Here is a 128,689-nt window from a genome sequence, read left to right on the forward strand (position 1 = left end):
AGTTTCATGACCGGCAGGATTAATTTTCATGATAATCCTCTTCCAAACTCTAGACTCGCTGGTATTAATGTTGTCTCCCTTGGTTGGATGACATACCCTACAAGGCACAGGTTTGCTACAAAACAACCAAAACATCAGACAATCAACCATCATCTCATAAAATAATCCGTGATTTATGACCAAAGAGCTCTATTTCGCCATTTTCTTTCCATTTATCCTCATATTACCCCTCATATGCCGCCAATTGTTGAGCAACGCCTTGCTTCGGCCTTCGGAAAGGGCCTGACTAATAAAACGGCCTTGGCCAGCAATTTGGAAACTTTTGGCGGGGACTTGCTAGATTGGGGAATCGGCGCTCGGTTTCATCATGACCGAATTCCTTATGCCCCTCATCAGCACAAAACTACAAAAGGTCCTTTCTTTGGTATATATTACTCTCTGACGCAATTATTTATAATCTCTAGTATATCAATTCACACTTCATATTCTCTTCCCTTAGACTTTCTATCTAAATAAGCATCGTGTCGAACTCGAAGCCATGGCTTTCGACAATCATCAGAAAGAAGTCCGGGATCGTTTCCCCGCCCTCCAACAAGAGCAGGTCTTCTTCGACAACGCCGGAGGCAGTCAGACTCTTGATACTGTGATTGATTCTATCAGAGATTATTTAAGCTCTACGAATGTGCAACTTGGCGCCTCTTACGCTGTGGGAAAGAAGTCAACGGCTGCTTATAGCGCAGGATACCAGGCCGCTGCCAAGTACATCAACGCCAACCCCGATGAGATTGTCTTTGGTGCTTCAACCACCCAACTTCTCCGCAATCTATCATATGCCCTCAAGTTTAACCCGGGTGACGAGATTGTCGTTTCCCGTATAGATCACGAGGCCAACATTGCTTCTTGGGTGGATCTGGCGGAGCGACAGAACCTCGTCCTCAAGTGGTGGAAGCCAGCTCCTGGCCCGAACCCTCAACTCCTTGCTAAAGACTTGGCTGGGCTTTTGTCGCCAAAGACAAGACTTGTCACTTGTACACATGCAAGCAATATCTTGGGAACAATCACTAATGTGCGAGCCGTGGCGGATGCGGCTCATAGCGTTGGTGCCCTTCTGTGTGTTGACGCTGTAGCATATGCTCCGCATCGGCCCATAGATGTCAAGGCATTTGGCGTTGACTTCTACTGCTTTTCTTGGTACAAGGTTTATGGGCCTCACATCTCCATGCTCTACGGTAGTTGGAGCGCGCAAACTCATCTTAGGTCATTGGGCCATTTCTTCAACCCCTCTGCCACCCTGGAAGACAAACTCGGTCTTGCTGCCGGATCATATGAGTTGCTCCAGTCTATTCCAAAGGTTGTCGAGTATCTAGACTCCAAGTGGGACAAAATCATCGCTCAAGAGGCCAGCCTTCAATATGAGCTCCTAAGCTATCTCATCGACAAATCAAACGTTACCATTTATGGCGTCCCGAATGAGCATGTCTCGGAACGAGTAGCAACTATTAGCTTTTCCGTCAAGGGGTGGAATTCTAAAGACCTTGTGGAGGCAGTGGAAAGCAAGTCTACTTATGCTTTCCGATGGGGGACGTTTTACTCGGACCGACTTGTTCGAGAGACTCTGGGTTTGGGCAAAGATGGCGTTGTGAGAGTAAGCATGGTGCATTACAACACGGGTAAGTCTCTATGTTGCTGCGAGTTTAGGAGAAGACGGGCTAACATGCTATTGCAGTCGACGAGGTGAAAGGGCTTGTCCGTGCACTTGATGAGGTTATTGGTAATTCGAGCTAGAGAGCTGAACTATAATGAGGAGGCCATAAAAAAGGATTGCGGTTTCGAGGATAAAATACATTAGACGAAATGAGAGTAAGATCTATGAACAGACGGCAGGTTTAGCACATAGTAAACAATGTAAATTATACTCTAGAGTGGCACTTCAATGATGTCCCAAAGCTCTACAGCAACATCCACATCTTGAGCCACGATTTGAGTATATACACTTTTCTGCACCACCAATAATGAAGACGAACACGATGTTCCGCGAGATGTCCAAGCCACCTATCAAGTATCTCCGAATCGATATTACCCGGATAGGGTCGCAAGTTTGACAGACTTGTATTCTAACTAAAGCCGCGGCCCGCCCAATCTGGCATCGCAGCCACTGCATGGCGTTCCGTCTCCTCCAGTCTTCACATGCATTTTCAGGGTCCAAAAGTCAACCCAACGGCACAAGCCGAGTGATCTCATCTACAACCCCACCAATTCGATTTGCTTTCTCTTAGCTCCTTGGCGTAAATCTCGCTGATGTGCGATTTTTTTAAAGTTATGACACCCGCGCCCCTGACCAACGTCTTTCAACTTTGGCATGGCAGATCTAAACATAGAACTGGGACAACCAAAAGGCTTTCGAGACTCTCAACTTTCTACTTTTCTTGAATTTCGCTTTGGAGATTATATCAATCAATTCAGATGAATACCTATACTTGTCTTTTCGCGTGTTATCGATGTGACTTCACTTATGCATCTCCAAGCCTCCAACGTCATCATGCTTACCTACCTGGGTAAATGATATTCTTAAGAATATCGGTTTATATAGTTTATAAGTCAGATATTATATACAAGCATCACATTGATATCAGCATATGAGAATGAGAGGGCTCTTCATAATGTCATATTTATTAAATCAGTCAATTAGTGGTAGGTAGTACCAGGTATTATCGTATCGTATCTCGGCATTGGCAGCTCGCTAGACAACGCATTCTCGCCTAATCAGACAGCCCATCACATTCAGCGTGTATTGTTACATCTGTAATCCTCCACTAAAAGCAAACATATTATCCGAGACGGCGCCCAGAGTCTCGCCGCTCGATTTAGTGGCTCAATTGACAGCTTACAAGGCAGCGGCCAACACGGCAATGGCCGCACCGACGAAGCTACCAGCGGAAGCCAGAGGAGCAGCGACGTTAGAGCTTGTAGTGGAAGCTGCAGAAGAAGTTGTCTGCTGTGCTGCGGAAGTGGCAGTGGTTCGGGAAGCGGAGTTGGTGGTGGCGGGGCCAGAAGTAGAAGACTCGGCGGTGGTGGAAGACTCGGAAGAGTCGGTTGTGGACGAGTCAGAGGACCCAGTCGTGGCAGTCGAGGAGGAGGACTCGCTGGCAGTGGTAGACTCGTGGGAGGCCTCAGTCGAGCTGCTGGACGACTTCTCGTTGCAGACAACCGAATCGGGAGTCGAGACGCCGGCAGAGGAGCAGATCTGCTTGGCGTAATTGACGGCTTGGGTCTGAGCGGCCTGGTCGCAGGCTGAGGCCAGGCAGCATGCGATGCCGTTGAGGAAATCGGCGTTCTTGCAGATGCAGGCAATGTCGAGCTGTCCGCAGCCAGCAATGGAAGTGCCGGTGGTGAACTGGGTCACGCAGCCCGTCTATGGTGGTGTCAGTGTACAATTTCTTCTTACAGTAGTTGCTGTCAAAGACGAGGTGGAAGTGCAGACTCCATCAAGCTAGAGAGTAGCCTCTTCCTTGATGGTCCCTAGCGATGGAACATGTTCATGTATGGATGCAAGGAGTTGTTCTTATGATTGTTGATTTTGTTGTTACTTACAGCGCAGGTAGGGATCCCTCCTCCGGATTGGGCGGCGGTAAGGCCGGACAGGAAGACGAGTGAGAGGACGGAAGCCTTCATCTTGAACGATTGACAGGTGATTGACACGTGAAAAGAGAGTTTGGTGAGAATTGTTTCGGGATAAGCAGCAGCAATCCGGTGTGAATTTGGATGAGGGGAAAGGGCCAAGAGAAAAAAAAGAAAAGAAGAGGAGGATTCAAGGGTTGGAGAAGCAAAAGGGAGGAGGAGGATTCCCCGATGGCCTCGAGCTGCACCCAACACACCATTAGCAGCCCATTTGGGTGCTAGCGATGTTCCGTATCTGGGGAAGGCAGCCTTTAGCGGGCCTCTAGCGCGCGAATCACCTGAAGCTTGGGAGCTTCCGCCTCTTGGCTAGCAGTCAATGGTGCCAAAGCCACAGGGGGACGTGCCCTGAAGCCACTGATTGGGGCTTTCCAGCCATTACTTTTGCACCGCGTGGGAAAAATGCGGCCCCCGACAAAGACAAGCCAAGCCAGGGGTCTTGCGGCCAATGCGGCCAATCGGTCATTCTGGTGTGACAGACATGGACTTTTCTGCTAACCCGAAAGGCTGTGCTGGCTGTTGTTTTTTTTATTCGTTCGTCACACCAGCAGCGCGTTCTTACTCGTACTCGCACTTTGACAGTTTGCAATTGATACGAGGATAGACTAGGAGTAATTGGCTAGTTTGCATGTACATGGCATCAATTCCTCAGCTCTAGTCTGACAGACTTCGGATAGTAAGACAGACCAGGCCGGAAAGATGCAGTCATCGTCCCGTCTGTTGCTTTCGATACTCGGTACGGAGTACCCTGTATTCCGTACCTCTCGGACCGTGTATGTGCATACATGTACGTGTATGTACGTGTAGGCAGCTGCCAGCAAAGACAGCTTCAAGGACAAGGAATAGATTGGCCATCATACGAGGAGACAAGGAATGTCGACATTCGGTAGATCAACGAGGAAAGGATACCATGTATGATTGCATCTGGCATCCACCCATTTCCGTCCGTGCAGCAAAGTATCCATTGTAAGACTGAGTATCCGATCTGTGGGGAGACTGATGATACCCATTGCCCATACCCATGGCGAAAAAACGGGTAAATAGAACAGCGAGGCTGCAGGGATCCAACGTTACTCTGCTTCCGCTTGGACCTCTTTGCCATTGATCACCTCACTGGATGACGTAGCAGAGACAGGCCTTGTGAGTGAAGCAATTGGGATGCTCAGCAGTATCAAAGTGGCATGCCTACTGGACTAAGATCAAGTAATCCTCTGCTATGTGATGATGATGATGGCCTCAACAGCTCATTCTTCCGTGAAATGCATAATGACAAAAGCATTCATTATTCATAGCCACCTTATTCTAGATCCACATCGAGTAATTGCAGCATGGCACTGGATGACTGTTCAGTGGCTCCCTTGATATCGTCAACATTCTATATGGGGGCGTTAAATAGGGGGCGTGAGCACCAAAGTATATGCAGTTGCTAGTTCTTTTCAAACGCCTAGAAGCAATTTCTCCTCCATCAAGCGTACAATCCTCTCACTTTCATCTGTCTTGTCAATGACTTATACTTTCTTGCCCTGCCTCAAAAGCTCAGAGACCTTTGGTGGCAGGACCAATGCACTCCTATCATTTCGCCGATAAAAGTCGACCAGAGAGATGGCTGTCTGCTCTGGTTTATCTTCGTGAATGAAATGCCCAGCGTCGGGGAATACTTGGAGAGCGTATTTTCCTATTTCGTATCAAGGCATTAGCCGCAGGAAGCTTCCCTCCCGTATTCGTATATAAGTCCAAAACATATATAAACATACCTTGCATCTGCCCAATTGTCAACTCAGTGTCTAGTCGATCCGTGCCAGCAAGCAGCAACAGCTTTCCACCACGAGCCCCCAGAAACTTCTTGCTCAAACCCACGAACCAATCTTCCCAAAACGGCTGCGTAGCCGCCAGATTTGTTCTCCATCTCCAAGGACGAGATACATCTTTGCTCTCATCCCAGACCAGCAGCGCTGGCACTGAGGCTCTGGCGGAGACTGAGTTTCTAATAGTCCGGGTCCTGATATGCCAGTCGATGCCCGACTCGACAGTTGCAAATCCCCCTGGTCGCGTGGACAGGTACGTCTGCATGCTCTGAAGTGCATCCATTGCAGAGCCCTCGACGACATCTAGAACCGCATATGCTAGGAGGGAGATGCCCAGCTTCCCAGACATGGCCAGGTCGGTGACGACAGCGCCGCCCAATGAATGGCCCACGAGGACGATTGAGGGCAACTCTGGCCAGCTCATTTGTGTTTTTGTTGCCTCCACCATGGCAAATAGATCAGATGATAGCGTATCAAGTCTCAAATCCAGAGCCGCACCATCAGGCGCAGTAGTAGAACCGTGACCTCTGCAATCGACTGCTAGTATGCCAGCATTCGGCAGTCGTTTCCGTATCTCAGAGCCTACCAGAGCAAAAGACAAACCCGAAGATCCAGCACCATGATGCATCACGTACAATGGCCCCTTATCCACCGGCGAGTTGAGGTATACATGGTAAGTCACTTCCGGGTTGGTCTCCGACTTGAGAAACAGCTCTCGTTCAAAGTAGGTTGTCCAGGGAATCTGCTCCAGCGTCCGGCCCCTCGCTACGCTGCGTACCGTCAGCCCGACAGCCCATAAATTCAAGTGCTTGCCATTGTCCAGCTCAGGTGTAGTTACCCTTGGGGGCGAGCAAAGAGCTTCTGGCTCGGCGTCGGGATAATCGTTCCCGTGGAGGAGACCGAAGAGGCCGAGGACGAGTCGTCGTCCAGTCCCTCTGGCAGCTCCGGCACCTGGTCTTCCTCAGCCTCGTCCAGCTCCTCAAAGGGCTCGGGAGCAAGCCCAAGCTTGGATTTTGCCCAAGCTCGCTGGAGGTCGCTCATGATGGCGCCGTATTGCTGGAGCACAGCAGGTGATGTGAGCTGATCAAGGTCCAGCCATTCGCAGATGCGGGGGTTTGGATGATCCGTGGGGACTCAATTGACGACTTCAGCCGCTGCTCAGTTCAAAAAACGCTTTCAAGCGTCGAGAGGTCGCAATCTCTCTTGAATAGCCTTGGGGGTTATCGCAGCCTTCTTACGGTTGGGCCTTTGACCAGAAATTATGTACAGGCTATGTATGTACCTCATTGTTACGAAACCACACAAAGGAAGTCGGTCAATAGGATGGCTGGAGTGGGGCTAGCCTTGGTGCACACTGTGAAATGTATGGAGAAATTGACCAGATATACAGTGCGAAATTTGGAGCCTCGCATTCACTTCAAGTAGCAGATAGTAGGAATATTTTGGCTGGTGTATTTGATAAGACATCAAATGGGGGAGAAAAAATTTCTAATTTATTTAAACAGAAATCAAACTAATGTCATAAACATTTGTGCTTTGCTTTTCCATTTGTATCTATTCAGTGCGCTCTTGGAGGACTCACATACTGTTTACTCATCATCTTGGCCATCCTCAAGCTTGACGACAACGACCAAAAGCTAAGGAATGATGAGGTGAGCAGCCACAGAAAGCACACTATTTGGCCAGAATTTTTACCTTTCCAACATCCTCCAATTTGTTCTAATGAGAGGAGAGAGCTCTCTTTGGGCTGTGCCTGTGCAAGCGTTGTTCTGTTCGACTTCTCGACTTCGAAGAAAGGACAAAGGTGAGAAACACCTTCAACACAATATCACGATCCTCCTCGTAGCGTTGGCTAGGGAAACAGATCCGATATGGAAGTCGTCAATTAAGCGTTACACAAGCCCACCTTACCCCTAAGCCAGCTGTAATCTCTTAGCTTAGTCTACTATCAATCTCATCTCGCATACCTCTTAAGCAAGGGAAACTTTCCTGCGCGCGCTTACACAGTCCCATCCGATGTCTCTGTCACACCTCGATCGTCGTCAAATGGCGCGTAATATTTTAGTTCAATAGTCACAGCAATATGTTGGTCCCTCACATATCAGGCGTTTACTAGCTCGCCAGGGCAGTGCCTGAATCAAACTTGGGAATAAACGCTTGGTAGATCGCTTGGCTGCAGCGCATGACATGAAAAACAGTCCCTTGCGTCGTGGTTCAACCTAAGCGATCCATTCAGACGCTCATACGTTCACTCGGTAGCCCGTAGGAGCAAATAATTCCATCAAGGGATATGCAATTTCGGCACTAGTAGTAAATATTTCAAGTCAGCATGCAGGGAGGCGCTTGTAGCCAGCTCTTTTGGGTAACAAGGTTACACAATATGCGTGCAGTATTGAGTCGAGCCTCCTGCATTGATAGCCGCTTAGATCGCCGATGCCATGTTATAAACTCTTCTCAGTTTTGTTTGCGTCGTGTCCCCAGTTCTGCACGGCCCCTGAATTCGTCGTTCATTCATTCATTCTTCTGCTAACATTCATCCGCTCTGCCACGGCTCGTCCAATGGCTCAAAAGCGTCTGTTGATATGCAATAGCCGCCACGTCAAACGACTAGGCCAAGTCATTTTGTTAGAGACACGGCGCTGACGTATAAAATCCACCAGTGTCTAAGACAATAATCCCGGGGATCACACCGCATGTTCCCAAAACATGGATATGGACCCAGCGGCACGGAACCAAGATCTCATATCGTAGTGTCGGCTAATGCCAGTATCAATTTCTCTCGATGTGTAACTATTGCCTGAATGGCAGGGGGGTCCTCACATGAGTGGCAAACACAGCAGCCGTGTCTCAGACCTCCATTGGGATACTGATCGCCCCTCTCGGATGTGTTCTTTGTAGCCTTTGTATGAAAGATATTGCATTCGTCGTGAGCCAATCGCTTGCAATGGGATATCCGAGTAGGCGAGAGGGCGACGGAGGCTTTCATCCGGTAGGCAATGGCAGGCAACGGTCGTTGGGGTAGAATTTGAGACAATGTTCTCCAAATGAGAACCCTCGGAGCTGCTGTTTCATCTGCTCCCAATAATAACTGCTTCTCACAGCCAGCCAACTGATCCCCCAAGACACGCAGTCTTAGTGCAGCGCAGTAAGACCCTTTGAGGCATTGTGGCCGCTCTCCCTGCAGGTCATCGAGACGTGCAACTCGGCCTTTGCTTATCTAGTACCCCGGATGCATGCAAAGGCAGGCGACTAGTCGATAATGAGTTGCGAGAATGGATGCTATCCAGAGTATAAAGTTAGCACTATCCATTGTCCACGAGGTCGAGCATCACGATTCGGACTTAACCAAAGTCTAGGTGCTTACACGGCCAGGGCCGAGCCGAACGGGAAATCGCCGTCTACGGGGTCCGTTAGACATGGACAATCGAATCTTGCCAAGTAGCTTCGAGATGCCGTGGCAAGTATCAGCCATGTACTCTGAAACTTGTCAAATATCAAATCATCCTATTCCTTAGCTGCAGCTTGGTGTATGGCCATCTGCACCATTGGGTGACATGGGATGACACAGTGTATGTAGGGGCAGAGTCTCAAAACAGGGCTATGGGTGCATGCGCATACATCCGACGTCCATCGGAGGTAGCTCCGCTCTCCGCCTACCAGTAAGAATCCCCCTGGAGAGGCCTAGAAGGCCAAGGAAACCGGTGGGATCCTCTCCAACAGGGCGTCCGAGATGATTCCAAGTCTCTCGCAAAGCAAGCCTGAAATGCTGCAGCTGAACAAGCCTGAGAGTGAGAGAGCCGCTCCAATGGGTGGTGGCATGATTGATGATACGACCGAGATCGTCATTACAAATTGATTCTGGCACGCCGCATGTGATGCTGATGCCTCTTTGAGGCTTGGACGCCAAAGGAAGGGGCTTTTGATCTGATCAACGGCTAATTGTGTCTAATTGTCTCGACTAACATGCATGGCGCCGGCGTGAAAACTAACCAACAGCAGTTAAGAGGCCAAGGCAAGGTAGGGCGTGGATGGAGGAGAAGATGGAGATGGAAAGGGACAGGAGAGAGAGGGCCATTGCTGTATAAGCACATGTCACGACATTGAGAAAAAAGTTCCATAAGAGGCAGTGCCTTAGTACTTCCAGGTAGCAGCAACCAACTCATGTACATGCACCTCCCTAACTGAAACCTGTCCTGAGGCGAATCCATTTTTGCCGGAAATACTGTACCTAGGTCCTACCTACCTTTCCTACCTTAGCCAAGGTAGCACTTTCTTCCTGTATGTCTTAATAATGGCAGCTGCAAGCGAGCTACTAGCAGGCACGACACATACAGTAGCTCAGGCAGGAACTAGGGATTTGCGTGGATACGAACCAATCAGTTTCTCATAGATTGAGGCATCTAAGCCGCACCAGCGCAAACAGCGCAATAACCGGGGAAGCAGTTGCACATGAGCTGCTGCGGAGTCCCTGCCGTCCTTGATGCTGCTACTAAGGCAGATGCAAAGAGCCGGTACCTCCAAGGTACAGGTTAGTACTCCATGTACTCCATCACGGCCAACCACGAAGTAGGTCACTCGTACTACTCGTAGAGGCAGTTGCTGCTTTGTGCCTGAGATGGTGATAGGCGCTGGCCTAGTGCGTTTTGTAGCGCCTAAATTCCCATTCAAGGCTTTTAGCAGTTTTCTCTGCATTTGAGCCGAACCAACACTGCGGAGCCTTGCTCGGGAACCGCTGCCACATGCCGTCGCTCGAGCGATTTTCGACCTAAGGGCTAAAGTACTAGCAGGGAGAACTGGAGAAGACGATTGTGCTACCGGCCTGTGCCTCCGATAGTCGTCCAGAATCGCCTCGAGGTACGCGCGCTGTACCTGTCGTCCAGGGCCTTGGCGCATGTTCGGCGAGGTACCTTGCCGCTCCCCCAAAAGTACCCACAGCTTCCTGGTCTTCAGCTTCACGTCTCCAGTTGCAAAGACTCATCAAACTCGTCCTCTTTTTGCTTCATTCCAGCATCCAGCCATTGGACGGCAAAGTGCCCAGCAGCTGAGCCGAGTTTTCGAATCGACGCGGCTAGCCCTCAAAATGTCTGGCGCCGGTGCGGATTGGCCGCTGTCCGAGCTCGAGCAACAACGACTTCGTCCTGTCGTCCCTTGCATGCAAGGAGCCCTCACCGATTTCGCACGAGGCGCCAGAACCTGGAGCGGCTGAGATCCGCACAAACGCGTGGCGCGCATCTTGCGTCGCATCTTGGCCCAGCCACGAATCACCCGGTCCTCTGTATGTACCTATCGAGCGCTGCCAAATATCAAATATCATCCCAGCGTCGCTTGACGGGGGAGTCGGCTTCTGATCCGTGCTCGCCAAGACTAAAAACCTTCAAGCTGTATGGCCCACCCTCAGGAGATTAACGCCGTTAGGGATAGAAGACGTTTGGCAAAGTTACTTCGGCCGTCGCGCTAATGGGGAATTTTTGTTTCCCCATCAGCCTTGTGAGGGTCTTTCGTTACAGCAGGGAAAAGGCCATCTCCTCGCCGCAAACCGCAGGGACAGCCATACGTCAAGGCGATCGCGATCGGCTCTCTTGCGTGGCCTGTATGTGCCTCACGGAACACATCGTACCTCGAATGCCCATTACCAGTCCGCCAGGATCAAGAGATTGCTCGTCTATTCGCCACGTTGTCCGTTTCTTTTGCCGGTATAATAGCCCCCCTATCAACCCCAACAATCAAATATCTCGTGGCCATAGCAACTTCGGTTGTACCCGAAATCCCGCCTAGCTGGGGTTCGCTGTGCCGTCTTTGCGGTGTCCGGCTTGCCTTCTCATCAATCACCCTCGCCGCCGCTGTTCACGCTCGAGTTGCTTGTGGGAGTAGGTCTATCTAACATGCTGTTAGGTGCAGACGGAGCTGGCCGTGGCAAATCGTATGGACCTGTTTTCTGTGAGGAATCGAATTTATGCCACCACTGCCACGCCCACTAGACGGGCAGAGCGGCGTCAGAACAAGCGCAGCGCCTTGACAGGGACTGGCCTTGAATGGGACCTGCCGAGGGGCTATTACGGAGTACGGCGCGCCATGCTAGGACTCCCGCCTCGCAAGGTCCACTTGTGTAACAGCACACACCACACAGGTACATACTCGAGCTACTGTATCCGCACTGCCATGGCCTGTGTACGAATGGGTATGCTCGTATGCACGTTACGGAGTGCGCAGCACCTGAAATTGCCAAGGCAAGTATTTAGCACAGAGAGCCGGCATATGTAGCCTTCGTGGTGAGATCTGCTGTCAACCCATCCTCGATTGCACCAAGATGGAAGAGGAGGGGGTGGGTAAAGTACCCAGTAACCATCCATCAGGATGTGGATCAATCTCCTACAGCACGAGTACCAGTGTTCGTACAAAAACTGAACACCAACAGGGAACAGTACGATATACGATGCAATCCAATGGAGAGGGAATCTGACCTCGGAGATGGATTTACCAACTAATACCAGTTATTCATCAGCGACATTTCCATCCGGACGTTTTGGGGGCACACCACAAGTCTAAGCCTTATCACGCGAATTATGCTACCAGGAAGGGCGGAAGCGTGCGAACGTCCCCACTCAAGAACCACAACCCGAATCCTTCGGGTCTGCGCCGTGTGTACTTCGCACGTCGTTGTTTGGATTAGTCCGGAGGCGTGGTTGGCACATGTAAAGCGAAAGCGAAGTCGCCGTCACTCGGACTAGCAGCGAATTCGCTCCTGTCGCGTATTTGTCTCCCTTGCTTCGCCGTTGATTGACACAGCGCTAACAACGGCCTCGATTCAAATCTCAGCCGAGACAATTTCTCCCAGCGCTAGCTTGCTCCGTAATGGCATTGGGGACATTGTGACCAGCCGGGGATCACTTATGACGCATACATTGGTCGCCGGTGGCAGCCGCCGCCGCAAACTGCTCTGGTTGCGAGCTGTACGAGTATCAACCCACCCACTAACTTTAGATTGCAGAGCAGAATTGCAAGTGGTGGATATGGGTGGAGAGCTGCCCGGATGAAACGTTGTCGGTATGAATAAGCTGGGTCATTGGTCTTCCACAAGCGTGGATCAGGCACAGAACCGACGATTTACGAGGAACCCACGATATGGCCGACTATGCTTGTGCATACTGGTATGCGGAGAATTGATACTAGTGCTCGGTCCTATACTCCGCCTCTGTGGATTTGACCGTTCAAGCGGCTTTAGCCGACAGAATGTTGGCCGTCAAGGCTGAGAAAAAAACAAGGAAGGCAAGAAAAAATAATCTCAAAAGTTTGCTGATTAGGGGGGTGCTACAATTGGAGCATCTTATACCTGACCAGAAGGATCCGTCAGAGTGCAACCTGTTGTATGCATGGCTCACTTGTACAGTATGCCTGCTGACTTCTTCTCTGGGAGGCGTCAAGGTCTCAAATGCTTACCGTGGCCGCTTAGTCTTGCTTTCTCGGGATCGGTTGGCCGGCGGCGAACAAGATTGATCTCATGGAGCTAATTGATTGCCTTTGGCCTCTTTTGCTTTGGTCGCCTCCCTAAGGCGGAAACGTGGGGATTGCAAAGTTCGATGCGTCTCTCCGAGGGCTCGCCTGCGGGTAACAAACCAGCAAAGTGGGATCGAGGACCTGGGACTAAATGACACTCTTTCGGACAATTTCCAGCTGCAAGATACGTGTCGTCCTGCTCACAACTTGAACAACTCATATGCGACTTGGGCACTCGAGCTGACTTTGCACCGCCATACCGCTTAAGTCCGTGCCCTGGAAGAGCTGAAAAAGACACGACTATTGCCACTCAAGGTAGGTAGTAGCGTTATAGTACGTGTATCACGTACTGCTTGCATATGCCGGCGCATTCCATCAAAACGGAATAGGTACGGAGGTGCCCGCATCGCCATTTTTTTTTTCTTATCCTCTTTTCCAGCCCTGCAGATGGCCACTTACCTGTACGACCGGGTCTCCAGCATACGGCTTGAGCTGAAAGAGTTGGAGTCCGGCAGATGGCTGGACAGGGGATCCTGCTTTTGGGATGGTCACTGCCAGCCCTTTTTCGCCCTCGTCTCCCTTGCGTCGGACTAGGTTTGTACCTTTTTCTCTTTTCTTTTCCTTTTTTCTTCTTTTCCTTCTCCATCTCGGCCCCTCTCGCTACTTTTCCTGGTTTTAGTGCAGCTAATCATTGGTTCACTAGTCTCACCCTTGCCAAGGTTTCTCATGCTATGACCTAGCAAGACATGTACTACACTTCTAACTAGGTAGCTTGTATTATCCTCCTTCGTACAGTACGATGCCCTACGATGCCCGCCACACAGGCGTACGAGAGGGTGAGCGATCAGCTGGATCAAGTCTCACCCGGCCCTGCCTCCCGGTTCTCGAAGCCTTCTTTTTGCTTTTTCTATTCCGCCCGTTTACGGCAACGCTATTGGTTGTGCGACATGAATCTTACCGCAAATCAAACTTCCCCAAGGTTTGTTTAAAATGACAGACAGGCCTTTAGCGGCAAACCCTATGTGTCCCAGGATGGGGATTTGCACCAGTTTCCGTGGAGCATCGCGATGAGCTTGCCACGGGCAGGTGGTAAGCAGACAATATCAACAAGTACATGCTCATACATGTTTGTACTTTGCTCTGATGGAGTCCTCGTTAAAAGAGGCCCCTCTAAATCTTCGAGCGAGCCGAGGCCGCCGGCACTCTTCTTTTATATACACGCCCAGAACAACACCGTGTGCCACCCTCTCCGGCAAGGCCGCTCGGCAGCTTTCCCCTTTGTCTCATAATCACACAGGAAAAAAAAAAGGATACGCAGATTCGGACCTGCAAATTGCTGCCTGGCTAGAATGCAACAGCTACTGCCAAAAACATCGCCTCCATACATTTTGTCATCATCATGCCGATTCCGCTCACAAGTGACAAATCCTGACCCAGATGCTCAGTGGCCGACAATGATACTTCATGTGGGAGCACGTCTCCACATCGGTTGTAGTAAGATGACGACTGTTTAAACAACCAAATAACTACAAGCTAGTATATTTTTTTCTTCTATTTTCTTGCTTCCCACAGCCCGGCTCCGTTTCTTTGCATTTCATGTGAAGGCGCGTCGCTGCTGACCTGTCAGCCAAGCATCCGCCTTTCACCTCTGACGGTCGACGGCTGCGCCGCTTGGCACATGCCACACAACCCTTTGTGGGCGAGGTCCAGCGGGAAATGCGCCGTTTTGATTCTCATCAAGTGGACCCATACTTATAAGTACTTAGTTGTACGCCTGGTGGTTGTCGTAGATGTACCAAAAGTGGTGTCGACGTAGGGGTGTCATGTACGTACGGCTCCTCTTGTTTTAACAACTCAATATCGCCCTCCCCACACCAAAAGGGCTGGGTGGTCGAGAGTGTGCATCACCCTTGCTGCTGCTCCAGTCATTGGCGGCACCCATAACCCATCGACAGGCATAATAGCCCTATGGAGGACCCCGGAGCATGGTTACTGGGGCAGAGTGTGCATTACATAGGGTGTCACAAAGGCTGGCTGCTAGAGTAACCTACCTGGTTCTCACTGAGCGTCTTCCCGCTCTGTGTTCTTTCCCATCAACCTTCCCATCGTCCGGCCCTCGTCAAAGCCACCCATCTCGATCTGCCCGTCCGGTACCAAGGAGTCAAAAGAGATTTCATAGATTACCAGATCGGGTCTGGCCAAGAGCTGGTAATGGAATCCCCTTTAGCTCACAATCACCATCAGCTGTCTTAGGTCAGCTATACTTTTGCCACCAGAGAGGTTGAGCGTGCTCTGGTTTTGGTTTTGGCTCATTGGCATCACGAGTATTGGCGAATCCAACGCCACCAGCACAGCTCTGCACAGCTCTGCCATCTGCTGTTCATGGCTGTGACCGCCCTGTCGTTCCCTCCCTGCTCAATCGAATCCCAGGCCTTCGCGATCTTGCGCTCATCTAAGACCCTCGTACCCCCGTTTCACCAGCTATCGACGCCGCCACTACCTCCAGTCATCAAATGTCCTATGCTATACCCCGTCACAACAGGAGTAGATGCACCACGGCCAATCTGCGATGCCACCTCCAAAATCGCCCGCTGGCAGTCTAAGGGGGATACAGGATTCTGCAATGGCGTCTAATATTCGCGGCAATCCCACTCATTTCTTGAAACGATCCTTTTCGACGCCTTCGGTGGGTGGTGCAACCCCATCATCGTACTTGGAATCACAATCCTTGGCGCCACCGATGGGTGAAAAGAAGAGGAATAAGCTTGGTTATCATCGAACATCAATCGCCTGTGGTGAGTCTCGCCCTTTCTTTTACTCCGCCTGAGAGTCCAAAGGCCCGGTTCCCCCGGCCCTGCTGAGATTCTAATGAATGCCAGGTCACTGCCGTCGACGTAAGATACGCTGCATTATATCCACGGAGGACCAAAATCGGTGTGTAAACTGCATACGGCTCAAGAAAGAATGCAGCTTTCACCCTGTGGACCAGCAGCAGCCGTACGACCAAAAGCAGCAGCCACCCCAGACCCCTGGGGGTTCCAATACTGTGACGGCATCTTCATCGCCCGCTATATCTCGTGGCAGCTCTGTCGATCAGGGACCGCAGCGACAACATTACTCTTCCATACCTGTCGCGCCGTTGCCCAGTATGGGCACTCCAACAATTCAGACACCTCAAAGCGAATTCTTTCCGCAAGATATGGAAGGTGGGTAGTTGAGGCTTCGTAGGAGGTTTTTTTCTTCCTCTGTCGTTATCTATGCTAACTGCTAGCCTGAAAAAGCTTCGTCTAACACCATATCATCTGGACCATCATATGCTATAGGAGATTCGTCTTCACCAGGATGGATGGCCACGGATACAGATAGCGACGCAATGGCAAAACCTCGCGACCCGAACGCGATTTGGCGACCGTCGTTTCCACCAAATATGGGCGGACAACTTTCCCCATATGCTGATCCATCAGCTTCCTCGACCGCTTGGGCGGGCTCGAATTACGCGTCTGCCAACGAAATGGGATGGAATAGTAGTATGCCACCGCCTCCTCGCTCCATGTCCTTCAGTGGAGAGATACTGGGAAGCCATCACACACCGCAGTACTATCCTGTGCCCCAGCATAATCAAATTTATGAAAGGCATTCTCAACAGTTCCCTCCTATGTACAGCGGAGGAGTGCCTGTGGGTGAGGCGGATGAAGGTATAGAGCAGGCCATTGACCCTGCAATAATGGGAAGTGCTGTCCCCTCAGCAGCACCAATGGGTTGGCAACAACAAGCACAGCAGCAGCCGCAACAGCTCATACCACAGCATCAACAGCACCAAATAGCAGATACTCAAGCGGGTGTTTATCGTACATGGGGAGAGTACGGTGAAGGTGACAGATCACAACACATGTAGGGAAAGTGGTCGATGGTGTAACCGGTTCCCTTCATCCCGTCCTGGCTGAAACTGGTGGAAACATGTCACGGTAAGAGGTGGTAAATGCCTTGGGACTACCGGCAAGTCGTTTCTTCTCACTAAAATCAAAGTGCCTGAAGCATACCAAAGTAGCCAATCTGGAAAGAAAAGGGCTTTGATTAGCTTTGATGACATTGGGGCCTTGGGCTAAGTCTATATTAGTCTTGGAACTACAGATATGGACGGGAAACCTTTGTTCCGACTCTAAGGAATTTTCTGGGTCATGTATATCGAAGTACCCATTCCGCCATCATCCAGGAAAGCTTCCAACAATTGATATGAGCGAAGCCACTTGACCGAGTTTTCCCACTGGATTGAATACCAGGAAATAGAGCACGGCATTCGAAAATCCCCTACGACTAATAGGAACTGCAAGGAGCGGGAGTATGGAGAATGACTGGATACTGATTTCGCTGGGCTTTGGATTGGAGCAAGAGATGGGCCTTTAACTAAGCCGACCTGGCCTATGGGATAAACTTGGCTGAGGGGTTTATGCTTTTGAAACGAGAAATCGGATACCACTGTTAAACCGAAACTCGACCACTTGGCAAGAAAAGCAGCCGCCTATGCCAATTTGCCACGAACCTACAACCTGCACCTTGGCAGTATCCAGAACTAGCTGACCATTCGTTCTCACTGCTGAGAAGAGGGCTAACAACTAGGGTGGGGCTCTCGCGAAGATTCAGCTCAACATTATACCACTATTCGAACTTGGATTTCAACCCACGTAACGTTCGAATTCGTAACGGGGCTTTGCATATTTCTTATCAGTTTCAACATTCAACATCGGACGAGTACGACGGCGATAATACCACGGGATTTGGGAAGGAGGGTTACGGGTTTTCTCGACGACGTGTATATACTGTGGGGGTCTCAACGGATGTTTTGAACGGCCGAAACAAACTTTTAGAACTGGAGGGGGGATCATTAAACGGTGAGCTCTTCGACTCACACAGCGGAATTAGCGGCTTTAGATTTTTTCAATTTCTCCCTTTTTGACAATTTTCTATTCGGGCTTTATTTTTTGTTGGTTCAAGGGCTGCGAAGCTGGATAAAAAGTTTCGGGGCGGGCGGCGGTTGGTGGACGGAAAGAAGGCTTGAAGCGGACCTTTTTTGGCTGCTTTAATCAAGTTTTGGGCATTGGGGGGATTTTCCTTGGTGTTTTTTGTGTTTTTGTGTGTGTGTTTGTGTGTGTGTTACAAATTGCAAGGCATTCAATGAAGCATATTTGAGTTTTTGTTTAGGGAAATATGGTTGAGGTCTTTGTTTAAGGCCGTTCTTTTCTTTCACGTTAGAGGATTTATTTCTCTCGTTTTACTTTCCCCCCTCCCCTTTTTCTAAGGTGATTTTACGTATTTGGAGAGTGTTTGGGTAGATTTCTTGGGTGTTTGGTTGTTTCATGGTTGGATGTGTTGTGAGTCGTTTGCGAGACGGATAGTACGAGTAAGTTGGGATTGTGATAAGGGAGGGGAAGTGAGACACGTAAGGGACATGATGGTTGCTTTGTTTCACAGCTGCTGTGGAGTTGATAATTCTGCTTTGGAAGCACGAAATAGCAAAAAAGGGGTTGTAGGTTGAAGTAGTAGTAATGAAGTGACCCGGCTTGGTTGATGTTGATTAGAACTATGGGATGAGTTGTTTCACAACAACGGGCGAACTATTTTGGTTCGGGGGGTTTCTTGGTGTTTCTCGTCCTACTATCTTTTTGTCTTCGAAATATGTATGTGGTCATTATTCGCTGTTGATGATGCAATGATGAGAGACTTGGTTGTTGAGAATGCATGCCTTATTGAGTTGTTTGTATTATAATTAAAGTCTGACATTTCACTAGTTTCTAGTTTGTTTGTCTTGGTGTGTGTGCTGGTCTGTCATCGGATGTCACCGATTCCGCTTCTTTACTACGACTATTCTCTATGGTCGAGGTATAAGGTTAGTGATCATGATATAGGTACTATGTTTCGGATGAATCTCTTAGCGAGGTGTATATAATCTGTCCAAAGAGCAAAATGATGTTTCGTGCTCAATAAATACAGATGGATAGTTAGAGCATAATGATATAGGGGATGGACAGGCAGTGATAAAGTCCATTCCCTAGAAGACTTATTGAGATATTTATTTCAACACTTCCGCTAGCTCAACAGGTTTCTGGCTCTGTGGCTCTTACTGGCTCTGGCTCTTTGAAACAACCTGCAGGGTTTATCCCTTATTTTCTCTTCTAGGATCACAATGGCAATTCTATCAGGCAGGGGAGTGCGGCTGCGAGAACACACAAATATGACTCTTGTGGGAATGATGGTAATCATCATTTATTAGAGTATATTTGGTTCTTCAGTCCGAGATAGCCTTTTAAGCAAACAACTCTGATAATTAATTGGCCCAAACATGCATTTTCCAAATATAATATACTTCTCTAGGCCTCACCAATTAATAGTGAAGTTACCGAACGCATCTTATTTTAGTACAATTTTTACGCATTGGAGATCAGTAATCCATGTATTCATTATGATAAAAGAGTTTTCGAGTTGCACTATTGCACATATACATATATCTGTGACTATCGCTTTGCTCCCTTGCATTTGTGGGGAAGCATATGACATTTTTGTCTTGCTCTGGGCACCAGAGATCCCTAGGCACGCTGCAAAGTCACAGATATACAAGCACTGTTAGAGCAATGTTATACCAGTCTTGCATAACAGATCAAATGGGTATTCAATATTAATAGCCAAGTCTATAAATATCGGCTCCATTAGAGCCACTGATGTGAGCAAGTCACCAAGATCAAATATGAACCCTTATTAAAAGCAAAAGAAAAAAGAACTCCATCCAGCGCCAGATATAATGCAGCGAGGTGAAAATCACTGTAGGCTATTCCCCGTGTAAATAGGAGGCCTTCTTCGGAACGAATAAATGCTGAAGTGGCGAGAGCAAAAGGCAAGAGAGGGTGGCGACTGATCATGAGAAAATTTTGCCAAGATATTTCGAGAAACCGGCCAAGATACTTTAGCAGGTAAATTGAGTTGAATATCAAGAGAGGATCGCTGCATTTGTCGTAGGCAAATCAGTCGTCCGATGAAATCTCAATAACCAAAGATGTATCAGATTCCCATCAAGACATTTTTCAAACATCCTTGAGGCGCCACGTCAACGCTAACAGTGTCGAATACGCACAAAGACTCAGCGCCGTCAAGAGAAGGACCGTGTCGCCGCTGGTCCGGAATTTCCGGCGCAGGACGCCGTCCTCCGACTCGGCGACAAAGAATTGGCGGTGACCCTGGTAGCGGCGGTACATGGAGACGAGGAGAATGGCGGTGCCAAAGGCGGCGAAGAGGGCGCCGATGGGGTAGAACTCTTCCGTGAAGACCTTGAGGATGACGAGGGAGAAGGAGAAGAGGCCCAGGGCGGTGCGCATGTAAGCGCCTTCAAAGGTACGCTGGGCGGCGCGGATTTCGACGAGTCTGTAGAGACAGATGAGATGAGTGTTTGTTTCTAATAGATAAGTGGAGCAACTATAGACTTGAAATCCATGCAAAGGACATATAGTTGGTTGCCGTCTATCTAAGGCTAGAGACTGAGACTGGCTTGTGGCGACACTCACTCTTCACTTGTCAGCACCACGGACCGAGCCCTATGGAGCCGAAGGTGCATGCTCTCCTCTGGATGGGGCTATGTGCAGGGAAAAGGATCTAAACGTTAGCCGGAGTTATCAACGCGAAAAGTGAGGCGAGAATGATGGGGCAAGGCGTTGACAAACCCGGAACATGATGGGCGAGCAGACGGGCAAAAGGATCAAGATGCCTGTACGGGGAAGCGGGTTCTTGTCGCCTCTTCTTCCTGCGATTTGGGTAGAAGGCGCCGGATCTAGTTGATACTTCAGTTGAGCAGAGTCGGCTTAAGCAAAAGAGAAAATGCAGATGCGATAATAAATTCCATGATTGTCACTTGAGACTTGAGTTGGTGGCTGAAGTTGGTCGTCTGAGGCATCACGTGGCGGCGCCCCAGCTTTGGTGGGATGAAATGACGTGGGGTTGCTTTTTGTCTCTCTGCAATCTTCTGCAAAATACAGAGTGCGAAGGATTTATTGATGTTCAGGCTGCCATTATGCAGTTGATAAATCATCCTATCTGGTAAAGAAATTCATGCATCATTTTCTGTAGCGTGATTTATAGATCAATCCTCAAAGACCATCAATGTCGAAAGGTTTGACTGGATAATTATCGCATCGCAAGTACAGTAAAAGCGATACCAAAGACCAGCAACAGCAAGCCCCTACTCCGTACAGACAGCCGCGAAATGGCGGTTATCGATGCGGCAGCGCGCTTATCTCCCTATGTATTCGCCTGTGCTGGGCAAGACTCGATGGTTGCTTTGCCGGCACTCGCGGTGTCCAAATCGAGTTGACCGAATCAGTGGCGCTCGTAGGTTGTTGAAATCGGGGCGAAGCTTTGGGTGAGGCGGGAGGCCCCCCGTGGGATCCTACCCTACCTTGTCTATGTGCTGCATTTCAAGCTTCAAGCCCTACAACGTTCAAACTGCAAGACGCCTAGTCTATTAAGCTGAGTCTGCCTTATAGGGCCTTGTCGACCGCGGAAGGTTTTGGTCTATTGCCAAAGTAGGGCAGACTCTCTTCGATAGATGGTGCACTAAGCTTTCTCATGCAGGTAACATGCAGGATTCAATCGAGCATGCAGGCCTCGGGAGCGCACGGGCATGTTGGAGTGTGAAGCTTCTTTAGAATGTTCCAGGACGCGCCCAGACGATGCCCTCGCTAGAGGTTTATCGATGCTAGAGTGAGGCGGAGCAGACAGATCTTTAGCATTGTTGAGGCTAATCGACTCTGTGAGACAGGTGCCGGATGCTTCAGCCGCACACGGTGGGACATGTGGCAGTGTTGCCGCCCCCCCTTTGCGATTAGATTGTAGACCTATTGGTTTCCTCGTAATTGGTGTCATGATGCAGATAATCGGAATGCCGTTGAATATTGCATCAAACAAGTTGTCTGTGCCTTGATAGAAAAGGGAAAAGCCCGTGCCAAGACTCCGAATGCGAAATCCGTGGCCCGAGATTCTCCTCAATCTCCGCCAAGGGCACGAACGAGTCCCTGTATCGCGCTCTCGTACGAGGTTAAGCCCGAGGTATTGGTGCTACCTGCACCGAGCAAGATGACCAGTGGTAGCAACAGCAACAGCAACAACGGCAATAGGGTTCTGACGAGAGCCGAGCCAGCCGGGAAATTAACCGTTTGCCGCTCAGACAGGCACAGAGCTGCCACCTTGTGAGAATAATGGGAATATATCCAGTATCTTCTCCGTGGCTAGCGCCATGTAAGCAACCAAGCTCGATAATATGTCTGTTGCTGCTTGATCCTGCTGTATGCACAAGGGGTTGCATTCGTCCAGAAGCCCGAAAGTCTACATGGCTTGAGACGCTTATGGAACAAGCTTCGTCTTACCAAGACCTCTTGTTTGGATGATCGAGCCCGGCTGCCGTGGCCAAAAAGAGCCAAGGTCCTGATCCTGCCGGCCGAATCTAAGGTGTGAGGTAAGGTCGTAGATATCTACACATACACCCCTTTCCGTGTGTGGTATGGAGTAACGGAGCACTTTGTACATTTCCTGCATCATCCCAACCCATGCTGTGGACTGCTGTGCCACTCCCTAGGGGGACCGTTGGACAGATTCCCTGATGTCATCTGGATGTCTCAGTCTATCGTGACGTGCTGCGGTTCGCATCCTGCCTGCTGCTGCCTTGTTGCCCTGCCCTTCCAGCGTCACCTTGGATCTCCCAGAAGCCAGAAGCAAACGAGATAGAGTGGTGACCAGCCCTGAGCTCATGAGGCGGTGTTGCTGCTACAAAGAACGCCTCGGGGGCTGGCACCACCTGACTTTGGCCCTTGTGCTAGATAGCCTCACAGGGCCCCAGAGCGCGCCATGGCCCGTTTGAGGAGCCACGGAATTAGAGGCCGCAAGCCTCGTGCCCACCGTTGCGCCGCCAGGGGTCAGGCGGCTCTTGATGCCCGGGTACCTGGCCCAGGGTGACGTCGACGGGCAGACGACCGGTACCGCGCTACCATGCTTAGCTGTCCGTCCGCAAGGCTTTTCGACCCCAGAGCTGGGCATATTCTCGCAGGGCAGCCCCACTCGACATGCTCCTTGTGTGTGAAATGCTGGCCGCTAGTGTTGATGCTGTCCAGTTAGGCTTTTTCGCGTGGTGGAGGCTATGGAGACGAGATGGTGAGTTCGACATGACAGCCAGACCGTTGATGAGAGACGAGGGCATTAGCGCGGTAGCCACTTGCCTAGCTCTGTATTTTTTTTTTCCTTCTCGGGTTGTATATTTTTCTCTCAAGTTGTGGTTGTTGTTGTTGAGTCTCCGAGGTTGTTTGTTGTGGAGGTGAGGAGTAGAACTAGCATGTCCTGAGCTCTAGGCTGGATAAGGTCTAACCTGGAGAGGTTGGTTATCGCTAGAGTCTCTTGCAACCGCGCGCCTCTTTGAGCCCCGGGTACGTGCAAGTATTCGACCTGGTAGAATGCTGGTAATCGTACAGTATTGCTTGTAGTCCATGATGTGATTTCTGCAAGCAAAGCAAACAAAAACTCACAGCTGGTACAATGGATTGAGATCTCTATGCTTTGGTTGGACTCAATTTGAAGCTACCTGGGATTGGGATTAGGGCTGCTGTGATGCCGTCACTGCGTACCAACTTGGACCTAATGCCACCTACCGCTCACTAAATGGTACTGTAGCAGTGGCACCAGAGCATTGATCAATGTTCAGCTCCGAACCCCCTCCCTCAACTTGCAGCCCACCAAAACTCAAGCAAGTATTGACGGCCTTGATTCTCTGTAACTCTCTGTATCCTCCATCTCAAATCTTCACAACTACAATCAGCATCAGCATCGTCATCCTCTTGCTTCTTTCTCTCTTTTCCCACATACTATCTACATACGAAATAAAAAGAGACAGCCCAGCAACAATTGATTCAGATCTCGCCGCCACCAAAGCCCTTGTCCCAAACTTAGCACGCCTCCTCCCGCAATTCGCCCCCCCACCACACCACCACCAAAACTATCCATCACCATCACCAAATCCACCCCCCCATATCTCGACCGCCGGCCTCTCTGATTGGGGCCCTGGACACCAGCTTGAAGCCCAAGAGCCCAGCACCAGGTAGCACCTGGCAGCTCCTCCATGACGCTCCCGACCTTACAGTACTAGGTACGCAGCTGGACCTTGGCACGTCGTACTCGACAGGAATTACACGTATCGCGGACACAAAAGCAGTGGCATCAGAGCACCAGAAACGGGCAGGGTCGCTTAGCAGGGGGTGCCGTCCAGCCTAATCAAGGTGGTAAGCGCTTTAGATCCGCCAGCCGCACCCACACAAACTGGCCGCCCATGTCCCACGTCCCATCCCATCATCAGCTCTCTGGCCGCCCGCTGCCCTTTTTTCTCTCGTCCGACACCACCGTTTTTGTCATCCTAACTTTGTAGCCCAGTTCCTAGCAAGACGCCGCAAGCCTCTCTCTCGCCGACTGCGCCTCCCGAGCTCGAGTCCTGCCTAAGCTTTCACCTCAACCCACGCCGCCCCGTTGCTCTCCCGTCCGCTCAGGAACATGGTCATGATCCCTGGCCAGTGACGTGACGCTGCGCATCTCCAGAGCGCACCAGTTCAGTTTTGGGCCCCGGCTGCCTGTCCTGTCGACTGCTTGGGACTTCTTCCCGGAAGCCACCGCTCCTATCCTCCAGTCCCTCTCATCTCCCCGTCCATCTCATATACCGACTACTTATCCTCGGGCATCCCCTTTCGCCTGGCCCCAGCTGGGAACAATCATGTCTTCCGCATCGGCCACCGCCCAAGGCTTCTCCGTGCCTCTCGACACCGACAACCCTCTGGCCCTCGACAACGACTTCTCCTTCGACCCTGAACCCCGCAATTCCGCTGCCGGCCAGCAGCGACAGTACCAGCAGCAGCATCAACAACAGCAGCGCTCATCCATCGACTCCAACCTGCTGTCGCCTTTCCTCTCCCGCGTCAATAGCGACTCTCTCTCGCCCGCGAACCCTTCAGAAACGCCTGCCGGGTCCACCTCAACCTTGAGCATCTACCAGTCCAGCGACTTCAGTGACTTTGACGACGACCCTTTTTTCGGTGCCAACTTTACCAATCCCGACGTCGGCACGCCGTCTTTCCTCGACGACCAGAGCGTATGGGACCTCTCACTCAACAACACCCCACCAGTTGAGCCTCGGCAGGAACACAATGCCAACGACGACTCTTATCCTCTAACACCGGACCAAACTGCCTCTGTCCACACACTGTCGCCGCGAAGTGAAGAGAGAACGACACTCACGCGACCCGATCAGCATCAGCTACCAAGCTCCATCTCACCGCAGGAGCTCCAGAAAGCCTTCAAGCCCAACCCACTCGTCATCCCGCCGCCTCAGTTGACCCCAAGCCAGACAGACAGTGGACGATCCAGCGAGGACGGCCTGGCCCCCGCTCCTGTCGATATGCGGTGTCAGAGTCCTCGTGTCACCATCTCAGTCTGGGACAAGGACAACAACGGACCTGTCCACACCGTTGAGCGTTCTTTTGAAGATAGCCCCTCCACGGTGCGTGGCGGTCTCGAATCCGCAGGAGACTTGATCACATCGTCTGTAAACCAAGGGCAAAGCCAAGCTGCTATGGCTGCCACTGCTACTAGAGATTCCATGGGCCAATGGCGGCGTGACCCTGCCACTGGCCTCGCTGGCTTGGACCCAAAGAGGCGGCCTGGAGAGGAGATTGCGAGCATCAATGAGATTATCAATCGCCGTGAGATTGAAGAGAAAAATCAGGAAGTCGGCAAATGGCTTACTGGCAACCTCGATGAGACTAGCCTTCCAGACAAGTCCGGAGATATCAGCGCCACAGAAGAGGAGAACCGTAACAGCAATGATGGCATACCTCTTGGTGACCAGACTGAGAACAAATACATTCCTGGGCAAACCTATTATTCCCCCAATGGGGCTGGACAGATGTCAGACGAAGACTATGATATCATCTATGCCAATCGCGGATGGGCTGATGCTCCCATTCTACACTCCATCAGAAGTGGTGGCCAGAGCCGCCATCAACCCCAGAGCTCACAAGCTGCCATTGACCGCTTTGAGAGGATGTGCCGTGACAATGATTCCATCATCTCCCGAGCTGCAACCTGGGGCACACGCCGACGCAGCTTGCCCAGCGTCGTCGACCTCGATATTGAGGGCATCACTAGTGGTAACTTCTTGAAGAAGCTCTCCCTTAGTCGAGGTGGCGATAAAAGCAACAGATCCGGCAGCCTCTTGAAAGACCTTCGCGGCCTCGTCCGGCGCCCCAGCGGCTCTCATATGCGAAAGCGCTCTCGTGGTGGACAAGGCGAGGCTGTGGAGGAGCAGCCCGAGCCTTCGCCAACCCAGAATAAGCGCGATAGCATGCCGCATCTATCTCCCATGACACGCACGTCCAGCTGGGGCAAAAAGCACCAGACTCCCAGTATTAACACCGCCTTAGTCTCAATGGGCCAGAACTTTGCCTCCATTGGCACCACGCACTCGCGCGCTGGGTCCATCAGCACGATTCCGACCGCGCCCTCCTCCAAAGGTCCTCTGTCCGGCCTCAGTGTCAGGAATTCCTTGAGGCGGCCGCGAAGCAAGTCAGACTTGCCCAAGCCGTCGCCATCCTCCTCTGCCAACAATAATGACAACGCTGGTGGTGCGCACTCTAGCCTCGCCGACATGTGGAGGAAGTCGGGCGGGCCACCTGTGGCGGTTCTCCGACAGGCTCCCGTCGATCCAGACGAGGATGACGACGACGACGACGATTTCTACGAAGATAACGACATGAAGATGAACCCCAACATCATTGACGATATTGCACCCAACTTTGCCGGCTTCCAACAGCACATCCAGACTTTGAACCCGGGACTACCACCAACTCATGGCTACCTCGTAGATCGCATTGCTCACCAGCAAATTATTAGATACAAGCAGCTGCTCAACAACAAGGTCAAGCATCTTGGCCTCGGTGCCAACTGCCCTTGCGGCTCTCTCTGCTTAGCACTTGGCGGCTCAGCCAATGTACTGACTGGAAAGGGAGACAGCAATGGCACCAAGGGACTGGACACCTTGTCGGCTCATTACGATGATGACGACGATGTCACACCGACCGAGGGTGCCATCAACCAAGAAAGCTTCCCCACTGACATCCCCATGCCGCCTACGCAGCACCTACCGGCCGAGTTTGAATGTCAGCTATGCTATCAGAAGAAGAAGTTTCTCAAGCCATCCGACTGGACCAAACACGTGCATGAAGACGTGCAGCCCTTTACGTGCACGTGGGACAAGTGCCGGGATCCCAAGATCTTTAAGCGCAAGGCCGATTGGGTCCGCCATGAAAATGAGGGCCATCGTCACTTAGAATGGTGGACGTGCGATGTCGAGGACTGCCGGCACACATGCTACCGCCGCGACAATTTCCTGCAGCACCTTGTCCGCGAGCACAAGTTCCAGGAGCCCAAGGTGAAGACCAAAGCGGCCATGAAGAAGGCCGGCGCAATTGATCCGACATGGCACAAAGTTGAGCAGTGTCATGTGGAAACGAGCAAGCAACCGCACGAAGAAGCGTGCAGGTTCTGCGGCAAGGTCTTTCCGACGTGGAAGAAGTTGACTGTCCACCTGGCCAAGCATATGGAGCAAATCTCGCTTCCTGTGCTGCGCTTGGTGGCAGCCAAGGCAAAGGAACTGGCGGCGGATACCATCATCAGCCCAGTCCAGGACCCCCCTCCACGGCATGACATTCCACTCATGCCAGAGCAAAAATCACCTGCAGCCATTCGGTATCCAGAAAATGGCCAGCAGCAACATCAGCTTTCGCCAGCGCCGCCAATGGCTCCTCAGCAGGCAATGCAGTATGCGCAGGCTCCAAACCAGTTTTATCCCTTGATGCCCCCGGGACAACCGTATCAACCCTTCTATTCTCCTCCCCAATTCGAAAGCATAGGCCAAAGCCTGCACTCGACCCAGTCAATGGCCCCTAGCCCGCTCGCCTACGACCCCGGCCGGCGGGTTCAGGACCTGCCCGTCACTTCGGCTCCGTATGTGCAGGGGTCGAACCCGTATACCGCCATGACAATGGCAAATGAGGTGGAGCCATTCCCACCCCTGAATGCGCTGGGCCTGCAAAACGTGCCCGTCCCGGTAGCCGGTGTGCCCCCTATGGGCGCGCAGATGGCGTACGACAACATGATGGACCCTTCAAGCGTGCACGGCAGCCCGTTTAGCGGGCATGAAACATTATCGACTTATTCACATTCTCCTCACCAGGGCGCCATTCATCTAGATACCAAGAGCTGGGATGATAGACAAGCGTCTGGATATTATTGAAGCGTTGAATTGCGCATTGCCACGGGGAATTTTCTGTTCTTTTCTTCTTCTCTTCCTTTCTTTTCCTTCCTTTCTTTTTGGCTTTCTGAAATCTTCTTTTTCCTTTCAATTCTCTTGGATACTGAATTTTTGGGGGGCCTTTTTTAGAGTTGGACATCATCCGGGGATGGATTCTGGCGACAATTTGTTATTTCGGAAGGTCCAGTAACGGGCAGTAGTATATGAACATGATTCCCCTGCGTTTAGTTGCTATTTGAGCCTTTCTTGGTTTTGCTCTTTTCGATTCTTTTATTTTTGGATGCAAGTTGGGCTATATTAGAGACCAATGTATAAAACGGAGCATCTTTCTATGTTTCTTTCTTCTTTCTTATTTCCGTTTCTTGAACTGCCTACCACGTACGCATGGCAATGGCTGTGGGATGAGAGTTGCGGGCGCATGTCGCGCCTAGGGGGAAATAACCGTACGAGTTATGTCGCATAGATTTTTTTGATAACGGCATTAGCTGAATTGAAATACTGCTACTACAAATATATATCCGCACCTAATACTCTCTCTGTCTTTGATGTTACTAAAAGTGAGGAAAATGCCTAAGCCGAATGCATCTGGCTCAGCACAATCTAGCCGCGCAGCCGGCGGATAATATGCTAGATGAGACATGCATTGGCGATTATGTACGATATACGAGTATACGCACATGTACTTCCGTACAGTTCCGTTCCGGTACCTGAGGAAGGGTGCAACGATGGTGGAGACTGGGCTGTAAAAGTAGAAGTCTGGGGTTGATGAGAGCTCGTATTAGTGCCTGCTCTCGTCAGGAGAGGAGACTGACTGGCTGTACGAGGAATGGATTGTTATTGATTGGATCCCATCGAGATAGAATGCAAGAATTGAAAGCCCGTATTCGGAGTGGCTTCATTGGCTGTGTTTTCTTTTCTTCTTTTTTTTGTGTCTATGAATAGGTCTTGTATTGGATGTTTTTCTTGCTCTTTGGGGCTGTGTGAGCGAGGCGAGGAGAGGGCCTGTGCGATGTCGATCATGGCGCGAGGCTTGCATTGCAGCGAGTAAGTACGGGATGGAGGCTTGTTAGTTAGTGCACCTGAGGTATGGAGGCATCCAATCCAATCCTTAGTCAGTCGGATGCCTTTTCTTGTACGATAGCAGAGCTGAGGCTGGGTGAGGAAGTTACTGTGGATTGGAGCCTTGTTCAGGTAGATTAGGCACATAATAGGTAGGTAGCTAAGTTTTGTATTCAGCAGATTGGCATGACTCGTTGTCGATCTTGGGTGAAAAGTGATAATGAGACAAAAAGTCCTTGGGATCGTCCCTTTGGGATTATCTCAAAGGGACCAGACCAGAGCAGACACCATCAGCGAGGGCAGCTGGCCTCGGCACTCCGCAAATCAAGAAAGATGGGCAGCAGAATGGAGTAAAACTCACGATAGGCTGCCTCTCGTCTATTCACGCTCCATTTTATTTTTATTTATTTGTTATTTATTTTTAAAATGTGCTTGTTTTTTTTATTTATTTCAGTGGTGCGTGCGAGAGAGTGGGCGAGCCGAATGATGCTCAATCTCGTTGCTTGGGAAGAGTGTAATTTCGCTGGTTGATCCCTGAAATCTTGCAAATGGGCTAGTCTGGGTGCCCCGTGCAAAGCGAGTCTTTTTGGTCTGATGTGTCCTTGCATGAGATTTGATGTTTTGATAACGAGGTAATTTATTGTATGATTTGAGATTTGGCTTTCAATTCTTTTTGTATATGTTGTGTTAATTCGTAATAATTCTAATTGATATTGATAGGCTGTTAAGATGCGATTGTTGTTACAAGATCGCCGTTTAGCACTTCACTGGTTGTGTCAGGCTGTTTGAGCGCCCAGTTTCAGCGCATCTTGCAGCAAAGCCTCAGCAGCCTCGGCCCATGGCGCGCCAATCAGGGCGCTGCGCAGGTACCAACTTCGACCCCCTTCCACTGGATCTGCCCCTAAGACAGTGGATGGTCAGGGTCCTTGCCAGTGGCCTTGCAGGTTTCCAGAAACAGTGACTTGGGCGTGACCTTGTGGCAGTGCTGTGACAGGGCCTGGCCGCAGGTATCGCTCGGTAGCGACTACTCCCTGGCTGCACCGCTTAAAGTGCAGACCCAGCAGTGTCAGGCAGGCAGTGGGGGGAAATTGAACCCTGGCCGCGAGGAAGGTGCAGGTGCAGGTGCTGTCCCCTTTCGGCATGTTTCAACATCGCAGCTTGGGCCTCGTTTTCCCCTTCTCTCTCTTTTCTCTCTCTCTTCTTCCATAATTCCAGTCTTGTCAATTCACTTTTGTTTGTGTTCTTGCTTGCTCTCTTTCCTTTAACAGCCACTGCTCGATTTTTGAATTTTGTCATTCATTATTTCGTGTCTTTTCTCTCCTTCAAACCGCTTCCGGTGATGCTCCTGGGGCAGACCCGTTTCACATAGCGCCAACCCCCATCTCATCTGATATCGAAGCCGTTGCTGAGCGAAAACCGAATTCCCGACTCTACGATTGCGATTCTATAGACATCGCCTCCATTCCTTGATGAATATCCCGCCGTGAAGAAGACGTTTGGTGACTGCTGGGAAACGCCCTGAATTATAGAGCTGTTAACAGCATTGGCCACTCGTTTTCTTGTCTTATTTCTTCGATTCTTGTCGGGTTGATCCTGACCATTTTGGATATCTCGCCCTGTGGGCACTTTTTCTTTTCTGCATATCCGTGAGGTTGCCGTGGCATTTGCTCTCGATCAACTCATTTTATTGAATTAGCTGGCATTCCTTTCAGCAACTTTCTTTTACTTATATACCGGAATACTCGACCATTCCTTGGAGTTTTTCTCTTATAATTTACTTCTACAACCGATTTTACCATATAGTCTGAACACCCATAAACGGAGACGATTGGCCAAACGAATCTAGCTGGAAACTCTTGATACTGGATTTGGGCGCATTACTACATCGACAGTGCTGCATTTCATAAAGCGAATCATAGTGGTGGAATTTCAAAGTTGAACTGGAGCTGCTCGCATTATTGATTCCATTGGGCAAAGATTACGAAACATGGCTCGGACACCATCAAAATCGACGACGCGGAAGGCATTATGCATGGGCGCAATGTTGATGACGGGAGTCATGGGCGACCAGATCCTGACGACGACTGGTTTTGTCGACTGTGGAAGCTTGCCTTCCATCACGATTAGCGAACTGAGCATGACCTATGACAATAACGCCCAAACCATCACATTCGACATCGAGGGCACCAGCACGAACAGCCAGAATGTTACGGCAACTCTCGATGTCACAGCCTACGGCATCAGCGCATTCACAAACACATTCAACCCCTGTGACCCAAAGACCTTGGTGGAACAGCTGTGCCCTTTGCCCAATGGCAAATTCGTCGCTCGTGGAACTCAACAGGTTCCAGCTCAATATGCGTCAATGATCCCGGGGATCGCTTTCAGTGTTCCAGACATTTCTGCAGAGGCAGTTATGAAGCTCAACAGCCTCGATGATAAGAGCATGGTGGCTTGTATTCAGGCTCAGGTCACCAACGGCAAGACTATGAGCGTGCCTGCTGTCTCATATGTTGCTGTGGGTATTGCTGGCGTCTCTCTCGTCGCCACGGGCATGTCTGCAGTCGGTGGTGCCATGTCTGGAAGCAGTGCTGCCGGAGTTGCAGTCGCTGGCCCCAGCTTTACGGATGTGGCTGGCTGGTTCCAAGGCATGGCGATGAGCGGTATGCTCTCGGTCAACTACCCACCCATCTACCGCAGCTTCGCAAAGAACTTTGCATTCTCCGTTGGCCTTATCCCATGGAATGGCCTATTGAACTCCATTGACGACTTTCGAGCCAAGACTGGTGGCAATCTGACTGAAGATAGTGTTGCCTACCTACGGAATCTTACCAGGCAACTCGAACAAGATGACGACACGGGCAACTCGACTGAGCTCAGCCTTTCAAGGCTCGTTCGTCGAGACGATGGCACAGAGGGTATTTCGGGCCAACTCACCCAGACAATCTCGGGCATCAAAAACTTTGCCGAATCAGTGAGCGTTCCCAAGTCGGATGTCTTCATGACGGCACTTCTTATTGTTGCTATCGTCATTGCCTCGGTTGTCACCGGTATTCTGCTTATCAAAGTCATTCTTGAAGCCTGGTCTCTATATGGCAAGTTCCCAGAGTCTCTTACTGGTTTCCGCAAGCACTACTGGAGATCCATTGCCCGAACAATCACGACTCTCATCCTGCTCCTTTACGGAATCTGGGTGTTGTACTGCGTGTTCCAATTCACGCTTGGTGACTCGTGGGCGGCCAAGCTGCTAGCCGGTCTCTCCCTTGGCATCTTTACTGGTGTTCTCATGTACTTTGGTTTCAAAATCTGGATGACAGCGCACAGGCTCAAGTCCCAGCATGGTGACGCCGCCAAATTGTATGAGGACAAGCAGAATTGGCTCAAGTACTCCATGTTCTACGAAGCCTACAAAAAGTCCTATTGGTGGCTGTTTATCCCCGTCATTCTCTATACATTTGTCAAAGGCTGTGTTGTGGCGGCGGGTGATGGCAATGGTATGGCTCAGACCGCTGTCAGCTTTGTTGTCGAGCTAGCTATGCTGGCACTCTTGGTTTTCACCCGCCCTTTTGAGCGCCGCTCCAGCAACATCATCAACATCTTCATTGCCATCGTTCGTGTGCTGTCCGTCATCTGCGTCTTTGTCTTTGTCGAGGAGTTCAATGTTCAGCAGACGACCCAGACTGTTATGGGCGTCGTCATGATTGCTATACAGTCAACATTGACAGTTGCGCTTGCACTCCTTGTCGGATGGAATGCTATCAACGCGGCCATCAAGATGAACCCTCACCGCAAGCGTAGAAAGGAGCTGGGTAAGTTTTCTCTTCTGTCTCTTTCCATTTTCTCCTACTTTGAGTGGTACCTTTTCGTCAGACTAACAAGCTGCTTGCAGAGAAACTCCGTGGAGACCAGGATGATCTGACCCCCCTTGATGCTCGCAACACGATGATGATCAAATCAAAGGCAGATCTTGAGGCATCCTACCCCTCCGAACATGATCACGAGGAGAACCTTCCCCCTTACTCAAAGGCGGGAGATCGTTATTACGCCCCTAGCATACCAGAGGGGGCATACCACCCGGCTCTGTCTTCGGGGCCTTCGCCAAACGCCATGTCTCGCGACCTGACTGGCTCTCGACAGCCCGGAGACGCTTCTCCCAACTACTCGCAAGGCTTCGCTTCTGAAGATGGTCATGCGCACTACAGGGGCAACAGCTCTGATGGACGAGATGGAGTGTCCCCCTATGACTTTGTAGGCCACCAGAAATATTCTGGATACTAGACTGCTTTCACCATCCTCTACAGGATATCTACCACTATCTTGTTAGACGGATGTGAGGGTCATGGGGATGGGGAAGGTTACGTGGTCGTACATTTTTTTTTTTGTTTTTTGAGTCACATCAGCCACAGCATCTTTTATGTATTTATAATTCATTCGCTTTACTCCTTCGTTTGTGTCACCTCCCCGGAAAGTGTGGGCTACCGTGTATGCGCAGCCCACGTTGTGTATACAAGGCTGTGTTAGGCAGCGAATGGTGAGATAGAAAAATGGATCGTTAGGAATAGAGGGATGGGAGGGGCATTGTATGCATGAGGACTAAATGAGATGAATAGATTTGCTTTTCTTTATCAAGATTATTATTATATATATTTGGTCTTTCTTCCAAACCTTGGACTGAGAAGTTGTCTTTTCATTCTTAATAATTCGATTTGCTCAAGTTGTAGAATGATGGGATGAATGATTGTAAATTGGAAATGAAGATTGATACAATGGCAAGCATTTCCTTAATTTCTCTCTCTACGGTGCATATACCGGCAAATAAAGGTGAAATTAAGGTAAGAGGAGGTAGATTACAGGGTAGAAATAAAAGTATGTCACATAATCGATGTATACCGTTGTACAATGGTGCAAAAACCAAGCCCCATACCTATCTAATTAAAGGTGTAAAGGTCTTTCGCCTTTCTCGGGATATATATATATGCTACGAGGATAAAGCAAGGCACGCATCGACTGCCAAACCAACTCTATACATAGGAGCACTCCAGGTTAGCCTAGTAAAAGATAGAAAGGGGGTAAAGATGAGTGAAAACATACCTTCCCTCCTTCTGGTAGACCACATCGCTAATTATGTCCTTATCCAGATCTGGGAACATGCCTGCCAGCGTCTCTACGACGTTGGCATGCTCAGCGCGGTGTAGCCGCTGTGCTTCGGCCACCTCGGCGCTCGCTTGTCGAGCTGCTGCTTCTTCTGCGGGGAGAGCGTATCTTGAATCGCGCCGACCGCTGTCTCTTTGGCTGTCTGTGCTATTCCTCAGGGGAACTGAATCGGGGAACCCCAAGGGGCGGCCGATGGGCGGCGGTGGAGGTGGCCGAGGTGCTGATGATGCGCCATCGTCTGAAAACATGCGGCCGATGGTGGTGAGGGGATTCTGAATAGTCCGTAGGAGACCGGTGATGGGGGCAGTGAGGTCGACTTCATTCTGGTCTGTTGAGCGGCGTGGGGCAGACGAGCTTGCGCCGTCGAGCGAGGAACGGGCCTCAGCATATGAACCCTTTTCGTTGAATATCTGCTGAGGTGGGCGTGATCCTGTTGGAGACATTGCTTGGTGTTTCTCTGCAATCGCGGAGACGGCTGCCTCGACGTTTTTCTCAAACTCGTCGTCGGTGATGGTGAGAGAGGTTCGATCCATGTTTTCGATGAACTGGACTGCACCCATCTGTCATGGGGTGAGAGTCTGTGCGATGATAAGGGGGGCTTAAAACTAAACGTTTACTTACAAGAGAGGAGAGATAGTAGCCGGCTTCGCCACCCAGCTTCTCCTGATTTCTGAATCGCAGAATATACTGCACATTGGAAACTAGATGCTCCGGATTCGACTGGAGGACGACGTAGATGAGCAGTGGCATAAATGAGTCGGCTGACGAGTCGGACTTGTTGTGTTTCAGGAGGCCTTGAGACGTCAGCTAAGAGTCGTCACTGAATAGGAAAGAACAGACTCACCGAATATGACTTTGCAGCAGTTCAAGACGCAAATGATCTTGTCTCTGGGGGCTCTATATGACTTGATCTTTAAGAGTTCTGGTTCATGGTATAGTCAGCAATGAGATCTGGCATGTGGATGAGTGTGCCATATGTGTATGTAAAGGCACTCACCTTGTTGCGCTAGTTTCAGAAAACGCCTGCCGCTCTCCCCAACTTGTGGGATATCCAGGTGGTCTTCTTTGACCCAGCCGTAAATGTTGATTTTCTGCGTCACAATGTCGTCTCTCTCGACGTCCTCCTGGTGCTGACCTCTCCGACCGGGACCCAGTGGCGGATCGCCTCCTCTCCTCCTAGGCTTTGCTCCAGGTATCGGCTTGGGCGGCGGAATGGCTGGTGAAAAGGTTTGTGTGTAGAGCCTATTCATGACGAGCTTTTCCATGCCTTCCCTAGCATTGTCAAACTCTGCATCCGACACGTCCCGCCATACCTCACACAGCGACATCTTGTTGGCGATGAAGGCTAGGAAATCGCTAATGATCTTGACCTGCTCATGAACCATCCACTGGCGTTTCCCAAATTCGAAGAGGAATGACTTGAGATATCTCGCCACGGGATCCGCCTTTTTGTTCCGCAACTGCTCTAGGAATCTGTGGAAGTCGAAGGGTAGGGACGGCTCGGGTTCGGGCTCTGGAGGCGGCGGTCTGTGCATGGACATTGTAGGAGAAGCTGGGGATGCGACATTGTTTGGCAGAGGTCGTGCGTCTTTGGGTCTCGGAGGCGTACCCATGGATCCGTCTTTAGGGGGCACAGGAGGTCCATGGTCGTCGTCACCGGGCGTCGAGATGTGTAGGGCGTTGAGTCCCTGAAGCTGGCTGGCAAGCGAGGGCGACAGAGGCTCGAGGCTGGATTTTCGAGGCGGATGCTGCAGAGAAGATCCCAACATGGGCGAAGCAATCTCCAGGCGCGGGCTCATGACTTCATCGGCATCAGGACCGCCTCCATACTCGCTAAACTGCTCCATGATGCTCTGAATCTCGGACCGTGAACCTTCCTGATCATCCTCGCTCTTATCGTCCGACTCGGGACCGGATCTGGTGGGAGATGCGTCGTCGCTTCGGGCTGTGGAGAGGGCGCGAGAGGGAGGGCGAGAGGCCATGGGCGTGGGCGGCGTTGGGTCGACATAGTTGGGATGCTCGGGCACGAGAAGCTGCGTGGTTGGGTAGTCGGGCTGCATGGGCGAAGATGGTGAAGACGGGCTCGCTACGGTGGCCTTGATGGTTAGGACGGAGGAAGAGATATCGTCTGTAGGCTCGGCCATGGTCTCGTGTGTATCGTGAGTCTCGTGTGCAGGAGCTTTCTCTTTGGCCCTGGAGCTAGAGCTGGAGCTGTCTTTGGCGTCGGCGGTGCCTGATGCTGAGCCAGCGTCAGAGACAGAGACAGCGACAGAGCCCTGCTCGAGCTCCGCATTTGTCGGTCTGCTGCCGGCCCCGTCGCTGGCCATGTCCAGCGGTGAGTCTGGAGAGTGCTGAGGAGGCTCGTTGTTGTCTGCGCCGGGTGCGCTAGGGGTGCTTGTATGGAGATGGATATCAGCGGCTGCTTCTTTGGGGGAATCGCCGAAGGGAGGGTTGGCGGGAGTCGTTTTGTCTGGTTCTGTCGTCATGGCTCGGGTCTCGGTGTCTTGCTTGTCGTCGTCGCCGTGATCCTCGTTTGCACTGGCGCTTGATTTCGCATCGACCGCGCCAGAGTCAGACTCAGCAGCGGCATGAGCCTGGGTTTGAGCTGGAGTTTGAGTCGTCGAGCTGCTCCCGTCCTTGATTTTGTCGGGCTCAGCAGCAGGCTGCAACCCCACCGAGGGGTCTTGGATGCATGTCACCTCGGAGGCATCCGCGCCTCTAGGCTCAGATCCAGGGCCGGGAAGCGCTGGGCTTGCGGGTGCTTCCGGTGGCGACATGCACGTGGATCCAGGAAGAAGAGGCGGGGAGAGGTGAGGTCAGGTGGTTATGAAGGGGAGAGAGAGAATAGGAGGAGGAGGAAGAGGGAGAAAAGAAGAAGAGAGAAGAAGAGCTCTGTAGGCGCTTGGCGGTTACTGCTGTGGGCGCTGCAGAGGTTTGAATCGGGTACCTGAGTCGGAAACGTTGGGGGCTACGTAGGTGGATGCATGGAAGAGGTATAGAAAAAACAGAAGAGGCTGGGTGAAAGTATAAGAGAGGAAACAAGAAGAAAAAGAACAAAGAATAGATCGTTTTTTTGTTAAACTATACAAACGCAGCAATAGATTTAAGAAATGTTGCAAAAGTCAAAAATAAAAATGGCGGCATAAAGGCTCGGTTCGGCATTCTTTGTTCGATGGAGCTGCACAGGCCCGTTGCGTCACGCCTGTCTCAGGTTTTTAGTGATACTTTGAGTGGGCCTTAGAAGGTGGGGGGGGGGGGAGTCTGCCTAAAACAATGGGATGGCCCAAAGCGGACATTTGTTGCATGGATTGCATTTTATAAGGGTAAATGCTATTGATTGTTCATGGGATTTCAATAAGGAGTCAGTACTCGACAGCTTCATCTATATTAGCTCTTCATTGTTATGCTTTTATTCAACCTCATAGCAACTCATAATATTATGTAACATACAATACAAAAGATAAACGTTCGATTTGTCTCGGTCTAGACTCAATCAAACAAAACGACCAAAAAGGGCATCGGCAAAAGACTCATCAGGCCGTCCGTCGTCATGCCAGAGTCATCAATCAGCCTCAACTCCGCATCCAGCACTGTATAGCTCAACTACTTATAAAACAAAAGCTTCTCATCGCCTTGACATCCATCTACATAATGCCTACTATAATTAGCCAGTCAATCGAATCCCCCTATCTGCGAATGAGAATTACATAAATAAGCTGCTAAGTAAAGCATCAACCATGTCTTATCCTTCGCAAATCCCCTACCGCCAAATCCGCGCCTCGTACGACAACAACCACATCATCGTCTACCAAGCCTACAAAGCATCCATCGCCGATGCCGCCGTCAGAGCCCAAAAACTCAACGCCTCGCCGGATTTCAGCCCCGGTCGCATGACTTGGATTAAGCCAAGCTGGTGCTGGATGATGTACCGCTCCGGATACTCTTACAAAGACGATGGCCAAAGTCGCATCCTCGCCCTCAAGATGAAAAAGGAAGATTTCCTGGGGCTACTGAAGCAAGGCGTCTTATCAACTCATCCAGCGGAACACGCACGAGTGGACAAGGAGAGCACCAACAAGACGGCGCATGAGAGGCCTTCTGACGTGAGGATCCAGTGGGATCCGGAAAGGAACGCGAAACTCGAGCAGTTGCATTATCGGAGCATCCAGATTGGCATCCCGGGGACTCTGAGTACCAAATGGGCGAATGAACAGATTGTTTCTATTGAGGATGTTACGGAGAGGGCGAGAGCGCTGAAGAAAGCGGTCGAGGAGCAGCCTGATATTGGCTTGGATGAGCTAGTGAGCAAAGGCCTAGTGCCAGAGGAGAAGCCATTAGACGTCCCAGATGAGATTTTGGAAAGGCTAGAGATGACGGTCTTGGGTGTGCTCGAAGAGCTATGATGATGATATTTATGAGCATATTCTATTGAATTGTATAATACTTCTCTGTGGATCATCACAGTTCATGTACTTGGCCTGGCGTTTTGTGTCGTACCATATCTCTCTGACGGTGTAATTACCTTCAGCACCGCATTGTAATACAACCTCGAGTGCCGACTCTCGAGATCGAAATCGACTCTCAGTACCATATCATCGAACAATCTATGCCACCCACGTCTCGTCTTCTTGTCCAACACCGCATCGAGCTCTCCCGCCATGACCTTGGCTTTCGTCTCGAATGCGTACCACGGCACAGTATACAGAGATGGCGTGCCAAAGGGGTTTGGCGGGAGCGGCTCCAATCCCGTTACCAAACACACATGCCAGCTGTTCCATCCACTTTGCTGCTTAATCTCGAGTTCTAACGACCCAAGAATCGTTGCCTGCGTGGGCTCTGTAACTCCTAGATCGGAGAAGGGCTTGAAATTCAATACATATGACTGTACTCTTTGCAATGATGATAGTATGTCAAAGAAGTCGTGGTTCGCTTGGCCGGGACTTGCTATGCTTCCGTCGTGCGATCGTTCGTCAAAATAAAGCCATTCAGAGGGCTGCGTGAGTACATCGACTATAAGCGAATCTTGGGGCTTCAAAGATTGAGATTGTCCCTTGACTGCAGGATGAAACAATATGCCTCGCGGAGCACGTAGGGCGGACAAGCTATGCGGGACAAATATCTGTCGAGGCACGGCTTCCGGGAGACGAAGGCCGTCACGCATCTGAGCGAGGTCGTCAGCTGTGGGCAAGATAATGCGATTCATCAGCTGCACGAGCAGGAAGTCTGGTCGTATGCGGACAAACTCGGAGTCGCTGTGCCACGACATCTTTTGGAGGATTATGGCTGGCGTCAACGAGTGCGATGAGTTTTCTTTCTGCATGTCGCAGTCCAGCATGGCGATGAATATGGTGTCCGATTTATCGTTTAGAAGAGGTGCCAGAGCAAACTCCACGTTGAGGCCGCGATTGGAGACTGTGGCTACATGATTTGAGCGTCGTGCGAGATATCTGGGCAGTTGAGATAGGAGGTTAATAATGGGGATAGTTCGTCATGTTTGAGACTACTTGTGTAAATACATACCTTGATCGCTTTACCACGAAGCCCTCCCTGTGTTGTCCAAAGGCCGATGGAGTGTCAGCCAAGAGGCCCCAGAAATGCTGTTTCTTAGACTGTTCCTCGGAATAGCTCCACGCATAGATCGAATCATCGTTTGTAGATTTGATTATCTCTTCCTGCAGTCTCCTAAAGGCTTTGCCTTGACCCTCTCCATAAAGTAAAGGCATGTTTATATCGAAGATTCCAAGCAAACAGTAGGACATGTCCTCTGGTCGAGTAGTCCTGCGATTAGCAGCCCAGCTCATCTTTTCAGCCACGGAAAAGTTGTCGAGTCTCTGTCTTTGGCCGTTCACGTGCGCCTCAAGCATCATGTCGGGGACACGCGAGGTTTTCGCAATGATGGCTTTGAGAGATGTCCTTGTACCGACAAAGAGCCATTCCTTGGAGTAGAAGCGTAGCTCTGGGGGAGCAATAAGTTCCTGGAGCGTCCAGCCTCTGAAGAACCAGCGACATTGCTCAAAATCAGAGTCAACCACTGCTGAACCTGCGGTGAGGGTCAAGTCATCTAGATATGCGATGCATACTTCAGCCTTCTCGTACCAATGGAACATTGAGTTGATGGCTTCCGACAGCTCCGCGCTGCTTGTCTTGTCAATGCAGCACGTGTCAACCCATATATAGTCGAACCCCAACTCAGAAGCTATTTCACAGCTTCGACATATCTTCTCCCATCCTCGTGCTTCTGTCCGCTTCTCGTGTTGGTGGAGGTCTGCAAAGGTCACTTCCCCCTCCCGCCAAGTATGGGATAATATGGCATAACGTATGTCCTCATTGGTAGGGAATATCTCGAGGTCAAGCGACTTTGTATTTAACAGCCTCATTTGGTAATTGCTGAACGGATACGAGTATAATAGAGATTAAGTCGACAAAGAACTTCGTCTGGAGGCATCAAGCGTCTGCCTACATGTGCATTTTAATGCGCATTAGCTCCTACGTTCAGCCTTAGTGGGTCATGCATATGCAAGTCGATATTACGTGCAATTGCCCATTTGGGGTGAAATATGGCTCAATTGCGTTGCATCGCCTACTCATCATGGCAACTATGTTACGCTTAACTTGTTGACTCTCAATTCTTCAAAGGCTATCTATCTACAATTCCAACTTTAAACAGCATACTTGTTGCTGTATCTGTCGTTCTGGACAACCTCAACCCAGTATCCATCAGGGTCCAGCAAGAAAGCAACGTTGTGCATGCGGCCATCCGTCAGTCTCTTCTTCCAGTTGCACTTGAGGTCCTCAAATCGCTGGCAAGCAGCGTCCAGATCATCCACAGAGACGCCTAAAAGAATAAAGGTTAGCTGATGACACTTTTAGTAGTGAATCGGGAAAAATTGCTTACAGATGTGGCCGAAGCCTTGAGGTTCGCTGTTGCCATTGTGGTAAGAGAAAGCCTCGTCCTTTTCGGTACCATAGTTCCAGGTCAATTCAAGGAGACCTTCGCGATCGCTGGTCTTGCCTTCCTGGGGAACACCCTGGGTTCCGGGATAGCCAAGGAAGTAGAGGTTGAATCCTGCGTTGGGAGACTCGTTGGTTCGGAAGAGGGACATGCCCAGAACCTCCTGGTAAAACTTGAGGGACTTTTGAGGATCTTTGACGCGGGTCATGGTGTGGTTCTGGCGAGAGTCAGTAACTCAATTTTGCTGAACTGTAGGTGTTGGTGACTCTTACCATGCGGTAGGTAGCGACGTCAGTCTCCTTGACGCTGGCAGTCTCTTCAAGGGGCTTCTGTCCAATAATCTCCACCCAGTATCCATCGGGATCCAAAGCAAAGGCAATGTGGTTCATTCGTCCCTCTGTCAGCTTCTTCTGGAACTTGTAACCGGCATCCTCGATGCGCTGGCAGGCGGCCTGGAGGTTGTCGACGGAAATGCAGGTGTGGCCAAATCCGCGGTGAGGGTCCTTGTTTCCATTGTTGATGGTGTAGTTGGGGTCGTTCTCAGTGCCGTAGTTGTGGGTGAGCTCAATGACTCCCTCACGGTCAAGGGAAGAGTTTCCGAATGAAGTCGCGCCCTTGCTGTTGTATCCCATAAAGTAAAGATCAAACTTGGCTTCGGGGAACTCGGCCTTGCGGATGACGCTCATTCCAAGAAACTCGTAGAATTTCACTTGATTGAGCACCGGAGTAAGCATGAGGTCTTTACACGTCACTGGTAATATCGTGACACAGTATCCTAGGCCCACTTACCAGACTCCTTGGGGTCCTTGACTCGAATCCTGGGGGGCTCATCAGTCACCAAAATTGATACGGCAAATGCAAAACAATGCGAGGCAACATACATCGAGTGGTTGAACTTGTAGGTGTTCAGATCCGTGGTGGCCGCCATTGTTGCGAAATTTTGCTGCTGTCTTACACGAAAAGAAGTGTGCACACTTTTTGCCCCTCGCGATGCCCCAAGAGAGAGATGGCGGGGTAAACAATGAAAAGATCTGAGCAGAATGGTGAAGGCAAAGGAAGATCTCCTTAATCACAAAGGAGATGCTGTCGTTTTAAATAAGAGCTAAATCAGCAACTTGCTTCTGAGATTCTCATGGAAATAGGAAATAAGAAAAAAAAAAGGCGAACCTGATGTTTGTGAGTTATGAGATTTTATGAAGTAGCTCAGCTTATTCAACGTCACAGCTCCAATATTGGCTGCCCCTCATCAGCCCCGCATTAGTCATCAATCTTCAACAACGGCTAATGCTGTTTTTGACATTCGAGGAAATACGACGGATATTACTCCGTACCTCATGAATATCCGGCAAAATGGAATCCTGGGCCGAGGTTGTGCGTTCACTTCGCGACGCGAGGGTCGGAAAAAGATATAGAACAAAACATTCTGAAACAAATAAATTAAGAGAATAATATAAACATTACAACAATAGTAATGAGATGAATTAGAATGTTGAAGTCTAGTTGACGATGCGTTGCTGATGTGACTATTGACATATGCGTGTACTAGGTACTGACACATGCGTCAACCATGCATGTATTCTTCGCAATTCATAATGCAAATTTTTTTAAATTTTGAAGTCCGCTTGAAGATGAAGAGTTGTATAAATAGTATATATGACAATGTGGTGTGTGCATTACGGGGCTTCATTCTATAGCGTATGAATTGGGTGTTTTGTTAGCTTAGATGAATCCACTGGAGAAAGAGTTCCATAGGTACACCATTATACACTCAACAGAAACAAATATCTTACCGACGTAATATACTGGTTTCGTTAGTTAACTGTACTAAACTCCATGGTTCTCAAAATTGTAGAGAACTCTTTGAACATTAGAGATATGTGGACTCTAGAGTCAAACGGCATAGTTAGCGAAGCTATATATCGTCCGGATACGAGATTGGAGATTAGTTAGTTATCTTGAAAATAGGGGTACCGACTTAGGTATTGCTACTTGATTGAACAGGGGTCAGTCCAACCACCGGGCGAAAGGAGGAGGTCTACACCCAGCAACTCATAGCAATAGACTAACCCCAATTGACATACTTTTCATCAAGTTATCGTCGATGCGTTGGAGTTTTGGTCGTGCTTACTATTCCAAAAACCGCAAAAGAAACGCGGTCATGGTATACGGCTCTTATGGACAATCACTGAACGGCACTGGCTGAGAAGAGAAATGTACATTCATTGAGTTGAATCGAGACAATTACAACCTTTCTTCTTTGTCATTTCTCTCATCCTTCGTTTATATACTGTAGTTTCAATTACGCTCTTTGGCGGCAAGTGTCATATGCAGTGCTGTTTGGCAATCATAACAAAGATTAACCGAATAAGTGGAATAAATACGAGGCAAGCCTACCAGCTAGCTATATCTCTCGGATGGTAGTTGTCCCGATTCCTCATAGAATACCCGTTTCTTCTGTGTGAGCACCTATTACCCAAGGATATGAGTAAGGTTAAAAAATCTTCCATTGCTGATTTACCTCATCAGTTCGGATGCAAAGCACAAGTGGCTTTATCTCGTGACATATTCATATCTACTTTCAACGATGAAGATGAAAGAGAGTTTGGTAACGCTCATCATTCAACAACCTTTCGCGGCTTGATTTGAGTCATCCCACTTTCATGTTGAACCCTGTAACTTCCTTGTACGGAAAAGACAGAGAAGTCTCCAGTGTAAGAATAGAAAAAACAGCGTGTCGTCGAGGCAATATACCGAAAAAATAGCTTACTAATGCAAGCCACTTTCGTATTAGGTGAATGCTGCTGGGGTGGAATGTGCACCGAACGTTAATAATCGATCATGATTGGTAGTTAATATCGCAAGGCAAGAATTTCCGCAACTAATACCAAATAGTCAAAGTCTAAATATAGCCAAATGCTCTTGAGACAAAGCTGAATACCTCGTACCTTAGCAAACGTTAACTTTTACTTCTCTATCACAACTCATCTTCTTGTTAGGTTCATGTTAATCATACGGTAATTGAGCCGCTTGATTCCAGAACCCCCTTGTTACACCGCTTACGGATCACAAAGTTGAGCCGTTTGCTCCGCTGAATAACTTATATGGTGCTTCATTCGCCTGTTTGAGAGCAACGGCAACTTTCGCCCCCCGTTTCCTATGCTTCAAGGCAACTATTCGCGACGAACTTCTTAATCCTAAAGTCGTAGGATTCACATACGCACAAGAGGATCGCAACGTGGGAAACATACATCCGTCCTATCATACGCAAAGCCGCTTGGATCGAGATCCACCAGCGTCGACATGGCTCTCAAAGGATGCTGGACTTGTCGAGGTAGATAGCCAATCGGCTCCTTACCTTCAAGATTCATCACAGGCTAAGAAATCGGTAGATCGCAAAATTAAGTGTGATCGAGCACTCCCGACATGCGCCAATTGCCGGTATAAGGATGTGCAGTGCCAGGGGTACGGCATGAGGCTCTCATGGCCCCGGAGCGGAGATAAACGGCGAGCTGTTGAGCTTAAATCGACCGCAAAGCAAAAGAAGCACATACTCGCCGCGCTGTATCAGCACAGTCTTTTTCTCAATATGACTAGTTGGGATGTGGAAAAGTTTTATGAGCTATCGGAAGCCAAATCGAACCGTAAGAGTCTTTTACTCCTCTACGTAGTTGTTTGCTAACTCCTATCGAAAAGAACTCACTTTTGCCAAAATGACCATTCCGCCAGCTCTTCCTTCGGTTCATTCTATGAGGATACATGAGAGTGAATCCGGATTATTGCAGTACTGTAAGTAGAAGAAAACCTCTTATTGTGCACATTTATTGATAATTGGTCTAGTTATGGACACGGGTTCTCGTCTTCTGATATTGGATAACCTGGGACAATTGACCGATTACATTCTACGACTTGCTTTCTACGACGCCACGCCAGCCTCGAATGCGATATTATATGCCATACTGGCATTGTCATCTTTGAATATAGGCCGAACCGGTGCAGCAATGGTATTGAAAATAAAAGCACTGTCATATCTCCAAGAGTCATTACGCCTAGGGAACTTTGGCCATCGGACTGCTCAACATCTCATGGCTAGTATGCTCTTGTATCTGTGCGAGGTAAGAAGAGCATCTTGACCCAAATGAAAATTTGGCTGTTTACTGATTCACGGTGTGAATAGACGTTTCAAATCTCCAGCACCACTAAAGACTGGGCCGAATACCTATGCGGTGCTAAGCAAATCATTGTTTCGGGCGTATTAGCCCAAGAAGTCCGCGGCGATATTTCGCTACTCTTTGACTGGGTTGCTTACCATGAGATCTTTGCTAGGTTTGGTATAGTGTACTGGAAGCCGGAAGCGGCCATGAGAGGAATGAGATTGTGTGCAATGGACCCTGTGGCTGCACGGATATATGTTCCGCGGGTATGTTTGCCAGACTCAAACACATACTCTACTTGTGTCAGATGCTAACTCATGACAGAACGATTTCGGGTGCGATAGCAAAGTCCTTGGATACACATCGGCTATATTTTCCGCTCTCATGCAGAAAATTGTCGATCACACCGATCTTGACGCTTTACAAATGCAGGAGCTCTACGTATTGGAAGCGAAATTACGAGCAGGCCTCATGGAGTCCCCTCCATACGATGCTCCATCGACTGCACTCACCCGAAACCGCGACAAGACCACGGAACTGTACCGAATTGCCGCATTGATCTACCTTAACCGAGCGGCACTGGGCTATTCTGGCGAGGAGTTTCGCCACAAAAATCTCGTGAACAGAGGACTCAATATGCTATGCGGCGAGTTGACTTATATACCTCCGTGGCCGGTCTTCATGATATCTTGCGAGGCTAGGGACGATGCTCAGCGGATGACGGCTTTGGAAATATTGAACAGAGCTGGAGAGGAGCCACGGAATTTCAACATGAGGTTGTTACGGGAGCTTGTGGAGGCGTGTTGGAATCAGGATGATTTGCACGATGAGGAGCCGATTGAGTATCATCTGAAATTGCGTCTTGCTATCCAATCTGCTCCGTATGTTCCGCCATTTAGCTAGGCTGTACTCTAACAAACGATAGTTTAGTAACACTCTTTCAAGTCTTCTTGAAGAGATTAATGGAAAAGTTTCCCGATTTCTTTTCTTTGGGCTTAGCCTCAGCACCTTTATCTTGCAATACCTTGTTAACAGTCTTGTATCCCGAGGGTGGTATCCGGACTTTGTCATCGACCTCGGCTCCCCTTTCAAAGAGTAGCCTAACAATATTTTCATGTCCGCTTGAAGAGGCCAAGTGGAGTGGCGATCGGCCCCTGGGGTCTCGTGCATTAATATCGGCGCCCCGATCCAGCAGCAGCTCGACAACGCTCTCGTGTCCCCATGCGGCAGCTTCTTGTAACGGCGTGTGTTTGTAGCGGTAATGTGTCAAGTCAACTCTGGCGCCGTTATCAAGCAACAGCTTGACCGTACCATAATGTCCTGCCTTACAAGCTACCCCTAACGGCGTATCATTGGGCCGATCAAAAGAGTTGACGTCGGCGCCTTTATCCAGCAAAAGTTCAACAATATCCTCAAGCCCCTTTTCGGCCGCTGTTAGCAACGGTGTTTCCACCAGCTTTTCATCTTTGAAGTCGACTTTGGCCCCATTATCAAGTAGTAACTTGACCATGGACTTGTGTCCCCTTTGGACTGCAAATAACAAAGGTGTCCTAAACGTGCCGGCAATATACCCAGAATTGGCGCCACGAGCAAGTAGTATCTTGACGATATTCTCATGACCTCCATCTATTGCGCGTAACAAGGCATACTCCCTATGTTCATCCATCCAATCGATCATAATGTCATCTCGTGTCAGTAATAGCCATACACGATCTTCAAATCCGGATTCGGCTGCGCGTAACAAAGCTTTTGGATCCGAGAGACTTATTAGTTGCTCCAAGGTGTCATTGTCGTAAACGTCGTACTGGGTAGTACTCCCATCTTTCCCGACATTCTTAGATCTCCGAGTAGGTGTCATTCTCCCCGTTTGGACGCATAGTTTCCTCATTGGATACTGTGAAGATCTAAATTTTCTTAGATCAAGCTGTTCCAGCTTTTCGCTTCTGACTCTTTCGAATGTCTGCATTGTGCCAAATAAGTCTCTGACATAGATGGCAATCGGCCTGTCTTCCACACCTCGCTCTTTGCAATGGAGGATCGCGACACCCAATCCTCGAGGCCCCCTCCCCATAAAACGAGCACTTAGATGGACTCCTCGACTACTTACGGTCGAAGCATCGTTGGGATCATTGAAGTGATTGAACGGAATGATGTTTTTGGAGCCTTTGAATGCCTCGGGAGAAGTTGCCAGTATTCCGCCGCGACTGTCGGAGGATTCCCATGCAAAAATACTATGATCATCCGAGACTTTCATAATTTCCTCTTGGAGCCTAATAAAAGCCCGCTCGCCTTCTCCATAAAGCAAGGGCATGTTGATGCCAAAGATCCCCATCAAACTGTAAGCCCTATCTTCAAGCCTCTGTGTCTTTCTGTTGGCAGCCCATGACATTCTCTGTGCAATACTGGCAGTTTCAAGATCTTCATCGCCCGAGAGGATGTTGATGGGTATGCCAGTGCATTTAGACACGACTTGTTGCAGGTCTTTTTTCGTTCCTAGGTCGTTCCAATGCTCATCAACAAAGTACACCTCGGAGGGCGCAACCAGCTCTTGTAGAGTCCACCCTCTGGTGAACCATTCGCTATCTTCAATATTGGACTTTGATGGGACATCCACAAGATAGGCATAGCACCTTTCAGCTTGATAATACCAGAGGTACATGGAATTGATGGCCTCTGATAGCTCTGCGCTGCTCGTTTTGTTTATGCAGCACGTGTCAACCCAACCATAATCATACCCGTCGGCTTTGGCTCTTGAGCAAAATTGCTGCACTTTTTTGTAACCTTGCTTATTAGTTACACCTTGTTCCATTTCTTGGAGGGTAAGCTCTTCGCTGCCCCATCGATGTGATAAGATGGCGTACTGCGGAATGTTGCCATAGTCGAAATATCGAAACTCAAGCGTATCAGTCTTTAACAAACGCATGGTGTCGGGTAATGCTGGCTGATGGAGACTGATTGTTAGAAAATAATGGTGTTGCGCTCATGTAGCTATGCGAAAAGAGCCACGGTAGGCACATGTATCGTGGGGACTCTTGGCTTATACGTGGGGTTCTAATGTTTGTTGCTACCAATCTGCCATACAGCGATCTGGTAGCAAACAATTATGAGATGTGAAGTGACCGGTAAGATTGAAGTTTTGTCTGAAATAGAACGCGCAATTAGGCACGCGTCCGCGCTAGAAAAATATGCAAGGGGTTAATCTAAAACGAGATGCCAAGTCATGTGCGCTTGTAAGTTGATACGATTGGCGATCCTTGGTAGCACGGAGCTGAAGAAGTTACACAGCTCTGCTATACAAATCCTGTGATAAATGTTCGTTTACACCATGTTCCAATGGTTGACAATTATCACACTCTCCTGAGTTACGTTGCGTTGGGGGCCGTAGTACTATAAAGTCCCAATCGACAGCACTAAACAAATATGAACATACATTTGCGAAAATAAATTTGTCAATTAGTAAACATATCTTGAGTAAAACATAATGATACTACCCAGCTTTTAAATTAAAATTCCGGCTTGCGGCCAACCATGAGATACATCGGCGTAAACAACTTTTTCTTTCCTCCCTCAACCAACGCATCAGCTGCCTTTGCAAGACTCTCAGCCGTCTTTCCGGTACCTGCAGGAGCAATCTGAAGCAACTCCAGAATAGAGATGAAGCCATGAGATACCACTCTGCCAAACCGGTTCATTCTCAAGACAGTCAGGACGTCCGAAAGTGACTGGGCATAGCGAAGATCTGTTCCCAGAGGCCAGTACCACGGAGCAACACTTGTATCGTTGCTATCGTCAGCGAGATCGTAGTGGGTTTCAAGCGTGAAGCCCGCAGCTTGAATCGCGGCGAGGCCGTCTTCGACTTTGAGCATCTGGGCAATGCCATCGCCTTGCTCAATGTCGAGACGTATTTGACGATGGGTTAAATCATCGTTGTTATAAGCGTCTGTCATGAACCATTCATAGACGCCAAAGACGCCTCCTGGCTTGAGGACACGGAAGATTTCTCTGTAGGCACTCTCCAGCGATGGTGCGTGGACTGTGGCTTCGATTACATATACGGCATCGAACGAGTCGTCGGGGAACGGCAAGTTCTATCGTGGTTTGTGTTAGTTCAAGTTGACTCCATCTGATTTCTCTGGAGATTGAAATACTAACCATGAAATCTCCTTGGACGAAATCCAGCTTGTGAGTAAGCCCTTCTTTTACAGCGTACTGCTTAGCTCGGCTGATTTGGTAGTTGTTGATGTTTAAGCCAGTGACGTGGCATCCGGTAAACTTGACTATTTCCCGTGCTGGTCCGCCAACACCACATCCGACATCCAGCACCCGCATTCCAGGCTTGATGCCAATGCTGCTTGCCAGATAATGTTCATGTCGGTTCACGGCTGCCTTGAAGGCCTCTCCATAGGCAAATCTACAAAAGTGAAATGCCTCGCCCCAGCCATATTCGTAGAGGTCGGTCGCCAAGTTGTAGTATCTGTCAGTGTTTCTCGAGTTAGTAACCTGCTATCTATAGTAGGAGAAGACCAAACAAAGATGCTTCCATACTGTCTTGTCAAGCTTGCATAATCAATGACTCGGGATTGTCGAACGGCTTCAGTCTCGTCTTCGGCCTTTTTGTCATCCCAGTGTTGAAAGTATTCAACGACGGCTGCTTTGTGTGCTTCGTTGTCTTTGTTGATCATGGCACGAAGACCACCCTGAGAATTCGACGAGTTTTTGTGCAAGATCTTGTCAAAGGCCATGTTTCTGGCCTGGTCGGCCGGCAGAAGAGCCTGACTTGTTGAGTTGACCATTTTGGCGGGTGGTTTTGGTATTGGTAAGTGAAAAAGGGGTGGAAACCTGCAAGGCGACAATGGTATTGAATAGAAGGCCTGAGTATGATGGGAATCAGAACAAACAGAAGTGCAGTCTCTTATACTTGTAGACATTTGCTTCCATCTTCTAGATATCTATCTGCTTACATTATCAACCATCTAGATCTACACATAGCCGGATAACGTTACCCAGCCGCTGTGTCAAGTCAAGCACAGGCGCCCTTCCGAATACGAATGCGGCACCCACATATACGCGTATTCACCACCATCACCCACATCAGCTCCTTCAATGCCGAACCAGGTCTTGTCCAATCAATTGCTGCATTATTTTAAAAATTGACGAAAGATTCCAAGACTCTAGTCGGTGCGGCTCGTATTAGTTAGCGACTGCACCAAGAAATACGCGTATATGCAGTCGAGATGGTGCCTCTTTTGGTCACTACGGCGGTCAAAACTGATAAAGCCTCGTTGTTGAAAACAAGCTATACGGGGAAGATGCCACAAGGAGACAATCGGTATTGACGGCCCCTCTAATAATCTGTTTCAAGTCATTTTAAATCTCCCTGCATGAGGGTGTGTGATGGTTCTAAATACGCGTAATTTTATTGCACCACTTTCACCAGTGAGACGGTGAGCGGCTACCCATCCTTCGGCATTAGTAGACGTATCTATGACAAGTTCCAAACATGTTCTGTACTAGGTGGTAAAGATTTTGTGTTTCTCTTTCTGATATACGCTCGTTGTGGGTTAGCACTGCTGTTTTCGAGAAAGCAAAGCAGTATCTTCAGTGAGTCGTATACAATGCTAAATTTGCTCAAGCGTACGTTTGTAGACGCATTGTAGAGATTAAATACTTCCCTCATCGTGATGCTACTCCTACAAGCGTATTCATGTAGGAGGATTCGCGAAGCTTCTCCACAGTGGTCAGCATGAGGAGGGTCTTACCCCTGCTAAATCAGGTTCTCCTATGCAAGGCAACAATCATCTTAATGGTTTAGCTTCCTCGGTAGACAGATTAGATTCATTCAGCTTTTTACTTGGGCCAGTCTAGACTCTTTTCATTTCTGCCTTATGATTTATCATCATTTTGGCTTGTTTATCCTCTTACCACTGCCGTTTGCGTTCATAACCACAAGGTGAAATCACAACCCGGTGATCGAAATCACTCTTCATTTAGAGTTCATTTACAATGACGAGGAGCTGTTAGACGAATTAACACATAGTACGGCACCCTTATGGGATATGATCAACGATCTACATTGATACTAATATCTTCCCTCGACTGTCCAAAGGATCAACTATGATATAACCGCCTGGGACTTCCGGTACCTTACTCTTGGTACTTTAAAAGTATCTGTCCATTAAGAGAAATTAACATATTTCCTCGATTATTTCTCAAATCATCTCACGCTGAATTTACCCTTCCATTAGGCCATCCTCGAATGCATACTGTCCTCTACTACGACGAAGCGATCGAGATCCTCTCCCACCTTCTTACAAGGAGCCATAACGAGCGAACGAATAATATAAGGATCAAAAGACCCCCCTTTACAGCCGGCAAGAGGAATCTAGACTGATACGGAAAGGGTAGCACATATGCTCAATCAATTAACGACAGTGAAAACTGTGGTTGTCCAACAATGCTAAAGAACTATTATTTTTGAAGACAAACACCAAGCTTTTCCCTACATCTCAATCCATTTAATATCCAAAATCCTCCCAAACCACATCTTCGCCGCCCAACCAACCCCTCAACGACGTCAAAAGGGCCGGTCCCGTACAAAGATAGAACTTCTTCCCTCCATTCTTCATCTCCCCCAAATCATCAGCTTTAATCCGTCGATCGTGCACCGTCGCTCCCCGTTCACGGATCTTCTCAAGCATCTTCTCCGTATCTTCCTCAGAAAGCGATCCAGTAGCGAATAGAGTGGTCTTCTCTGCCAAACCAGGAATTTTATCGAAAGTATGTATCGCAAGAGGGAGGTCCTCGCCGCGTAACGTCCATAGCAACTTCAATGGCACAGAAGCGTCGAGGACGGCTTTTGCTTGTGCGAGAATAGGTGTGATGCCTACGCCGCCGGCGATATAGATGGGCTCCTTGAATGGCGTTGTGGTGGTTGTGGAAATGGGTAGCGCAAAGGATTCTTTGCCGCCGAAGCCCATGACAGAGAGATCGAGAGGGACGCGGAGGTTATGCCTCCAGAGGAAATTCGTCACTGGGCCATGGAGACGCGCTGTGATTTGGAAATAATCTTTTTGAGGGAGGGAATTGGGAGGGCTGGAGACGGTGAATGTGCGGACGTAGTCGTCGTTGAGACTTTGGGGATCTTGGTCGTTCATGTGGGCGTAGCCGCCACTAACTTCCATTTCAAAGTTGATGGTGACGTGGTGGCCGGGTTGCCATTGAGGAAGGCCCTTTACGTCTCTCGTTTCGAGCTTGAATGTGAAGACGGCAATTGTAGGTGTGAGAATGTCCCTTGCGACGAGAGTGGCGTTGACGTCGGGGCGGTCTGTGGGAGCCAGAGCTGGGGCTTTCTCGGAGAGGAGATATCGTACGGGAGGATTGTATGGAGATGGCTCGTTGGGGGTGCCACGGAAGGGGAGGCTGGATTTGACGAGGTGGGAGGCGGAGATTGTGATTTTGACGGCTACGTTGGAGCGGTAGATGAGGTCGGAAGCTTGCTTGCCGAGGAGGATGGTGGACTGGCCGGTGAGATAGAGGGCGTCGGAGGTGTCGTAGTCGGGGATGACGACGCCAATGAGGGGATTCACTTTGAGATTTCCTAGTGATTGATATAATCTGTTTCCAGAATCTGTTGTTGTCACACTCTTGTTAGTTCTCAGTCATATTGAACGGTTAGGTAAAAAAGACTTACACTCTGGATATACTAGCTCAACCCCATCCTCGTCATTCTTCAACACTCTGATGAATCCCCTCGGCCCACCTCTATGATTGGTGTCCATGCTCTCTCCATTGGTGCTCGACAGAAAAAACATGTCTGCCTTTTCAATTAAAGCAATTGCTTCCGGCGGTAATATCCCTCCGGGACCTCCGGGTACCAATTGAGGCTGAGGCACCGTCTTCTCAAGAGCCTTCTTATTGATATACTTGGGGCAGTTGCCGAGACTCTCTTGCACATGAAATGCAAGCTGGACTTCGCTTTCCGCACCGCTGATGTCGGCGCCGGCAATGAGTCGACCTGCGAGCTTGACGCGATCGCGAGTCTCGAGGTCAATGGACAGACCGGACATCATCTTGCCTCCTTCAGGCCTCACTATACCCTCTTCGTCGGCACCGCCATTCTTACCATCAGAAGACTTCCAGAAAGCGTTATACACAGGGTCGTACTGCTTGTCCACAGCGCTCTTAACACCGAGCACACCCTCAGCTACCGGCCTAGCAAAGCCTCTCTCTCCACCCCAAATGGTCGTCCACGGTCTACCCTCATCGTCCAAGGTCCCAAGCGCAACGAGCTGTGAGTGCATCACTCTTACGGCATACGGCATTGGGCATCCCGCCGACGTGGGGTTCTCGAAGCGAGGCGTCCGCAGCTCACGATGCATGGCGACCTCGCCCGGATGCCACGTTGACACGAGGGACGGCATTGTGGCGTCGACTACGATGGATGCGTTCGTGGTGAATACGCTGAGAGGGGCGTTTGGCAAGAAGAGCAGCTGTGAGAGGCTATACGAGATGATTTGGCTGAGGAGCATGCCTTGTCATGGCAGCTACAGTATGATCATGAGAAAGAAGAAGAGTGAGTTTGAGGGGTTGAAACTTTGAGAGCAACTAACTACTTGAGACTTCTAGAAAGGCAGACGCCCGGCTAGACAGACAATCGCCTCAACGTACCTCCTCACCTTGACAAGAATCCATACGAATCGAGATTGGCTCAACGGAATCGGAGTCTGCAACGGTGACAAATCATTGTGCGGCAAAAGCGCCGCATTTCCCTCATTCGTTCTGCTGGATGTTAGCGCTGACAATTCATGCAAAGGTTAAAATCAAGAGATGCGCCCCGCATTTATGTCGAATTGATTAGTATCTTGTTCTGACCGTTGTTGTGTAAATATGAAGATTGCATTGTGTTGCGGAAGCCAATAAGAGGAAACGTCCCTTGTTGTCTCATTCAATCTTTCACGATGGATATGATACATCAAACTTGGTTCATCTTTCATCCTCAATTATCCTAATACCTGTCCCTCAAACCCAGTCATGATATTTTGGGTATATTTCCTTAATAGTAGAGATCCCACGGCTGTCCCTCTCAGCTCATCCTTGCGCCTTTACGTGTATCGTAGTTCATGATGCAAATCGCGGTTGAAAAGAAAATAGTTTTAGTTCCGAACCGGTCGGACAGATTAAGAGGCAGTCTATCTCTAATATCTACCATTGTTCTGCGCCTCAACATCGTATGCATATGCTGATCCATATGCTGACCCATATGTTGATCCAGATTGAGCTTGAGTCTGAGCTTGAGATTGCGGATTGTAAAAATCCTGAGAATTTTGACGAAGCGGCTGTCTGGGTTGCGGCATCCGTGATCCATTTCCGCTATAGAAATTGTCTCCCGGTGCACGGCTAGACATTGGCTCAGTGTTCTGCCTCTGAGGAGTAAACCGCATCCCACGCAAGGGCACTTGGCTTGTCGCGCTTCTCACGGGTTGCTGAGGAGCTCTGGAGTAAGATGATCCTGCCGCGGATGGTGCTGGGCTGGATCGACCTTCATTGTTGAAGGTATACGACCTGGGTGGTGGACCTCGGAAAGACTGGGCATCGTCTTGCATTTCATTGTTGAAAGTATATGACCTGGGTGGCGGACCTCGAAAAGATTGAGCATCGTCTTGCATATGCTGACGATTGCCATATTGGTGGGTGATACGCGACGGAACGGACCTTGTTGACGGCGCGTACACTGACGATGTAGCCGCCGGACCCATGCTCGCGGGGCTTTCAGAGAATGGCTGTCGATATGAGTTTGAGCCAGTCCGCATGTGGCTCATATCCAGGCGAGGACCATTGCCTGGAGGGCTTTGAGAACGCGGCTGACCATATGAGGAATTTGAGCCTGAACGCATATGGTTCATGTCTGTGCTTCTCATAGAGTCCCCCGTCCCAGTCCTCTGCAGGTATGGCATGGCTGGGAGCATGTCTTCGGGGGAGGCCGACCTGGTATTGTTTGAGTATCCCATGTCGGCAGCGGAACTGACCAGTGGAGCTCGAGAAGAATAGCTCATGGTTGAAGCTCCCGTCATGCTCCGAGGGGGCATTTGTCGCTTAAAGTCTCCAACCGGGGTCCCTGGATTCGACGTGTAGGCGGGCAAAGGTGCAGTGACGCCAGTTTGCTGCTGCGGCGCGAAGATGCCGACATTTGGTAGAGTAGGAAGCGATGTGTCTGGGTGAGCCTCGCCTTTCTCGGTCATGGCTCTCTTCATCCTGTCTGCCTGCCCCTTGGCGAGCGCCTTGTTGACCGTCTTGGTCACAATCTTGAGCAGGGCGCTGTTGACTTTTCGCTCACAGTATCCTGTCAGGCCGCCATCGGCACGGGGAATCCAGTGAAAGAGGAAACAGACGTAGAACAGGACGGCGGAAAGCAAGTACAAAGCTGAAAAGACCCAGACAACCAGTGTGAAGCACATGCCTCCGAGAATGGCAGCCTGGCGAAAGTCCTGTTGCGCAAGTGTCTTGATCTTGTCAAAGAATTCTGAAATAGAGCCCCCGACTGAGTTTGAGCTAACAGCGAGCTTGGCGAGATAGACAGATCTGAGAGTCAAGGCATTGACAACTTGTCGCGGGCTGGTACAAAATAGAACTCGGATCCAGGCTGTATAAGTTAGCAAAGGTGAGTCTAATCATGGGGGGATTCATAGCAATGCTAGCACCTACATTGAAAGCTAAAGTAAGTAAATAGGGCAATGTATTCGGCGCCCTTTTTACTCTTGGTGAGCTCTGTAAAGACAAGGAACCGCTTAAAACCTTGGCCAGACCCCAGACGGATTGACTCCCAGCGGACAGCCAGACTGTCGAGATAGACCTCGGCAACATTTCCTCGTTTAATCTTTCGAGCTGCACGAATCCATTCGAATCCAAGGTTGACAAAGGACAAGATGATGCAAACAGAAAAAATCCATTTCGAAACGGAAAAGGGAATGGCGGGCTCGATCTCGGACGACCATCGGTTGAAGACAAGCAATTGGACGGCAGTAAAGGTATCGACTCCGTAGACAGTGAGGGAGATGATGAGGCCCATCCAGAGGGTGATGTATGCGAAGACGGCGCCGCAGCCCTTGGCCTTGAAGTCGGAGAGGTTAATGTAATCCCATTTTTGGTCGGTATATTGCCGTGTCTCCTTGCTGCGATGACTGAGGCAACCCATTTTGGCGATGTGGGATGAGCAAACGGCGGGGTATTCGAATCGGGTCAAATGAGAATATGCGACAAATCGACTTCGAAATGGCTAAAAAATGAAGCGAAAGAGAACACAAAGTAGTACTAAAGATAGAAAACAAACAAAGAAAACAAGAAGTCAAAGGAGTCGAAGCGTAGAGAGTGTTGGTTTGTACGGTCCTGCCGATAGCACTCGTCGTCCCTCGCCTGCGAAGTTTCGACGGCGCTCCCTTCAAAAAAAGAACGACGAAACCAGCGATGGGTGTCACCGGAAGTCTGAAATGAAAACGACTGGCGTCTTCAAGAAGAAAAAGAAAAGCGACAAAAGGGCCGGCATGTGTGGGCACACAACAGAAGAGCGCTTCACAAGCGGCTCACCTCACGAATAGGCGCTAGAATACACCCGCGCACGCGCCGCACACCTGCAGGTCCCCGTCGAAAGGAAGAAAAAAAAAGAGGCGAATTGCGATCGGCCAGCGAAGCGTGCAGCAAAGCAGAGCGGGATGGGCGAAGGAAGGGAACGGCCAGAGCTAAAAGAGAGGCCCCCAAAGGTGAGGCAAGGCGGGAGGGAGCGGTTTGCAGGCGGGCCTTGGCCGTCTCAGATTCGCCCCTTGAGCGTGTGTCAAGATGGCTGGGGGTGGGCAATGGCTTCGTTTCCGGATCGGGAGGAGATGACAGCGGCAAAGGAGCGACGATTGTTTGGATGAGAGATGCTTGTTTTTTTGGGAGGAGGAGGATAATGCAGATGCAATGCTTGGGGATATCATACAGATTGTATTGATGTACTCTGGGCGGTGGGCATTGTTCTTATTTTGCCAAGGTGCTATTGCTATTCAATGCTATCTCTACTAAATGAATCAACTGAGTGAAATGAGATGAAATGGGTGATTGAACACTCTAGTCGCTACTGCTAGTGCAGCTGTACCTTGTCTCAATCACACTCATGCTCATGCTACTTGTATATAGTATGGTATAGTAGATGAAGGGAGCCAACAAAGGGAAACGTGGAGTCGTGCCATAGCTGAGAGTTGAGGGTCTCACTCACATTGATCTGCAGCGCTGATAACCATCCCCCAGCCCTTAGGCCTAGACTACAGCACACTCTTGCATGGATCAATGTCCTATCCGCGGGTAGGGACTTACACAACAGGCCCTATTCCCGCGAAACCTCCATCTTCATCTCAAAAAGCGCTTCATCTCCATCAATCCCATCTCATGTAACAAACTATCCCTGGCCCCCAGGGTCTTCTAGCGGCAAGCCCGCTTCCCCCAAAGAGGCATCTTGAAACCCCCCTGCAGGCGCCGCTCACTGGCCGATCGCTTCAACATATCAGCGGACGCTCAGGCACCTCTGGCCCGTGATTGGCCTCGCGGACACCCCTGCAGCTGCTCGGTTGTGTCCAGTTGTTTCGCATTTTGCGTGCTCAAGCGCCAAAGCTTTGTCAAACCGGACGAGGTGTGTGCCGTGCACTTGATTCGGTTGGGCGCTGTCTGTCAGTTTGGATGCCAAAGGGCGGAAACAATAAACAAATCAGCAGCGCTTGGCCTCGTGCTTGGGTCGTTTTCGTTTTCCGTCAAGTGTCATCCAGTTGATAAAAACAGAAGTGAATTGAATTGGAAAAGATGGAATAGATCCCATGTCTTCAAACGTGGGGTACGAGTAATATTGCATGTGGTTGAGATAATAACGCAAAGATGGGCGGGTAATTTATCTGAATGTCACAGGCCACGCTAAGTTCACCCAACTCATTCCCTTCATCACACAACGAACCTCCCGCGATAAGCTCGAGGGGCATTCATGGTACAAAGATGATTGTACCGTCAGTCTGGCTTTCAGCGCCGTCCCTTTGAAACACGCTATGACATCAGCTCCGTGCCGGTGGATTTAATTAGAATGGATGGAATGAAGACATACATTTTAGGCTATATATTTGGCATCGCCCTTGGATGAGCCATCTCGACTCCGTACGTACTAAGCAACTAACAGAAGAACTGAACGCGACTGAAAACATCAATGACTAGAGCTGAAAACATAAAGTAGACCCCGGCCGACAAAGGTCGCAACCCATGGCACCATTCCCCAGTGCCCTAATAACGATGGAACTTGTACACTTCCAGACCTTCTATTTTGTCAAACTGCTGCTTGCTGAGCACCGCACAGACTTCTGTGGGGAGAAAGATCTTGGAGCCATGAAGCTCACATGACCACATCAAGGTCGCCAGGCCCGGCTGTTGGAACCCGCGAAGAGCCTTTTCAAGAGCCACGATGCTGTACCCGTTAAATGGTCGCTGTGGGGGCGATGTTAGGCCAATGTCTTTCATACCTTCCACGAGAGCATCAGGCAGAAGCGTAGCGCAGCCAACCGTGGTGTGAGACGGATAGTTCGACGAGCAAAGGCGCGACGGCTCTGACAGTTTCTTCTTTATAGCGTAGAGGTCGAGAAAGAGTTTATCAATGAGGCCCTGTCTCGCCTTATCAATCCCGGCTATAAAATGAAATAGTTAGTTGTCTGACTGTTTGATGTGAATCACATGCACCTAGGTCCATGTAATCAGGAATGCAACTTACTGATGACGCTCTTCGGTATCGGCAAACCCAGTGTATGCATGGAGCCCCTGCTTTCTCGTATAAATATCTTGGTGAAAGCGGCAAAGTCGAAGCTGTCTAGAAACACCCAAGATACGTAGAGTCTGAGCGCAAGATTTCCACCGTAACAGGTAGGATATGGCTCCTTCAGATGAGCAATCCATTTGTCCGCAAAGGGCTTCACTGTCTGATGGCATTGAAAGTGATCAACAATGACGGAGATGTTAGCAAGTCTCTCCAGGCTAATCTTTTCGGGGACGTTGGCTGTTTTGCGGTGAATTATGTTCATCACCATTTCTAATGCCTTCTCATCCCAGTGTCGGGCGACGAAGAGATACTTGTATGTAAATTTGAATGGCCGAATATTTGGCTGGTTGTTTGCCTCCATCTGCCTGCAGATCGGCGATACAGGTATCAGCTTCTTTGAAGAAAGTAGCATCCATATTTCTCGTTGACTGTTAGCGTCCTCTGATACATGACCTCCTCTCACCTTGAATTCGTCAAGTTGCGGTTCGTCGACCAACACATTCGGTAGCGCATTCTCCCATACCGGGTCATCTCGTTGTGCTCCGATGCCTCGGTTGACGTTTTCGAGTACGAGGACTGTATCCCCATCTTCGGCGATAGTGTACACAATTGGCTCCATGATGACAACAGAATGGTAGAGCAGGATTGGTGTTGAGCAGGATTAAGGGCGGATCAAGAAGCAGCAAGTCCATGGCTTTTTATGTCACTACGAGGGCGCTGGGCAACATTCACTTGGCTGTAAAGTGGCAGTGTTCAGAGTCGGATATCAACAGAATGAACATAAACTTATGCTTGCTTGAATGATTGACAGTCTCAAGAACACGGAGCGATTTCTGTGGTGACATACCGCAATGCAATCGGAACAATGAGTGGTGTTGAGTCAAAGAACATGGAAGGACGGATGTTGCGGGGACGGACAAAGATGGAGCTTCTTAGTAAAAGGTGCTTTAATACATGTAGACAAAGCGATTTTGTCGACAATGTCCTGTCATTGTATTGACTATTTACATCTGCTAAGTACTAGGTATATATTTAGCATGAACGAACCGCATGGGTTCAGACAAGTCGTCTTCAATTCACCTCGATTTTCCCTCTCGGCATCTCACCCCTCAACGTTCTGCGATTGTCAATTACATATATTCATTACTCCTTGAACACTGAAAATGCCATTCATTTCCGACTCCAACACTTCCGACTTTAAGCTCCTCTACGAAACTGAACAGGGTGTCTGGCTTGCCACCAAGAGGAACGAATATGGCTCCCCGAAATACATTGCCCAACCTCTCAGAATTCTCGATATATCTGGCCAAGAGGACACGGAAGATGCCGCATTTCACGAACTAATGTACAACTCGAACCTGGGTGATGCCATTGCTCAAATCTTCAATCACGAAAACATCATCTCCATCGCCGGCCACATCAAGACCCATCCCTTTATCGGTACCGCTCCAATAGCTGACAACCCTCACCTTAGCCGTCCAAGGAATTACATCGTGTGGGACTATTGCGATGCAGGAAACCTCAGTGGTCTCTTCCTATGTATGCCACGCAACAAGTCTCGTGATTTCTATCTCCCCGAGTCACTATGCTGGCATGTCCTGACGTCGCTTCTCAACGCCATTACATATCTCCACGATGGGAAACGCCTCATTATAGATACAAAGGCACCGGCTGGAGAGGAACGGCAATGGCTGCCAGTAGATCAAGATTGGAATCCGATTTTGCACCGTGCCATTGAACCGAGGAACATTTTCTTTCAGCATCCACGGGGTAGCGAAACGTATGGACTGTGTAAACTGGGCAGTTTTGAACATGCAGCCGTCACGAATCATGTCATTCCCCCCGATGATGGGCCAGATGATGTGGATGAAGATGTAGAGATCAGCATAGCAATGGCTGCGCGGCGAGGGTTTGAGTCGTTGGATACGATGCGCCACAAGCTGCGCACAAGTGTTACAGCAGATACGGCGGTATGTATGGAATCAGATGATTCATCCTCATATTTACCTCGTTTCAACAAAATCAGGAGATACTGATAGCAAAATAGGACAACTACCCCTTCACCATCACCGATGAACTCTTTTCCGTCGGCAAAGTCATTTTTACGATGATGACAGGTGAAAAGTCTCCCTCCTACGATAAATTGCCCATGACGCGGTACTCAGCGGGATTGCAACGAGTGGTAATGGATCTGTTGAAACCAGACAGCAAGAGAAAAATCACAAAGGTTCTGCCTACAACCAAGATAGTGATGGGATACTATCGAGAGTGGAAGAACGGCACAGATGAAGGGAAGAATTATAAGGATATTGAGGACGACATGCTTCCGAGATATGAGGCGGAGATGGAGATGGAGATATGATGGAGAAAAGAGAAAACGAATGGGGATTAAATTGGGCCGCGGAGCTGAACTAATGAAACGGGGGATTTTTAGCTTGCATGCGGCTAAAGCAGTGGTAGCTGGTGGAATATCGCGCATCCTCACAGGGGGATCTGCAGAGAGGATCTTGTTGTTTTATACGCCGAACAGGTGGAGGAGAGCTTGATGTTGATTTTGGATGGCATTTACCGAAGGTATAGATGAGCTTTACTATTGATGCATTCGTATTTCCATTCAGAGTATCCGATGTAAAGTTTCATGCTGGTCAAACTTTAACAGTGATTCGTGTCCTCTGCCATCAAATTCCATTCAACTGTTAGTCCTGCTGCCAACACCCCCAGAACAACAATCCGATGCAATCGCCAAGTTTGCCATCCAACAAGCCCCATCAAGACACTCAGGACAACTCATCTCCATTAAGACCTTCTCATATACAATAATCATCCATCTCCTTCTCACCACATACAAACGCACATACAGCGAGCACAAAACTCAAAGCCAAACCCAATCCCAGCATTAGCTCGTGATTGAACTGCGGGACTTGGCGAAGTCTCTCCGCGCAGCGCTAGAACCAAACCAGAAACCCGCTAAAGCTCCTCTCCCCATAGGGCCCTGCGATCCGACCGGCTCACCTCAGCTCTCCCCCAGCTCCTCTTCCTCCCAACCTCGGGTCGACACTTTTTTAGAGCGGGTGTGTCTCGCAATTCAAATTTCACGAGGGTTACACAAAACTCTCGCGTGAGAGACAAAAGGAAAAAAGAGGCGCTCAGACGCTGCGCTCCGACTGGTCCAGTCGCTTGCAGGAGAGCGAAAGGTCCAGAGCAAGCAAGCGAGCGAGCGAGAGCAAACGGCTCGTGACGCGCATCCCGTCCGGCCGGCTTCCTCGCTTCGTTTCCTCGTCTTCTCCCTCTTCTTCGTCTTCAGCTTCTTCTTTCTCCCTCCCGCTGCGGGCTCGGCTCTCTCCTTGCTTTTGCTACCCGAAACATCTTCAAAAGCGCCGGAACCAAGAAAATTCAGAATCATCATAAACCACGGCCATCGAAAATCCCCCGACCGTCGCCATGTCCGTCCCCAGCGCCACGCCGCCTCTCCTCCTCACCAAGAGGCTCAACACGTTCCTCCACTCTCATCAGACCGCCCATCTGCCTACTCTCCTCCTCACCACCTCCCAAGGCAAACTCCTCGCGCACGCCTCCTCACAGCCCGTCTCCGTCCTGCGCACCCACGCCACCGTCGCCGCCTCCCTCCTCGCCATCCACACATCCTCCTCGGCCGCCATCCCGACCGCTCTGCCCGGATCGCGCACGCCCGATCCTATGAGCAGTTCGCCCGGCAGTCCCCATGGGAGCGACGACAACCACCATCTTAGCCACGACGAGGATGAGGATGCCGACGGCCCGCACGCGACCGAGTCAGCGCGATCCAAGCAGCGGCCTAGGCGCACCATCAGGCCTGTTACCATCACTGTCCAGCTTAGTGAAGGCACCGTCATTATCCGGCGCCTCAAATGCGGCCTTCTTTTCGTCTGCGTCGGTCCTGCTGCGTATAGTCTCCAGGACCTACACCACACGTCTTCACACGCTCACCATGAAAACGGGGACGGCGTGGGAAGCCCCAGCGAAGTGGAAAGCTTGATAAGCGCGGGCGGCATGACAACGTCGAGCTTAGAGAGCGCGAGCGCTCCGCCTGTGGTTGCGATGAGGAGACAGGCCGCCGAACTGGCGCGGTGGTTGGACGAGAAGCTCGGAACGCTCAGAGTCCCCGAAGAGGGCATTGGTGTTGTTGAGTTTTAAGAAGGTTGTGTGAAAGATGACGAGATTCTGTATGGGAGATGAAGAGAGATTGCATCATATGCTGGTAGGAAACCAGCTGGCGTTGGATTGTGCGGCTTTTTTATGCATTTGCCCAGAGAAGAAGCAAAACGGAAAAAACACCCAGTTATAATTTATATTTCTTGTAATACTCGACGCATTCAGGATTAGATACCAGAACGAATAGCAACGAACGCTCTAGATTCTATCATTCATTTGTCTTCTTCGACATCTCCATGGCCAAATTAACGTATGAAAATGTACATATTCGGCTTCCTATATGATGTTGCAAACGCTTGAAATAATATACATGATTAAGCCGCCCCTTTGATACATGAGTTAATACACCTTGTCCCGTAATTCCATAGATCCCATTTGCCAGTCCATTCTGGCAGGATCGCCAACGCCGTACAATGCAATAAAGCCTCTCCCGCCTCCCACCGTACACCCATGCCGAGATCCTGAATACGATGCGAAGCAAGTAACCCGCCCAGATACGCCCGCCAATACTCACTCAATGCTCATGCGCATGATGCCGTCGTTCGTATCAACCATCCCCTGCAGACCGACTCTCCCCTTCCTGCTGACTTGGCCCGTTGAGCCTATTGGGGGATTTGCTGGCGTTCCGCCCAAGCTCCCCGATTCGCTCTGCCCACTGCTTCCCCTATCGCCACCAGTACTGCCTGGCCGTGAGCCCCACGGCATCACATCGCGCTGCATTGGACTTTGTACAACAGGCGAGTTGTGCGCGCTGATGCTGGGGCTGACGGCACGGCGTTTGAAGCTTGTCGGGTCAAAGTCGTCGTCTCGACGGCGTTTGTTGTTAATTCGCCGCGTAATTTCTGCTGCGCTGGGCAATTGGCCATTCTGATCACCTTGAGTGTTAGAAATGAATTCAAAAAGAGGTGAAAGGGGCTAGGATGCTTACATGGAAAGCAGCTGAGCTTAGAGAGGGCGAGTCCATATTAGTATCATCACTCATCCCCGATGACGAACCGCGAGGTAAAAAGGCGGATGCCGGAGGGGGCGTTCTTGCTCCGCTGGATTCAGAAAAGGTGTCCCAAAACTGTTTGCCTTTGGAATTCTTTATGGCATGCTGTTTGAAGCTACTCGACAGACTCGCGCCCAACTCGCCCATTGAATCATCTGCCGGGATGTCTTCCAGGGTCTCTTGAATCCCGGCCAGATTAGGCGATGAGTGAGCCGTCGTCATGGCATTTGTATCCCCTCCTGTAGGCTGGTGGCGAGGCTCGAGGTCGACATCGCTTTCCCGAACTTGCTTTACGATTTCTGCTTCCCTTATGAATTCGGCTTCAGCTGGCGCCCCCTCCTCAGCAAGCGCTGCCCGGATGCGCGCAAATGCTTTTGCCTTGGGCTAGAAACCAGTTAGCTACGTCGCTTATGGGCAAACGGTAGGTGATGGCTCCCTAGCCAAATCAAATTCTTACCAGAAGATTTCCACGCCGGGTTACAACTCGCCGTGTCACATTCCTTTGGTCGCTACTGCTCCCCTCCGCGGCACCACCTTCATCCATATCTCCCGACGAGATATGAAGTTGATTTGCCTGCCAACTTATGCTCTCCCGCCTAGCTCGTGCCGCAGCAGAGTTAGTCGGGGGTGACTTGGAGAGGACAGCGGAAGCGAGATTGAATCCAAGGCCTAGAGGACCGCGTGGCTTCATTTTAGGGTGTTTGCGGTGGTGTCGTTGCCGGTGTTGGAAGCTTGCAAGACTGCCTATCGAGGGCGAACCCGGCGCCGGAGGCATACCCATCTTGGACACTTGGGGAGTCGTTACATAGGCCTCGTCCATGTCCTCGTCCATGTCGTCATCTTCAGAGGAAGAGCTAGAGGAGTCTGACGGTGGAGCAGGGGCATGGTTGCTTCCAAGTGAAGTGCTGATATTGAGCCGTTCCTGGTTGCCCATCATAGACCACAATGACGTCGACGTCTGTTCTGTCCCTCCATATGGCCCTCGTCGAGGAGGAATATTCATCGCTCGGTCTGTAATCATTGGCGACAAGTCCTCTGATGGCTGCTCAGCCAGCATCGAATGATGGAGGCTAGTCGCAGCGCGCGAGAAATCGAGGCCACGGGAGCGGCGGGGTAAGAGATTGGTGGGAGAGGCGTAGGTATGCGAGTGATCCAGCTTGGGCGACAACGGAGCTGGCCGTATGTAGGCACCGGATGGGGTCCCCGGTGGTGGAGTGAATTGCCGCGGCGGCATCTGGATCGACAGGCCTCTCAGCTCCGAGCGTCGCGGTGTCTCGGGCGGCGGCAGGTGGGTGATGCTACTGTCGTCCTTGGAGGTCCGTCTCGACGTCTCGACGATTCTCGGGCTGGGCGAAAGCTTCGACGGCGTGCCAGTGCTGTCGGACAGCGAGCGGGTCCTAGATGTCATTGGCGATCGGAATTGGGCAGCAGTGGGCGCAGCTTCGGCGTTTTGCTGCCGCCCATTGCTGTCTTCGCTGTCCATAATCACGGCTTCGCCAAAGGTCATGCCACTCAGGCCCCGCGGTCTCTCCATGATGCTTGTCTTGGGGTAGACGCTATGGGGGGTGCGATCGTGGTTATGTTGATGAGATTGGATGTTTCACTTTGGCCGGGAACAAATGACGTCTTTGTCGCCGGTCCCGCAAGGTAGAATCCTTCATCAACAGATTTGCTTTGTGTGTCGCAATCCGTTCCAGGACCTGCAGAGAATTGCGGTTTATCAAGGTGCCTTTGCGACAACAGCGACGGATGGTGTGCGCGGGTTACAGCATTGGAGGCCAGGTGACGCGAAGACGAGCAAAAAGAAATAAAGTAGCAACTGAGTGATGCGCGATAGCCAATACAGTGAAAGAAGAGAGGAATAGTAAGCTGCTGGTGCCTGAATTAACAGCGCATACAGGGAACGGAGATCAGTAATAGCAACGGTAGACGGATATTGGATGGCGAAATGCTTCTGATCGCGAGATGCGGCGACAGAGTCAAGCGTCATGAGCTGAGGATGTCGAGACTGGGCGCGAATTGGACGGACCGACGGCAGCTTCCAAATGGAGGGGCCCACTGCCGCGTCTAAAACTAAAAAATGCCCCGCCGCACGGATATCTAGGGTAGCTAGCATGCTTAAGGTTTAGTGGCGGGTTATTAAAAGCAATGGAACTGATGATGACGTGAGGCTTGAACCAATTGAGAGAGCAAGACGTTGGTAGTGAATGGGTAGAAGAAGGTAAAGGTAGAAGAACGTGAAGGTGCGAAGAATGATATGCATAGGTACCTAGGTATGTATTGATCTTGCTCAACGACGATAAGATAACAGAGGAAGAAAAGAGAGCGCTCACGTGCCGGTACAGCGACATACTCTGTGTGGAAAGAGGGGCAGGCTATTAGCATCCATGCATCCACTGTACCTGATCAACTGGCAGAGATAAAGATGATCGACCCGTTCAACTAGGAAGGGAAATTTCTCAATTCGTTAGACTCGAATGCGTTATAGATCGCGCCCGCTCTTTGTTCGATTTTTTATATATCTAGCTTATTCTTTTTGGTGGTGTAGCCTTGTCACCAAGACATTTCAGTTGTGTCGCTCATAAGCCATTGGGTTAGGAGAGCTTCAGTTCTACCAATACTCTGTACGAATTAAGTTGGGGGAGGTGGTTCAACCAATGTGTCATATCTAGCCTTCAGATTAAACGACGAGAATATTACCTCAAGTTAGATCCGAACAGCTACAGCGGATCTAATACAGCCGTGGAGATACGAGATACACTCCGAGATGGGTAGGCTGATGCAGGGTAGAGCCAAATATTGATGTCCCCCACCACCTACTTGCGGACAACTCTTCTCAGCCGATAATTCTCTTTTCTTTTTCTTGGAAGAGGGTCACAAGACCATATACAGTACTTTGTACTACTTACCATCGGAGATCTTCCGCACTTCAGGTGCAGCCGCAATAGCTGGCAGCTTCCCCGCTACCTATTGATGTGAAGGATTCGGGCATCCATACATGTATTAGTGTACATGTACGTAGTGTGCTATTTGGGAATAGCTGACCATAGCTCCATAGCTGTCCGATTGTCATTGCTACTGGACATCGCGTTTAGATCATTGATCATTTCCGATATATTGCATTTTGATAGATGAATCCATACTGTGTTATCTCATCAAGACGATTGGAAAGATGATATCCTTTCCTTTGGAGGTGAGAGTGACAGCATAAGCCCGATGGCAAGCACCGTCTTCTTGGTTCTTCTGGGGTGACCTGTTCCTCATCTTGCACCTAGGTTAGCGATTTGTGAAGATCAGAACCAAACAAGGCTCTGCAACCCCAACAGTAGTAGCACGCTTCTTATTGCCTATTTTCGCTCTTTATTTGATGTAATCTTTGTTCAAAGCAGAATGGAGCCATTGTGAAGGATGGCTGTAATGAGCAGCCTCATACCCGTCGGTTGCTCTAACAAATTTCGGATGCTGTTTCATCACAGTCTGTCTTCCGATCGTGGCATTACACACCAGCACGATGGCCAAAATTACGAGGCTGGGCTCTGCATTGCAGCATACATTGCGTCTTTTACGGTGACCAATGGCATGAGCTCAACTCGTCGCTATCGTAGTACCCCCTCGCCAGCTGAACAGCGCCAGCCCTGCTCTCTTTCCCAGGGAATTTCAGCCTCTTTCATGGGGTTTATGCACAGTGTAGTACTTTGACGCATACCGATATTACCCGTCACCGAAAACAACACGATAACTCATAGATAGAGGTTGGTGTGACGACAAGGCGTCTGTTCTTTGTCTCAGCTCGCAAAAAGGCAACCGCAGATAAAAGCGACGAAGGCAGCTTTGCGACATACAGTACACACTTTTACTGTATCTTGAGTCCATACTGTCAAAAGTCTCGAGCTTGACTACAATTGAGTAACAAAATCAGCTTCAATTTAAATAATGACGATCTCCCTCCCTTTCGCGTAGCATCTGTGTCACGCACCCCTCCCTTGATGATCACAAAGAAAAGCTGTTAGATGCAGGTCTCAGAATTTTTAACCCATATGTGGCACATATATTCTCAATTAAGAAATGCTCGTCATGATTTAGGTCCAAGCATCTTTGGCGGCTGAGTCGCTTGAACCTCAAGGAGTCTGATAGGTCGCCTGACGCAAAACTCTTCCAGGGATATCTCTGGTCACCTTCAAGCTGACTAGCTCAATCGATTCATCATATGAGAGAGAATGAAGGACCGGGAATGGGCGAATATGTGGTGCAGCTAACGTAACTAAAAAGGGTCTCTTCAATTCTTCCACAACTGCTTCCGGATGAAGTTCGCCTCTTCGGCGTTAGCATGTATACAAAAGCTATGAAATGTCTGCGCCTCGAAGCTCAATCATGGCTTATATCCCATGACTACGTTGCAAAAATGTGGATTGACTGCGTGAGAGTTGTGTATCATTGTATCGGTCTTCAATCTCGGATGTAAGTGGGTAAAATAGACACATGCGTGCACGATCGGAAAATACAGCCATCCAGAGTATACAGTGCGAAGTATGAAACTTAGCTCTGCGTTGTCCTTATACTCTATGTACAGAGCACATACATTCTGAGACTATGGTGGGTTGCATAGGCATTCAATTGGATGCCTACTTATCTTTCCTGGGATTAACGCTCGACTCTAATTCGAATCTCGTTCTCCCTTGCATATGCAGGTGACTTGGCAGTAACGATTGTGCCTAACAACCTCAGGCAGGCCTTCCAGTAAGTCTATTATCCAGTTAGCTTTTGGACGCATCGCGCATGTTGTAATACCAATATAGCAAGTGAGTCAACTCTTACTAGTACACAGCCGCGGCTGGAAGCACACGCCACTGCAAACGTGTATATATGTGTAGTGACGCCCACCATAGGTAGTAATACTTAATTAAATCCGATACTTTAGATTGCGGTACGATTTAATGATTCCTCAATAACCCATCTCGTATGTTATAGGGTTAAAAACTACCTTATCCAAGCACGATTACTTCTTTTTATATCCCATATTAGCAAATCAAGTTCGTTAAGACACGACATCCGCTATGCAAATTCGCAGTCCACAGCATCTGATCACCAATATCGACATCGTCGATAGAGCCTCCTCGACTGCTCATCCTGAGTATAATGTACATGGATCTCTAGTTTCTATCGACTTAAACTGCCCTGCAGACCTTTTTTTTGGTCGCAAAAATCTGGTTGCTAAATTCAGCTTCTCTTTTACAACACAGATTCAAGACGGGTTTCATAAACCTGTTGCGATACAACATGCAGAAGTGGGTTATTACGCAGTCAACAACGACATCAAGAAATTATTGGACGGCTCAAATCGCCATGACCTCGCAATAAAGCCAGAAACTTTTAAGGATGGAAAGGCCGACATAGAAATGCCACAGCCTTACGATAATGAAAGCAATGATTTCATTAATATCAGGATTGTGGTGCTTCTGAACGCATATCCATCAAACATGGAATTGTCCGCGTCTATGGCCAGTTTGTCTACAACGGATGGAAAAAGCCGACCCAGTCGTGCCTTTACTAGTGTTCCTGGCTCTCATATAACGCCATCTCCGAATGAAACCAGACTTCAAAGGCTTCTATGTTGGACCGCAGCCCTTGGTCATGAAAGCTTGTTTGCCGCATATCTTGACCAAGACCCATATATTCTTGATATGGAAGACGAGTTTGGGATGACGCCGTTCTCATGCGCAGCCTCAGCGGGCCAAACTTCAGTAATCCGACGAGCACTGCATCAACGCGGTAGCATTAGTGCTAGAGAAAAGACTACTCGGGGCCCTTCACCTCTCGAAGCTGCGGCACTCAGAGACGATACAGAAATGCTTGTTTCATTCCTTGTATTTCTCAAATATTTCGCGACATTGAGGGATGAGATCCCTGAGCTCGACAAGATTCCTCCACTAGAAAAATTGCCGGCTCTTGAAGAGAAAGACATCGAAGATGAGATCAGAAGAGCGGTTGACGATAACCAAACAGCGGTCATTGAGAAATTAGTTCTAATGCGTCTCAAAGGTGAGGCTGAGAAGGAAGAATGGCTGGCCCATCAGATGGTGAAGGCAGCAGAGGCAGGTGCCCTCAGCCTTGTCCAAGTTTTAAAATCCTGTGGTGCACAGATATACTCTGAAGTCGATGTGGTGATTGATGGAGAAGTTGATTATAAGACGACACCTCTTATGAGCGCGATAAATCATGATAGAACAAGGGTTGCAGAGTTTCTAATTATTCACGGTGCTGGGAACGAGGACGCATTGCGGATTGCTGTCAAAAACAGACAACACAGTATTATTCGAGCACTATTACAGGCCGGAATTGTGGTGAAAGGAGACTTCAAAATGGAGCTACTCAATGTTGCGACCGCACAGAAAGACTCAACAACTCTGATGTTGCTTGACTTAGAAAATGGTACGGGAAAGTTGGCAACCTCACAAGATCTAGAGCCAGCCGTCGACGAGCACTTTGAAGCAACAGTAGTCACCTTCCAGGAAGACAAACCCCCGGATTTTGAAGAGTTTAGTGTGGCCAAACTGATGCAGAAGTCAAGCAATTTTTTTTCATTGAATAACAGACATAATAAGTTCAAATGGTTTCATTTGCCAGCAAATAATGTAAGTGGTACCATGGTGTCCTTTACCTAACCCTTTGAGCTTAATGGATTGTTCTGCTAACATTTGAATACAGATGAAATGGGCCGAGGTGAGTTACATCGTTGAAACAGAAACAAAAACAAAATAATTTTCTGATTTAGAAACAAAAGGCTTTAATTGGCAAGATATACCATGAAGACCCTTCGCTAGCTTATAAGGTCCTGGAGCCGAAGCGGTGGGTCAAGAGACAACACGAAGGAGAAAGAGGTTCCCCACACGCACGCTTCATGATGCCAGCATGCCACGATTTTTCAGAGGCCTTCAAGGATAAAAAGAGTGAGAGTACGCTGCGACTAAATGCTTTTATTTCTATTTGTGATGAGACAACTTGCTGATATTAATAATAGAATTTGGAAGTCTTAATAAAGATAGACACGTGTTTCTCTTCGTTAGTATATATGATGCCTGATTTGGTGCATTTTCAATACAGTCACTAACGTAGCAATGAGAGTGCAGATGCCTTATCTTCATTGGGATGAAGAAGATGCAGTGCAAAGAAGATCAAAATATCTAGCAGAAACTCCCTGGGATGTGAAGACTTCCAATCACCGGTTGCGGAACGAAAGTTCTGCCGCCCCTGAAAGAATCGAAAAGGAGAAGATGCTATTGAAAAAATATCTGCTGTCGGAGGATCATCGCGACTCCAGTTCCCGTCACGTTCTCCACATCCGAAGGACTTTGGATCAATATATATATCTCAATCCGAATGAGGCAGCAGTTCGAGACGCCGATCAACCCCTCCACCGGTATCAAAAGAAGCTGAACCGAACAAACCGCACCGATGAGAAAGTCCCGTTGATACTCATGACCGTGGATCAACTTTGGCTTTGGATTCTCGTTGATCTATCCGGGAAAGCAAAGGCAATCGTTACATGCTTTCCGTCTAGAGATTGGTCCGACGTTGGCGTGAAGGCTGCGGCGCCGCCTACTCAAGCAAAGTGGATATTGGATCGAAGACGGACCACTGACGTCTTGCAACTTACAAAGTCTTATATTGGGCAGACACCCAGAGCTGTGAAATCACCGTATGATCTTGCTGATATTATTGCCAGCAATTGCTCAGGAGCCCTTTTTAGCAGCCCGTCTTTCATGAACTTCGCGGAGGTGTATGAAAACTCTATCAGAGATGTGGTACGTTACGCATCCTTTCTACTATGACCATAATACAGACGACATAAAATGGATTATTGATTATCTCCGAGTTATTATCCGATAGAGAAATGAAGAATCTTTGCTCTTCAGCAAATTCAATGCTTTAATGAAGGCTCGTATGAAGATCATGATGGATGAATCTGAAGCAATGAGTAAGCAATACATGATCATGGATGAGCAGTGATTAATTTATACCATCATCTAGCTAACGAAACTGCGCATGATATAATATCTCTTCAACAACAAACTAATACTACTGTGGATCTTTCTAAAGAGGACCAAAGATACGCCTATCGTATTTTGATGAAAGAGACAAATGATGATGATGACAGCGAAAATCTGCCCAATGATGAACGAAAAGAAGCATTTATCAAACTACTTGAAAAGATCGGATACAATATTCTTGATATAACCTGCGAAATTACCATTCTTAGGCAGATCAAGATTATGCGAAATGAGTTGCAAATAATGGAAAAGGTATTCAAAGATCAAACAGAGGTTCTTGAAGCAATGGATGAAATCATACGCACCATGGAAGAGACCGACCAAAGACAGAGTCTTTCTCTACGTACCGTGTTTCGACAATCCAGATTGGTAAAAGAACTAATTCAACATGCGCAAAATCCTGATTTAACCGTTCGTACCTCATTTCTCGTTTTCCCCCATTTTGGTCTTTTGAATAGATGGGTATAGCAAAGGCTAATATGTTTTAGTCACAATTGAATCTCTTAATCAATCTAAAACAAGAACAGAGTCATATGATTGACGCTCGAGCTGCCCGTCTTCAAGCTGAGCAAGCAAACAAAATTAAGAGTGCTTCTGAAAAGTTGAATAAAACTCTGATGGTGTTTACAGTTGTTACTATCATTTTTGTGAGTTTCTTGCAGGATGGACACTTGGAAATCGATCACAAACATTGAAAGAATTTTCATGAAGTTGTGTACTGATGTGAAATATCTCATAGCTGCCCTTATCCTTCATCGCCGCTTTCCTAGCTATTCCTACTAAAGAGTTCGGTACTGGAACGTTATCATTGGATTTCGTAACAAAAATTACATGTGAGTACTAGGATAAATCTATACTGATATTGACGGGGAAGCCCAACAAAATGTCGTTGCATTCACGTCTTCATTATGATCCCAGAGGTCTGAAATTGTAAGCTAATGGTGAATTGTCCTTATTAGTCTCCATATCCGCGGCTATATCCATTTTGTTGATTGCAATTGGGTTTGCAGCGGCTGACTGGCGATTTGAATGGTTAAAAAAGGCAATTTCATTAATGCTTGCTCGTAAAACAAGCAAATCAGATAGTGGTTCGGAGCGCGGACTGGTTTGACTGTAAGGGTCTGACAACACAGAGTGGCCTCAGGTTACAAGGCTTGGTAAGATGAGTGATTCAGTTGGACTTTTAATAGAAGGCGATTTTCAAGGCAAACGAAGATATTGTATATTAATCAATAGATATAGCGGTTTTGGAAATATATAAAGAGTAATACATAACAGACCTCCGAAATCTGCTGCCATTCAATATAATTTAGGACTCTGAACGTTTCGTCAAAATAATTTAACACAAATCAGTTATCATGATTCTATTAATAATAGCTCAGCTGAATAACGTAATGTGCGGAACTTCATTATTAGCTTCACGAATGATTTAGGGTCAATCAGCAATCCGCTACTGCTAATATCCTATTGAAACAGCGTAGGCTTTATTCAAACTCTTAACTGAAAGTTAGTGATGCATTTTATGTTTTATCTTAATCGTGCTAACCAGCATGCCTCTTTCTCGGGCTCCTTTGCTAGGCTCCTCATCAGCTGAAAATCCTCATCTTTAAATCCGTAATCCAGCATGCCCAACTCAATTGCTAGTCGCGCATATCGTATGGTATCCCAGTATAGGCCCTCCGCACAACTCGTCAAAGCCGCATACCAATATGCTAAACTTGAGGGAGCGTGCAGACGTTCTTGTTGATAAAGACTAAGAAGCGCCAGCGCCATTTGTGGGGGCGCAGTTTCCCAGTCCTCCAGACGCTCACGTATGGTGTTAATCTGGTCGAGGCGCTCATCAGACTCATGAGCCAGGTCTGGATGAAGGCTACATAAACTGCAAGAACAATGAAATCCCCAGAGGGTGGATAACTTCTTGAGACGGTCCTCGCGTGACATGTGAGGATCAATATATGTGATGGTAATCTCGGTACCAGGAGTAATGTCCGTCATAGCGTGCACGTAGTGTGTAAGGGTCTCTTTGTCAAAAAAGTAAGCCGCATTGGGGCGACAATCATGGTTGAGACGCTGCTGATTGTTAGGTCTGATGGTTCATTTGCTTCGGTGATATATAGAGCTTGCACTTACAGCTGTCTCAGGGAATACGGCGTAATATGTGGCCCCATGCAGGTCAAGTACAAAAGCATTGGTGTCAATCCGATCACTCAATGGATCTGTTACAGGGCTGCCATATAGTGCCGAAAACATCTGCTTCGTTCTTGGAGGAAGATTGTTGACGGCTGCATGTTCCAGCTCCAACCATTCTTCCGTTTCTAGCTCTCCAAAAATCTCGCTGTCTAACATCAATATGGGGGTATGTGCGAATATCCTGTCCCCACGATGCAGCATCTTATTTGCAATGAGACCACGCCCTCTCCCAGGGAGCTCCTTTTCTTCGAATGGTGGTGATGGTTGCTCATTGACTCCTGATAACGCATCTTCGTCAACAAATGCTGGTAGTTGTTGAAAATTCTCAGCGCGATCGGGTGTTGTTAAAATGGATATGCCTCTACCACCTGCAAAGGCCTTAGATGAAAAGACGCAAAATGTTTCAGTGCTGTTGTGGCAATTGTCTTGCGATGTCCATGGAGATGATGAATTTTTGAGAGAGACAGCATTCAAGTGATCCTGACCAAAGTATCTGCATCCTTCTAACTGATCTTGTTGAGAATGCGGGACCTGAAATAAAGCCGAAGAGCAAACATCACCGGAAATAATTCGCTGCTGGAGCGCCAAAGACGCTGCTGCGTAAAGGAATATACTGGGAATGGTGATCAACTTCATCTTGCTTCCCTAGTTATTTAGGAACCAAATGTATATGTCAAAAAATGCTCCCTCCAACTTCAAGAATAACACAGTGGCTTAGTCGTAGAGTATGAATGGCTCTTTTGTAAAATAATCAGAGCTCTTGTCAACGTGACTGTTCAATTCGTAAAATTGAGGTCCAAAAAGTGAATCGTGGTTGAACATAAGAAAAAGAGAGAGAAAGAAAGCTAATGTGACCGTGAGGTATGATCGCCAGGTGTGTTAGGAATTAGCCGAGTTCATGGCACAAGCAATGTTGCTGTGTGCTGTAATTAAAACACTAGACTCTTGTTCCAGCCTACTAGATGGAGGCCACAGCTATCTCTGCGTTTCGTACATGTGTCATTTTAATAAGAGTATTAATAAGAACAAGGTGAATTCAGTTCTCGATCATCAAACTGTTGCTGATGCCTAAAATTGATGTACGAACCTGTTGATGTGTCCAGAACTACCGGCGGTTACCTTTCTAGTGGCCAGTTGTTCGTCTTCGTTGCAGATATTTCGGGCTTTTCAGCGAACTTAGGCGTAATAGATAGGTAGGCGCAGAGAACTATGTACATGCAGCTAGTAAAGTGGCACTGAGGGGTCGTTCATGTATGACAACCGCTGTAAGAGTCTCGAACATCTGTTAGATTCGAGTATCAAAATAACCTTACTTTGAACCTTGCGAGTCTTGGAATTGGCATGGCTTAGAATTGTGACCACCTAACCCAATAGAAAGCGGCTGTTGATACTACATGAACACACTACTAGTGTGTTCATCTATTGATAGGTATCAATAGAGAACCTTGTGAATCTCAGCTGATCGAATACGCGCGTCACCGCCCTAGTGCTACAAGCAATTCCTCGGGTACAAAGTCCGACCATGGCTCTTCCTGGCGATCACTCTACTTTGTGCCGAGGTGATCTTTATGCACTAGGCGATTTTACGCAGTTTGCAGCAGCTATGAGTCAGTTTCTGCAGCAGCAGCCTTTAAAGCAACACGGAATACATGCATGTTAAACAGGATGATGCTTCTCAGCCCCACGTGTGTATCCTTCGCTGCCCGAAGTAACAGAACTTTGTAATAGGATGGATGACTGCTTGCATGCGTTTATTTGCATCTTATACCTTGTTTAGGTAATGGCCGGTCCTCCCCTTGCTGTTGAAGTTTGCAATGTATCTTTATTCTTCGTAAAGAGTGATGCCATCCTCAACATGCTCTTACTCAATGCCTGCCTACAGGTGATCTGTGCGCGGGAAATAAGCCGCAGGTGGGAATGCTTCGTCACCACTAACGAAATAAGACCACGTTGAGTAACTCGATCCAACTTAGCATGGGTGCGGGCACGTGCTCAATTTCTTTTTGTAGTCGCGGTTCCGTCGATATATTAATAAATTGAATAGCCAGTGTATTATCTACTTGGCAATATTTACTTCAACACATCTTTCTACGTGACAGCCAAGGGTACAGGACATACGACTCTACATATAAACAAACATGAAGGCATCTCTCGCTCTCCTTGTGGCCACATGTGCCAGCAGCGCTCTGGCAAAATCGCTGGGTGATATCAACCCTGAAGTAGACGCACGTAACGTGGTTATTGGAGACTCCGAGCGCGCCGCAGCTTATCCCGTGGAAGCTTATCCATACGACGATGAAATATTTATCACGGATGGAGGACTTGGAAACGGTAAAGACGATGGAAAGGGCAAGGGCAAGGGCAAGGATGACGGCAAAGGAAAGGGGAAAGGAAAGGACGATGGCAAAGGGAAAGGAAAAGGGAAGGATGATGGTAAAGGAAAGGGTAAGGGGAAAGATGACGGTAAGGGCAAAGGGAAGGGCAAGGATGATGGCAAAGGAAAGGGAAAGGGGAAGGGGAAGGATGACGGCAAAGGAAAAGGAAAAGGAAAGGACGATGGTAAAGGAAAAGGGAAAGGGAAGGGTAAGGACGATGGTAAAGGCAAAGGATATTTGATTTAGCGTATATACAGTATACAGCTTGCCAGTACTCTCATTACCTTAGTACCCAGGTGCCATTATACAATAGGAATAACAGAACCTTAACCTACCTATACCAAAACAGAGATAATGGGTTTTCAAGATTGTGGTAAGATTTTGTTGCTGAAGCTAGTATAGTATATACCTAGTAACGATGATTCATTAGCAAATGTTCAGATTAGCCTTCAAAAATATGTGTAATTGATCTTTTGTAATTTGCTTTTATTGCAAGTTGGCAAATGGCCTTTGTGTGACTTGTATTTTAGGCAGTATATTGAAAGCTGCTTGAATAAACGTTAGGGAAAAGTGTCAATGGAACTGGCTCTCGCAGGTTATCAAACCGCAGAGTGGTATCAAAGTCTGCTTCTAAAGCAAGCGAAACGAGCAGAAGTCTGCGACCTACCAACAATTTATTGTTTGGAGGACTTACATGAAACTGTATATTGTCCATAACACATGTATAATACGGATGATAACATAAGAGATGAGATCAATAGACATAAGACTCGCAACTACCAAGTGGGTATGCAATTAGAACATAAAACACTCTCAATATGTATAGACATATAAACATATATTGCCAAAAGTCATGACAAAGATATCATAAATCTATTACTATATAACAATCGAATCGCTTATGAGATAACGGCAGATACTGGTAAATTATTAACATCCAATTCTTACCCCGTTGGATCCACTTCCGGCGCTCAACTGTCTCTTCCCAGAGGTCCATTAATGACGGCACTGAAGGCCAGACCGTGAGTATGCACTTTTCTTACCAATAGAGTAGCTAACTTCTGTGAAATCAAATTCGTTTACATAATTATCTTCTTACATAACAAGGAAAGATGCGCGTTACCCCAGAGTGCTATGGGTATAAATGAGACACCATGTCTAACATCTAACATCCGCGGAAACGACAAATTAATATCTACCGCATGGTTGCAATTCCTACATACAAGCATCGGCCCGATTTATTTACGGGACTCGAGTGTCACAACAGAATGCATAGTTATACGATATATTCTGGACACATTAGCCGGACATGCATTGTTTATGATGCTGATATCAACTGAGCAAGCTGCATTGCCTTTCATTTATCACAATGTCAAACGTGAAACTAGCATGTTATATCATCGTAATCTATGACTACACTTACGTGATATTTCCATGAACATCAAATCTCCGAAATTGCCGATAAAATAAACTCACCGCGGGTGTCATGTACCAGGGCAAGCCTAATTGAACCCTGTACCCCGTAAAGGACGGATGCACCCCGTAGAAAGCGAACATCCGCCTTTTTAAGCATAAGATTTAGTTAGTATATTAGGCAAATCTCACTGTTTTCGGAAACTCTTGCCTTCTTGGCGGATTCTCACGGTGAGGACCGAGGACCGGCTCGGAGTTTTTCTAGCACTACATTGGCCCCGATCCTAGTGCAAGAATGACAAGAAACACAATTATCCAGCAGACTTACCATTACATGCTCGAGATTGAAACATTAAATAGATGTACTGCTTAAGTATAGCAAAGAGGCTAATACCTGGTAGCTAATGAAACTCGTATGACTCGGTCGTGATGATGTCTTCCTTCACTGGGGCTGGACATAAGCGCCAGCGGGTAAAAAGAAACATACTTCGTCCACTCTTCTTACATGCGTATCGTCCTTCATTAGACATGGATGTCTGTTTAAATTCAGTAGGTAGTATTCGATTACATATGGTTGCATTTGATGACTCTTCTTGACCTCATTGATGAATGTATACAATGGCAATTTGATGAATCGGACCAATTCATCTCCCGAAGATTACTATTATCAATATATTATTAAAAGGTTTAGGTATATATAGCCTTCATGCCAACTGAACCGTGGAAATCATCATCACCCATCTTCTTACTTTCGCCAGACCGAGCCCTGCAATCCCCTACGCGCCTTCATCATGCAATTCTCAACTGCTACATTCGCCCTTCTTGGCCTTGCTCTCACTGCTTCGGCAGCCAATGAAAAGCTCTGCTTTCCTGCTCCCGGACAGAAGAACAACGTTCCTCAGTCCATCACGGACCTCGATGCTCAAGTGAAGGTCGACTGGGCTACTAAGCTCTGCTCTCAGATTGACTTCTCAACTGTTGACGCCCAGTCTGTTACCACAGACGTCGCTGACGGTGTCGACGCACCGGAAGACGGAAAGGCCTACGGCCTTAACTTGGTAATTTTCTCGCGATATTAATTACTATGTAATACTAACGAATCTTAGGTCACTGTGGCCGTTCCGGATGAACAATCCTGTGTTGTGAGTTTTACAGCTTCATAGTATTATGATACGCTAACACTACTCAACTTAGTCTTATGCCGCACAAACACTTACTGCTGATGTTTGCCCCAGTGGTGGTGCGTTCATCGACCTGGACAGCGCCCAGGAGGAGTGGTTCACCATTGTTGCTCTCCACTAAGGTATGGAGACGGAGAACTAAGGATGAAACTTATAGCCTGAATTTGAGTCTAGATAGTATAGCCTTCAAATAGCTATGTCTTGGATATTTCTCATCTGCAAATACAGTCAATGAGTCGGAGAGGGTGATATTGCAATGTTTCATGGTGATACAATTTTGCGTGATAGGATGTTGTATGCAGACAAGTAACAAGTCCAAACGTATGGTTGTATTGTAAATCCCTAATAGGCATTTTGCCAAGAGTTCACCAATGGCTAGGGGTACTTTCTCCAATTCGGTAGTTCTATATGAATGCAATGCTACCATTGACGTTTACCACTATACTAATAACGGAAACCTTCAACTACCCGATTCACCTTCAAGTTCAGGACTTGAGTGGTATTTTCCATTCAGTTTTTCTCATACTGCTGACTTTAAAGCTGATTCAGAAGTTTATTCTTGGCTAAGCGATGAATCAATTTTATCTTTGACCGTATCGCTTAGCAATCATCGCTTTACCATATTCATTTGGCAGATAAGTTAAACCATTATACAGAATAGCTCACTCTGGATCTGTACGATTGTGTGCTTTAACACTTCTGGAGGATCTTCTTCGTATTCCATTATATTTTCTGTGCTTGGCAGTTTTCCCAAACTTGCAAATGCCCAACCTCTACCCGAGCACCTTTTTCTACCATGTTCATTACTAATTATAAGTCCCAAGGTTCTGAATTTTAACCTTGGTGTTTGGAAATGTCTATTTTGCTGAAATCAATCTCACCAATTCGTCTTTCTCACCACTGTGAGAAATCATCTCCTTGAATATACCGTCCTCAATCTCCAGCAACTCCTTTGGCGTACCAAACTCCGCGGTCACACCATCCTTGATCACCAATATCCGATCAAAGTCAACCACAGTGCTTAATCGATGGGCGATAACAAGCAGTGTCGAGTCAGAAAACTCCTGACGAATGGAGTCCTGAATCAGTCTATCAGTCTCCATATCGACGGCCGACGTCGCCTCATCCAAGAGCAGAACTTTGGGACGTGACAGAATTGCACGCGCAAGGCAGAGCAATTGCTTCTGGCCTTGCGAAAGATTAGAGCCACCGGATGCGACCGGGGACGAAAGCGAGAGAGCAGAGTTGACGTCTGACTCATTCTCGGTCGCGGTGGGAGCAGATGAAACTGAGTGCTCGTCGAGAACGGCCTCGGGAGCTGGTGTGCCCGGAGTCGAGGAAATGAGATGAACCCTCATCAAAGCCTTTTGAAGCTCGTAGTCGCTAAACTGGCCGAAGGGATCGAGATTCGTGCGAATAGTGCCTGAGAATAGGAAAGGGTCCTGCGGAATAATGGCCAGACGGGTGCGCAGATCCGAGAGTTTGATCTTGGAAATATCGACGCCGTCAATCGTAATGCTGCCGGACCTTGTTTGAAGGAAGCGGAAAAGGGCCAGTGATAAGGTTGATTTACCTGGTTCATGTCAGTGCATCATATCTGCAGATAGAAAAGGGAATACGGGTGGATAATGGGCTCAGTTTCAGCCCATATGGGAATTTAGTTGGATCAAACTTACCTCCACCAGTTCTACCCACGATTCCAATCCGCTGATTGCGTTCAGCAGTAAAGCTCAAGCCCTTCAGAATAGAAGGCAAGCCCTCCGCATAGCCCACTTCCAGCTTCTCAACCTCTATTCTTCCCTCCTCAGGCCAGCTTGCGCGCACTTCCTCTCCACCCTGGTTTTCGATTTCGAGATTTTGATACTCAAAGATACGCTCCGTGGCGTTCATGTCAAGTTCTGTCTGAGTAGACACAGAGATGCCCCAGTTGATAGCATGTCCAAAGTTCAATGCAAAAGAAAGGACAAAGCCGGCTAAACTAGCATCGATATTGGGCGTGGTAACAACGAAAACACCAATTACGGCAGCAAACATGGAAGCCGTAATGCCGATGCGAATCATGAGCCACATTCGAAAGGCGGTGATGTACCAACTGCAAGCTGCCCAGTCGTCAATAAGAGCGAATATCCTCTGGGTAAACTCGGGTGCCTTTGAGAAAGCTCTGAGGGTTGATAGACCGCTGAGCGAGGACGCAAAGTGAGAGATGACGGGAGATTTGTTGGTAGATTCGAGTCTCTTGAGAGTTCGTGCTGCAGCCATGTATTGTTGAGCAAAGTAAGCACATGCAACGAGAAGAATGATGGCGATGATGATCATGAATGGCGAAACAAAAAGAGCTGCCACCAATATGCCAAGCATTTCCCAGGTCACCGTAGCAAAGTAATAGAAGTTCGTAGCCAACGAAGAGTCCATACTAGTGAAATCGCCAGTGAATCTATTCAGAATTCTTCCAGTCGGCACAGTATCTAGCCATCGGAGGGGTGCTCGAAGCACGCTGCGCAAAATGCCCTGGAAAATCTTCCGCGATGCACGGAGTGAACCGGTGTAAACACAGTAGAGACGACTGACGGATATCAACACAGAGATGGTCGAGATTAAGCAGTATACTCCAAGATAGAACCAGAGACTTCTAGCTTGAGTCTCGTTTTGGAAGCTCGTAGCCGCATTTGTCGTGTTCGCATAGTCGTAGTCCATTGGCTGGCTGAAGAATTGTGTCTGCAGCGTCTTCTTATACTGATAGACCATAACGTGCATAGTGTTGTCGACTTGCTCGTATGAACTGGCCCATATTTTGATCCAATACGTACGGCCAAGGGTGAGACTCTGTGCGATAGCAAATAGAAGTATAAGAAAAGACCAGAAGGGGATTCCGCTAAAAGCTTTGAGGTATCCAGCATAGACGGCCGTTTTGACTCTGCCAACCTCCCGCTTCTCGTCCTCAACAAGTTTCTTAGGAGCCGCCTTAGCCTTGGGTGTCGCATCCAGCGCCGGTGTCGTGGCAAGCTGTCCTGTCGATTTTGCATTGACATCCCTGTGAGCTTCTTCAGCCTCATCTGCTTCAATTATGTGCTCTAAAATACCAGTGCGTCGCAGCTCCTCTACCGAGCCGGAATGTTCGACAACTCCATTGACGAGATGCACAGCGTAGTCGGCACGCGGAAGGCACAGCGAGGAATGGTGAGTGACCAAAATTCGAGTTCTGCCCTTAGCAAGTTCTCCAAGAAGAGCATTTGCAAAGACGTGCTTTCCAACATGCGCGTCAAGAGCGCTAAAGACATCGTCGATAATCATAATACCGGCCCTCGAGTATAATGCTCGTGCTAGAGTCAGTCGCCACTTCTGTCCACCACTCAGAGTTACTCCTTGAGCTCCAACCTCGGTTTCATCGCCGTCTTCAAACAGACTGAGATCCCGGGATAGAGCGCAAGCGTCGAGGACTTTCTCGTATCTAATAGGGTCAAATGGGAGGCCAAAGAGGACGTTGTTCTTGATTGTAGCGTTTTCAATCCATGGAGTCTGAGAAATAAAACAAACCGCCGTAGGAAGAATCCAGTTAGCGGCTGTCGCCTTGCTATCAAATCGTTGTTCTGGAGCAGGAGCTTTTGGGGCCTGAATATAACCACTCAAGACCTCCGCCTCACCCAAGATGGCTGACAGAAGGAGTGATTTTCCAGATCCAGTCGGTCCGGAAATGACGCTTAGGCAGCCATTGGGAAAGTCAAGGTTGATCTTGCGCAGAGCAAAGCGGTCGTCGGTGGGATCTTCAGAACCAAATGGAAACGTGACGGTCGCATCGTGGAATGACACTGCAGGCCCTGGATGGACATTCTCCGTTTTGTTCGGGGCGCGAAAGAACTTGTCGATTCTATCACAGCTCACCTTGGCATTGATGGCCGTAACCAACAACAGTGGAATATGGCCCACGATGCCTTCGAGGAACATGAATAGAGTAATGGCGGTAAAGGCGACTGATGGCAGCAGTGTCCCGTTGATGTATGAGTAGGTGGCCAAAGAAAGCGACGTCAAGACAATTGGAGTAAACTCTGAAGCAATCGCCATGTAAATGTTGTTGATTCTCGTCCTCCAGAGCATCGAAAGCTCCTCTTCACGAATATTCTCAATCTTCTCCGTCCACTGGGTTTCGATTGCGGAGAATTTGATCTGTCGGATTCCCTGAAGAGCTTCTGTAATGATTGTAGACCTCTTGTCACGAAGCTTCATGAGAATCTTTTGGTTGCCGCCGTATCGTGAAGCAAGAGCTCTGTTAATCGGAAAGAGGACCAAAATGCCCAACATTCCGGCACACAAACTCTGCCAGCCGACAAGATACAGCAAGAAGATGGTAATTATAGTGAATTGTCCTCCGCAGTTTACGTACTGCCCACTCTGAGATCCAAATCTGGCGATTGCATCGCAGTCGACTGAGAACATATTGACAATGTCCTGCTGTGATCTCATGTTTGGTTGCTGCTCTTGCTCATTTCCATTATCGGCTTTTTTAGCGTCTGGGTCCGAAGACTCTTCTTTGGGGATATGACGCGAATCCTCCATTTTCATCAACTTTTCGTACATCATTCCCGTTAAAGTTGATCTCATCGGGACAACAATATCAGCCGTCTCAGACCACATGACTCTGGAGTCGACCAAGCGCGAGCTTATCGTAGCACCAACAATTGCAGCAACCCATTTCCACGCGACGGGATCAATGATGTCGAAATGTTCGCGAGTCTCGAGGTGACGAAGTAGTTGCAAGTTCGCAAAGGCGGGAGCGACATCAAAGAAGTTTGTGAAAAGAAGAGCTCCCCACATCCAAATGAACCGCCACCGAAACTTCCACATAATGTGCGCCCATAGCGGAAGGCGATCAGCCTTGAAAATGATGTCCTTGAAGCTCGCAGTGGCATTTTCTGATCTAACCGTATAGTCCATTGCGGGTAGATCAGAATTCTCAAACTTCTCCGCGGCTGCTGCCCGAAGCACATTCATGGGCCAGTCGAAGCTATATCTGGACCAAAGACTGAGTGTCCTCTGTGAGTCGACGACTCTTCCATTTGGGCCAAACACATCTGGGCGCCGTTTGATGGAAGCGATTGTTCCAATCAAAGCGACCGCCGCACCAATTTGAATCCATATCAAGATTGAAGTGATAAAATGCCTGTCTCGTTCCACATAATAGAGGTCGCGGATTCCGTTAAGAGTGACTGCAGCGATACCAATGATCAAGAAACATGTTCTGCCGCTCGATGTTACGCTGTTAAATCTTGTTACTGGTTCAACTTCTCGCGACGCGACCAGAAATTGCACAAATAGAAGTATCTAGACCCGTCAGCTTCAGAAAAACTAGATTTCCTGCCATAGAAGCTTACCCAGGCAAAAAACAGCCACCATGATCCCAACAGAGGTATTCCAGAATACCCAGGTTCAAATTTATGATTGACGGCGGTGAAAATAGCAGCTGCGCACGAGAGAGCAATTGCTAACAGTGCGATAACAAATATGGCAATGTACTGGGCTTTGTTCGAGAATCGAGCTATTGAGTCTTCATTTGCAGCTCCATCTTCATCCTCGTACGTGAGCCCATCCTGCTGTGGATTCTTTGCACGGGTGATTACACGAAGTCTTCGAAGATACGGAAAGGAGCACAGCGCGACAAGCAATGCCAGGCCTGCAACCGCATATTCTGGATCGTAATCTAGCCTCATACTGTGAGTCTAGCTGTTGTCTACATCACCATCTCACGACTTACAGTGGCAATCAAAACCAGAACATTAAGGCGGAAAATTCGCTGAAAGATATTTAAATAAAAATTACACCGATATCAATTTCGGGATCCTGATTCCGAGGAGGATTCTCGTCACCGCGTGAGTCAACAGGTCTGATCTAGACTCGATGTGGGAGGTACTTTTGTCTGCTTTGCCTCCCTATTCGTCAGCCTGGCCAGCCTTAGTACAAGACTTTTTGGTGGTTCCTTTATAATTCACGCTTTCTCCAGGACTGTGAATCCGGTCAATTATACCGTATGAATGCTTTTAAGGCGTGTTGTGCACTGTTTCTATTTCAACGAGCGCCTTCAACAAACGTTTCATATATCAGGACTATGCAATGGGTATATACTCGTACACGTAGTTACTGACCACCATCTGAACAGACGGAGCCTTGCCCGTATGCAACCTGTAGGCAACAATTGTACTGCCTTATCAACATCCTACCGCGCTAACGAATCCTAATATGTATACGAAGTAAAGAAGCGGCATGAGCTAGTGATTTTAATATGTCCGGATAGCGATAATAAGTATTAGCTCCGGCTGCTAAAGATCAATGTCTGTGGAGAAGCCGTCCACATCCGTTGCGGTGGGATGAAAACACGGAACTCATCTCATCTCCATACTCGTACTAAAAGCGCCAAAATCTGTAGGATACGCTTCGGCGTATTCTCCTCCACCCCCTTAACGTGCTACTGCAGCCGTTCTACCCGTTCGACTCCACCCTTGGTTGTAAACTCGGAGTAATTTTCCCCAATCACACTGAATACTCGGGGTAAGCAAAGCTGTATGCAAAGATATTATCCGCGTGTAGCGCATTCCATCGCTTCAAAGGATGCTAGCAAAAGTGAATTTTTACTCACTTCGGATGACTCGCTCTCTTATCGTATCTGCAATTATAACTCTAATCAGTCATACTTGCGGTGTCAAAGTATAATTTCCTCACAGAAAGAGACGATCTATTTTGAAAGGCGACAAGCTTGATAATGTGAGTTTCTCTTTCTGTCGAGCTGGAACTATATGAGTGTGTAATTCACTGATATGCCAGTACATCCATCCTCATACAGATATGGAAGCGAGCATAGTGTAGCTGGAAGGGGACATTTTTATGCTTCGTAAAGGCCGCGATCGCGAGAATTGATGGAAGCTGTGTGTGCCGAGGCTAGAGTTCTGAACTGCGGTTGAGGTTGAAGAACCATTGCAATTCCAATCAGAAAGAGCGATGACTCAATGTCACTTCATGGAACTTGTAACTTTGACTCATCTTCATGCTCTGGACCGTTACTATTGCATTTACCTACTCGTACCCCACCAAACCAATTTACAGGAGGTGAAGTGACTGCGACAAGACCTGATGCCTATTCCTAGCGCCAATGAATCTGCTATGTTGGTATATATACGATTTAGGCGGCTTTGTTTTGCTGGCAATTCAGATGAATACAGTTACATATAATATCTCCATGGTTGATTGCAGACTAAGTACGGAGTATCGCCGCATAACGACGGATATACATCTAACACAGAGTCTCAGTTGTGTAGACGTTCCAAAGCCCCTATGAAGACCAATCTACTCACATTGTCGATTTCAGTCACCTTGGCTAATCTACGTATCTAACGACCCAAAAATCCCAAGACATCTGATATTCCTTCATCACGTTGGGACGGAGCATCTGTCTCATCGATCCATTCATGGCCGTACTCTATTGACACACATTTGCCCTGGGGTACCTGACAAGGGTTTCATGCAGTCTTAATCGAGTAATGTCCCGACCCTCGATCATCGTGTGAACTTAAAAATTTCTCCGCAATACGACTCTAAAAATGGGAGGCATGAATGAAGCATACAGTAAACTACCTACTCCGTATTAGCTCAATGCTAATTTTGGGACTTTCTTAATGCAGGCAACAACGGGGCAGATGCCGTTTCCCCTCTTGCGTTCCACCTCCGATGGTGGAGGGTTTATAATACTCTATAATGTATGAAGTAGTACGCTTGTCTGAGGTATGTGAAATGAGAATGATGGTTGTAAGAAAGATAAGAATTTATTGTTTTTAAGTCGTGGTTGAGTTCATTTTCATTTCAGTATCGCTACGCACACAAGCATGGATGTATGCAGCGTCACTTGCAGGGTGGACACCCCCTTTGAAGCATTTTGCCGGCAAGACAGCATCCTTCACACTCTTCATGACGAGGTAAAGCTCGAGATGCACAGCCAGCCATGATAAGAGAACGATTTGAAGTCAGAATATTGCACACGTGTGCCAAAATCAGAGCCACATCGACACACCGGGTTTGGGGAGCAAATGCCCAATTATTCCCGGGACTGACTTGGCTGTGCACGTATCTCATGTAGGCGCTGACCATGATTTCGCAATTCCCATCCGCCCTTGCATCACCCGTGATGACCAATCCAGCAGTGCATTATTATTCGCTACGTTTGGGCTCTTCCCTTGCTGACACCAATCTTCCATGTATCTGCCGTATGAGATAGCCAAGCCCTTGGTGATATTCTGATCGTTTTGAGAGCCGCAGCTATCTGTGAAACCTTCAATTCCCGGCATTAGTTCGTCGTAGTTTTATTGCCTCGTGCGACGGTACGCAAGCCAGCGCCATGGCCCGTGAAGACGATGTCGAGACACAATCAAGGCATGATGAAAACACGCCGCTTCTAGCAGGAGAGCAATCGGAACAGCCCCGACTGGAACCGCAGGAAAACGACAAGAAGCCGACTAGTTGGTATTTATGGAGGATCTTCTGGGCTATTCTTGCCGCCCTTGTCCTTGCCGTGTTTATCAAGGGCTGGATTGATGCCGACGGAGATGTCAACGTTAGTATCACGGACGCGTATTTGGTGGCAATATCGCTTTATATCTGACAGAAGTTTCTCAGTTTGACTTGGAGAAAGCGCTCAAGAAAGCGCTTGGAGGCGGCTTGAGCGGCGCGGCTGCCATGGTTCTGCAGGTCCTGCTTCTAATGGTACAACCTCGCTCGCCCACTCATTTCCTTTGTCATACTCGAAGCCGAGCTGCGACTAAGATTCTTGGTTCTTATGTAGCCTCTTCGAACTATCATGAACTATCAGTACCGCTTCGGAACCTCCTTCACTAGTGCCACACAAATCCTCTACGCTGATGGAGGATTCGGCCGATACTATTCGGGACTCGGAGCCGCACTCATACAAGGTAAGATTCCTCATGATTTCCTATAGCTACTTACCCAGGGCCGCTAATTTTCTATATGTGACAATGTAGGACCTGTGGCGAGGTTTGGCGACACAGCAGCCAATGCTGGAATTCTGGCCTTACTGCAGTCCAACTCATACCTGAAAGACCTGCCTTCACTTGGAAAGACAGTTTTTGCCTCTCTTTGGTATGCTAACATCCAAAAAGTCCATCTAACGTTCCACAAGATGCAAATTACTAAGAATACCTAATACTAAGCGCTGCCGGGTTTCGCATGATCCTTACACCTGTTGACACCCTCAAGACTACCCTCCAGGCACAAGGCCCTAGCGGAACTGCCCTGCTTCGACAACGAATCAAGCAACATGGAGTTGGAACTCTGTGGTGGGGAGCGTTTGCTACTGCAGGAGCAACATTCGTCGGCCATTATCCCTGGTTTGCGACGGTATGATTCAGCTCTTTAATCTCTCTTCCACGTTGATAACTCAATTGCTCACTCTACTGCAGTACAATTTATTGACAGAAGTCATCCAAGAACCACCAAAGAGCGACCTATTTCTTTGGCTACTGCGTCTGGCCTTTATAGGATTCGTCGCATCTGTTATATCCGATTCTGTGTCCAACTCCTTGAGAGTGATAAAGACCTACCGACAGGTCAATGATACCAAAGTGTCTTACGGTAAAACATCTCCAGATTTTCACTTGCAGTTTTCTATGCCGTATCGTTTTACTGAATCCATTTTTACAGGAGAGGCTGTGCGATTGGTGGTTCGAGATGACGGAGTATCGGGGCTGCTTGGGCGCGGACTGACGACGCGCATCTTGAGCAACGGTCTTCAGGGGCTACTATTTTCCATTCTATGGAAGCTATTTCTAGATATGTGAGCTTATTTGGACACTTCAAATCGTCAATAATCTACTGACCAAGATACTTATAGCTGGGAACAAAGGACAAAGTCCTAGAGGAAATTAAGATGTGATTTTTGGGATTCTTCAACTGAACAAGCATGCATAGGCACATTACTCAGCCTGGATTAATGAATGTATATGGTAAAAGACACAATGCATGGCAGATAAGAAGAAAGGTCAGGCGATCTCGTCAAAGACTAGACCCATAACACAGTGATTAGTCTTATTACACACGACGCCAACAAATGGGTGCTCAAGTAGTGTGAGTAAACAGCTACAAAGCCTACATCCAGACCTCCAATTACATTTTAATAAAAACGATGACGCCGACCAGTCTCACTTTACCCGCGTACTCGCTGCGATACGCTCGGCAGGGGCTCGTAGAGGTACTCGTTGAACAAGGAGGGAATGTATCGTTTCTCAAAATGCCAGCGTCCCTAGCTATCTGCGCCTAAGTAGAACAACACGGATCATCTTCATATTGGATTGTTTCATTGACATGTCCATTCTCGCCACTGAGGCTGAAAGCGAGAGATGGCAAACAACTTTAAAAGGGCGCGGGCTCACCGACCCGTTCCGCATAAGACGGTCATGGCACAATGCATTATTGATGGGTTGTGGAATGCGAGTCAATACTACTCAGTACTATGTGTGTGAGTGAAGCTGCACACCGATCGTGCTCACCTCGTAATGCTAACGAGGCTGATCAAGGTGACCAGAAATATCCTCCCGTCTTAACAAACACAGCCAGCTACATGCATATATCTCTTTCCAGGCCCAATGCTACCGGTATCTCTCTAGTCCGGCAAACCTCTTTCCCCTAACTTTCCGTCTCCAAGCTCGCACTTTCGTCATCTTCTAACTTGTCAGAGTAATAATACGGTTCTATATAGTCGTCTTCTTCCTCTTCCTCTTCGGAGCTGCTGTAATCCAAATTTCCCAATGGCAGGGACTCGAGGCGTTCACTGAAGGTGATTTTTTCGGCTCCAGTAGAATCTATTCGATCCCTGTCCCACATCACGTACCCCCAATCCAATAAGTCGTTGTCAAAAAAGCGTATGTTTGAGTACTTTCTCTCCCAAAGCATCACCCAGGCTGCAGGTGGCCGAAGGTTGAATTGGTCCGATTCACCATCTCCGTTAAATGGAAGAGGTTCGCGCCTAAACTCCTTCCAATCGCGCTCCGAGCGGTTGGTTTTTCGATGGCTGAATTGCCAATACGGCGTCACATGGCTAAAGTCGATATATTCTTCTGTTGGCCATGCCAATACTTCGTGCATAAGTTTGATGCGGTGTGCGTGATCACCTCCAACAAATAAAATCGCATGTAAGGGTCGTAGGCCTCGAGAGGCAGTACCACTGATGACATGTTCTACCACGCCTGAACCAGTGATTGTTAGATGCATACATGTACGCAAAATGGGGAATAGAGATTGAATTATTAACCTACCACTCGCACTTAGCCGTTTTCCCCACGGAGGTGGAGGACTCACCTCTTCAAAAAGAGGGCTTGTCTCATTTATCTCGTCGCCAAATGTTGTGCAAATATGCTCCCATTTCATCCGAGCGTACCATTGGATACACACAAACTCTTCAAATTCCCACGGTTCGAATAAGTCATGGACAAGTCCGATCACATCGATTAACTCTATGTATGGATAGCCAAACCTTGGTTTGCCTCGGCACCGGGCTCCAAAAAGATGACAGTACAGCTGGAAACGGTACATTCCTCTCAAGATGCGCATGCGTTCAGTTGCACTCAGTTCGATTTCTAGGCGGCTCGCATGTGGGCCATCTCCATCCGGCGGCAAAGATACCTCATAATCTTGAGTTTCAACAAGATTCGAAATGTTACCGAGAGTCCACCGAGCAAACACTTCAACAATAGGGGCGACAATTGTTGTTTGAAACGTCCACATGGCAACGATTGCCTCTTCGCTAAGGTCTCCTAGAGACGGCCCCGCCTTCTCTGTTTGGAGCTTGTTTGCATAGGATTCAAGGAATGGCTGGACAACTTCAGTATTCCTGATAACAGTCATAAATGGCGGCCGCGATGTCTGATACACTGCGTAAGCGTCCACAAGTGTATTCCCAAGCATAGTCTTCAGCTCTCCATAGAGAATGCGAGGGCGATCTTGTTTAACCTGCCGGTAGAGAATTGGCGACGCGCGTGCTAATGCATTGAGATCAGACAAATCGAGCCTCACCATCACATTATAGCAGATCAACCAAGGAAGACTTTCGATGTGACTGCATGGCGGAGAGCCATCCACAGGAGTAACAACCTCCATCCTAAATCACATAGAGGAGCTGCCCACAGAATAGGCGTGAGACGGAGTATTTGTGTAAAAATAAATGGCGCGAGAGGAAACATGGAAGAGATTTCAAAAGTTCAAGTTATTAGGCTCCTAGATGAAGCTTTGATGGGCCCGCGCTTCTCCATCGGAAGGGGATGTCGGATGTCAATGAGGTGCGTGCGCATAAAGTAGATGCAGGCTAGAATGCTCTACAGCCAATCATTGTTTCAGCTAATCCAACTTAATGAATAGTCTCATTACGATTCACATGTTTGTCTATTTCTTTTCCATAAACTAAAAGCCTCTCCACTACATGTAAATTGGCAATTGATGCATCATCGTTGGTGTCTGGCTCGATACAAAGACACCGAGCATGACATAAGCTTCAAGATACTGTACCCATTTCCTGTCGCAATCTGATTCAACCTACCAATCCCTCCTGTACAATTTTTGAAACAGGAATAATTAGTCGCCTGTCTCCCTTTCAAGGCGTGTATTATACACCGCATCCTTATGGCTGAGATAATAGGCACTATAGCGAGCGTGTTGACCTTGGTTGGCCTTCTCGAGGGGTGCATTGATGCTTGTGAGCTTATTCGTGCTGCGAGGAACCAAGAGAAGGATCTTGAAAAGCTCGATCTGAAGCTTGCACTAGAGCAATGTCGCCTAAAGAGCTGGGGCAAGAGCATGGGACTGATCCGTGAGGCTGGGCGAAGTCGACGCAGTCTCCTTGAAGATTTCGAATTTTGTGATGTGGTACAGCGAGCTCTAGAGCTCATAGTAGAATTACTCACGGACTCAGAACGCTTGAGTAGCCGATATGGAGCCAAACAAGTCGCGGTCGAGGAAGGCGTCCAGCTAGTTGCCAAGCCTAGAAGCGTGTCAAAGCTCAAGGCTGCTTTCAAACGGCTCACAATCACCGATAGTGCCCATGAGCAGGCAACCAAGGTGAAGCGCAAATCGTTCTGGGTCCTACACGATCGAAAGAAATACGAGGATCTGATCGTTGAACTGCGAGAATTGGTAGATGGCGTTGAAAAGGTTACCAAAGATCTTGTTGGCCGCGAGCAACAGCAGGATCTAGTCATTTCTCGAATCAACACAATAAATGACATCCGAACCCTCAACATGCTTAGTGAAGCTTGCGAACTAGATTACCCTGCCATCTCAGATGCTACATCGATTCGCGCCGACACCATATCGATGGTTAGTACTCAACAGGGCAAGATTATTGGCTGGATAGATGCGATCGATGAGACTGTTGCGGCAGACAGTCAGATGGAAGTCACGGAAGAAATGGAGTCTTGGGATTTAAGAGCATTTCGAGAACAATACTTGGGGTTGCTCAACATTTCTAGGACACAAGAACCCTCCAAAAACGATCAACCTCTAGACCCAGATCAACCCTCACGTCAAAGTCCCGTCGACTTCAATGAGGCCTTAACGTATGTAGATAAGGTTAAAGGCCGTTTTCATTCACGACCTATGATGTATAAATATTTTCTCGACATCTTGCAGACTTATCAGCGGGATATGCTTCCTATTAAAGAGGTCCACGACTCTTTAACTAAACTTTTCGAATCGGAGCCGGACCTTATGGAGGGCTTCAACCATTTTTTGCCCATTGATTGGCCTAGAAACGAGGCAAAGCCTCTTCAAGATGGAGATAGCAGTACTGAAGCATCAATTGGGCTCAATGCTCTAATTTATATGGACTATCTTCGAGAAACTACAGGCTATAAGCGCTACAATAAGTTCTCAGACATATTAAGGCGCTTTCAACATCAGGATATCAATGCTGCAGATGCCATGAGACAAGTCATGCTTCTCTTTCATGACCGCCATGATCTTTTACGAAGATTTAACATATTTTTGCCACCTGGGTACGCTATATTCGGTGAGGATGGTGCTCCTCAAGCGACAACTCCAGAAGGCCATACTTGGGATATTGCTAGCCTTTTGGCTGAGTCGACCAACAATGAAACCATTTTCCTCTCGGAGGAGACAGCATCAGTGCGTATTAATACCCAATTGCGCGAAAAGCCCGGAAGGCGCTACAGGGTCAAACGCCTCTCTAGGCAGCTTGACATGAACAGCCTTGTAGTGTTAAAATACTTAGAGGAATTGGTTCTCTTTCGCCAGGATGTAGAACCTGAAGTGCTGGTTTTCCCTCCTAATATAAGTCTGGCGCGTCAACATGCCTTGTGCACGTTGTCACACCGCCTGGGCTTATCATATAATACATTCGCTGAAGGAGAGACGACCGCGAACCAAATTGTCGTAGGTCGCTTGCCTCAGAAGCCTTCCGGCAGTCGTACGCCTCTGCGAAGATCGTTAATGGTGAAGAACCTGAAGTACAACAGCCGCACGGCGATTGATTCAGAGGATACAAATGCCAGCTGGGAACTTGAAGAACATGGCGTCGATTTGGAGAGTCAGGGTTGGGAAACAGCAAGTTCAGAGGCAGAAGATTCAGATCAGTAGTCTTTGAAGAGAAAGACAAGATGAAGATGCAAAGCCCAAGAGATCTTAATAGCAGAAGGCATTTCAGTAGCACGATTCAAAAGACATTCAGGCTTATAGTGGTAAAGCGTTTTACTGAAACCACATTGACTCAGCCTCCAAATGCCTAACAGACGCGCCTGCTACCAGATATGCCCATGTACACAACCATGCCACCAACTGCTCGCCCGAAATACGGCACCTAGTCCATATTATCGCGAGTGTGACGAAAATACAAGAGAGACTGGCCGTATTCTTTAGGGATTTATTGATGTTGTTTTCTTGCCTTTACATCCGTTTTCACAATCCTGCAGGGTAGCTTAGATCTTCGTTAAGCACTGCTTGGACGGCTCTTACGTGATATGCCAGCATTGGACCATTTAGCAATATTGGTGTCTTAGACAGCAATCGGATAGCATATACGTCTCAGATTATTATGCTATTCTGTTAGCTCTCATGTAGTAATACTCCATCTAGGATAAAGTGGCAATGAGTCGACGCATACTGCTACCGGTGACAATTAGTGATGCCTTCCCGCATCTTAGTAATATGCCTGAGGCAAACATGCTGTAAAACACTCTGTGAGTAGCTAGTGATGCAAAAGCAGTTGTTTTCATCTAAAATAACAATCTGGCTACACATCAAGGCGTTGTTTTTGAACTGCTGTTCGATCATATCGTTTCCTTCACTGCAGAACGTAAAGTCTCTGCAACATTTCCTCTCCACTGTGTGTCTTGCTTTGATTGGACAGAGGCACTGCATGACTAAGCGAAACAAAAAAAATTTCAAGACCCACGCGCCAGAGCGTATAAAATTCTTCGCCGTCGCGCTGAGAGCTTCGCTCTTCTTTTTCTTTTTTTTTTCTTCGTGCGGCTGGCATAACCTGAAAATATTACCCGTGTTGCTCAAGTCCTTCATCAGTGGATAATTGCAGCGTCAGTTATGCCCCAGAGAAATTTTAATTGCACGCCGGCCTTCTATTCGTTCTGGTTCCCATGGCTTTAACGCGGGATTCATGGATGGAGGGCCGGACATATCTTCGCCTTCGCCTCTTGCTTTGTGACTTGTGTAATTGATGCTTTAAGACGAATATATCGTGTATCGAGACCTTTGACCTAAATTGAATGGCCTTGATCATGTTGTCGCGCTTTGGCTTCTGCTGAACTCGCGTTGTTTGTTGTCTGAGGACAGAAGGCTCTCCATCAGCCTGTGTTCAAGACTGCATGATCATCACACGTACCGCTGGATAACGTATTGCCCCTGCCGGTAACAGCACGAATGCACTCCGTACGATTTCCAGTATCGGGCAGCACTGCTATGGTCTGGTCTAAAGCGTCTAAAATGCGGTTTCCATGTACAAACGCTCGCTCCTCTGCATCCGTACAGGTGTACCGTTGAATCACTGTTACTGGCAGTGAAACTATTATCAGCTAGAAGTCGCATGAAAATATTCAGCATATTCTACGGAGGAGAGCTTGTGTGCTGTTTCCCACACAAGACGCTCTTGACAAGTAGCCAAATTGTACAGCAGGTGTTGTGAAATGGTGTTTCTCCTCCTTCTAGGCTTTAACGCCCCCGGATTTGAGGTGGCTAATGCAACTCACTGAAACTAAATATGTGCAATCTACATGGAAGTGCTTTTTCTATGACGGGTCATTACTTGGCACTGCTTCCTTCGAGGTTGCATGCAGTAAGCAACAGTTGGATGAGCGGTCGAGTGGTACACTGACACTCCATTGACTAGGGCTAACAGTAGCTCAAGGAGGCGTACTAGTTAATTTCAGCCTCTACTCATGAATGCCGTTATTGGCTGCCTATAATTATAACAAACTTTGAAACTACCAAAAGTTCTTTGACGATGTCATGTCTCAAATTACAGGATCATCCCACCTCTCTGGAGCTAGGGGGCGGCCTCTCAGTGCCACCCATACCACACCATGATATCCTCTCCATCTATACCTAGATGGGTGGATGGAAAAAAACCTGTTTGTCAAGTTGCCACGTCGTCGAATAACCTGATCATGAAATCAGGCACTTGTCCCGGCGGCGATCTCGCCCTCTGGGTCTTTGGAAGCGGCAGTGAAAAGGAAATGATCAAGGTTTGCCGTCCCCTCGTCAAGGTCTTCCAGCTACAGGATAAAGAGCTCCTCTCAAAGAGCTGCTGGAAACCTGCAGAGATCTAGGCTAACACAGATTTGTTGCTGAGAAACACCAGTCCGGTATGTAAGATATATCTGAATAAATGTAGCCCCTGATAATCTGATATAAAGCAACTGGTAAATCTATGTAAATTGCGTTGGACATAGTCATGACAAGAGTATTATGTTAATGCATTAATCAGAATAACTCACTCCATCTATCGAAATTATATACATATCATTATTCTAAAAAGAAAAGAAATTACTTTGGTCTACTCTACCACACCAAGTTCGTGCAAAATAGACCATACTTGGCCAACTCCGACAGGGAGTAACAAATACGCATCGTCTTGGTTAGGATTTGTGGGTACGAAGATCTTGAGTGCAGTGGATAGCGGCGCAGTCTTCTGTTTTTCTTCTTGGTACTTCCGTGAGCTTTCCATACCACAGAGAAGAAGATCAGGAAGTCTCTGGAGAGACTCATATCGAGCTCCGCTAAAGTTGACATATCGCCCTTCCTCTGAGAGTGCTGTGAATGGGAGTTAGCTACATGTATCTTTCTCCTCATAACTAAGGTATTCAACCCAAGACTGGGGCTTACCTTCTACATCCATAGGAAATGGTTTCCATTGTGTATCAAGCTCCTCCGAGAACTCTGGATGGGATTAGCGTTCCGGTCAACAACGGTCTAAAATGGCTTTGCTTACCACCCAAGAAGTTTTGAAGCATGGTACACTTGGCATGCTTCTGCCGTAACCGATCCAAATCAGCAGCCACGGCTGGAAGCAACGATGCTGCCTGAGCGGCACATCTAGGGGCATATCTGATCAAGCCGTCGAAGGTGGAGCTGCTAATTTTCCTCCCTCCTGACCAATGCCTCATCGGAAATGCCGTAGCCCACCAAATGAGTGTGCGTGGATCCAATGTTCGTATACGAGCAGATCTTTCGCGAGTGCTGGCAATCTTGGTTTTCATTGAGGCCGAAGCCGAGCTTCTGCTGTCTTTGACAAAGATCAGCTCCAGGTTGTGAGAGAAATGGCTGGGCGCGTAACCCCTTTGGAGCGTCTCCAACACCCGAGCACGACCGTCAACCAATAAATTCTGAATCATGATGAAAAAGAAAATCGGGTTCTGAGGGATTTTGAGGAGGAAGAATGCACTTGATTGACGCAATGGAGGTGCTGGAGGTGTTTGTGTCTTAAGCATGTGATGAGTCTGGATTTCCAAGACTGTTATACGATGAGTTATAACGTTTGGCTTTCCCTTTATCTGGAGATTTGAGCCTGATCTGGACAAGGATCCCAAACCAGTTACACGATGGCAAGCAATAGTGCGCCCTTCCAACATGACTTCGGCCTCCCTGCATAGCCACTAAGCCCATCCTGTGTGCCTGGTCAAGGATAGTCAGGCGAAACTAGTCCACGGTTGCTTGGCTTTTCTTACGGAGGTCACATTAACTGAATCTGATTCTCAAACTGCTTTAACTCAACTAATTTACATTTCGGTGGCATTTCTATGACGAGCTTCAGTCTCTACAGAAACTCCCAGTCACATTATTTTAACTCAATTGACTAACGGCCTTACGTGAGCGAGCTATACATGTATTAATTAATTTTGTTGCCTAACAGTGCATATCTCGTATCGAAAACGTGTACAGGGAACCCAATCATGAGAAACCCTGGAAAGGATAGCAGTCTCCTATAGTATAGCTCAAGTAGGATATAATAAGCTTTGAGACTGCCTTGTACAACATAGCCTGTCATGATTTTGCTCAAGCTATCAGAGCAATGAAAGAATACTCTACTTGTTAACTATCTAAGTTTTCGATTCCTCTTTGTAGGTTGTCCAATCAGTAACTTCTGTTTGAATCCGCAAGGTGCATATATTTTGAGCGTGTGTTTTCGAATAGTGAACAGTTGTAACTATACTATTCATTCCGGAGATGCAAGCTTCAACGCCCTGATTCGGACTGCAGTTGGTAAGCTGGAGGAAAGAGTAAGGCCAAGTCACCTTCTTCCCACGCTAGTAAGGGGGTTTCATCTAGTCGAACGAAGCGAGCGAATCTTTAACCCTGTTTGTAATTTGGAGAAGGTCCATGGGGAAGAGAAATTCCGTCGAATAGAATAGAGTCATAGTAGAGAGAAAGAAGCTCAGCAAATTATAGCGACTTGCGGAAACAGGAACTCTCAGTTGTCCAACTACTTCAACATGACAGATCTGTTCCTATATAGTCAATTTTCAACAAAGAATATGAAAATGTTGAGTTATTACCAGTTCGCACGAGTTCGGTCCAACAGAAGCAGTATTACATACGTAGCGGTGACTTCGAGGAGGATCGATGCTGTACTGCCTTTCGGGGCCTGGCGTGTAATTCCGACGCTAACGAGGGAATAAAGTACAGACCGGCTCTAAGGCCTCATACAAGTGTCATGCTAAGCCATTTCTATCTGTACCGTTTACTTCAAAAGGAGAAACCCTAATGTCTACTTGGGCGAATAGTCTCAGTAGAAGGAGTCGCCTCCAAAACTGCCGGTACCAAGCCCCCCTTGTCCGGCACTACACAAGGCAGATCACATGCGGCTACACGGATCAGGAGACTTTGGACAAGGGTTTGGCACCTTTGGCGATCCTGGATGTCGGTGCGTGCTTATGTGGATACTGAGGTAAATGCAGCGGCCAAAATGACTTTCGCCTGTTCACTTGAGTCCGAGTAATTCTCCAAGTTTCTACCCGAGTATTGCTCCGGAGCGTTTTGTTTACAAAGTAAAAGAAGAAGGTAAGAAACCTCGTTTACAGCGTTGATTTAATTGAGATGCAACTAGGCTTTACTTCGGTATTCTAACAACGGGTAGCTTATCGACTTCCGCTGTACAGTTCACTTGTATGGAGCACAGAACACAATGTTAACAAGGGCCCTGGAGACGCCTACGGGGCCTTAGGAAATCCATGTACTGTATAGTCAGATCGCTCATATGATATCATCGGCCATTTTACATCGAAGACCACGGAGTCCTAAGCCGCCACGTAGAAAACGTAATCGTCGTCTTGAACTCGTTATTAGATTGTGCCCAGGGCTTTGCCACCTCAATGCCCGACTTCATCTTACGAGCCCCTTTGTTTAACCCAACCCACCGCTCATTGTATGCTGCAAGCCACAAATACGGCTCAAAGAAGGTTCGGCGGGTAATCTGACGCAGATACATACGCTTGCCTGCAATGCTGCCCCACTGACTTGAGGCTCGAATAACCTTGCCATGTCGCAAGCGGCTGCTGCCGGCGGAAGGTCTTCTTCCACTGCTTCGGTAGACTCCACAGGCTCACATGGAAATGGACAAGGATTTCTTTGGGTTTGAACAGCCGTTAGCCGACGACGCAAACTTGATTGGGGCATATTCCTGGCCGCAAGGATCTTTACTTATCATCGCCATAGTATGACATGTGATACATTGTGATGTTTGCGTTTCTTTTCATAATTCTTTCCAACGATTAAGAAGGTCGAAGAGAGTCTGAGTCAAAAGCAATCTACTCGAGCATGAACGAATATTATCATCTAAAACGGATACTACAAATTAAGAGGTTCAGCGTAATAGGTATGAATGCTGGACTTGAGAGAAAGCGGGACTTGAGAGAAACCGGCATCTATTCGTCTCTCGTTAAGACGCCGTTGAAGACCCAGCCAGATTGTAACCCCACAAAGGCGTCCCTGCACGCTGTGATCTCAAAAGGACATGAGTGAATAAAATGATCTACGTACTAATGCACGAAGTCGGAGAAGCCCGGACATAACGGTGCGACGGAACGAAACTTAAAGGAGGTGCTCTATTGTCTTGAGAGAATAATGAGGGTGCTACATGGAGTCTTCGAGTTGCATCGCGAATAGTAGCCATGCATGCTGCTAGGCAGCCATGTGAAAACGCCTGATTGAGCAGGGGTAAACAGGCGGAATTAATGCATCTATCACCCCCTCGTAACCCCCCACCGAGCGCCCTCTTCCATGGAAGCAAGGTTTATTCTTCTGCTACCAAAATCATACTCGCTTCTGCCACCAGGTTAGTCTCGATTGGCCATGATGGATCTCATAGATACCGATACCAATCCCGAAGCAGTGGTATTGCTGTATTGGAACTCGTAAAGTAAGCAATACGGTTCTAGCAATCTTACAGGGGCATATCGAGTACGTAGGTGCTCTTTCATTGGATGGCTTTACGAGCTCGGTAACCTCATTCGTTGTCAAGTAGACTTGATAGACAGTAAAAGTCAAACACTCATGCACATCGGCTACTAGTAATCATTTTACGGGAAAATTGTGAGTACCAAAAAATAATGTTCCGACGCTATTGATCGTTTAAACTATATTCAGAGTAGAGACATGTGAAATGGACTAGCCGCCACCGCCGTATTTCAGGTAGAAGACCATCTCATCCATCATCATCATTTAGGAGAAGAAAAATGTTTCTAGTAAGCAGTGGCGAGAGCGAATTGGAAAAACGTAACCAACCCATTAGTATGATAGTCAAGATAGTCAGATGCCCTCCAATTGAAACGCTATCTAAATGACATAGACTTCCGTCTCTATGGCGGACCCCAAATATTTGCACGATGAATAATTGACGGCGTACTCGCTTACATAACTGGGGTTGAGTTCAACGAAGTGTTAGTACCAGTAGATGTAATCCAGTCTATAGTGCTAGTCCTGTCGTGAGAAACTGGAATGCCTCGAAGGAACAGCTCTCCGCATTCATACGTTCACCTGGTAATGGCGCCACCTAATAGCTCACAGTCCATTATTTGTTCTTGTGCCTAATCTACCAATGAAAGAAAAATGATAAGTCAGGATATTTCACGTATTCAACAGTTTAGGCTGAGCCAGCATATGCATCATAGACCACTGACGTTAAGGTAGGGAGCTGGTGCCTTGGCTTTTGACTTCGGCCATCTTTTCCTTGCTCAGTAGCAAGATTCGACCAGTTTCAGCACAATGTGCAGTTTGTAGACAAAATGAAAAGGGTGATATTACAGTGTTCCAGAACATTGGGCACACTAACGCCAAACATATTGCCACCTGTCACATCTGAGGCGAGATTTTTGATCAAATATATATGAGGAGCCCACTCATCGGAATGAGTCAAATCTAAAGAACAACCCCGTAATCTTGACTCAGTTCGCATCTTAGCGGCTGTTCGAAAACCTTTCGGGAGGTTTTTGAGATTCTGAGGCCCGTCAAGAGCTATCCGCAATATGTACATATCTGGCCCTTTGTGTAATACCCCTCTAGTTGGACACTAGAGAAATCCGGATGACTTCCAGGGAGTCCAATCCTCATCCTCAGATGGAGGAGCCTCGAAATTCATTGTAATAAGGCTTCCCAATGCAGTAGCCAGCACTACTTCCGCGATCCTTGCAGAAAACGCAGGTGTCCTTGATGGACGAAAATCTCCCGGTAGCCATATCATATCCTTCCCATTCCATGAAATCCAGTCTTCTGATGATCTAATAGAGTAACCAATGCTAACCTTGTCAGTGGGTATGAGATATTGATCATCATGTTCAGGAATGTTTGCGGTCGACTCCTTCAATCTATAACATTCGATATCTGTGACAACGTATAAATACGCATCATCAACAAAAAAGCGGGTTGCACGGGGATCGGTAGCAGAAACAACCTTTTTGCACACCCTTTCCCGTGAGTCGACTCTCCAGATAACGACAGTACACCATGTATGACTATGGTATGCTGCAGCTAAGAATTTCGTATCCGGTGAGAATGCCGCTGCAACAACTTCTGCATAGCCCTTTCTTGTGAAGGCACTGATTGCCGGTGATTCTGAATCGATGCTCCATATACTCATGCCGATGGATTGCGATGTATAATATACCTTAGCAACGAGCCTGGAGTCTTTGGATATTGCAAACACATGTGCTCCGAGGGGGTCAAAAGGATAGAAGCCAAGATGTTTAGATCGCCAGATTGCTTCAATATGTGAAAGTTGGCGTGTGCTCCAAAATGTGATCTTCCCTTTAGACATTGTCGCGGTAAGATTTCCATCGGCCGACAAGGCCACGGCGTTACTCCTGTGGTTGACTCTGTCCAATTCACTTTGTGGTTCGCGGTCGATGCTGTCAAAATCTGTCTTCCAGACTTTCACAGTTCTATCTGGAGATCCAGACACCAAAAAATCGGCGTTTCTTGAAAATGCCACCGATAGGACGGCCCTTGTATGGCCACTGTACGATCTTACCATGACCTTCTCTTCGAGATTCCAAACGTTGATATTCCCACTGTAATCTCCAAACGCCAGGAATTTGGCGTCGTCTGAAAAAGCAATAGCTTTGAAGCTATATAGACCCTGTCTAGGTTTATATCTCATAACTTCTTTGCCTGACGAGATATGCCAAACTTGCAGTGCCATCTCGTAGTCTGTTGCGACAAGATATGATGAATTATTGGAGAAAAATGCTGGTCTAGACTTACTTGGGAGCTCACAAATCTTCTGTCCTGTAATTGCATTGTATATCAAGATGCTTTGCGCAGTCGTGTCGGCTGCTAACTTGAAATCTTGCGATAATACCGCCGGTGACGTATAACTTTGGTGTAGAGACTTATGAACCATTTTACCCGTAGCTAATTCCCAAATTTCGAAAAACTTATTATCTGTAACAGCCAGAAACATAGAGTCTCCTGAAAACGCTGTCAGGGAGTTGATGGTCTTCTGGATTCTAAATTCTTGAACCTGTCTCCCAGAATCTAGATTCCATACCGTAGTTGTCGTTTCATCTGAGATAGCAAAAAGTTTTGCATCGTTCGATAATGCCAACGGATTATAAGGCCTGGAATGAAGTGGCACCTTAAACTCGAAACCAATATCAGATATTAATTTCCCCGTTGTACTCTCCCGTTTTTCCAATCTCCCCTCATCATATAGTGTAATTAATTGAGAAGTGTCGTTTGAGAAAACCGCGTTATTCACTTCACCGCAATATAAAGTATATTGACAGGGGCTCCAGTGATTTCCAACTTGTGGCAAAGTTTTAATCCATGAGATTGCTTCTTTGAACTGAACTCGTACGAGACTCTCCAAAGGTGAGAAAATAATGGCGGAGACATAGGTTTGAAGAGGGGCTGTTTCTAATATGAATCTGTTGTGTAAAATGAAGCGAATAGCATCTCGGGAAAACTCAACAACCTTATGTTCACCCAGGTTCTGTTTATTTCGTCAGTCAAACTTTCTCCAACTTAAGGGTTTAAAATTAAACTAACAATCAAGAGATTAAGCAGATTCTGCAAAGAGACGACTCCAGCCTCCACATTCTGTGACAAGCTCAACGCCTCAATCCAGTGAAGAAAATGTAGCTTGAGGAAATCGAAAATTTTGTTGACGCCTTCATGTATGTCCTCTTTTGACTCGGAATAAACACCAAAAGTGCCGTCGCAAAAATGTTGAAGCCAGTGCATGCAACAATACATAATGCTCGCAAGAGGATCTGGCTGTGGTACAGATATTTCGTGTATTTTGACACCAGGATATGGTAGAGAGTATATATTTGGTCGCAGTTTTCCAGGCTTTAACATGACCTCCAGTGAGCGGTTGAACATGTCTCGGTGGATAGTTTCACTTCCCGAGGGGAGAATGCGATTGCGACCTTCTCCGATCAGGTAGTCTTTTGCTGATTGATGAACGAAATAAACGACATCTCTTCTAATAGTCAAAAATGATCCACACATACGGACCAAGGTTCTCAGAGGTTCAGCTTGTGTTAGTCGGCCCTTCAGTCCAGCCAGTATTGGTAGTATCTCTAAATTTAGTGGTTGATATGCGGTTACCATAGTTGTCAATATGTTTAGACAATGATCTTGGTCTTTGGGTGCCAGCTGATCGATCTGATGCATCATCCTATTGTATAGGCCGCTTAACCCACTAGGCATTTCGTCTAAGAGCTGCAATAGTTCGGCGTCATCATCGTATGTGCGGCGCTCTTCAATCTCTTGGAACACGAGTGCAGCCCACAGAAACGTTCCACTTGACTTTTGGAGAATGGCACGTTGCAATTGCTCCTGAAAAACTTCATTATCCTCGGTTAGACTCAATTGGCGTGTTCTGCAACGGATGTATGCATCAACGCTCTCCGAAACAAGAGTAGTATTGCTTTCAAGGTCAATTACCGCGCTTGTTTGGCACGAACGTAGTTTGGCCTCAATATCAGGAAAGTTTCGACTTGATAGAATCCATTTTACTTTTGGGGCAGCCAAAGTGCTTTCAATAATGAGATCCAAGAGTTTCTTGCGGTCCGCTTCGCACTCATCTAGTGCGTCGACTATCAAGCATGCATTTTCCAGCGTTGGATCTTGCAGCATTTTCTCGAGTATTCCCGACAGCGTTATCCAACTGTTGATTCCGTCAAAAAGACTTCTACTACCAACAGTCCTATATTCTTGTTGCACATGCCCCATAAGAGATGGCTTCTGAACTACCAGTAAATAAATAATACCACGCAGGACGGCTGTAGCATTATTGAAGTTTGGGTCTGTGCCCTGGCAAAAGAAGTATGATAGGAGGTCTTGGTGAGGTTCCATGTGCTCTAACTCTTCAATGAGCCCGCAAATCATCATTGTCTTCCCTTTGCCAGGGCTGCTTTTAATCCAAAGTAGATTTGTCTGCTTCTCTGTGTGCCATTGTTGGAACATGGCGCTCTTAACTGCCCAAGTGTATGAATCCGGAAGAAGACCACCTTTGGTATCGAGAAGGTGTTTCCTGTCATCACGAGGATTGGTAATACGCAGGTCCCTCAAGCACTCTCGATCTTGTTGTTCTAAATTGCTGACTTGCAATGTGACCAATCTCTCAAGGCAATTTTTTATTTGGTGGCTCATACTCTTTTCCTCCAGAGTCATGTGTGCCGCATAGTCGTTTTGGAACTCTAATTCCAGTGTTCGAATTTCCTTCAGACTATCGTTCCAATTGGCTTTGATGACAAAATCGCGAAATAGCTGAAGCCAACGATTGCGATAAAACGAGCAAATTGACTTGACTTGAAAGAGAATGATCTCTTTGTAGAGCACTACAAGCCGCGAAAGTATGACGTTTTGAGTATCGAGCGCATCGTTATTATTTCTGAGAGACTCATCTCCATGAAACAGATCACTCGACAAACTCCAATACCATTTCATTCTTTTTGTCGTGTATGCAATCCCCTCGATATTATCTTTCTGTGTCTTGACAGGATTTTGAACAACCTTTTCCCTCATTTAGTGTGATACCCAAAGTGAGATAAATATGTGCAAGCTTACGTCTAAGGCCATGGACACCATAGACCACGGAAGAGCGGCCTGTGGCGCGGCTTGGATGGCTGTACTTATTATTGATTTCATCAAATTCACGATCTCCATAGCTTCTCCTACATTTTCCTTGATCTTGACCTCCCTCTTGACCTTATTTTGGCCAGATTGCATGATTGCCAACATTTGAGTACGTCGCTCATCGCCAGTGATCGCAATCGTATTAGTCTCTTTTCCTGACTGTGGGTGGTCGAAATCGAAACCATGAAGTTTATTAGATAAAATGACTTCATAAATATGCATCAACTGAGGCTGTTCTGCTTTCAGGCCATCGTATGCTTCATCCCAAAGCTCCTGCGGCGAAGTCGCAGTCTTTTTCCTATCATTTGCATCGTTTTGTGCAGCATCCGTAGTGTAGGTTAGTGTATCTGCCGGCAGAATCTCTATTGCTGGAACCCCATTGCCAGGCGTAGATGGCCTTAGTATTGTGCTTGCGGAGCGACCTGATTGTGAGAAGGCGGAGTGCCCAGTCAGTTGTAAAAACTGACCCCTCTCTGTCTCTCCATGGTCAGACAGGCTCCCCGCCGGGTACTTTCTTCCATGACCCTTCGATCGGAGGCCTTTGAAGAATGTAGAAATAGACTTTCGAGGCATTATTTTGGCCGTTCGCTTTGAATGGTTGCAAAGCTAGTACATGAAATTTAATTTCGGAGATATCATGTTACGAGATTCAGCTGTGCTCTTGATGTTCGTTGGGTATGCATGGATGCCTAATGTAACATGGGTATGCAGCTTTGAATGTCCAATGATATGCGTGTTCTTCCTGAAACTTACGTTGCAATGTACCGCTTCTATAAAGCGAACAAGATGCGAATGGTTGACTGCATCTGCAGGATTGCCGTGCTACCTTTGGAAGGAGACCAGAGTAGGAATTATAGAGGTAATTCAAATACGACCTTAAATGACGGAGGTAATTCACCGGCTATTGCCTCAATGAAGTACAAAATGAGAATGGGATAGCGCCGTTGTGAATACTATGACTATGCATACATATAAACGTATAAGAGATAACATCTTAGTATATATCACTCCAAAGACTGGTGGACATGACAGAATCATCTTCGCGACATGCCTTAGTGCTAGAAAGTGCTCCGTTCCAACCATTTCTTACACGCATCATAGTGCCTCTGGAGGCTCTCATCATAACTCAAGAGCCTCTTAAGCAGATCCTCGTGAATCGTCCCGAAAAATGCGTAGTTGCCAGCAAGTGCCAAATCCCCATAGCTGACAGAATCACCGTCAATATATGGCCCGGAGCTATTTTCCGTCAAAATCGCCTTCAGTGCTTGCAAGCCAGGCTCGGCGGCAGCCCAGGCAGCCTCCCCTGCTTTATCAGACTTGGAAAGTTCTTCCAAGGTCATGCCAAGTCGAGCAGCTCGCGTTCGTTCGAAATACTCGACACTTGCGGGGTTGAGGATATTTTTCGGCACCCTGGGCCTCGTTTCCGGGGCTAGAGCAGGGTCAATCTTGGACCAAGCAGCCACGACTTTGTTGTAGGAGTCGCTCTCGAGATGCAAAGAGGGCTCAGGGAATAACTCCTCCAACTTTTGCGCAATAGCATACGACTGCATTAGGTAGTCGCCGTTGGGAAATTTCACCACGGGGACGGTGTAAGTAGCGTCCGATGATGAAGCGGGGTTTGGAGGAATGCCATATGAGGCAAAAGTTGCTGCAATGTCTGGATACTCTATCCACTGGGTTTTGTAGGGTATGTTTTTATAGTTGAGGACGATGCGGGCTGTGAAAATGAAAATATGTCAGCAGCTCGATATTACAATATGCTTTTTCGTACAATTGTTCATGTCGAGAACCTCATCTTGAGTCCTGACTCTTGTGGTTTGACTTACTTTTCCAAGTGTTGCCAGACCAACCCCTGTTACCGGCTTCCTTCTTACTAGGGATATCAAACAAAACCAATTCCTCCGACATTGTGAATCACTTATCATGCGAATTGCCAACAGCAAAGGGAAGTAATATTTTTGCGCTCAATTGTAAGACTTTGTCCATCAACACGGCTTTTATCGAGACCAAGGGCGAAAGATATTTGTCAGCTGGAGACTAATCCCTATTAGAGAGCAGATCTCCAGCACTGTTTCTTCACTATTTTCGCCTTTTAGTAGTGATAGGCTATTACATATGGAAATACCAGATGCAACGCCAGGCCTTAAATTGGACTAGATGTGGGGGAACGTTAGCGGTTCCCCCACATCTAGTCAAATCTAAGGCTTAATTATCTACCGATATGTTTCTCATACTCTGTGAACAACTTTCTGTAAATAAGTTTGAAGACCGCCTTTAATTTCCTATGGTTAGCAGATTTGGTGTAGAGTTACTACTATATATTACGATCACTCACCAAGATTGATTCGGGCATGGAATGCGCAAATCCATCCCTCGCTGCAGTCACGCTATCTGTACTTTAAACTCTCTAATAAAAGTCAAAAGAGTACTCTCTCAGGCTGCAGTTGCTAGATTTGGCCTACAAACTTACCAACTGCGATGAATGATATCAGTGGAAGAGTCCTATAAATGTTTCGTTGAACAAGGCTGTCGTTCAAACTGAACTACCCGGCAGAGCAATCTTCCATGCGTGTTTCCATGCCCTGCGTGAAATGTTACTTCATCTGAACAATTTACTTACTTATGTAATTCAAGCAAGGGTGTTTTACATTTTTCTTCTATTGCTAGAAAGGATATTACGACCTTGAGGGGCAGCAATTCTCAACACCAGTGACCACGTATCTACACAAATATGTGTTAACGAGGATGAGAACTATAAATTTATACTTATTTACCAAATGAGGGGTAATATTAGCATCTCCAGTAGTAACATAGGCTATGCCAAACCATTGAATACTAGTGCCCTTCCGGCTCAGAACGATGGACATAGAAGAAGAAGCCTAGGATCTCTACACAATAACAGAGGAGGAGCTAATTCGTGAATATTTCTCTATTAGGAAGTCCCTTGTATAATCTGCCAATGACGTGCACCTAATATTGTTGAAAACTAATAGGAGAAACAAATAAAAAGTTATATAATGATGTCAAACATAGCCACCTAATGTACGCACATCAAATATTGTCGTTACATCAGCAAGATTTCGTTACTACCTTAACCATGAGACCACTTCTACTTTTGTTTGGGATTTTCCCTCTGGCTTTTGCCAACATGAATGACAGAAAAGACACCTGCAAGCTACCCGACATCAAGGGTCCTATTTGTGGTGGCCAAAGAGGATACCCATTTGCGAGCTATTACGGAAACATTGACGAAATCGGCTACATCGAAGAAGAATTCTTCTTGACAGGGAACGCGACGGGGTATGAACCAATTAGTGATCTCAGCTTGGACGGCAAATGGAATTTGAAGCCTACAAAGAGTAGCTATTACAAGACCCGAATTCTTGTACGCAGACCAAAACATCGTTCCCGATTCAGCGGTGTTGCCCTTTTAGAATGGATCAACGTATCATTTGGCTACGAAGTCACTTTTGGTGGAGATGCTCCTGGACTCTACGAAAATGGATCTGTCTATGTCCTTGTATCCGCGCAACGTGTTGGAATATCTGGGCTCAATATTCCGAACCCCCAAGGCCTTCATCAATGGGACTCAGATCGTTATGGATCTTTGACGATTCCAAACGATACCGTCAGCTACGATATATATACCCAAGTTGCTAGACTTATCAAATCACGCCAAGGGCAAGCGAAAGTACTAGGCGGTTTATCTCCTGATATTGTCGTCGCAGTTGGTGGTTCACAGTCTGGTTCCCGAGTCCTCGCATACACCAATGGCATACAACCTCTCACCAACGTATTCGACGCCACAATGCCATTGCTATCCGCCAGCCAGGCGGCTACCTTTTCGACTGATCATACATCGTCTGGAGAACAGGCTCCGACAGTTTCAGCAATGGTACGAACAGACTTGCAGATTCCAGTCTTTATGATCAACAGCGAACTAGAAGCTTCATACACCATTCTATTTGGTACACGCCAGCCAGATACTTCGAATTTTCGCTATTGGGAGGTAGCTGGGGCTTCACATGTCAACGTACCCTTATACGAAAATCTCTTATTGACGCTCAATCGTGATGGCGTTGAGCCTCCGCAGCAGCTCTCTCGAAATTGGAGTCAAGTAAATTGGCTTCCAGTCGTGGATGCCGCATTCCGTTTGCTTCCAGCCTGGATTAAGCATCATCACCCACCCTCACCGATGCCCTTGATTGAAGGATATCTCAACGGCACCACACCGATATTGAATCGTGCTTCTGATGGTAATGTCATTGGAGGAGTCCGGCTCCCAGAGATTACTGTCCCAATTGCGAAGTATGTCGGTCTTGTTGGTACGGGTTTGAATGGAGCCACTATCCCATATGACGAGGCAAAATTGAAAGAGTTGTATCGGACGTATGGAGAATACGTGAGTAGGGTGAGAGAAACATCCATTGAAGCATATTGCAGAGGAATAATTCTGGGTTATCAAGTTGCACTTGAGGTGCAAAAGACAATAGCTGCTCACCTTCCATTCTAGCCCAATGCAATACTGTATCTTGGAAACATCGTAGTTTCTTAGAAATAATCAAAGTTAGTTTCTCCTCTTGTCTCTTCACCGACGCATATGACGGGTTCTTCAAAGACTCCGAGACGATGTGCACTCGACCGAGATGTAATCATTGCCACATCTATTCTCCAAAGAGTAATTGTACCGATAATATTAGTGAACTTCCATTCCGCAATGACATTCTATCAATGTTTACATGACAAACAAACTTACGTCTCGATCTGCAATTTGCTGTGATAGCTTGAAAAAGCTTGAGGTGGCGAGACCGAGTTCGTATTTCAGCAATCAATAGATCCAGTTATTGGGAATACCCGGCGGACTAAACTAATTCTCATAGTGAAAACGATGAAGAATCGGAATGATATAAAGACACAACGAATTATATGCATCATGAGGTTCATCGGGAAACTTTCCTTTTCGAGAAACATGAAGTTGAAAGACACAATATTTGAGTTGCGGTTAGAATACACATCCGGCCGAACCGTTCAAACTGGCCGATTGCCGTTTTGGGTAATACCTACGGGTCGGCGGTCCGCTACTGCGGATGTCGCGATAATTTCCTCTCTCGGTAAGACGCCTATCCAAACAACAGAATGCGCGAGCAAAATCTCTGCGGAGTTTAGGATGCCATGTATCCTTTACTTTCCCCTAAACGACGATCCGAGCATCAGCCCCAGAGCCTACGAATGCTGCACAGCCGTACATGGAATCAATCCAGGGCGTATGCAACAGGGCATATTGTTCTCCAGTTGAGAGACGCTAACAACCCGTACTAACCGGTGACATCGCCGCCAAGCGTCCCAGCCCTGCGGAGTTGTGCATCCTCTGGTCGAGAACATCCCTTTACGGCGTATCAGTACAGGCTCTGGGCTCTAGAAGAAGAAAAAAATTGACGAATAAATGCACTTGATGGTGCCGCATCGCCAAGACATCCGCTAGATCCAAATCTTCGGAGCTAGTTTAGACACTTCCCCAGACTACCCCAGCTGCAAACCACGGGATGCTTTTATAAGAGCGCCGATATTGGAGTCAACATATTGCATTTACTATAACTTACCCCGGATTCTTCTCTCTTTGCTACTCTCTTGACCCATCCACCTCACTTCTGAATCCATTTCTTACTGCCGATAATTTTTAACATGACGGATACCGAAAAAGTAGAACCCGTGAACGATGTGGACGTGGTCGAGTACCAAGAGAAGGAGTTCTTAGCTACAGAGCTAGAACTGACAGCAGAAGAGAAGAGGCTAGAGAAAAGCTTAGTTCTCAAAGCTGATTTTCTAATTGTGGGAATGACGTCTCTCGTCTTCCTCGTGAATCAATGGGTAAGTTTCAATGATGCTCCGTTCTATGATAAAAGAAAGAAATTGATTCCAAGTCTTTTCATCCAGGATCGAGGAAATATCGGAAATGCCCGTGTAATGGGACTTCAACAAGATCTCAACATGAGTGACGCTCAATATTATAACGCTGTCTCCTTATACTGTAAGCCGATACCTCTGGCATCATGAGATGCCATACACTAACAGCTTCATCAAGACGTGGGCTATGTCATATGCATTATCCCAGCAAACTTGTCCATCCGTTTCTTCAAGGCTCATCGACAAGTTGGTGGATGTGTCATTGCTTTTGCAACACTATCATGCTGCATGGCTGCAGCGAAGAACGCTGCTACTATTCTTGCCCTTCGGATTCTGTTTGGCTTTGCATCTACTTTTCTTCAAGCTTTGACTCTATATACGACCTTGTGGTATAAGCGGGACGAGCTGGCAATTCGAACTTGTATGTTTCTCTTCGTCGAACGTCAAATGTTACATATTACCTAGCCATACTAATCCGAGTTCACAGCTTCTTATTCTGCAGCAATTATTGCTGGTGCGTTTAGTGGACTCATTGCGTATGCCATTCAAAAGAATTTGGACGGTGCCCTGGGCCACTCCGCATGGCAATGGCTGTTCATCATTCAAGGATGTGCCGGCATCTTTGTCGGAATCTGTTCCTGGCTGTTGATGCCGCCTCCTCCCGATCAGATCAAGGACCTAAAGCATTGGATCTTTTCCAAAGCAGAGCTTGAAGTGGCCATTAAGCGCCTCAAGAGTACGTTCTTTGCGTATCACACAACAAGGCTGGCTGCTAACGAAAGGATATAGCCTACAACAAAGCCGGTGCAGGCTTCGATAAGCGTCAAATGATAATTGCATTCAAGGACCCGAAAGTTTACTTCTGTTCAATCATGAATGCTGGTATTGCTCTTGGGCTTGCCTCCATCAGCGCTTTTCTGCCAAGCTTTGTTCTGGAGTTCGGCTTCTCCCAAAGTGAGTAACTCCCTCTTGCCTGATTCTGTTTCGTCTCGATCTGACAATCATGAATTGCAAAGCCCGGACCCAACTCTTTTCGGTCATTCCGTACGCGTGTGCATTCGTCACTCTTCTCATTGTCAATTATACATCCGATCGCACAGGTATCAAGGGGCCACTTTTGATGCTCTGCTTCGCTTTTTCGATCGTTGGGTACATTATTCTCATGGTGGTAAACAGCGTCAAAGTCAAGATCTTTGGGACTTGTCTTATCACTATGGGTGTCTTCCCGTGCGTTACTCTTCTAGGAGCCTGGGCAAGCATCAACGTGTGTGGATTCACGAAGCGTGCAATGACATGGGGAGTCGCAGAAGTTGTTGGTCAGTGTTTTGCCATTATGGCTTCTCACATCTACACTGACCCTCCGCGATACTTGAAGGGTCATTCCATCTGTTTGGCATTTCAAACCTTGGGATTCATTTCTGCTGTCCTCATGTGGCTCCATATGCGCCGCCTGAATGGTAAGAAGGAGGAAGAGGCCGCTCGTCACCAAGCAGCTGGAACCGTTCACCCAATGAGCCACCAGTCATTTGAAGAGGCTTATGACTATCACCCCGACTTCCGCTACATTTTGTAAGGAAAACCCTCTGGCACTGTTTTTAGTGCCGACTGATATTGGATGTAAATTGAACTCAACGATCAACGCGGTTTATGGGGCTGTGGTCTTTCAATTAGGCGATTAGAAGTGAAGGGTATACTTAGTACGAAATTATCAAGAACCAGTACATTATGTCTCATTATCTTATCTAATTGTGTATTGCCTTGTAACTCCAGCTCTCGTCATAGCAGGAAGATCACTGAATCTCCCCAGAGGCCTACACATGAAAACTAGACTATACAAATATTCCATTCCGCGTTGAACCAGATATAATGAAACCAACGTATGCGGTAGTTCTACTATACAAATCCATAATGTAGATGTTGTAGTTCACATGTTGGGACGTTGATATGCATGTGTCGTGAAAAATACTCTAGATGGCTTACGGCCGGTTCACGATGCCGATACCAAGGTGACCCATAGTTCATAGTCAGATCCTTGGACTATAAAGTCCGCCGCTACGGGGAACTTGTACTATTTTGGTAATAGGCCCTGGTTTAAGGTGAACAGCCTTCATCTCAGCCTCTCCGCCACGTATTATATAATGAGAACACGATAATTCAAGACGACATCTAATCAACATTATGCAGACAACTTAGCGGAACAGTATCGGACAAGTTTAAATATCCGTTGAAAGCCGCTTTCTCGAATGAAGCTTATATGCAGTTTAACCAGCTGCATTTAAATCGACTTTCTTCACCATCGGCGCATCTCAGATCACAATTATACGATGCCATCAAGTAATGTTCAAGAGCAGCCAGAAGCGGATGTATTTTACGTTGGTGGTGAATACATTAAAGATGACCGAGGAACACATATGACCGGATCCATGTGCGTACGACGCTATGGGAAGAAAGTTCCTGGACAGCCTGCCATTGTCTTCATACATGGGGCAGCCCAAACGGGGACACATTGGGAGGCAACACCGGATAATCGGCTTGGCTTAGCCATGCTCCAAGCCGCAGACAATTGGGAATGCTACGTGGTTGATCAGCCAGGAGTAGGACGATCTCGTTATCATGCAGCGGACATTGGAGATCTTACTCATTACACCGTGGAGGAGCTGGAGGCCGCATTTACTGCGCCTCAACCTGAGAATTCGCCATGGGCACATCTCCATACGCAATGGCCCGGCTCCGGGAAGCGAGGAGATCCCGTATTCGACGCCTTTTACGCCAGCCAAGTCGGACATATCGGCAGCTACGCAAAAGTCGAGTCCCTTTTCAGGCCGGCAATCAAGGCACTGCTAAACAAGATCGGCCCGGCATTTCTCGTCACTCACTCTCAGTCAGGGCCACTCGGATGGCACGCTGCCGATGCCTGTCCAGAGTTGGTCTGTGGCATCGTGGCATTGGAACCTCATGGCCCACCGTTCCAGTATCCGGACTGTCCGCCCTTCAACTCCCGACCTGAGATCGTCGGCAAGTTGATACATCCCTTTGGAATTACCAGCACACCGCTACGCTATGAGCCACCATTACCGGAAGATGCTGACAAGTTGCCGTACGGAATGTTGCCGACAAGAGGCGAAGACATGATAGAGGAGACGGGAATATACGCGGGCTTAATTAAGGGGCCTCGACAAGAGCATCCCATGCGACAGCTCAAGAATCTTTGCCACATTCCAGTTGTGTTGGTGACCGCTGAAGCGTCGTATCATGCGGGATACGACCACCTCACGGCTGAGTTCCTCCGTGACGCAGGGGTTCTTATTGAACACGTCTATCTAGCAGACCAGGGAATACATGGCAATGGACATATGATGGCAATTGAGAAGAACAACAAAGAGTTACAAAAATACATCAACAAGTGGCTGAGGAAGCAAGTTCTTCCTACTTTGTCGTAGTTGCCCTGGAGAAACTATCTCCCTCTAATCTATGTTAACCGTAGCCGTCAATTAGAACGTTTTATATAGCGTCAAGTTCGAAACTTCGAGTCCTCATTCTTATCTTTAGTGTATCTATACTCATCACTCAGTTGACGTATGTCTATCCAGGTATTCCTGCCAAAGTTTTACCCATCGTTCATCAATCGGTTGCGTTGCCCTACCATTCTCAATCATAACTACTTTTTTCCCACTGACAGTTCTCTCTGGAACGTGCTTGGAATGAGAGGAGGCGTCACCAATGAAGAGTCGTCGTTCACCCACCAAGATTTGTTTTTTGTAATAAGCAGCACTTGCAGCCTCGCGTGACGGACTATTGGCAACAGTTGATGCATTTGGGTCAACTCTGTATTCAATGGCCCCATCCCAATTGTCAGTAGAAAACTTAGGATCATTGGACTGAATGTAGTGTATCTTTAGGAACATTGTCAGCTCCAATCTCCGTGAAAGGCCACCTTGTAACTCTTATGTCATACTTAAACCAGAATCACTGGAGAAATGCTTTTTCTATATGCTTTAATAGAGCACAGAATATCTTGAAACTTATCTGGGCATAGTATGTAACCCCCGTAGCTAGTGCCCAAGGCAAAGCTTGCTGACCATGTTCATTCTCCCAGCTTGCGTAAAAGTCATTGTTCTTGTCATTGAAGCTGGGATTTCGCTTAAGAAGGATCTGGCCGTTTGACATGATCGCGTTGAAGAGTGAAGCAAATCTCTAAATGTATATAGCTCTGCTCAACTCTTTAGAACATGTTCACTTCCCTTCATATAGGTACTTCGGACAGAGCGGGTTGCTTCATAAGCATTCCTCTCACAACCGCTCATGAGCGGCTTTGCCGCAATAGGCGGAGAAGCGTACGTGTAATAGAAGACAGGCGGTTTTAAGCTATGACTACCCCCATATGTGAGACGCTATATTTCTTCTGTTGTATGCTGAAGCATAATGCCAGTCTCATAATCTCCATCAGTTTCACGAGAAACGGCTTGCATCCTTTAACCCTAGTCTCATGGAGTAATGACGAACACAACCAATTCAAAAGAAGACTATCATCGCTGGCATGGGTATATATTTTAACCATGGATGATTGGTGAAAACGTTCACTCGTTCCACGATCAATTCGTCCAACAGATTTCTTCCATAATGAATGAAGGCGTCTCGCTTGCAAAGCAGATTCAAGTCACACCAACTCGTATCAGTTAATATATATGCTGCATATAGTATCAAGAGATTCACCCCCGCTTCTTCGTCTTCTCCTCATCCTGCGACTCGCCCGAGAAACGATTGATAAACGAACGGCAAGCCCAGAAGCAGCTACAGCTATGTCTGATGAGATTGACCAAGCAACTTTTAACTTAATCATGGAACTTCAGCTGCAGGATGCCAGGCATCATCAAGTAGAACAGTCCGATGCCGAGCTCGCATTACAAGTGTATTATTCCGAGCTCGAGTCCCTGGCAGTGACATCTTCCGACCGGGCCATAGCCCGTAGTATTGCTCATGCCGCCTTAAACGATGGAGATCTCATCAGGAATCATCTTGAAGAAGAGCAGCAAGCTGTGCTTGACCGAGAATATGCGATTAATGGGCACCCTTCAGCGCCAGTACCGAGCATAGCCACACCAGACACAGTTATCGAAGATGGAATGATTAAGAAGCTTGCGACCCTATACAATGGCGTTATTGATGATCCGTATTCGACTGTTGGCGAGCCTTCATCCAGGCAGACGACGCGGGCAGGTACCTCAGCCACTACGAAAGGACGATGTCTCGCCTGTATGGAGGACGTTCCGTTCTCTGAGACGGTTCAATGCCCATGCTCACACCAATACTGTCGCGCATGCATAGCAAAGCTATTCAGAGCGGCAATGAGCGATGAATCTCTCTTTCCTCCTCGATGCTGCGGCCAATCAATTCCTCTTGGAATGAATCAGATCTTCCTTCCGGAAGAGCTAGTTAGGGAGTACCGAGAAAAGGAGTTGGAGTACAGTACGCCAGATAGGATGTACTGTCATCGGCCCTCTTGTTCGGCCTTTATTCCTCAACAGTCTATTCGGGGAGACACAGCAGTATGTACAAAATGCCTAAAGAAGACTTGCACTCATTGCAAGGGCAAATCTCATAAGAAGGATCACTGCCCTGAAGATGCGGCAACCTTGGATCTTCTCCGTATTGCGAAGGAGAATGGCTGGCAGAGATGTTACAAATGCCGTACGTTAGTTGACTTGCGCACGGGATGCAACCATATAAGTATATCGCGACATCTCCTTACATGTAATCACATCTTACTAACAACCCGACAGCATGCCGCTGTGGCGCTCAGTTTTGTTACGTATGTGGAAAGGAGTGGAAAACGTGTGCATGTGATCAGTGGGATGAAAACCGGCTGGTCGATCGAGCAAATGTTGTCGTTGATCGAGATGCAGATGGACGTCAACTGGAGAGAGAGCAGCGGGCAGTTCTTGTGGAACAGGCAAGAGACAACTTGGTTCAAAACCATCAGTGCGTGCATCGGCACTGGAGACCTCGCCTGGACCTCGTTCGATGCGATGAGTGTCATCAACGGCCGCCGGACTGCGTCTACGAATGCCGTGATTGTCGTATTCTAGGTTGCCGAATGTGCCGGTACAATCGTGTGAGAATAATACGGGATGTGAGAACAATACCGGAGGTGAGAATAATTCCGGAGGTTGAATGAAAGAGGTCAGGATCTCGAGTTCAAGTCTCTATGATAGAATTGGACTAAACAATCCAGAGCACCATCCTCCTCACCTTGGTATGTAGAAATTTGAGAAGAGACGCAAAGATTTACCACTACCCTGGAAAGAAGACGAGGAGCTGTTGCTACTACCTATGGAGAACCTAGAGAAGATATTCTGGTGTTTCTATCTTTATTTCAAGAAGAAGTGAATTAAATTCGGATGCTTAAGTATAAAACGAAACTTGATGAAAGCGACAGTGAGGCCTATCGTAGACGGCGAGAAACGCGTTTTTATCCAGCGACATAAAGCGAAAAAGGTCCCCATTTACCTCTCCACCAATTGAATAGCCAAAATGATAATTTAGCTCAAGCATCATCGTTAAGCTTATCCAATCATCCCCACTCTCTCAGCCGTCTTCCCCATTCTGTCAGTCGGTCAAGCAAAAGGCCATCAAAAGTCCCGGTAAGCCGCCACCTGAAAAGCTGCCAAGCCAATCGAGTCCCTGCTAACACAGTCTCAGCTCCGAAGCTCACTGCCTCGGTCTATTGGCTTTCTCCCTCCAAATCCATGTCCTGTCAGTCATGCTCTTTGTCTTGGTACCTGCAGAATTGGGCATGGCTCCCGGAGCTTGATCCCGAGCGTCGGTGGCCGATCGATATTCGGGTAAAACGTGTTGTAAATGAATGGATCTGGTGGTATCGATATTTCTGAACGGGCAGGTCGATAGACGCTACGCAAAGCTGCCAAGAGATGCCATGTTCCAGGCCTGAGAGGTCTAGTCCGCCATGGAATGTATTGTATAGTACTTTGTTAGACACATAGAAACACACATGATGCGAATAAATATCTTGGCGGTAATAGACAAAAAGGCGTCTGTGGCCACCTCAATTGATTCTCACCATTGATGCAAGTGAATTACCACTCGGCAGCATAATGGCAGTCAAGTCGTTTGTCGCTCTCGCAGCCGTCTTGGGCTCGGCTGCTGCCATCTCAATTGCCGAGATCAATGGCGACCGCTACATTTCGCCGTTCAAAGACAAGACCGTCACCGACATCAAGGGTCTTGTGACTGCAACTAACAGCAATGGCATATTCCTTCGATCTACGGAGCCGGATGAGAATCCCGCCACTTCTGAAGGCCTCTTTATCTTCAACAGCGCTGCAGTGAAGACGGTAAAAGTCGGCGACATTATCACTCTAGATGGTCTAGTTGTAGAATATCGGTGTGTTTAATCGCATCTCATCGCATCAGCCATGAGACTGACAACAATTGAACAATTTAGATCAAACGCCAACTACATCTACCTGACTGAGATTAACAAGCCCACAAACATCAAAGTCGTCTCATCCGGAAACGAAGTGAAGCCACTCGTCATCGGCGTCGATACTTCGTTTCCTCCAACCAAGGACTTCTCCAGCCTAGACCAAGGAGGAATCTTTGGCGTTCCTAATGCTGTAGCCAACATCTCCAGCACGAATCCCCAGCTCCAGCCTGACTTATACGGCCTTGATTTCTGGGAGAGTCTTTTAGGCGAGTACGTCACCATCAAGGATGCCTACCAAATCAGCCGCCCGAATAACTTTGGCGATGTCTACATCCGTGGTAACTGGCCCGTGACGGGTCTCAATGCTCACGGCGGTCTGACTATGCTGGAAGGCGATGCCAATCCCGAAGTCATCACCGTTGGCACTCCCCTAGACGGATCCAAGAACCCGCTCGATACGCGAATGGGCGACTACCTCGGCGATATTACCGGTGTTGTCTACAATGATTTTGGATCATACCGTCTTCTTCCTCTTACTCACCTCTCTCCCCTCAAGAATGCCACTACCGACTTTCCTGCTGTCTCTTTCAACAGCACCGGTGATTGTCTCGGTATTACTGTTGGCGACTATAACACCGAAAACTTGATGCCCGACTCTCCTCACTTGCCTCTCGTTGTCGACCACATCGTGAACAAACTGCGCACTCCTGATCTCATCTTCCTCCAAGAAGTACAAGACAATTCTGGCAACAAAAACGACGGCATTGTGGACGCCAACGTCACCCTGACCACGCTTGCGTCCAAGATTGAAGAGGCTTCGGGCATTGTCTACGATTTTGCAGAAATTAGCCCCATCAACAATAAAGACGGTGGAGAGCCCGGCGGCAACATTCGTCAGGCTTACTTCTATCGCTCTGACGTCCTTCAGCTGTACAAACTCAATCTCGGTGGAAGTCTCGATGTTAATGAGGTTCTCGATGGCCCGGAGCTCAAGTACAATCCCGGTCGGATCGACCCTCTCAACACCGCCTGGGATAGCAGCCGCAAGCCACTGGCAGCCGCATGGAAGACTGTCAAGGGCACCAAAAAGATCTTCTTTACCATTAACGTCCATCTGGTCAGCAAGGGCGGTTCAACATCTCTATCAGGTGACCTTCGTCCGCCCGTGAACCAAGGAGTCGAGAAGCGAACTGTACAGACCAGTATCGTGGCGGTACGTTCCTGATATTAATGCTGTACCCTAGAATACATGTATGCTAAGATACTGACGTGAGTATTATAGAAATTTGTTGCCGAGATTCTCAGCCAGGATCCTACGGCCAATATCCTCGTTGCGGGTGACTTCAACGAGTACTCCCAAGTCGACCCTCTCACCACATTCTCTTCCATATCTGGCCTCACTGATCTTGATGAAGTTGTTGGAATTGATCCCGTGGAGAGATATACATATCTTTTCGACATGAACACTGAGGAGCTGGATCACATGTATGTAAGCGAGGGACTGCACCGGGACGCCAAGTATGAGCATTTGCATTTGAATACCTGGCAGAATAACGATGACCAGGTCAGCGACCACGACCCTAGTGTCGCAAGATTCAATCTCTGTGGTTGTTCGTCAAAGAAGACGAAGCAGAGTAACTAGACTTGAGAGACGGGGTAAAAGGATGTACCATAGATTACAAATTCGTTGTTATATAAAGCAAATATTGCCAAGATGAGTTATGGTATCCATTGATAAAGGATGCTGAGTTCATTTACATGAAACCTCCTATCCTAGGACCTTGATAATGCTTCCTTGCAAATACAATCCAGTTCACAACCATGACAATTGCAATCACGGCTAGAACGACCACAGCGTAGTCTATAAGACAAAACGTCAGCACATCTTGCTCCTCAAGAGTTCAAATCAAACCATGTGTGATAAGATGCTAACTTACTCATGTTGCTACCAGTCACTGGTAAAACGCTTGGAAACGTAAAGAAGACGGTTTCGATAATCGCCGCAATAACTGTTCCGATGTTACAAGCCCAACCTAGTATCTCGGGAACCTTAAATGCTCTTTTGCGAGGAAGCACTTTTTCACTTCTCTTGCGATATATAAGTAGCGCAGCCGGAATCGCAAACGAAATCATCTGCATCAAGGAAAACACCCCAACGAGCGAATTAAAAGCTGCCGTGGAGCCCAAGCTGACGCATCCGCACACAAATATCAGCCCTGCGTCGAGAATAAGTGCAGCCACAGGGATATCGCCAAGAGTGGGAGACAACTTCTCAAATTGAGAAGAAAAGACAAGACCGCGGTCACGAGCTAGGGCCCAAATCAGACGAGACGTTGTTTGCTGCGTGGCGACGAGGATGAATGTGAAGATTACGATGCCAACAATAAGAAAGACTGTGGCAGCGGTGTCGGATCTGCTAGCTATGCGCCAGAGTTTATATATCGGCACCCTGTCAATTTTTCATGCCCTTGGTCAGTAATTTGTACAATTATCCCTAATAGATCAGAATTAAGAGAGCAGAAGACTGACGGGTCGTTGGCAAAAATGTCCAAGCTGGGGATACAATATGTCATGGCCACAGAAAAGACAAAGCCGGAGAAGAAGCCAATCCCAATTGTAGACATGAGCGCCTTTGGCACCGTCCTGGAAGCATCAAGCGTCTCTTCCGCCAGATGAAGAGCAGAGTCTAACCCTCCAAACATGTATGCATGAGTAGTGAGCCCCGTGAAGAAGGAGACCACAGGAGGCCATCCTGAAGTCGGTTCAAAGTTGGTCCACACCCATGTCGACGACTGCTTATCACCTCGGGCAAGGCAAACGATTGATATGGTGATGAAGGTTGACAGTGTCAAGAAGACTATTTTCCAGTTATGAACACATTCCCTATAAGTTTGGTGAGTCAAGCAAGAAATTGACTTACACGCCGCATCGTGAATCCATCGAGTCCGTTTCAGCACGAACAAATTGTAGCCTAGGGCAAAGAGGTTGAGCCCCTGCGATATGAGAAACAGCTGCCAGGAATTGGCTTTGTATCCGCTGTAAAACTCGGCTATCGAAGCAATGCACAAACTCGTGATACTAGCCACGCTTGTGGAACAAATGATCCACGAAACCGTCGCTATCATTCCGCAGATGTAGGACATGGATCGATTGAACCTCTTGGGCGCCATGATGCTCGTGAAGTGATACTGTCCACCTGCTGTCGGATAAACGCTCGCAAGCTCAGCCAGCGTGACGGCCGCAGACACGTACATGGCCGTGATAACGAAGTTGCCGTAGACCAGCGAAACAGGACCTCCAGCTGTTAGAGCGGCCGAAAACGCGGTAGCGACGCCCGCCCAGCTGTTGGGGATGTTGAACCCAAGGGCTATGATCTGAAAAGGTCCAATATCACGGGCCACAGCCTGAGGGTTGAGCTGGATCAGCTCGACAGTCTGGCTGGTGCTTTCGGTAGTTGCTTGTTCCAGCGCATTTTCATGCTCAACTTTATCAGGCAATTTGTCCTCTGTCTGATCCATTTTCACACAATGTGAAGCTCGATGTATCTAAGGATGGAATTGGAGATAGCTTGCGGACAGGATTGGGCAATGGTATATCAGCTATTCACTCTGAGATGGGAATCAGGCAAAGAAGAATACTGTCCACAGGACGCAAAAGGGGGAGTCTCAGTCCATCATTTATCATCGGCAAGAATACTCCGAGTATCTGGATCGTTTGCCAGATTATAGACATGGCTCCCTGTGCCATGTCTCAGTTGACGTTGGCAAGACACGGAGGGCAAAGTCTGGATCCTGATATGATGAGCGTGCATCGCCACCAATTATTCCGTATGGCTGGGAGATTTGTAGAATGGGCTGGCTGACAGGATGTACAGATTGGAATATTGACCATGAAAAGTGTCTGTACAACTGGAGATCTTTGGACGATAGCCACATATCAAGATATCTGTGGATATTGGGCTAATCATATAGATAGGAAAATGTCTGACTGCCTGTCAATAGCCCCGCCGACATCATGTTGTGATACATGGCATCGATGTAATGGGAGAAGCACGGTCAATGAATGAGTACAAAACAATTTCCGCCGTATGTGTGACACGGCCGCTTTGCAAAGTTGGAATTGTGTTTGACTGAGACAAATGGCTTATTCGAACCAAGTCGACTTATCAGTTTGTATCACCCTATGCTTGATTGCCTGTCTCATGATATCAGTCCTTTCGGTGCAAATACCATCATTGCGAGAGTTTCCAGCGGAAAGGGAGTTAACATGATATGCCGCTCATGGCTGATGGCTATCAGTCTGATGTATCGGGCTTCAAAGTGCTTGGGTCAACCAAGGGGGATAGCATCATCATCAACCACAATATCATGTTGCTGCCATATATTGCGCCATGACGATGACAGTTTCACTTTCGTATTGGAATTCCGATTCCGCAGGTCATCTACAGACGTGGTAGCAATGATACGATGGCAGGAGACCATATGTCTCAAACGAGGAGAGAAGTAGGGTAAATGGCAAAATTGTCTCGTCGTCGAACATGATATTTCCATACCCGTGACGGCGACTCTCTGAAATCGAGGAAAAAGAAATTTCCCATTTCCTTTCGAGAGAAGACCGTCGCAGCAATCATCATTCGAGGCGCAGTTTGCAGGCGAATCCTTTGTCGCCCCTTGCATCCAGACATCTTAGATTCCATCCCTCGTAATCAGCGGCCCAGCCAATGATTCGATCTTGCTCGACCAGTCTGTGGCACGTCGGGTTGCGGTCGCTTCGGCCCCCGGCCTCCATGATAAGCAGCAGCAATCAATCACGCCTCATCTGCGATGCAGTTGGGCGCCATGCAGCGCAGCGAATCTCGGTGCTGTAAACTGCAACCCTCCCACCGGCGCCTGACCCGACTTTGGTGCCATCCCCGCCGCTTCTCCACACGCACCAGGACGCTAGATACGGCACCAACATGTTCCAGCTTTGTGGCTAGAAGGACACGCAGTTTCATCTGAGTAGAAGGTCAACAAGGTCTCCTGCGGCAGGATCCTACAGTACACGGTTGGAAGCCGCCAGGAGATTATCTCCTTGGCAAACGGGCTGTGGCGACTGTGATTGGCACGAGGGCTGGCGAATCCTGCGCCAGATAGCTAGATGTCACTGTGAAGATGGAAATTAGCCGTTACATGTCCCCTGTTCCGAGGTTCCGCATCGTATCGTCACAACTAGCGGCATTGGTGGCTCGAGGCCAGAGCTGGACGGTCCGTGCCCAACTATGGATGCTACAGGCAGTTTAGCTTGTCGATGTAACAGATCTTGACGGATGGGCGGAAGAGACGGGCTAGGAGAGCTCCACGACTGTCTTGCTTTGACCCTTTGAAGCATCAGGATTGCAAACGTTGCAAGTTCTCGTACGAGTAATGCGCGCTCAATCGTGGATTGCTTCAAGGATTGCTGTAACAGACGAGAATAGAATCAACAGCAATCGACAGACGCGGAATTCGGCTGCTCGCCGGCTTTCCGACTCCGTGGTTCCCCAACATTCGCTTGCTCGCGTGCAGGGTTCGGTTCGGCTGCCTCGCAGGACACTCTTGCAGGACGTTAAGCAGAAGTCGCATGTGAAGTGAGGAGTAATTCGATCCAATGCCAAAATAGACTCAAGCCGATCGTGAAGCAGCTGCTAGCACTTCGTACTGCATTCCCCGTGACTGCTTAGCACCCTGTGGCGTCTCCCGGCGAGAATCATGGAGGGCAAAGAGGCCGAAGGACAACGACGGGTGTTGGTTTGGTTGAGACTGAGACAACTTGGAAGACACCAGACCCAAACCAAAAAAGTTCCCCAGCGCTATGCAAGCCATGCCGCTGGCCGCTAAACTCCTCCGGGCATGTCCTCCAGCAGCCACCAAACCGCCTAAAGGTGATTCGCGTATTTCAATCCTAGCGACTGCAGCAGCCTGTAAAGAGCAGCTCTTTGGCTTCCATCCATGTTGGTCCATTCCATAGCCCGAGCTTTATTTCCCTCGCCCGTAACTCTGTCCTCGCATGTTTACATACCACACCTCAAATAGCTCTGCTTGGTGGCTGCAGCTCTCCGTCCACTCACCTCGTACGCCCTTTTGTCGGCTCATGTGCTGCTTGGTTTTCCCTCGGCCGATCGCCAATGCCATGGTAAATAGACTTGCAGTTCGCATTGCGTAAACTGCGTAATCGACGAAATTGCTGGCAGGTCCCGCACACGAGCAACTCAAACCGCCAACAGGATCCGAGACTCGGGGCTCAGCAAGAACAGACGAAGACAAGGCTGGGCAGAGAATAGCAATCAAGTTGATGAGGGCAATAAGAGACGAATAATTCGAGGCGGTGGATGTCTAACTCTCTTATTGGGGTACGAATACAGGCAGTGGGCTGGCGACTGCTTCAAAGTATCTGAAGCGTGAAACCAGCTGCCTGACACTTGCGCCAGTCCGCCAGATCGACAGCCCTCTGAAGGCGTTTGTTTCAGATAAAGGAGAAAAAAGGTCGCCTCCGGAAGTTTTCAATCTTACAAAAGCACAATGGCAAGCGCCGCAAAGGAACTAGGCGAGGGCATCACAACCACAGACACCACAATGGCCGACACCGTCGAAACCCCTCGCAGCGGCGTCTTCCACAAGTTGTCCAACTCGGCCGGCAGCACTGATGCCCTGCGCTTCTGGCGCTCCAAGAAAGACTCGTCGCAGGAATTCAGCCTCCAGGAGCGCGATACCCTCAGCAGCGACGAGCGGAATCCTGATGTCGAGAATGGCACGTCGACCGAGTACCGCACGTATAAGCGGCGGTGGTTTGGCCTCATCCAGCTCACGCTTATGAACATTATGGTGTCTTGGGGAGTAAGTTGAGCAATCGTGAATAACCACAGCATAAATTCATGTTCATGATCATGATTCATCTCGTCCGAGTTCCCAGTACAGCAGCTAACACCATCTCCAGTGGCTCACATACGCTCCCGTCGTCGACAACTCTGCCGCCTACTACAACGTCAGCTCCTCGGCAATCAACTGGCTTAGCACCGCCTTCTTCCTCTCCTTTGTTGCCATCTTCCCCTTGTCAATCTGGATCGTCAACCGCGGATTCAAGTACGGCTTTATGTCCGCTGCCGTGCTGCTCATTGTCGGTAACTGGATCCGTTACGCTGGCTCGACCAAGAAGTCGGGTGGCATCTACGCCTGCGCAATGGTTGGCGAGATCTTGATTGGCTTCGCCCAACCGTTTGTCCTGGCTACACCCGCCAAGTACTCCGATCTTTGGTTCACCCACCGTGGGCGTGTGGCTGCGACTGCTCTGGCCAGTTTAGCGAATCCGTTGGGTGCAGCTCTTGGGCAGCTAATTAACCCTCTGTGGGTGAACTCGTCTCGCGACGTCTCTCAGATGGTGCTCTACGTTGCAATCATTGTAAGCTCCGTCTCTCGTACTGTCCAATTCATAAAACAAGTTTGAGCTGACACCCCCTAGTCCACTGCCTGCTCAGTTACCGCCTTCTTCATCCCCGCCAAACCACCCACCCCCGTAGGAGCCTCCTCAGAAACGCCCAAGATGCCTCTCTTCCCAGCCATCCGAACTGCCATCCGCTCTCTCGAACTTTGGCTTGTCTTCGGCACCTTTTCCGTCTACGTCGGCCTCTTTAACGCCGTATCCAGTCTCCTCAACCAGATCCTCGTCCCATACGGCTTCACCGACGACCAAGCAGGCATTGGTGGCGCAGTCCTCATCGTCGTAGGCCTTGTTACCGCGGCCATCACGTCCCCCATCCTCGACCGTACGAAGCACTTTTTGCTCTCGATCAAGATTATCATTCCTATCGTGGCCGCGTGCTTCATCGTCTTCATCTGGATGCCCGAGACTCGCGGCCTCGCCGGCCCATACGTCATCCTCGCCATCATTGGCGCAGGGTGCTTCGCCCTTGTGCCCATCGCCGTCGAGTTCCTTGCCGATCTGAGTCACCCCATCAGCCCGGAAGTCACGTCCACCGCTGCCTGGGCCGGTGGTCAGTTCTTCGGTGCCATTTTCGTCATTGTCAGCGACCCGCTCGTGGCCGGAGCCGATGGCAACCCTCCGAAGAACATGAAGAAGTTTCTCATCTTCCAGGCTGTCCTCGCCGTGGCTGCGGCGCCCCTGGTTCTCGTCTTGGGTTGGTTTGGGCGCAAAGACAAGGTGGTTTTACGGAGACTGCATCCCAGTCAGGGGGAGTCATGAGACGACATCACCTCATCTTGTACTTCCTAAGACCTCTGTACGCCTACGAAAAGAAAAACAAAAACAAAAACAAAAACATATCACGAACACTACAACCTCATGCCGAATCTTTTCCATCCGCCAAACCTCGTTTTTCTCGTCTTGATATCCTGAATGTGTATATGAGTGACCACCACGAAAAAAAAGGGGGAGGGTATATATGTCATCTTCCGATATCTCCAAATCCTTCAAAGGCTAGCAGAGTGAGGGCCAAGGACTAACTTTTTGGTCCTTGGTTTAATGTTTATGGTGGCAGTAGTATTAGTTGAATTACGCTCGCATCTTTGATACCAGACACGTCTGAAAATTTATACCCTTTTCTTTCTCAAGCCCTATCTGTCCCAGGCATATCCCTGTGTGTATTATATTCCATCGTGAAAAGAACTTCTCCAGCAAATAACTGCTTAAAGCAAACAACAAAAATAAGGTATCAAAGTCATGTCTAGTTTTTATCCAGCTTTATAATCTTCGCCCACTGATGCCTCAACCTCTCCATCTCCTGCCATGCCCTGGCCCCCTCCACCTCAAACTCAATCAACGCTTCCTTCGTGACGTTCTTCGTCCCCAGCCGTCTGCCCACTGACTTGTGTAGCAGCCCCTTCGCTGTGTCGGCCGCAATCGTCTCGTCCGTCTCCGGTTTGCCTTCCCACCCCCAGCCTTCAACCTCGGTCTTCTTCACGGTTGATTCTAGATGTCTATTACAGCTGCTCCCCCATTTGACGCGATCTGCCTGAACCTCATCCAGAGCTGCCTGGTCCTGCAGCGTAAGCCAAGCCGCCGATGCAGCTCCCCTGTATCCATCAACAGGGTGCCACGGCGATCCAATCCAACGCGCAATAACAAGAGCAAGCTCATACGCCCAAAACAGAAACCACGGCACAGGGAACAACGTACTAGCCACAACACCAGGGTGCGTGACATACATCTTCGGCGGAACAGGCTTCTCAGCAGCATCCCCACCCGACTCCTCATCCATACTCAAAAAAGGTCCCGAGAACGGTCTAACAGAAGGAAGGCTATACGTCAAGGCGATGATATCGGTGAGACGCTTGGCAGATTCGTACGC

At 48.1% G+C, this 128,689-nt stretch overlaps 41 protein-coding genes across 41 annotated transcripts in view; 20 read left to right on the top strand and 21 right to left on the bottom strand.

Annotated features, from left to right (window-relative positions):
• The first annotated feature begins 364 nt into the window (after positions 1 to 364).
• On the top strand, positions 365 to 1,976 carry V8C40DRAFT_254457 (pyridoxal phosphate-dependent transferase). Its single transcript, XM_083217826.1, has 2 exons — positions 365 to 1,670; positions 1,727 to 1,976. Exons 1-2 carry the CDS (start codon positions 539 to 541, stop codon positions 1,783 to 1,785), a joined length of 1,191 nt encoding a protein of 396 aa, XP_083069111.1. The 5' UTR covers positions 365 to 538; the 3' UTR covers positions 1,786 to 1,976.
• A 678-nt stretch (positions 1,977 to 2,654) lies between these two features.
• On the bottom strand, positions 2,655 to 3,819 carry V8C40DRAFT_254459 (CFEM domain-containing protein). Its single transcript, XM_083217827.1, has 2 exons — positions 3,592 to 3,819; positions 2,655 to 3,412 (listed from the first exon to the last, which is right to left on the bottom strand). The coding sequence occupies exons 1-2, from the start codon at positions 3,670 to 3,672 to the stop codon at positions 2,885 to 2,887; spliced, it is 609 nt and encodes a 202-aa protein (XP_083069112.1). The 5' UTR covers positions 3,673 to 3,819; the 3' UTR covers positions 2,655 to 2,884.
• Positions 3,820 to 5,183: 1,364 nt separating this feature from the next.
• Positions 5,184 to 6,521, bottom strand: V8C40DRAFT_269474 (phosphoprotein phosphatase methylesterase 1; the record flags this gene model as incomplete). The annotated part of the gene is made up of 3 exons (XM_083220088.1): positions 5,184 to 5,350; positions 5,430 to 6,250; positions 6,319 to 6,521. 3 exons carry the CDS (start codon positions 6,519 to 6,521, stop codon positions 5,184 to 5,186), a joined length of 1,191 nt encoding a protein of 396 aa, XP_083069113.1.
• Positions 6,522 to 8,171: 1,650 nt separating this feature from the next.
• V8C40DRAFT_83691 (uncharacterized protein) lies at positions 8,172 to 8,602 on the bottom strand. The gene has a single exon (XM_083223499.1). It carries the CDS (start codon positions 8,464 to 8,466, stop codon positions 8,221 to 8,223), a length of 246 nt encoding a protein of 81 aa, XP_083069114.1. The 5' UTR covers positions 8,467 to 8,602; the 3' UTR covers positions 8,172 to 8,220.
• Positions 8,538 to 9,651, bottom strand: V8C40DRAFT_83712 (uncharacterized protein). The gene is made up of 4 exons (XM_083223500.1): positions 9,471 to 9,651; positions 9,298 to 9,404; positions 9,099 to 9,120; positions 8,538 to 8,759 (listed from the first exon to the last, which is right to left on the bottom strand). Exons 1-4 carry the CDS (start codon positions 9,553 to 9,555, stop codon positions 8,698 to 8,700), a joined length of 276 nt encoding a protein of 91 aa, XP_083069115.1. The 5' UTR covers positions 9,556 to 9,651; the 3' UTR covers positions 8,538 to 8,697.
• A 5,740-nt stretch (positions 9,652 to 15,391) lies between these two features.
• On the top strand, positions 15,392 to 17,293 carry V8C40DRAFT_83813 (Zn(II)2Cys6 transcription factor domain-containing protein). The gene is made up of 4 exons (XM_083223501.1): positions 15,392 to 15,769; positions 15,854 to 16,180; positions 16,256 to 16,939; positions 17,010 to 17,293. Exons 1-3 carry the CDS (start codon positions 15,523 to 15,525, stop codon positions 16,867 to 16,869), a joined length of 1,188 nt encoding a protein of 395 aa, XP_083069116.1. The 5' UTR covers positions 15,392 to 15,522; the 3' UTR covers positions 16,870 to 16,939; positions 17,010 to 17,293.
• Positions 17,294 to 19,411: 2,118 nt separating this feature from the next.
• On the bottom strand, positions 19,412 to 20,880 carry V8C40DRAFT_254485 (DUF202 domain-containing protein). Its single transcript, XM_083217828.1, has 3 exons — positions 20,681 to 20,880; positions 20,525 to 20,592; positions 19,412 to 20,384 (listed from the first exon to the last, which is right to left on the bottom strand). The coding sequence occupies exons 1-3, from the start codon at positions 20,687 to 20,689 to the stop codon at positions 20,048 to 20,050; spliced, it is 414 nt and encodes a 137-aa protein (XP_083069117.1). The 5' UTR covers positions 20,690 to 20,880; the 3' UTR covers positions 19,412 to 20,047.
• Positions 20,881 to 24,258: 3,378 nt separating this feature from the next.
• On the top strand, positions 24,259 to 28,874 carry V8C40DRAFT_254489 (uncharacterized protein). The gene has a single exon (XM_083217829.1). It carries the CDS (start codon positions 24,760 to 24,762, stop codon positions 28,333 to 28,335), a length of 3,576 nt encoding a protein of 1,191 aa, XP_083069118.1. The 5' UTR covers positions 24,259 to 24,759; the 3' UTR covers positions 28,336 to 28,874.
• A 2,267-nt stretch (positions 28,875 to 31,141) lies between these two features.
• On the top strand, positions 31,142 to 33,977 carry V8C40DRAFT_282084 (transient receptor potential ion channel family protein). Its single transcript, XM_083221725.1, has 2 exons — positions 31,142 to 33,221; positions 33,302 to 33,977. Exons 1-2 carry the CDS (start codon positions 31,400 to 31,402, stop codon positions 33,688 to 33,690), a joined length of 2,211 nt encoding a protein of 736 aa, XP_083069119.1. The 5' UTR covers positions 31,142 to 31,399; the 3' UTR covers positions 33,691 to 33,977.
• Positions 33,978 to 34,390: 413 nt separating this feature from the next.
• On the bottom strand, positions 34,391 to 36,548 carry V8C40DRAFT_277137 (uncharacterized protein; the record flags this gene model as incomplete). Its single annotated transcript, XM_083220928.1, has 5 exons — positions 34,391 to 34,433; positions 34,504 to 35,126; positions 35,188 to 35,360; positions 35,411 to 35,488; positions 35,564 to 36,548. The coding sequence occupies 5 exons, from the start codon at positions 36,546 to 36,548 to the stop codon at positions 34,391 to 34,393; spliced, it is 1,902 nt and encodes a 633-aa protein (XP_083069120.1).
• Positions 36,549 to 38,147: 1,599 nt separating this feature from the next.
• On the top strand, positions 38,148 to 39,000 carry V8C40DRAFT_83970 (DUF4291 domain-containing protein). Its single transcript, XM_083223502.1, has one exon. It carries the CDS (start codon positions 38,304 to 38,306, stop codon positions 38,967 to 38,969), a length of 666 nt encoding a protein of 221 aa, XP_083069121.1. The 5' UTR covers positions 38,148 to 38,303; the 3' UTR covers positions 38,970 to 39,000.
• Positions 39,001 to 40,996, bottom strand: V8C40DRAFT_83973 (heterokaryon incompatibility protein-domain-containing protein). The gene is made up of 2 exons (XM_083223503.1): positions 40,087 to 40,996; positions 39,001 to 40,013 (listed from the first exon to the last, which is right to left on the bottom strand). The coding sequence occupies exons 1-2, from the start codon at positions 40,941 to 40,943 to the stop codon at positions 39,032 to 39,034; spliced, it is 1,839 nt and encodes a 612-aa protein (XP_083069122.1). The 5' UTR covers positions 40,944 to 40,996; the 3' UTR covers positions 39,001 to 39,031.
• A 184-nt stretch (positions 40,997 to 41,180) lies between these two features.
• On the bottom strand, positions 41,181 to 42,692 carry V8C40DRAFT_254498 (lactoylglutathione lyase GLO1). The gene is made up of 5 exons (XM_083217830.1): positions 42,400 to 42,692; positions 42,308 to 42,336; positions 41,791 to 42,227; positions 41,462 to 41,735; positions 41,181 to 41,401 (listed from the first exon to the last, which is right to left on the bottom strand). Exons 1-5 carry the CDS (start codon positions 42,444 to 42,446, stop codon positions 41,226 to 41,228), a joined length of 963 nt encoding a protein of 320 aa, XP_083069123.1. The 5' UTR covers positions 42,447 to 42,692; the 3' UTR covers positions 41,181 to 41,225.
• A 2,247-nt stretch (positions 42,693 to 44,939) lies between these two features.
• On the top strand, positions 44,940 to 46,591 carry V8C40DRAFT_83999 (transcription factor domain-containing protein). Its single transcript, XM_083223504.1, has 5 exons — positions 44,940 to 45,159; positions 45,212 to 45,304; positions 45,356 to 45,630; positions 45,693 to 45,935; positions 45,994 to 46,591. Exons 1-5 carry the CDS (start codon positions 44,988 to 44,990, stop codon positions 46,570 to 46,572), a joined length of 1,362 nt encoding a protein of 453 aa, XP_083069124.1. The 5' UTR covers positions 44,940 to 44,987; the 3' UTR covers positions 46,573 to 46,591.
• Positions 46,503 to 48,803, bottom strand: V8C40DRAFT_254502 (ankyrin repeat-containing domain protein). Its single transcript, XM_083217831.1, has one exon. It carries the CDS (start codon positions 48,590 to 48,592, stop codon positions 46,610 to 46,612), a length of 1,983 nt encoding a protein of 660 aa, XP_083069125.1. The 5' UTR covers positions 48,593 to 48,803; the 3' UTR covers positions 46,503 to 46,609.
• Positions 48,804 to 49,160: 357 nt separating this feature from the next.
• Positions 49,161 to 50,552, bottom strand: V8C40DRAFT_254503 (S-adenosyl-L-methionine-dependent methyltransferase). The gene is made up of 3 exons (XM_083217832.1): positions 50,215 to 50,552; positions 49,822 to 50,143; positions 49,161 to 49,757 (listed from the first exon to the last, which is right to left on the bottom strand). Exons 1-3 carry the CDS (start codon positions 50,460 to 50,462, stop codon positions 49,173 to 49,175), a joined length of 1,155 nt encoding a protein of 384 aa, XP_083069126.1. The 5' UTR covers positions 50,463 to 50,552; the 3' UTR covers positions 49,161 to 49,172.
• A 1,632-nt stretch (positions 50,553 to 52,184) lies between these two features.
• On the bottom strand, positions 52,185 to 56,860 carry V8C40DRAFT_277141 (uncharacterized protein; the record flags this gene model as incomplete). The annotated part of the gene is made up of 7 exons (XM_083220929.1): positions 52,185 to 53,296; positions 53,360 to 54,186; positions 54,337 to 54,463; positions 54,875 to 55,207; positions 55,244 to 55,507; positions 55,580 to 56,308; positions 56,371 to 56,860. 7 exons carry the CDS (start codon positions 56,858 to 56,860, stop codon positions 52,185 to 52,187), a joined length of 3,882 nt encoding a protein of 1,293 aa, XP_083069127.1.
• Positions 56,861 to 58,959: 2,099 nt separating this feature from the next.
• On the bottom strand, positions 58,960 to 60,104 carry V8C40DRAFT_269486 (uncharacterized protein; the record flags this gene model as incomplete). The annotated part of the gene is made up of 3 exons (XM_083220089.1): positions 58,960 to 59,357; positions 59,441 to 59,846; positions 59,949 to 60,104. The coding sequence occupies 3 exons, from the start codon at positions 60,102 to 60,104 to the stop codon at positions 58,960 to 58,962; spliced, it is 960 nt and encodes a 319-aa protein (XP_083069128.1).
• Positions 60,105 to 60,549: 445 nt separating this feature from the next.
• V8C40DRAFT_254506 (uncharacterized protein) lies at positions 60,550 to 61,848 on the top strand. Its single transcript, XM_083217833.1, has one exon. The coding sequence runs from the start codon at positions 60,649 to 60,651 to the stop codon at positions 61,519 to 61,521; it is 873 nt and encodes a 290-aa protein (XP_083069129.1). The 5' UTR covers positions 60,550 to 60,648; the 3' UTR covers positions 61,522 to 61,848.
• V8C40DRAFT_254508 (uncharacterized protein) lies at positions 61,580 to 61,850 on the top strand (the record flags this gene model as incomplete). Its single annotated transcript, XM_083217834.1, has 1 exon — positions 61,580 to 61,850. Exon 1 carries the CDS (start codon positions 61,593 to 61,595, stop codon positions 61,845 to 61,847), a length of 255 nt encoding a protein of 84 aa, XP_083069130.1. The 5' UTR covers positions 61,580 to 61,592.
• Positions 61,851 to 62,491: 641 nt separating this feature from the next.
• Positions 62,492 to 63,996, top strand: V8C40DRAFT_254510 (uncharacterized protein). Its single transcript, XM_083217836.1, has one exon. It carries the CDS (start codon positions 62,927 to 62,929, stop codon positions 63,656 to 63,658), a length of 732 nt encoding a protein of 243 aa, XP_083069131.1. The 5' UTR covers positions 62,492 to 62,926; the 3' UTR covers positions 63,659 to 63,996.
• On the bottom strand, positions 63,892 to 66,294 carry V8C40DRAFT_84037 (uncharacterized protein). Its single transcript, XM_083223506.1, has 3 exons — positions 65,125 to 66,294; positions 64,605 to 65,051; positions 63,892 to 64,543 (listed from the first exon to the last, which is right to left on the bottom strand). The coding sequence occupies exons 1-3, from the start codon at positions 66,199 to 66,201 to the stop codon at positions 64,187 to 64,189; spliced, it is 1,881 nt and encodes a 626-aa protein (XP_083069132.1). The 5' UTR covers positions 66,202 to 66,294; the 3' UTR covers positions 63,892 to 64,186.
• A 3,427-nt stretch (positions 66,295 to 69,721) lies between these two features.
• On the top strand, positions 69,722 to 73,826 carry V8C40DRAFT_282089 (uncharacterized protein; the record flags this gene model as incomplete). The annotated part of the gene is made up of 9 exons (XM_083221726.1): positions 69,722 to 70,277; positions 70,332 to 71,299; positions 71,440 to 71,653; positions 71,781 to 72,469; positions 72,555 to 72,642; positions 72,672 to 73,144; positions 73,204 to 73,362; positions 73,455 to 73,548; positions 73,675 to 73,826. 9 exons carry the CDS (start codon positions 69,722 to 69,724, stop codon positions 73,824 to 73,826), a joined length of 3,393 nt encoding a protein of 1,130 aa, XP_083069133.1.
• Positions 73,827 to 74,181: 355 nt separating this feature from the next.
• Positions 74,182 to 75,672, bottom strand: V8C40DRAFT_84067 (SET domain-containing protein). The gene is made up of 2 exons (XM_083223507.1): positions 74,846 to 75,672; positions 74,182 to 74,785 (listed from the first exon to the last, which is right to left on the bottom strand). Exons 1-2 carry the CDS (start codon positions 75,539 to 75,541, stop codon positions 74,243 to 74,245), a joined length of 1,239 nt encoding a protein of 412 aa, XP_083069134.1. The 5' UTR covers positions 75,542 to 75,672; the 3' UTR covers positions 74,182 to 74,242.
• A 1,278-nt stretch (positions 75,673 to 76,950) lies between these two features.
• On the top strand, positions 76,951 to 77,647 carry V8C40DRAFT_254515 (uncharacterized protein). The gene has a single exon (XM_083217837.1). It carries the CDS (start codon positions 77,044 to 77,046, stop codon positions 77,524 to 77,526), a length of 483 nt encoding a protein of 160 aa, XP_083069135.1. The 5' UTR covers positions 76,951 to 77,043; the 3' UTR covers positions 77,527 to 77,647.
• Positions 77,648 to 79,484: 1,837 nt separating this feature from the next.
• On the top strand, positions 79,485 to 79,995 carry V8C40DRAFT_269493 (uncharacterized protein; the record flags this gene model as incomplete). The annotated part of the gene is made up of 3 exons (XM_083220090.1): positions 79,485 to 79,751; positions 79,800 to 79,835; positions 79,888 to 79,995. The coding sequence occupies 3 exons, from the start codon at positions 79,485 to 79,487 to the stop codon at positions 79,993 to 79,995; spliced, it is 411 nt and encodes a 136-aa protein (XP_083069136.1).
• Positions 79,996 to 80,538: 543 nt separating this feature from the next.
• V8C40DRAFT_254518 (P-loop containing nucleoside triphosphate hydrolase protein) lies at positions 80,539 to 85,621 on the bottom strand. The gene is made up of 3 exons (XM_083217838.1): positions 85,241 to 85,621; positions 81,551 to 85,190; positions 80,539 to 81,447 (listed from the first exon to the last, which is right to left on the bottom strand). Exons 1-3 carry the CDS (start codon positions 85,574 to 85,576, stop codon positions 80,732 to 80,734), a joined length of 4,692 nt encoding a protein of 1,563 aa, XP_083069137.1. The 5' UTR covers positions 85,577 to 85,621; the 3' UTR covers positions 80,539 to 80,731.
• Positions 85,622 to 87,651: 2,030 nt separating this feature from the next.
• On the top strand, positions 87,652 to 90,198 carry V8C40DRAFT_254524 (mitochondrial carrier domain-containing protein). Its single transcript, XM_083217839.1, has 8 exons — positions 87,652 to 88,464; positions 88,527 to 88,613; positions 88,693 to 88,819; positions 88,889 to 89,006; positions 89,078 to 89,264; positions 89,327 to 89,498; positions 89,568 to 89,700; positions 89,758 to 90,198. The coding sequence occupies exons 1-8, from the start codon at positions 88,249 to 88,251 to the stop codon at positions 89,780 to 89,782; spliced, it is 1,065 nt and encodes a 354-aa protein (XP_083069138.1). The 5' UTR covers positions 87,652 to 88,248; the 3' UTR covers positions 89,783 to 90,198.
• A 340-nt stretch (positions 90,199 to 90,538) lies between these two features.
• V8C40DRAFT_282090 (uncharacterized protein) lies at positions 90,539 to 92,018 on the bottom strand (the record flags this gene model as incomplete). The annotated part of the gene is made up of 2 exons (XM_083221727.1): positions 90,539 to 91,108; positions 91,178 to 92,018. 2 exons carry the CDS (start codon positions 92,016 to 92,018, stop codon positions 90,549 to 90,551), a joined length of 1,401 nt encoding a protein of 466 aa, XP_083069139.1. The 3' UTR covers positions 90,539 to 90,548.
• Positions 92,019 to 92,711: 693 nt separating this feature from the next.
• V8C40DRAFT_277145 (uncharacterized protein) lies at positions 92,712 to 94,402 on the top strand (the record flags this gene model as incomplete). The annotated part of the gene is made up of 2 exons (XM_083220930.1): positions 92,712 to 94,304; positions 94,337 to 94,402. The coding sequence occupies 2 exons, from the start codon at positions 92,712 to 92,714 to the stop codon at positions 94,400 to 94,402; spliced, it is 1,659 nt and encodes a 552-aa protein (XP_083069140.1).
• Positions 94,403 to 96,936: 2,534 nt separating this feature from the next.
• On the bottom strand, positions 96,937 to 97,774 carry V8C40DRAFT_269498 (uncharacterized protein; the record flags this gene model as incomplete). Its single annotated transcript, XM_083220091.1, has 3 exons — positions 96,937 to 97,193; positions 97,266 to 97,319; positions 97,372 to 97,774. 3 exons carry the CDS (start codon positions 97,772 to 97,774, stop codon positions 96,937 to 96,939), a joined length of 714 nt encoding a protein of 237 aa, XP_083069141.1.
• A 3,996-nt stretch (positions 97,775 to 101,770) lies between these two features.
• On the bottom strand, positions 101,771 to 106,592 carry V8C40DRAFT_282094 (uncharacterized protein; the record flags this gene model as incomplete). Its single annotated transcript, XM_083221728.1, has 4 exons — positions 101,771 to 103,866; positions 103,923 to 105,896; positions 105,951 to 106,366; positions 106,487 to 106,592. 4 exons carry the CDS (start codon positions 106,590 to 106,592, stop codon positions 101,947 to 101,949), a joined length of 4,416 nt encoding a protein of 1,471 aa, XP_083069142.1. The 3' UTR covers positions 101,771 to 101,946.
• Positions 106,593 to 106,916: 324 nt separating this feature from the next.
• On the bottom strand, positions 106,917 to 108,101 carry V8C40DRAFT_254538 (uncharacterized protein). The gene is made up of 2 exons (XM_083217840.1): positions 107,846 to 108,101; positions 106,917 to 107,736 (listed from the first exon to the last, which is right to left on the bottom strand). The coding sequence occupies exons 1-2, from the start codon at positions 107,925 to 107,927 to the stop codon at positions 107,078 to 107,080; spliced, it is 741 nt and encodes a 246-aa protein (XP_083069143.1). The 5' UTR covers positions 107,928 to 108,101; the 3' UTR covers positions 106,917 to 107,077.
• A 1,015-nt stretch (positions 108,102 to 109,116) lies between these two features.
• V8C40DRAFT_282096 (uncharacterized protein) lies at positions 109,117 to 110,532 on the top strand (the record flags this gene model as incomplete). Its single annotated transcript, XM_083221729.1, has 1 exon — positions 109,117 to 110,532. The coding sequence occupies one exon, from the start codon at positions 109,117 to 109,119 to the stop codon at positions 110,530 to 110,532; it is 1,416 nt and encodes a 471-aa protein (XP_083069144.1).
• A 678-nt stretch (positions 110,533 to 111,210) lies between these two features.
• On the top strand, positions 111,211 to 113,611 carry V8C40DRAFT_254539 (MFS general substrate transporter). Its single transcript, XM_083217841.1, has 6 exons — positions 111,211 to 111,887; positions 111,954 to 112,047; positions 112,102 to 112,344; positions 112,411 to 112,659; positions 112,713 to 112,877; positions 112,940 to 113,611. The coding sequence occupies exons 1-6, from the start codon at positions 111,702 to 111,704 to the stop codon at positions 113,494 to 113,496; spliced, it is 1,494 nt and encodes a 497-aa protein (XP_083069145.1). The 5' UTR covers positions 111,211 to 111,701; the 3' UTR covers positions 113,497 to 113,611.
• A 636-nt stretch (positions 113,612 to 114,247) lies between these two features.
• Positions 114,248 to 115,363, top strand: V8C40DRAFT_282097 (alpha/beta hydrolase; the record flags this gene model as incomplete). Its single annotated transcript, XM_083221730.1, has 1 exon — positions 114,248 to 115,363. The coding sequence occupies one exon, from the start codon at positions 114,248 to 114,250 to the stop codon at positions 115,361 to 115,363; it is 1,116 nt and encodes a 371-aa protein (XP_083069146.1).
• An 894-nt stretch (positions 115,364 to 116,257) lies between these two features.
• On the top strand, positions 116,258 to 118,442 carry V8C40DRAFT_254541 (E3 ubiquitin-protein ligase). The gene has a single exon (XM_083217842.1). The coding sequence runs from the start codon at positions 116,609 to 116,611 to the stop codon at positions 118,007 to 118,009; it is 1,401 nt and encodes a 466-aa protein (XP_083069147.1). The 5' UTR covers positions 116,258 to 116,608; the 3' UTR covers positions 118,010 to 118,442.
• A 465-nt stretch (positions 118,443 to 118,907) lies between these two features.
• V8C40DRAFT_254543 (Endonuclease/exonuclease/phosphatase) lies at positions 118,908 to 121,179 on the top strand. Its single transcript, XM_083217843.1, has 2 exons — positions 118,908 to 119,325; positions 119,386 to 121,179. The coding sequence occupies exons 1-2, from the start codon at positions 119,036 to 119,038 to the stop codon at positions 120,590 to 120,592; spliced, it is 1,497 nt and encodes a 498-aa protein (XP_083069148.1). The 5' UTR covers positions 118,908 to 119,035; the 3' UTR covers positions 120,593 to 121,179.
• On the bottom strand, positions 120,975 to 122,987 carry V8C40DRAFT_84225 (amino acid transporter). The gene is made up of 4 exons (XM_083223508.1): positions 122,288 to 122,987; positions 121,897 to 122,224; positions 121,305 to 121,816; positions 120,975 to 121,228 (listed from the first exon to the last, which is right to left on the bottom strand). Exons 1-4 carry the CDS (start codon positions 122,883 to 122,885, stop codon positions 121,122 to 121,124), a joined length of 1,545 nt encoding a protein of 514 aa, XP_083069149.1. The 5' UTR covers positions 122,886 to 122,987; the 3' UTR covers positions 120,975 to 121,121.
• A 2,347-nt stretch (positions 122,988 to 125,334) lies between these two features.
• On the top strand, positions 125,335 to 127,952 carry V8C40DRAFT_254550 (major facilitator superfamily domain-containing protein). Its single transcript, XM_083217844.1, has 3 exons — positions 125,335 to 126,221; positions 126,322 to 126,783; positions 126,844 to 127,952. Exons 1-3 carry the CDS (start codon positions 125,907 to 125,909, stop codon positions 127,582 to 127,584), a joined length of 1,518 nt encoding a protein of 505 aa, XP_083069150.1. The 5' UTR covers positions 125,335 to 125,906; the 3' UTR covers positions 127,585 to 127,952.
• Positions 127,775 to 128,689, bottom strand: part of V8C40DRAFT_254552 (uncharacterized protein) — a 2,293-nt gene continuing 1,378 nt past the window's right edge. Inside the window, exon 3 of the mRNA XM_083217845.1 lies at positions 127,775 to 128,689. This exon is cut by the window's right edge and continues 195 nt beyond it. Within this exon, the coding sequence (XP_083069151.1) occupies positions 128,066 to 128,689 (624 nt within the window). The 3' untranslated portion in view covers positions 127,775 to 128,065.

The sequence above is a fragment of the Trichoderma camerunense genome (genome assembly GCF_050948025.1).
Source record: "Trichoderma camerunense strain CBS 138272 chromosome Unknown V8C40scaffold_19, whole genome shotgun sequence".
NCBI classification, from domain to species: Eukaryota; Fungi; Ascomycota; class Sordariomycetes; order Hypocreales; family Hypocreaceae; genus Trichoderma; species Trichoderma camerunense.

Excerpts from the sequence above, each read along its gene's own strand:
- V8C40DRAFT_254457 (XM_083217826.1), top strand. The coding sequence starts at position 539 with ATGGCTTTCGACAATCATCAGAAAGAAGTCCGGGATCGTTTCCCCGCC. Across the intron at positions 1,671-1,726 it reads CATGGTGCATTACAACACGG|TCGACGAGGTGAAAGGGCTT; the intron begins GTAAGTCTCTAT and ends ATGCTATTGCAG.
- V8C40DRAFT_254459 (XM_083217827.1), bottom strand. The coding sequence starts at position 3,672 with ATGAAGGCTTCCGTCCTCTCACTCGTCTTCCTGTCCGGCCTTACCGCC. Across the intron at positions 3,413-3,591 it reads GAGGGATCCCTACCTGCGCT|ACGGGCTGCGTGACCCAGTT; the intron begins GTAAGTAACAAC and ends ACACCACCATAG.
- V8C40DRAFT_83691 (XM_083223499.1), bottom strand. The coding sequence starts at position 8,466 with ATGAAAGCCTCCGTCGCCCTCTCGCCTACTCGGATATCCCATTGCAAG.
- V8C40DRAFT_83712 (XM_083223500.1), bottom strand. The coding sequence starts at position 9,555 with ATGGCCCTCTCTCTCCTGTCCCTTTCCATCTCCATCTTCTCCTCCATC. Across the intron at positions 9,405-9,470 it reads TGGCCTCTTAACTGCTGTTG|ATCAAAAGCCCCTTCCTTTG; the intron begins GTTAGTTTTCAC and ends GCCGTTGATCAG. Across the intron at positions 8,760-9,098 it reads ACCTCCGATGGACGTCGGAT|CATCCATTCTCGCAACTCAT; the intron begins GTATGCGCATGC and ends TACTCTGGATAG.
- V8C40DRAFT_83813 (XM_083223501.1), top strand. The coding sequence starts at position 15,523 with ATGCACCACGGCCAATCTGCGATGCCACCTCCAAAATCGCCCGCTGGC. Across the intron at positions 15,770-15,853 it reads TCGAACATCAATCGCCTGTG|GTCACTGCCGTCGACGTAAG; the intron begins GTGAGTCTCGCC and ends AATGAATGCCAG. Across the intron at positions 16,181-16,255 it reads CTTTCCGCAAGATATGGAAG|CTTCGTCTAACACCATATCA; the intron begins GTGGGTAGTTGA and ends AGCCTGAAAAAG.
- V8C40DRAFT_254485 (XM_083217828.1), bottom strand. Across the intron at positions 20,385-20,524 it reads GTGGTGCTGACAAGTGAAGA|ACTCGTCGAAATCCGCGCCG; the intron begins GTGAGTGTCGCC and ends CTGTCTCTACAG.
- V8C40DRAFT_254489 (XM_083217829.1), top strand. The coding sequence starts at position 24,760 with ATGTCTTCCGCATCGGCCACCGCCCAAGGCTTCTCCGTGCCTCTCGAC.
- V8C40DRAFT_282084 (XM_083221725.1), top strand. The coding sequence starts at position 31,400 with ATGGCTCGGACACCATCAAAATCGACGACGCGGAAGGCATTATGCATG. Across the intron at positions 33,222-33,301 it reads CAAGCGTAGAAAGGAGCTGG|AGAAACTCCGTGGAGACCAG; the intron begins GTAAGTTTTCTC and ends AGCTGCTTGCAG.
- V8C40DRAFT_83970 (XM_083223502.1), top strand. The coding sequence starts at position 38,304 with ATGTCTTATCCTTCGCAAATCCCCTACCGCCAAATCCGCGCCTCGTAC.
- V8C40DRAFT_83973 (XM_083223503.1), bottom strand. The coding sequence starts at position 40,943 with ATGAGGCTGTTAAATACAAAGTCGCTTGACCTCGAGATATTCCCTACC. Across the intron at positions 40,014-40,086 it reads TTCGTGGTAAAGCGATCAAG|ATATCTCGCACGACGCTCAA; the intron begins GTATGTATTTAC and ends TCAACTGCCCAG.
- V8C40DRAFT_254498 (XM_083217830.1), bottom strand. The coding sequence starts at position 42,446 with ATGGCGGCCACCACGGATCTGAACACCTACAAGTTCAACCACTCGAT. Across the intron at positions 42,228-42,307 it reads CAAGGACCCCAAGGAGTCTG|TGAAATTCTACGAGTTTCTT; the intron begins GTAAGTGGGCCT and ends TGCTCAATCAAG. Across the intron at positions 41,736-41,790 it reads ACGTCGCTACCTACCGCATG|AACCACACCATGACCCGCGT; the intron begins GTAAGAGTCACC and ends GACTCTCGCCAG.
- V8C40DRAFT_83999 (XM_083223504.1), top strand. The coding sequence starts at position 44,988 with ATGAGGCTCTCATGGCCCCGGAGCGGAGATAAACGGCGAGCTGTTGAG. Across the intron at positions 45,305-45,355 it reads ATCCGGATTATTGCAGTACT|TTATGGACACGGGTTCTCGT; the intron begins GTAAGTAGAAGA and ends TAATTGGTCTAG. Across the intron at positions 45,936-45,993 it reads CACGGATATATGTTCCGCGG|AACGATTTCGGGTGCGATAG; the intron begins GTATGTTTGCCA and ends AACTCATGACAG.
- V8C40DRAFT_254502 (XM_083217831.1), bottom strand. The coding sequence starts at position 48,592 with ATGCGTTTGTTAAAGACTGATACGCTTGAGTTTCGATATTTCGACTAT.
- V8C40DRAFT_254503 (XM_083217832.1), bottom strand. The coding sequence starts at position 50,462 with ATGGTCAACTCAACAAGTCAGGCTCTTCTGCCGGCCGACCAGGCCAGA. Across the intron at positions 50,144-50,214 it reads TATGCAAGCTTGACAAGACA|ATACTACAACTTGGCGACCG; the intron begins GTATGGAAGCAT and ends AAACACTGACAG. Across the intron at positions 49,758-49,821 it reads TCGTCCAAGGAGATTTCATG|AACTTGCCGTTCCCCGACGA; the intron begins GTTAGTATTTCA and ends AAACCACGATAG.
- V8C40DRAFT_254506 (XM_083217833.1), top strand. The coding sequence starts at position 60,649 with ATGCCATTCATTTCCGACTCCAACACTTCCGACTTTAAGCTCCTCTAC.
- V8C40DRAFT_254510 (XM_083217836.1), top strand. The coding sequence starts at position 62,927 with ATGTCCGTCCCCAGCGCCACGCCGCCTCTCCTCCTCACCAAGAGGCTC.
- V8C40DRAFT_84037 (XM_083223506.1), bottom strand. The coding sequence starts at position 66,201 with ATGGAGAGACCGCGGGGCCTGAGTGGCATGACCTTTGGCGAAGCCGTG. Across the intron at positions 65,052-65,124 it reads CCCGGCGTGGAAATCTTCTG|CCCAAGGCAAAAGCATTTGC; the intron begins GTAAGAATTTGA and ends ACTGGTTTCTAG. Across the intron at positions 64,544-64,604 it reads TAAGCTCAGCTGCTTTCCAT|AATGGCCAATTGCCCAGCGC; the intron begins GTAAGCATCCTA and ends CAAGGTGATCAG.
- V8C40DRAFT_84067 (XM_083223507.1), bottom strand. The coding sequence starts at position 75,541 with ATGAAGTTGATCACCATTCCCAGTATATTCCTTTACGCAGCAGCGTCT. Across the intron at positions 74,786-74,845 it reads CCGTATTCCCTGAGACAGCT|CGTCTCAACCATGATTGTCG; the intron begins GTAAGTGCAAGC and ends AACAATCAGCAG.
- V8C40DRAFT_254515 (XM_083217837.1), top strand. The coding sequence starts at position 77,044 with ATGAAGGCATCTCTCGCTCTCCTTGTGGCCACATGTGCCAGCAGCGCT.
- V8C40DRAFT_254518 (XM_083217838.1), bottom strand. The coding sequence starts at position 85,576 with ATGAGGCTAGATTACGATCCAGAATATGCGGTTGCAGGCCTGGCATTG. Across the intron at positions 85,191-85,240 it reads GGTGGCTGTTTTTTGCCTGG|ATACTTCTATTTGTGCAATT; the intron begins GTAAGCTTCTAT and ends TGACGGGTCTAG. Across the intron at positions 81,448-81,550 it reads CGTGGGTAGAACTGGTGGAG|GTAAATCAACCTTATCACTG; the intron begins GTAAGTTTGATC and ends GACATGAACCAG.
- V8C40DRAFT_254524 (XM_083217839.1), top strand. The coding sequence starts at position 88,249 with ATGGCCCGTGAAGACGATGTCGAGACACAATCAAGGCATGATGAAAAC. Across the intron at positions 88,465-88,526 it reads ATGCCGACGGAGATGTCAAC|TTTGACTTGGAGAAAGCGCT; the intron begins GTTAGTATCACG and ends GAAGTTTCTCAG. Across the intron at positions 88,614-88,692 it reads TGCAGGTCCTGCTTCTAATG|CCTCTTCGAACTATCATGAA; the intron begins GTACAACCTCGC and ends GTTCTTATGTAG.
- V8C40DRAFT_254538 (XM_083217840.1), bottom strand. The coding sequence starts at position 107,927 with ATGTCGGAGGAATTGGTTTTGTTTGATATCCCTAGTAAGAAGGAAGCC. Across the intron at positions 107,737-107,845 it reads GTCTGGCAACACTTGGAAAA|CCCGCATCGTCCTCAACTAT; the intron begins GTAAGTCAAACC and ends TCATTTTCACAG.
- V8C40DRAFT_254539 (XM_083217841.1), top strand. The coding sequence starts at position 111,702 with ATGACGGATACCGAAAAAGTAGAACCCGTGAACGATGTGGACGTGGTC. Across the intron at positions 111,888-111,953 it reads TCTTCCTCGTGAATCAATGG|GATCGAGGAAATATCGGAAA; the intron begins GTAAGTTTCAAT and ends CTTTTCATCCAG. Across the intron at positions 112,878-112,939 it reads GGAGTTCGGCTTCTCCCAAA|CCCGGACCCAACTCTTTTCG; the intron begins GTGAGTAACTCC and ends TGAATTGCAAAG.
- V8C40DRAFT_254541 (XM_083217842.1), top strand. The coding sequence starts at position 116,609 with ATGCTGCATATAGTATCAAGAGATTCACCCCCGCTTCTTCGTCTTCTC.
- V8C40DRAFT_254543 (XM_083217843.1), top strand. The coding sequence starts at position 119,036 with ATGGCAGTCAAGTCGTTTGTCGCTCTCGCAGCCGTCTTGGGCTCGGCT. Across the intron at positions 119,326-119,385 it reads GGTCTAGTTGTAGAATATCG|ATCAAACGCCAACTACATCT; the intron begins GTGTGTTTAATC and ends TGAACAATTTAG.
- V8C40DRAFT_84225 (XM_083223508.1), bottom strand. The coding sequence starts at position 122,885 with ATGGATCAGACAGAGGACAAATTGCCTGATAAAGTTGAGCATGAAAAT. Across the intron at positions 121,817-121,896 it reads GACATTTTTGCCAACGACCC|GGTGCCGATATATAAACTCT; the intron begins GTCAGTCTTCTG and ends AAAAATTGACAG. Across the intron at positions 121,229-121,304 it reads AGTGACTGGTAGCAACATGA|ACTACGCTGTGGTCGTTCTA; the intron begins GTAAGTTAGCAT and ends TTTGTCTTATAG.
- V8C40DRAFT_254550 (XM_083217844.1), top strand. The coding sequence starts at position 125,907 with ATGGCAAGCGCCGCAAAGGAACTAGGCGAGGGCATCACAACCACAGAC. Across the intron at positions 126,222-126,321 it reads ACATTATGGTGTCTTGGGGA|TGGCTCACATACGCTCCCGT; the intron begins GTAAGTTGAGCA and ends CACCATCTCCAG. Across the intron at positions 126,784-126,843 it reads TGCTCTACGTTGCAATCATT|TCCACTGCCTGCTCAGTTAC; the intron begins GTAAGCTCCGTC and ends GACACCCCCTAG.